The 143,982-nt window shown below is 41.6% G+C and overlaps 6 protein-coding genes, 2 non-coding genes and 1 pseudogene across 8 annotated transcripts; 3 read left to right on the plus strand and 6 right to left on the minus strand.

Moving 5' to 3' along the window:
• Positions 1-7,577: 7,577 nt before the first annotated feature.
• On the minus strand, positions 7,578-10,305 carry tomm20a (translocase of outer mitochondrial membrane 20). The gene is made up of 6 exons (XM_039784734.1): positions 9,905-10,305; positions 9,521-9,567; positions 9,342-9,423; positions 8,841-8,983; positions 8,452-8,522; positions 7,578-8,117 (listed from the first exon to the last, which is right to left on the minus strand). Exons 1-5 carry the CDS (start codon positions 10,026-10,028, stop codon positions 8,478-8,480), a joined length of 441 nt encoding a protein of 146 aa, XP_039640668.1. The 5' UTR covers positions 10,029-10,305; the 3' UTR covers positions 7,578-8,117; positions 8,452-8,477.
• Positions 8,248-8,382, minus strand: LOC120548590. The gene has a single exon (XR_005637202.1). It is a non-coding gene; the product is annotated as a small nucleolar RNA SNORA14 (small nucleolar RNA).
• LOC120548591 lies at positions 8,653-8,787 on the minus strand. Its single transcript, XR_005637203.1, has one exon. It is a non-coding gene; the product is annotated as a small nucleolar RNA SNORA14 (small nucleolar RNA).
• A 1,582-nt stretch (positions 10,306-11,887) lies between the features above and the next one.
• arid4b (AT-rich interaction domain 4B) lies at positions 11,888-54,817 on the minus strand. Its single transcript, XM_039783065.1, is given in 26 exon segments — positions 11,888-14,827; positions 15,354-15,500; positions 15,712-15,936; positions 16,096-16,206; positions 16,361-17,095; positions 17,098-17,592; positions 17,726-17,933; positions 18,021-18,105; positions 19,092-19,274; positions 22,151-22,179; positions 22,181-22,390; positions 22,521-22,719; positions 22,931-23,028; positions 23,136-23,230; positions 24,209-24,281; positions 24,375-24,523; positions 25,169-25,245; positions 28,579-28,658; positions 29,942-30,083; positions 32,314-32,405; positions 32,758-32,837; positions 34,124-34,214; positions 34,521-34,586; positions 40,305-40,415; positions 54,446-54,494; positions 54,640-54,817. Coding segments are annotated over 25 exon segments (3,939 nt in total). The 5' UTR covers positions 54,452-54,494; positions 54,640-54,817; the 3' UTR covers positions 11,888-14,675.
• A 2,150-nt stretch (positions 54,818-56,967) lies between these two features.
• On the plus strand, positions 56,968-72,800 carry LOC120547586 (geranylgeranyl pyrophosphate synthase-like). The gene is given in 5 exon segments (XM_039783066.1): positions 56,968-57,125; positions 59,234-59,326; positions 62,470-62,540; positions 71,166-71,597; positions 71,599-72,800. Coding segments are annotated over 5 exon segments (972 nt in total). The 5' UTR covers positions 56,968-57,121; the 3' UTR covers positions 71,971-72,800.
• Positions 72,801-87,937: 15,137 nt separating this feature from the next.
• LOC120547588 lies at positions 87,938-88,768 on the plus strand (annotated as a pseudogene).
• Positions 88,769-91,144: 2,376 nt separating this feature from the next.
• On the plus strand, positions 91,145-105,485 carry LOC120547587 (geranylgeranyl pyrophosphate synthase-like). Its single transcript, XM_039783067.1, has 4 exons — positions 91,145-91,454; positions 100,175-100,267; positions 100,492-100,562; positions 104,293-105,485. Exons 2-4 carry the CDS (start codon positions 100,195-100,197, stop codon positions 105,094-105,096), a joined length of 948 nt encoding a protein of 315 aa, XP_039639001.1. The 5' UTR covers positions 91,145-91,454; positions 100,175-100,194; the 3' UTR covers positions 105,097-105,485.
• Positions 105,486-117,148: 11,663 nt separating this feature from the next.
• Positions 117,149-126,458, minus strand: b3galnt2 (beta-1,3-N-acetylgalactosaminyltransferase 2). Its single transcript, XM_039784042.1, has 12 exons — positions 126,190-126,458; positions 125,367-125,493; positions 124,899-124,999; positions 122,482-122,681; positions 122,129-122,224; positions 121,272-121,382; positions 121,084-121,162; positions 119,895-120,078; positions 119,434-119,559; positions 119,084-119,243; positions 118,943-118,999; positions 117,149-118,158 (listed from the first exon to the last, which is right to left on the minus strand). The coding sequence occupies exons 1-12, from the start codon at positions 126,296-126,298 to the stop codon at positions 118,021-118,023; spliced, it is 1,488 nt and encodes a 495-aa protein (XP_039639976.1). The 5' UTR covers positions 126,299-126,458; the 3' UTR covers positions 117,149-118,020.
• Positions 126,459-130,281: 3,823 nt separating this feature from the next.
• Positions 130,282-143,574, minus strand: LOC120548083 (guanine nucleotide-binding protein G(I)/G(S)/G(O) subunit gamma-4). Its single transcript, XM_039784043.1, has 3 exons — positions 143,133-143,574; positions 141,778-141,883; positions 130,282-132,480 (listed from the first exon to the last, which is right to left on the minus strand). Exons 2-3 carry the CDS (start codon positions 141,874-141,876, stop codon positions 132,352-132,354), a joined length of 228 nt encoding a protein of 75 aa, XP_039639977.1. The 5' UTR covers positions 141,877-141,883; positions 143,133-143,574; the 3' UTR covers positions 130,282-132,351.
• Between the last annotated feature and the right edge of the window lie 408 nt (positions 143,575-143,982).

The raw sequence follows: 143,982 nt of genomic DNA on the forward strand, positions 1-143,982 counted from the left end.
CCTGATCCATCATCTGCAGGGGGATCAATTGATTCATTATTAAGCGAGGCGCAGCCCTCCTTCTCTGCTTCCAGTTCATGTCTACTTACTCTGGCTTCAAGCATTCATTATTGACGTCTAAGCCTGCCCACTCACTAGGCGGAAGAATAGAGAGCTGTCAAGTCTCCCTAGTAGAAATATAATTTAAATTCTACAATTTCTCTGAAAAACAGTGTGCTCATTGACCAGCGCGAAAGGCACAGGGCCACAGCGTGAGGCAGGTACAAAATTGTACAAGATGTTCTCTTCATTCTGTCTCACAACTTAACACAATCTAAATCAGATTGGATCACACCTTTTAAGGAGGATGAATACAGATAGCTAACCTCTAATCATCCAGAGGCCATTCCCACATGTGAAAGGAATTGTAAAAGAGGTGGAGGAATGAGGGTGTGAGGGTCTTTGTTGTACATCGACAAGATGAATGAGCATCAGCTGAAGCTTAAGAAAAAAGGGAGGGATAAATGTAACGCGACACACATAGCCTCTTCAAAACATTGCTTTCTGGGGCAGGGCGTTTATAGCTGTGGGGGAAGACACGCTTTGATGATATCCCCTCTTGTTCCGATCTGTCCTCCATCGTGTGGCTGCACACCTAAGTAGAGCCTGGAGGCACTGGGATGGGTGGGGAGCTTCCAGTTTCTAGGAAGGAAAGCTGAGGAAGGGGAAAGGAAGACAAATGTATATTATTGGAAAATGTGTGCTAAATGGATGATGTCAGCTACGACACTTTGACATTTTAATGTCATCTCTGAGGGAATTACATCATTAGCCCTCTTTCCTGGCCAGGCTCAATGCTGGGAAACCTAATGGATGTCAACAAGCTGTCCCTCTGGAAGAATGGAGGGTGTTGGTGGCAAGGGGGAAGGTGCTTTTACTGAGCTATGTGAGAGAGAGGCCTCACACTGAGCGTCGTCTGGACTAAAAGCCTACAGTGCATTTCTCGCCACAAGATTAACTCAATCTGCGTTGCCGTCCTTATCAGACAGAGTGCGATCATCTGCGAGCTCCACTCTCCCCTTGCCGCCGCTGACCTCAAATGACCCAATGTGTAACAACCTCGCAGTGGAGTTGTTTGTTAATTATTTCATGCATTGATAATTACAGGAGCGCATTGAGTTGGCAGATCGCACGTCTCCACAACGATTGTGCTTCTTTCAATTTGAAAAGCTGTCAGTGGCCGCCACTGCAGCCGCCCAGATATCAGATGCTGTATCCAATAATTGATTCATTAATCATCTACAAGTCCATTATACTCAAATCAAGTCCAGGAATGTGGACTTTCTGGCTGAAACTAAATAGTAAAGAAGTTATCTGTCTGACTGACTCCCTCTATGCTGTGAAATAATTTATGGAGAGAAACATCTCTAGATAAGGATATTTATATATATATATATATATATATATATATATATATATATATATATAAAAAGCCTTTTATATGCTAATGAAAGTGTACTAGTACTGTGGTTTAAAAACAAACATAACAAGTCGCTCATATTTTAGGCAATAATATCAAATCATCACAGTTGCTGCAAATAGATTCCAAACAAACACAGAGGGAGATCAAGGCTTTAGCGTAAAATAGGTCAGATGGGGGATATTGATGTAGCTCAGTTGAATCTGAAAGCAAACTGGGGATATTTTACTGTGAGCTCACATCGCGCCATACTGACATAAATCAACAGTGTGTGCAGAGGGCTGAAATATAAGAGGTAAAATGGGGTAGAAAATTGTCCAATCAAATCCATGTAAGGTGATCAGACAGAGATAATAGAATAACCACTGGTTTCTTCAGCCGCTACCATACTCTTATTTTGATAGTGAATTCAGCTGCGTGGTGGATCATCTCAGCCTTGAAGAGGATTTGGCGGTAAGTGAAAAGCTGAAGGCTAGGAAACAGCGGCGTGGCTTGGCAGCTTAGGTTTACTGAACAATTCCTAGGCTCACCGGTATTTCAAATGGATTGGGGTCAGAGGAAAATCATATTTCCAGAAGGACTCACAAAGAGCTAGCGTGAGAATCAGATGTTGCGTACAGCGTGGATTCTACATGTCACCCTCTTGAGGACTTTCATTTGAGAGTCAAAGCCCGACCCGCCGTTATTATCACACTGACTATGAGCCTGTAATCTCCCTCCCCAGTTCATAGAGAAAATCAGATTTGATGTGACAAATCCAGGGCCCCAGATGACAAATAAGTCAGAAATTTGCTGTGATAAGTACCACTCACTTCATGGTGCGGCTCCCTCATAGACTGGAAATGTGGGGATATCTGTTTCACTCCATTTTCTGCATTTCGCTCTCCCTCGCGTTGAGACGTGACCCAGGGAGACCCGCGACTGGCCAGACTCATGATCAGATTAATTTTTTAAATCTCTTTCTTCCTCTATGACAGCTTTTAACCTTCATGCAGAACATTATATACTACGCCTTTAATGTATGAAGAGAGCCGTCACTTTTCATGCATCCTACAAAAGCAGCCGGTGCTTCCTGTCCCTCAAGTTAAGAAGTTACTGTACTGTCATCTCTACGCATGCACACACACATTTATATGCAAACTGAACATGGTTACATAAACAACAGAAAATGTAAAATTGTTCTGCATGCACAGGCTGTCATAAAAATAGTGTGCATGAATGAATAACATTAAACGAGTGGGGCAGATAAGCTACCCCCTTATGTGCTCGCCTCAGATTCAAATTTAGCTTTGCGTAGGGAATTGATGAGACACAGAGCTCAAAGCCAAAGTCTTCAAAGACCACGGTTACACAAGATGCAAGGCGTCAAACCCACTTTGTAGTTCTCGGGTGAACGAGTGGGTTGTAGCTGCCGAGCTGCACAGGGTGATACGGCAACAGAGTTCTGCGAGCCCAAGAAAAGATGATAAAATAGAAAAGTTACACCAAGGTTACATCGTATGTAAAGGAGAGCAGAAGCGATCTTTTTTTTTGTTTTTAGATGATTGTAGTTGTGGGAGTTGGGGTTGCTCTATCATGTTTCAAGGTTAAGCTCCCCTTTATCGCTGCCATAAAACATAGCAGGTGTGGGAGAAAGAAAGGAGCAGGAGTGCCAAGGGGGAGTGAGGAGAGAACGACGTGGAGCTATAAGAAGAGAAATAAAGAGCTGATGGTATAATAGTGCAAGTGAACGGTTTCATCACACTCAAAGCAATGCATGCTAAAGGAAGGGGAGCTTTAAAGGTAAAGTTCAACGTTTTTGGAAAATACAATTATTCGCTTTCTTGCCGAGAGTTAGATTAGAAGATCAATACCACTCTCATGTCAGAGAGTGGTATCAATCTTCTCATCTAATTCTAAGCAAGAAGGTCAATACGCATATTTCCAAAAATGTCTAACTACTAATTTAAAAAAGAACATTTCAGCCTAGATTACTATGTGGAAACAAGTTTGAGATGAATATGACTATTGTCCTGTCCTGCAATTGGAGGACTTGGTTTCCAGTTTCCAAGCTTTGCTCCTCCTAGGAAACCATTTGAATCCCCACCAGCCCCAGGCTTGTCTTGTAACCCTAACCCAGGCCTGTTGTGAAAGAGCATTTCACATTACCACATTGTTATTAATATTGCATTCTTAATGGCAGGATGCAGCAACAAACTATTTGTCTTGGTAACACTAAGAGCACTAAGCGGAAGTAGAGGATTGCTACATTCTTCTCGGAGGCCCCACATTCCCCAGAGCAACACAGATGTGTTGTTGTAGCTCTTACAGTTGCTCCTCTGCTACCCCCCATCCCTCCCTGCACCCCCTCCAGCATCCAGCTTCCTGTGCAGCAGCATGGCCGCTCAACCCTTCCTTTCCCTTCCCTGCACTGAGCTCGGTCAAGCTCCAGCTCCCTGCCCGCCGCTCCAAATACATTATTTACACTCCCCTCCCCTCCCTTCAGCTCAGCTCAAAAGAATCAGGGCAGAGGGAAATAACACCACTGTATAACCCCCCCCCGTGCACTGACACACACATTGCATACACAAACTCAACCCTCCCTCCACCAGCACCACCCCACCTGCTCGCTCTTTTCTCACTCTGCGGGATGAAAATACAGCGCAGGACTGGGCTGCTACAAAGGGAAACTCTGTGAGGCCCCAGCCCTCCCATTAATCCCCTCTGACATGCCTCCCGAGGGCAGGGATTTGCTACAAGTCAATGCAGGAGACCTACAGTATGCAAAACAAGCCTGTCTGACTCTCATGATTTTCAAAGCCACTGCACTGCCAGTGAGACAGGAAGGCAGATCAGAGAGAGAGAGAGAGAGAGGGAAAAAAAATAACTGTGCACAGTCTGCTTAGTTAACCCTTTCCTCACCCTCCTGTTCAGCGTACGTGTCACTTCCCTCTTCTAGTTTCACTCCTCGCCTAGATTGCACAGATAATGCTGATGACAGATGACAGGATGAGAACTGATGCTGAGCGATATTTTTTTTTCTCTCTCTCTCTCCCCCTCCCATGCGGCCCTGCTGCTGTTATCCTCTTTGTCTCCCTTCATGACAAATTCAGCTTCAAGATGGGCTTGTTATACCAGACCAAAATATAAAAACCACCCAACGTAAACAGGAATTCACAGGCCACGTGATGCACTTACTTCTCTCGGGCAGAGGAGTGCTATTGAATTTCCGCCTTATCGGGGATCTAGTGATGAGGAGATAGGTGGAGGCTGGAGGCAGGGTGGTGGTGGTGCAGGATGACACTAGAGAGTGTTGGGGGGGGAGGGGGGCTGTCCACACCCTGCAGCTCACACTCACTGGGAATGTAAACAACAGAGCTGAATAGACAGGCTGGGTTAAGTAATGGAGGAAGGGGAGCAGAAGAAGTTAAATTACCACGGGGAGAGCAGCAGAGAAATGGAAAAAAACAGTTGACAGTAAGACATTGCCCCACAGAGGAAGAGAAATCCGCCAGGATTTGTAGCCTGCTTTAGATTCACGTGATTGGCTTCACTGCTGCCTCCCACTCCAACCCCCCCCCCCACCTCCCCCTCTCTTTTTCCACACATCCTCAGACCTTTTGAGATGGAAAAATGGGTCATCTGTGTGGAAGTTAATACTCTAAGCACGTACAGTGCTGCTTTATTTTAAGGACGTGCCTTGGAAATTTTTCTTCCTCTTTCCCTCGCTGGTGAATGACACAGAGGAGGCGCTGGGTAATTAATACACTGTGTTGCTGCCATGCACACAACTGCCAGTGCTAAAGAGAGCAGCAGTCTTTATTATAGCTGCTAGCACAGCCTGGACGGGTCTCATATTTCTCAGCCTGCCCTCTCCATGGCAACGTACAGTAGGCTGCAGACTCTGGCACCACAGCCATGACATCAGGAGCATCATCAGGCTGGTGGGAAAACACATGTTCCAAAACACAGATGCAGGAGGACATCCAGGCCTCCACATAACAGTCAGTGATCAGCAGGCAGGCAAATACCTCCCAGGGAGGTTACCACTCAGAGGTAACACTCTCCAATGCAGACCACTGCAGCATAATGTGCTGCTTTGCAGAGCTACGTGAAGCTACCATAGCAACCGCATACAACAGAGTTATTTCTGGCTGCCTTAAACTTCCAAACACAGCTGCTCCTCCTACATAACCAGACATCTCCACCAGCCAGATACCCAACCTGTGTTTCTACGGCACTCACTACACAGAGCAGTAATCAAGCTTTGACATTCAAACTCAAAAAACTGGAATAACACAGCAAAGGTAATCACTGCTGTGGTTCATTTGTTTACAGGGTTTTTTCAGTAATGAGTTGTGGAGCTCAAGTGATTATAATATTCCAAATACAAAATTTGACATACGATCAGCATCCATGCAAACAAATTGCAATGGCACTCAGAGTGCTTTGGTCTGCTCCATGCCTTATCCTGGGATTTTACCTTTAATAACAGGTTATTTCCTGTGTCTGTAATGCAGGAACCGCAGCATCCATCATTGTGAGCACATTAGAGAGAGAAAAAAAAAAAAAGAGGATTACAACCTGTAAAAAAAAAACACCACTCCCAAGCACATGGTCTCTGTACTGCAGGCACAGCAATTGTTATTGCTGTCAACAGGAACTGTTAATGCTCTCAGCTCTCTCCATTCAGTTGTCCTTCAGTGAAACACCATAGACGTCTGCACACACTGGCTGGAGCAACAGTCCCCCCTACTGCACAGGAAGAGGGAGTTCCTTTTATTTCCCTTTTTCTTCCCCGGTCTGCTTCATCAGATATGATGAGCTGACTCATAATCCATTCACATACTCAAACAGAGCAGGGATGCAATTAAAAAAAAATTACAGCAACATTGATTACATTTATTTTCTATTCAGGGTTGAGGACACAGAGCAGACTTTGTTTTAGATCAAAACAAAAGATTTGCTGCGTCATACTAAAATAAAAACTGTCTGTCAGTGTTTCACTTGGTTTACTTTATGGATTGCTTTCAGAGCAGGCAGTACTGGTCTGGTATCCTCCAGTGACCCCTCAGCTCCGGCCAGTCTGCGGGGGCCACAGTACACAGCCAGCAGCTGAGTGTTTATTTGCAGGAGAAGCAGGCCAGTGGTGGATGTGTGCAGGGGTCTGAACCTGTTCCTACCCCCAGAAGCAGATCACAGCCCGACTTCCAACTGTTTTTTTTTTTTCCTTCTCCTTTGCCTCCCCAAAGGACAGATTAACAACAAGTCATTTCTTATGCACATGCACTCAGCGCCAGACAACTCTACAGACTTCACCGTTTCCATCAAATGGCAAAATAGCATGAGTGCTTTAGACTGCAGAGTGAGCACATGTTCATGGAAAATGGAACACCGTCCACCATTTACTCTTCACTCGACATTTCTGGGCTGCCGTTCAATTTTCATTTTTCATTCCTAATGTAGAAAAACTATTTTCCCCTGCTCTCGTTTCCTGGCAACCTCCAGGCCTGGGCTGCTCTGGCCAAAGCACTTAGAAAAACAGCTGCAGACAGGGATACAAATAATTACAGCTCTATTTGTCTTCCAAGAGACACACTTTCAACCAGACCTACTCCCTTCCCCTACGAGCTGCTCCACTTTCACTCTCCTGCACACACAATAAAGCCATTCACAATAAAGACACTGGCTCAATGTTCTCACACAAGCTTATGTTTCACAATACTGGTTGGAAACAGCAATACTGTGTTTTTAAGTTGGCAATTCAACTGTTCTGGAAGAGTATTTTATAACCTACGTTGAGGATTCAACATATTTAAGTTTTTTTTTTTTTTTAACTTATATTTAACATAGCTAGCTGTATGGACCAAACAATATAGTCCCATGAGATTGCATTTCATTACCTTCCTCCAGGTTCATTAAACTTTCTGGTACAAATCTTGTTTTCTGTGATATTTATTTTTTTTAAATCATAAGGGGGTTTTATCCTTGATTTTTGCAAGTAACACTTACTATTTAGCAAAATGACTCAGCTTCACAACAAGATACAAACTGCCCATGCTCCACATTTCAAAACTGTAAATGTTTTTTTTCCTGTGCATTGCTACTGCCATCTACTGGAGAATGGAAACTCAGAAACTAAGTGTTTTCATATTTTATTTCAGGATTTTACAGACAAAAATATGTCCAGAAATGAAAGACTGGAATATAAAAATAACATTTAACTGACATTGCAAAAACAATATTCCACAAACAAGTGTTGAGTTTAGTGTAGGCACTTACAAACACTAAATAATATGTAACAAATAGTTTACATACATTTTGTTTTTTTATTTAGTGCATAACACAGCAAAGCCCCCCAAAACATAGAATATAATTACCTTTGAGGGAAATTAATAAACCGATTGCTAGAAAACATGAGATCAGGTAGGAACAAGATTAGAAAGATGGAATGTGTTTGACATATCTCAAGAAACGTATCCAAGGACATTCTTTAACCTCAAGTGCCATGCTAGAGGGGGATCATTGTCACCTGAGCTGTGTCATATCAGGCTCACAGCTGCAGTCATACGTACTAAACAGTGCACAAATATCAGTGTCTGAAATAGTCAGACAATCTGAGTAATAGCAGATTTCACACATTCATTCTGCATCATCTTCTGTTAAAGAGAGCTGATCGCTGAAAAACAGGAAATTATCTTTTAGAGGTTATGCCAAAGTGTACAGCACAAATTTATAACAGCTAAATTGTGTAAATATTTCTTACATTACAAGGACAATTTACAACCAGTTGTTTTTAAGGTTAACATTTCTGTCTTAGAGGTGAAATAGCCAAGAGCTACTGAAACATTGCTCTCAGCTTTGGATAATTCTAAGATTGATCTTGCACCCTTTCTTGTCCCAGAGACCACAAATAGCAAATGGGGGGTTTATTAAGGATGCTCTGCAACAACTACACAAAAAAATAAAACACACACAATGCAATTTTAATGGGGGATGCAGGAAATCCTCACCTAGCAGATTTTCATCTCACACAAATTCATTCAACGTCATCTTCTGATAAAGGGTTGGAGTTGATAATTCGCTGAAAAACAAAATAACTTTTTTTAGAGGTTATGCTAAAAAGTGTATAGCACCTATTACAGAACAGCTAAACTTGTGTAAAACACTCACATGACAGACAATTAACAACCAGTTATTTGTAATGTTAGCATTTCTGTCTTAGAGGTGAAATAGCCAAGAACTACTGACACATGGCTCTCAGCTTTGGATAATTCTAAGCTTGATCTTGCACCCTTTCTTGTCCCAGAGACCACAAATGGCAACCAGGGGGTTTATTAAAGATGCTCTGCAAAAAATAAATAAAAGTCACACTGAATTCTTATCTGCATGTAATCCTAACCTGGCTGATGGTGGGCAGTTTGGTGAGCAACATTTGGAAGACTGGAGGTGGCAGGGTCTGCTGGAGCACCTGAAGCAGCTGCTGAGGTTGACCACATACTGCAATCGCATTAGTTAGGTGGTCCACACCTTTCTCAAAGTCACCTGGAATTGGGGTTAAAAAAAAAAAAAAAAAAAAAAAGATTAGAAAGCGAGAAATGAGAAAGTGGGTCAGCAATTTATGAAAAGAGACGCAGGTTAGTAAAAGATGGCTTAACTGTTTGGCAACAATTGAAAACTTTGTACAAATAAATTATAAAGTACTTTAGTATAAGTGCTAAAGCACATAAAGACATAAGTGCAGCACAGGTGTTGTCCTTAATGATTTACCGGTGTATATCATTTGCTACAGTTAATTACATTGCTCTCCAAGCTTTCTTTGATCGGTCTTGTACGTGTCTATCATAAACATACGCTCACATGTTTTATGTATGAATAAACAGTGAACAGACACGAGGCTCACCTTGTGACAGGAGCTCCTCTCCCAGCTGGATTTCCTCCAAAAAGAATTTCTGAACAGCTTCCGCGTCCTTCAAGTCAGGTAGCTTCAAAGTAAAAAAAAAAAAAAAAAGTCATGAAATGCACATTTAGGCCCCAGTACGACACAAACATCTGAAATTGGGGTTTCCCCACGTGTCCTACCCTTGCCAGTCCAGACTTGTCACTAGAACGATTTTGCTTTCTTCTACCTGCGAGACAAAAGTGGCTTTAGACTGTGCTGGGTGTTTAGTTTACTGTTGTAACGTTACAAATTAGTTAACAAACACGTGTCTCCGAGATTAGCTACCGCATGTTTCCTCCACGAGTTATCTATAAATGGGACGTAACTGAAAAACACTGGCAAAATTAAGAGTACATGTTAATACCTTCTACACTGTGAGTAATTGGGGGGGAAATGAGAATAGCGCTATTATGAATACTTTCTTGATAAAGTGTCCTTGCGGCTTGTTTGCCACATGGAAGCTAACGTGCTATAAGTTGCCTGTTGAGCTAACTTCCTCTGCTCTCTCCACCTCAAACACTTACGTTCACGTAGCTTTTCCTTGAAGCGGGGGTCACTCCGTCGCTTTCGGTCAAAATAAATACAGTATGCGACGAAAAGGGCTCCACACACCCCGACAACTACCGCGCTCGTCCGACCGCTCATCATATCTGAAAACTATACAAAACCACGCAACACACACTAGCTGGCCAGCAGCTAGCACGCTGCTACGGAAGTGCGTAAATCGTGACGCATCAATTAGCTAGTTCAATTGGTTCAATCGAGTTTAAGAACAAAAAACATTTAAATACCAAACTGTTAAAATCTCTGTTACAAGTTAAAGTACTTTACTCGAAAAAACACACAGTATTACAAGCAAAATACACTTTAAGCATCAAAAGCAAAATTAGTTATGGTGCATATGCTGTTGTTGGCATTGAGCTGGAGTAACGCCGCCTTCACACTGGCAGTTGAAATCAGCTCCGTAATACGCCCCCAGCGGACGTTGTACTACACCGTTGAAAAGCTTCGGAAGCGACTCACAAAAATGGCAGAGAGACTGGAATGAATGAACTGTGATGAATGTGATGAAAGTGATGAAAGTGTCTGAATGTACGATTCTCTATGACCTCTCTTATAAAGCTATAAATAGAAAGGCTGTTGCGTGGATAAAAGTTGCCCAAGACATTGACATGTCAGGTCGATTAAATGTGATATAGCTAGCGGTATAATGTCAATAGTTCGGTGTCTGTTGCTAGCTAACCAATTAGCATTAGCAGGTTTGTTTATCAGTACCATAGCAACGCTAACTTCCGTCGGATAGGAACATTGACATATATATATAGGAACCGTCCGTAGCCTTTCGCAAGAGTTCAATTTTTGAACGCATCCGGATGACCAACTGACACGATTTTTTTCGCACCGCATTCGTTCGGACCCTGGTCGGACCTGTCCATGGTTCGGACCCATTCGCATGGGGTCTGTGAATCTCCATAGGAAATGAATGACTTCCGGTCGTTTCGAAGCCGTATCGGAGCCATAGACTGTATGATCGGAGCTGATTTCAACTGCCAGTGTGAAGGCGGCGTAACTCAAAGCAACTGCAGAGAAACTGACCATGAGTAGGATGCTGGCGATCATGGATAATGACCGCCACCCACTACACAGCATGCTCTTTAAATAGAGGAGCAGGTGCAGTGGCAGACTTCTGTCACTGTCATGCTCAACAGACAGGAGGAGGTCCTTTGTCGCCAGGGCCATCCAACTCTTCAATACCACACAAAGGGGGAGGGGAGAAATGGACTTTTCAGCATGAGCCTGTCTCTCTCTCAGTCCCTACCACCATTAACTCTCTGTCTATCTATATTAGCCCTCCTACACAATCTGGACTCTGGTCATAACATATACATCTTATAACTTATTCCCTGTTATATATTGTTCTTAACGTATATTATTTGTTTCCTGTCAAGCAATTCTAATTCTATCAGGTTTACATTCTTGTCTTTTCATAGTTAATATTTAATAATAAGCTATTGCACTGATCAATCCCTACACTGTTCTCTTTTGCACTACCACCACTGCACACAGTCTACCTTCGCACCTTTAACTCTTTAAATTTCTGTGAGTGATTTTTATAACTCTTTAATTTTCTGTGAGGGATTTTTATGTATGTGAGATATATGTGTGTATGTGTTTGTTGTGTTATGGTTGTCTAAGCTACTGGATGCCTAAACTTTCCCTCGGGATGAATAAAGTATCTATCTAAAATGTGTAAGCTGCATTTTAATGTTATAGTTCGTCAAGGTGGACGAAGGTAATTTTAACCACTTTTAGTTATAAAGTCCATTTTGTATAGTATTGGGTAGTAGAATCTTTTTTTTTTTTTTTACTTAAGTAATAAGTAAAATGTTAGACCACGAGAAATATTCAGGTGAAGTATCTGAAAATTGCACTTAAGTATGGTACTTGAGTAAATTTTACATTCCACAGCAAGAGACCTTCTATATGTCAATGCAAGAGACACTGAATACTTCACAAACTATGGCATTTATTTCAAACAGAGGCTTCTGCTTTGCTTACATTTTTACAATAAATTACACAATGACCATCATCAGATGAGCCTAATAAATACTATTGAGCATTTTTCAATAAGCTCTATTACTTTCTCTTAATCTATTATCCAGACTATTTTCCATATACAGGTTCATACAGCTGTAGCTTCAGGCCATGTACAGGTTGGAAAATAGTTCAGCCGCATGGTAAAACCACCATTCTTCCCTTACAAGCACAAGCTATAGAAAAACAAAACAATACAAACTAAAGCAAAACATAAAATAAAAAAGCAAAGTATTGGAACTGATGAAAATAAGCAGAAAACAACATAAATGAACTCAAAAAATTTTTTCCTACAAGAGAACAAAAATGAGGACAAAGGGGAGAACAAACATGCTGTAACCCTCAGTATTTACACTCAAACTACAGTTAAAACCATAAAACTGTCTGTACAGAAAGGTACACGTTATTAACAGTGCAAGATATTAAATAGCTTGACTCAAAACACGTCTCAATATACAAATGTATAACAAAAGCATACAATTACATACAAGTGCCAAACAAAATGTAACTTCAGGTTATCATACAGTAGGGGGTTTATACAAAGGAAACACAGGAGATGTCTTCAGAAATGTATACACATACGTCACTTTATGATATAAATGCACATTTACAATATCTTTACCTTTGATCTGGTCATAGTACAGGAAACAGAACCAAATATGTTTTGGTAGGGATGAGTATGAGAGGAAGCTGGCATGTCATTTTTGATCATGAGTAAAATTAGTAAGATGCCCAAAGAGTATATGCGTTGCTTTATTTAATGAAGCAAAAATATACTTAATTACATAACTTCATGTTTGTTTAAATGACTGCAAAAAGTGGGATTCAGCTTCATTCATGTGTTCTGCAGTACTAAGTACATGCTGCAAATACCTCCTATGGCTGCCTTCACTGAAACTTGATCCAGTTGCAAATCGGTGGGGGGAGATTATATGGATGATGGAAACATAATCAAATAAAGCAGATGGGCTTTTAAAAGGCGGATGATCTGGAGTAATGAGACCACTGGATTCACCACCTCCATCATTGCACATTTTATACTGCCAAACTAAATAGTTACACCCAAGCTGGATGAGTATTCAGTAGTAGATTACAGGCGATCCAGTATAGGAGTTCTGTTCATAGACTGTATAAAAGACGTGGACGTAGCCACACCGGGTCTGAAAAGTTAAGCCACTGCGGAAGTGCCTTGAACCTGTATTCTTGAAGTCTATGAGAAAACGGCCCTACTTCTCACTTGATTTATTATTAATTATGGTCCCATTTACAGTAAAGTAGATATGTCTACCTTGTGATTGACTAGTCACTACCACGGTGAGGCTTAGCAATGCCTATAGATGGCATTTAAATAGGCATGACATTGTTTTTTGGGCAGGTTTTTGTCTTAGAACTTTGACCCTCTCAGTTTGTTTTTGTTTTCAGTTCATGAAGGTGAAGTTTGTAACATTTTGGTCACCTAAAAGTCTTGTTCAGCGTTCGGTTGGACTAAAAGACACTAACGAGTCAGCTGTACATTTTTTTCGTCAAGTACATTTTGTTTTTCGCTAGCCAAAATTAGCATCCCAATTAATATCACAGTTAGCGTGGATTTTAGCTAATTAGCTAACGCTAGCCCACTTAATTCCACCCACTCGTCCAAATATGGTCACTTCTGGCTCCAAAAAAAAAACAACAAGATGGGGACGGCCAAAAAGTCAAATTCGAGGCTTCAAAACAGTAGTTCACAAACCAACGAGTGACGTCACGGTGGCTACGTCTACTTCTTGTATACAGTATGTGGTTCTGCTTTTACAAATATACTTTTTAAATAGTACCATACGCTGATTAAAAACCATCATTATCTGTCAGACTCAGCCCTTCACTGCCTGCTCACTCATACAGCATTCTTCAGTCTTTTGTAAGGGACACATTATTCCAGCTGACCCTCTGATTTGAGAAGAGGATCTGGAAAAAAAAAGTGCTGTCCTTTCTCAAAGTGCCCCATGGAAAAGAACAAAAAGGCACTACAGTAGCATTCCATTTTCACCCACTGAGGCTGTCAGTGGACCTATGATGGTCTGAAACCCTATCGATCAAAACCTACATGACTCAATGCAAACATGTACAGGACCGCATGCCTGTACATGAGAAGAGCGTCATCAACCACTTGAGGTTTAACCACATGAAGGCCTTTTTTTTTTTAGTAAGGGTGGACAGAGAAACGTGGCAAAGTTACATTTCATACGCTCTTAATGCCAATGTGGCAGTGTTCCTCTGAATTCCCCACAATAACATGGCAAGCACAGGCTGTGTACCGTGTTGAGCTATGAGGACAGAGCACAAAGGGGTCTTCATTAGAAATCATCCCTCACCAATACAACTTTATCAAACAGAAACAATTATTGCTTGCAAAAACAATTGTTATAATTGTTCAATTAAGAAGAGCGCAAAAGACAATTTTGTATTTTTTTTTTGTTGACAAATTTGATCCCCCTACACAATCTTCATAAAAGTGCACTTAAGTGCAATTAGCTTGAAAGGAAACAGTTGTCAATAGAAAATAGTGCTTGTTTCTTGTTTTTTGTCTCTGGTCTGGTTTTTGTGCCCCAGTAGTTACAGTATGTAGGTTGACTTGTCTGTCCTGTTGGAAGGGAATGGGGGCGGTGACCCCAGGGTGCTGGTTAAGTGCTTAGTGCGGTGGCTTTTTGCTTATTCGTCCTGTCACCTGCACTCCACTGATACCCCAGAGTTCTGAGAAGAGGAGGATGAGGATGACACCGGCGGGTCAGCCAGAGTCAGCATGACTGCCGCAGTCAATGAGCTGGAGGACGGGGAGGAGGAGGAGGAGGATGAAGATGAAGCAGCCACCGTGCCTGCAGAACAGAAAGGAGATTGGGTTATGGTCAGTTTGGAGGCATGGTTTAATGTTGCATTCAGATATTTACACACAAACCTAAGAATGCATTTAATAATAAATAATAGCTGGTGCAACTAGAGCTGGGTGATATGGAAAAAATCTAATATCACGATATTGTCGACCAAATACCTCAATATGGATATTGTAGGGTTGACAATTGGTGCTTACAAAAAAATATTTACACAATGAGATTTTTGATAAATAATCATCACTGTATATAATAACTAAGTGGGTAAAGACAAATAATAGAAAAGCTAGAGCAGTCTGGTAAGTTCAAAAAATTACATCACTTTACTGTAATGCAGCCATTAAAACCAGCAACAGGTAACACTTATATATATATATATTACGATATCCAAAATCTAAGACGATATCCAGTCTCATATCACGATATCGATATAATATCGATATATTGCCCAGCCCTAGGTGCAACCCAATCTTGGTTATAAGAAATGTTGACAAATCACAAATGGCTGACTCACTTTCCCGTTCCTTCTTCTTCATGCGTTTTCGTCGTCTGTCGATAGAGGCCACCTCAGACTTGAGGGTGAGGTAGTGGTTCCTGATGTCCTGCAACTTCTCCTGAAGAAACGAAATCCTCTCCAGACTGCTCATCTTTTCCAGGTCAGCTAATTATGCATTTTAGGGGTTAAAAGGGCATAGACATAAACATTTATAAAAACTCTAATAAATAGAATGACAAATAGTTGCTAAATTAAATAATCAGTTCACCCAAATCACATTTTTTTTTTAATTACTATAGCTACATTGATGTTGACAATTTAATACTCTCAGTCATGACTTTACAAAAACAAAATGAAGGTAATGTGCGACACTTACACATCTGGAAGCTCCACTTGTACACACGAGGCGATCTTCCATGGTTGTCTCGGTGCTGGGTGTGGTCGGCGTCACCCTGCTTGTGGTACTTATGGCTCGAAGGGGGAGATCGTCCGTGACACTTGGGCGAAGTGGCAGCCTTCACGTCTGGTGCGTTGTTCTTAGAGGCAGTGGATTTGGCAGTGCCCTCAACAACAGACTGGTCTTCGCTGTCACTGCTGTTGGCTGGAGGAGAGAAGACGGCTGAGGTGAAAAGAAATGGGACAATGATCAAGCAAAATCTCATTCCCTTTCCTGCCTGAAATCTGTAATGTAATGTCAGGAAACAAGTCAACATGAAATAGAAATTCCACAGCTTATAAAAGTACTGCTGGCTCTCCTTACCTGTTTTCCTATTCTTTTTGGGAGGCACACCGAGGCTCTTACGGCTTGGCTTGGGTTTCTTTGCGGCTCCACCAGTCTGTGATTCTTTTTGCCGCTTCTGACTCGCAGACGCTACAAAGAAAACGCAAGAAGACGGTGAGGGAACAGACGGACTGTGAAATGAGTTGTCGGGGTGTATTTCTTTAGTATTCCATCTTAAAGAAAATTAATGAATTCGGTCAATGAAAAAGAAAAGGCTTCACAAGACTTGGGTAGATACCTGTACCTTTGGACTTCTGTTCACTCTCTTGTTGGCTGCTGCTGCTCAGCTCGAGGCTGCAGCTGCTGCTGCTGTTGCAGGAGAGGCTGACGTCAAACACCTTTGAGGGGGAACCCGCCCTCTCATCCGGAGGGAGGTCTTGCAGCTCCCCACCCAGACTCTCCACTTCCACCGTGCTGCTGTCTGTCTCACTGCGCCCACCTGCCACTTCCTCCTGTATGGGCCCCGGGGGAAGAGCGTCAGAAACCGGCTCTGAAGGCAAAGCGGGGGGTACGGACGGTGGCGGGGAGGAAGGCTGCGCGGGACCAGAATCTTCAACAGCGCTGCCTCCTCCTGAGGGCGACTCGGGCGTTGTCGGTGGTGTGTTGAGTACAGAGTTACTGCCGCTGCTCGGAAACTCCTGTAGTTTGTCGTTTTCCATCTGCTCCTCTGAGGCCTCGTCCTCGGGTCCAGCATCCTGTTCGACACTCGGCTCCTCCAGACACGGGGGTACAGGCGGAGGAGGAGAATTGGCGGCCTCTGTGTCCGAGTCGGAGAACAACTCTTTGAGAGTCTTCTTCGGCCACTGGGCCTGGATGCTGGACCACACATCCTTTTGGCCTTTAGAGCGTACAGCTGGCCTTTCCTCTGCGTTTCCAGACATTTTGGCCCTCTTTTCAGGAATCTCCCAGAACCCAGCTTGTCTGCCACCTTTGGTCTTCTCCCTCATCCCGTTGTACTTCTTGGAAGGGGAACCTTTGTTTTTGGCCGGCTTCGCTCGCTTTCCTCAGCCTGGGATTCGGCCAGCGCCGCGCCCTCATCATCTGAACTGCTGCTGGACGAGGCTCCCTTCTCCTCCCCGGGACCAGCCGCTCTCTCTTCCAGCTTCCTGGGAGAGCCTACTGGCAACCAGTCGGCACTCCTGGTGCTCCGGGTCTTTGCTTTGGATTGGCCTTTCGGGGTCCTCTCAGCTGCACCGTCAGATTTCCTCTTCCTGTTGCTCCCCTCTCCCTCCAACTCCGGTTGGCTTCTGCGCTTCCCAACATCGCCACTCTCTGCACTGACTAAATCCTGGTTCTTTCCTGAGACTGGAGAAGGTTTGGATGCTTCAGGAGGGGTCCCGCTCTCCCAGCACTCTGATGTTTGCGGGGGCTCCGGTGGGGCCTTTCTGGGGCTGCCTCTGCAACCTGGGCGATCCTCCTCATTATGCTCTCCCTCCTCATCCTCATGCTCACTTTCATCTGTGGACATCTCAGAGGCTGAGGCAAACGAGAGAGAACTTCTGTTAGTTTCGGCAGGATATCAACAGGCATAAATAAACCACTTCAGAGTGACACAGGCCTAAGCTGCTGTAAGTGTGCATGAGGACTACAGCCTAATGAGTGTTGCTACCTTGCAGGCCATTGAGGATAGAAGTAATTTCTATAGACTTGACTGGAGACTGCTGAGTCCCTTTGTCCTCACCCTCGTCCATCTTGGAAAAGACATCCTGACTCAGGCCACATTTGGAGCGTGGGAGGCGGCTAGCGTTGGGCGAAGGGCCGAGGACTTCTCTGTCATTGAGCCTCTCCAACCTGTCTCGCTCCCTCTCAGCTTTGTTCTGTTCAGGATTTAACACAGTCAGTGATTGAAGTCATGACATCAAACCAGGTTTAAGTTGAAAATTTGCCACTCTCCAGACTCGTACCTTTATCTTTTTGCGGTGCTTTATTTTTGGTACATTCTTATTGGCGGGGCGCACAATCTTGTCTGCTTTGATCCATTCATCATATCTAAAAATCAAGTACAAAGACAGGAGACAATTTCATCATTCAGATCTTTGAGAGGAGCGAAGAAATATCCTCTCACACCACCCACCACACAGACACCTCTACTGCATGACCCCAACATGTTGCTGTGACACAATAAGCCTCAACAGCAAAAGGAAGAAATCCCATAGTGTAATGTGGAAAAAGACAAACCTTTACGATGAAGAAAGAAACAATGTTAACACCGACCACCACAGAAATCATATTCAACAAAGTTCCAACAGTACCAAGGGTGCTACTTGGGTCGTATGAGAAAAATGAAAAAGTTTCACGACATCGCACACGACAGACACAATGCAGAGAACATCCCACTGTCTTTTATAGAGTGCTAGAGGACCACACAACAACATTGAGACAATGAAATGCTAATTGCACTAGTTAACCTCGGTGTCATTGGTACCCTAACACTCTACTTAACACTGCATTAACCCTGACCCGCTGGGGAGGGGGGGAGAGGGTTGAGAGGTAGAGGTGAGTGTAGCAGCACTTTGGTTGGCCTTTCAGAGATCCAAAGGGGTAGCTCACATTTATATATCATCTTATAGGATCTAAAAACTGTTTCACCAAAACCACTGGTTGACTATTTCCAGAGTAAAATTGATTCAAATTCAGCCTGTCTGTGGATTGAGTTGAGAGACAGACAGCTGGGGGACAGACAGACAGGGGATTCAGTCAAAACTGAGTGAGGGAAGCTGAGGACTGATCCACATCAACCCAATACTCGATTCTGTTTCTGCCACTAGATGGCCCAGTGTTCTCCATAATCAGAGCACTGACCATGGGACTGGATCAGATGAAAGCAGAATTGTGAGGAAGGGATGTATCTGTTACTGCTGAGGGGATACCCATGTAGCGGTGATCCCTTGAAAGTTAAGAGATGTCTCTTTTTAAATTTTTTTTTTTAGGGTGAATATAGACGTTAGGTGATTTCTCCCCAGGTCCTGTCTTACCTGATGTTCCAGCCACAGTAGTGCACCAGGTAGAGCACCTCTCCCCCCTCCACGTCTGCCTCTTTCACAGTGGCCTCGTACGTCTTCAGATTGCGGCCTCGCCCATACCTCACCTGCACCTTCATCCCCGGGGGGTAACACTCAAACTCCTCCCCTTCCTCCCCCTCCTGACTGCTGTCATCCCTGCAAGAAAAACAGTTCAGCACTTCCTGGCCCTAGGCTGCCCCATTGAGCACCACAGAACCCCACCCACAGCCACCCACCCAACTCACTACCTGCTGCTAGGAAGCCTGTTTTCTAATTAACTTGCTCCACCCTTGCCTTCCCTGTCCCATTACAACCTTAGGCCCTTTTCCTATAAAGAAACCTAAACTTCCCATTTCTGTCCTGCTTTAACTCTAGTCCAGTGTAACCTACAGCAAGCTGGAGAATAAACAACTGTTCATTTACAGTAAGCCAATCAAAGAACAGTACATGAAGTGTACAGTAAATAAAACATCATTCTTTCATGGCAAAAATCAATCATCTTGCATGGGAAATGACGCTACTGTTAGGCTATCTAACCCTCTATTCACACACAACAACATACTTGGGATTCTCACTCACACACACACACACGCTGTAAGAAACAAAGCATCCACAAGGAGGAGCTAGTGGGAAACAGTCAGGAGATGTCGAAGCTGGAGGGTAAACGGGCGGTGCAGGAATGCCAGTAAGTGGTTTAGGCGCAGGGGGCACAGGGGCAGGTTAGCACGGCAAAGCACGACTTGGCAGGCAGCACAGCGACTTAAAGCGAGACTACAGCGCTAAGAGGAAGCACGGCTACCAGATCCAATTTGGTCTGTTGCCACAAAGAACAGCTACAACACAGTACTCCACACGATCCCTCTCATACCTAACTGCTCAGAGCATGTGCCTTCTGCTGGCAGCTCATTTTCAACACAGCACAATGAAGAAAATGCACTTCTCTGTGCGGCAGTCCAAGTGTGACAACTAAAGAAGCTGATAACCACCCTAAGACTGGGGACACACTAGACTTCAAAATGCCAACTGATTTTAAAAACACACTGCACATAAATCAATTCCCCAGACCTTTTGCACACTCCGTGTTAAATATGGTCACGAAACACAAACAAGCATAGGAAGGGTATCAAACACTGAGATATAATAATACATTTAGAGCTGCAACAATTAGTCGAATAAATCGTTAGTCAAGCCACAGTAAATGATTTGCAAGTATTTTAATGATTTGTTTAATTTTTTAAGAAACAAAAGCCAAACATTTGTTGGTTCCAGGTTCTCAAATTTGAAAATTTGGTCTTACATTATAGTTAATTGAATATTTTGGGGGTGGGACTGTTGAGTGGGCAAAAAAAGACATTTGATGATGTCACCTTCGGCTCTAGGAGCATGTGATGGGCATTTTTTTGCTGTTTTCTAATATGTTATAGACCAAATGATTTATTTAAAAAAACTGCCAGCAGATTAATCAATAATGAAAATAATCATAGTTGCAGCCCTAAACAAATTATCCATAAGCATCACTTGCATCAGGACTTGTAATTATGCACCGAAAGATCCAAAAAGAAAGGTCGGAGAGGCAGTCCAAATGGGCAGTGCACTTTTAAATAAAGCAGTTGATTAGGCTAAGAAAAAAGGTAAATAGTACTTAAGCAGTTACATAACAATCACTGTCAAACAAGAGTTTCCTTCTATATAATTAATTGCTCTCATTAATATAAATTAAAACACAGTCCATGCTGCTGGAATGAAAATGTGACACGCACACGCACACACACACGCACTGCAGGTCCAGATTACAGGCTGTAAACATTGAACAGGTCTGATATCATCAGATCAGCCTGCAGGTTGTCTGCTGTGTGAATCTGTAAACCCTCACACTACCACATAATCTGCGAGGACCACTGATCCTGACAACGGCAAAGGATCAGGGAACCTCCCGACTGTCAGAAAGTCCACATTTGATGGTAATCGGCAGGATCATACTGTTGTGAGCCCAAGGCCACTGGTGATAAAAACTACAGAGAGGGGGATACTGGGAGCAACAGCGTATGATAAGAAAATCCTAAAGTTAGTGAATTGTGCAATTCCTTCAAACAGACACAAAAAACACTGTTGGTACAGTCTTTTCTAGTCGGTCCACAGGAGCCCAGTGTCAAGTGTCAAGGATGGGTGAACAAAAAGGGTCTGAAATAGGCAGAGAGCACTGATCTGGATGCTCTGCACAGGAAACGATAGCCTACTGAGACCAAACCATACAACTTCCCAGAACTATTTTTTTTCAACACTGAAAAGGTTACTGCCATCTTGCGTCTAGTGTGCTAATGCATCAGTGACAACACTCACATACATGGAACATTTAATAAAGCTGAACATCGAAAAGCCAAAAAATGAGAGAAGAGAAAGAGAGAAAGAGAGTGAGAGAGATCAGGAAAGGACAGAAATCAAGAAGAGCACAGCCATGTTGTGTGCATTGAGTGAGAGAGGCTGGCCACGGTCAAACAATCCCCACCAGAGAGAGAGAAAGAAAGAGAGAGAGAGAAAGAGAGAGAGAGTGAAAGAAAGAGTGAGAATGAGAGCACAGCATGACATGCCAGGTGAAAGGTAGCAGTCAGGCTTTGGTGCTCTAAGATGTCTCTGCCAGCTGATGCCGACCAAGCCACAAGAAATAATAATAGCACAGAGGGCAGTGGGTAAGAGCTTAGTTAGAGACACAGAGAGAGAGAGAGAGAGAGAGAGAGAGAGAGAGCTGTTCTCTCTCTGGTTAGCAGGTAGAGGTGGATTGTGGGTATACTGGGTATTAGTGTCATCAGAGGTCGCTGCTCCTCGTCTGCTAATGGTCTTTTAGATTTTTACTGCCACCAAGGAAAGTGAATGCCTCAGGTTCTTTAGTCTGGCGAAACGTTTAGGTGTTGAAAAGTCAGATTGAGTACTAACACAGTTTCACCATGCAGGAGCTCTGCATGGAGCTTGTGTTTGTGCCATGAGGATTTTTTTTTACCACCCTGGTGGAGGGACCATCCTTTCAGACCACCTACCCAGAGTTGTCTTTGCTCTCCTCCTCCTCCTCCCTCCTCATCGCGCTCCTCCTTCATGTTCTCCGATCCGAGGTGAGCCGTAGATGAGCCCTCGTCTGCGTCTCCCTTAAGGGGACCATCTTCCTCGTCGTCGTCGTCGTCATCATCATCATCGTCGTCGTCGTCATTTCCGCTGTCCTTTCCCTCTGTTTTTGATGGATCGGGTTCCATTTTGTTCTGGGTCAAATCAGGCTTCTCATCCTGTGAGAGAAGGATTCTTTTATTATAATAAGAAATTAATCTAATGTAAACGTGCTGTTTTCTAAATATCAAACATAAGAAAAAAAGGACAAAGATTTAAATCAATCATAGTATTTAGGAGAATGCCTACCTTGCAGACTATAGACTGTTCTCCACAAGGTTCTCCATCAACCTGGGCTTTCTGCTCTTCTGAGCTGGAGGCGGTGGGAGGGGTTCCTCCAGCCTCTCCCTCTGACTTGACCTCCCCCTTGGGAGCCTGCTTCAAAGGGAGATCCATCCTGAAGGTGATGGCGGTGGAGGTGCAGTATTCCTCAAATCCATACAAGTACCTGGGTGATAAAACATTCAAACATTCAATCTTGCAAAGATAAAAGCTTCATTTATTCTTAAGGAATTTGCTAAAAAAAAAAGAAAAAAAAAAAAAAAGAAAGAAAAGAGGCTGTAAAAGTAGTACAAGACACATGGACATTAAAAGAGTAAAAACAGAAACAAAAGCTGCATCTGCCAAACAGCAGCTGTGGAGGCAGCGCCTGCACGTACTTGCGGTAAGCACATTTGACATTGTAGCCGGCGGCTGAGTTGAGCACAGGGATTCCCAGATCCTGATAAACTTGCTTCCAAACAGAGCCGCTCTCAATCTGCTCAAACACGGTTAACAGAGGGAGACAGATCCAGAGTCAGTCACCATAAAGCGAGACAGAAGTTATGCTACACTGCGGGTAACCGCTGTCAAAGTGGCACTCACGTTGTCAAAGCCTCCCAGTTTGTGCACCAGCCTGTAGAGCTTGAACAGGTTCAGGTTCCTGTAGCCCAGAACAGGCCGTTTATTGATGGGAGTTCCTGAGGAGGAGAAACATTGTCATGGGTTGAGATGGTGGACACAAAGATACAGTTTAAGTTAGAAATATGCTAAAACCGGCTTATTAAACTCAGTCTGAATTAAATTGCCTGCTTTCTTTTTTTTTTTTTTTTTTTAAAGTGACCTGGAATTGGTTTTCAGCAGTGTTGGAGGAAGTATTCAGATCCTTTACTTAAGGAAAAGTAGCAATACGGCAACAAATTCTACCATTACAAGTAAAAGTCCTGCATTGAAAATGTCACTTAAGTAACAGCATTATTAGAATAATGTATTAAAAGTAAAAGTATCCATAATGCAGAATGTGAGTATTATGTTATTCTACTTGGTACAGGTGGAGCTAATTGTAACTATTTTATATACTTTTGAGTTGTTCAATCAACACTTTAATACAAGTACATTATACTTTATAAGCGGATCATATGTTTTTTATGTAAAATCTTAATCTGATACATAACTAAAGCTGTCAAATAAAGTCAATATTGCCCTCTGAATTGTAGTGGAGTAGAAGTATAAAGCAGCACAGAAACACTCAGGTAAAAGTACCTCAAATTTGTAGTCAAGTACACTACTTGCACTTAGTAACATTCCATCACTCAGAGATATTTCTCTTTGTAAAACGATAATCAAAGTTATGGAGCTTACACGTGAACCATTTTAGACTGTAAACCAGAACATTTCTTTAGGGGCAGCCTTAAAAGCAGCTAATGAGATATGAGTACAGGGGGCAGAAAAAGAGAGAGTGAAACTAAACGTGGGATTGTTAGAGTGAGATAGATAGGATAAATAACACAATTACAGTATTTTATACCTTTTTGTTTGCTTAATTTTTAACTCTCCCCTGACCAAAAGAGTGACGAATAGGTCACATCCGTTACTAAATTATAAAGCTGCACCTGGAACCTTCAAAATAAAATGTTTGTTGTAAAGAAACCACGTAAACATCTGCACTCTTGGCTCACCTCTGTCTTCCATGAACTTGTAGAGCTGCTGCAGAAAGTTCTCCCGCTCCTCTGGGAACGGCTCCACTTCCTCCTGCAGACAGGAAACAACAAGAGTTTGAGTTTTTTTATTATTATTATTTGGGAGGTTGTGGGGATAAAAGCATGTGCAGGGTTCTGCCAATACCTCCTCTTCTTCGCCGCTGGCATCTTCTTCCTGCCCTTCCTCATCCTCCTCCTCCTCATCCTCGCTGCTAGAACTTTCTTCTTTCACTTCCGTCTTCCAGGTGCTGGGCACGACAAACTGCTGCAGGAACTCCAAAGCGGCGTCCAGTGCTGTCAAACACACACATGCAGTAATATTACATATCAACCACATCCAATAAGCGTTGCCTATCATTCCCTTCTGCATGCAAAACTCAAGCCAAGTCATTCTGCAGAGTTAGAAACAAAGATAAGACATGAACAGAGAAGAACATGAAAAAAAAAGCAGCCATGGAAGAAAGCAGCATGAACATCTGTCAGGAGTATTTGCAGAGACGCAGAGCAGCAGAGGCATTCAGCCACAATGTCACAGGTGGGTTTAAGTAGCATCTAACCACCTTGGCAGATGCTTGTTTTACGCGTTTGTAATGCAGAAAATATCACAGTTGTGAGTCAAGCACCTGTGAATACCAAGACTGGGATAATACAAAGTGGTTTCCTAAATGTTATTATAAAAAGAGTGAGAGCTCTGCAGCAGAAAAATGGAGGCGCTATATAAAAAGCCTGGTGAGGACTTCAAATAAAAATAGACTCGACAGTGGCAGGAGCTCTCAGCCGCTGCATTCCCCAGAACAAAAACAAAACTTCTCTTTCCTCAGTCTGTCTCACTGCGAGCGTTTGTCTGCCAAAAAGCGTCAACACACAGACTAGGCCACAGATGTCAAGGACTAGGTATGTTCTATGCACCACTTCTGTACAGCTTCAGTTTTCACTCACCTGGTTTGAGCCCTGCGTCCGCTTTTGGAGGACAGTCGCTATTCATCTCGCGGATGTCCTTCCGCAGCACCGTGTTACTGCAAAACACAGCAACTCTGATTAATATGTGAACAGAAGTGACGTACAGTACTGAGGGTTACTACATCAAGGTTCAGCTCAACGGTGTGAGACGTGGCAAGCAGATTTTTGTTTTCCCAAAACAAATGTAGGACTATGAAAAAAAAAAAAAATGTCTTGTTAATTAAAACACTGGCAGGGGGCAGTTTTTAATCTTACAGTAAAAATACCAACCTCAAAACCTGAGCAGCCGTGACTGCATTCACAGCCTACTTTCTTACAACATCCCTACAGCAGCTGGGCAAAGTGTTGGTGATTTGGCAGATAGATGGATCAGTGGAGCTTGTAAGCTGAAACCAGTCAGAGGCTTGGAAAGTGTGCCAGAGAGACGATTTACTGTGGTATCTGTAGGCAGCTGAGCTGATCCAATGATTAGATGTGTCATGGAGTGAATCAAAAAAGTATACTGCAGCAGAGCAACAGAGCTTTTCTTAAAAAAAAGAAATTGTATTGAGTACGTTGTTAGAATGGCACTAGTTTGGTGGCTGGGTTAGCTCAGTTGGTAGAGCAGGCGCTACCATGTTCTCCATCTTAGTTTAGTGTGTTAGCATGCTAAAATGTACTAACCGCTAATCACCACAGTCAGTAAAAAGTCATTCTCTGGGGAACATGAACGTGTCCGCTAAATATTATGGAAATTCATGTTGTTTTGGGATTTCAGTCTGGACCAAAGTGGTGGACCGACCAACTGACTGACTGAGACATTGCTATCCCTAGAGCTACGCCGCTAGCATTGCTAAAAATAACTCATAAATAAATAAACCCTTTAGTTTATGGTTTATTTCAAATTGGCTGTTATTATGTCAATGAAGCTGAAACTGCTCCACGTCGCTGCTTACTGGCTAATGTGAAGCAAGCTAATTATTAAATTTTCAAAACTAAAATCAGCTTTGGGTTCCACACATACGTTACAGTTTACAATAGCCCAGATTCTTCTTCATATGATATTTGTATAACCTAGCGTTTAGTTTTATTTGTTTTGTGACTTAGTTAAAAACCTACTCACAGTGATCAAACTGTCTTTGTATGTCTAAGCCTGCAAGCCGGCCAAAACGAGAAAAAAATAGAAACGGCTTTTGTTTCCATTGTTACTATGGTGACCAGATCTGACTAAATAAGAATAACCACCACTTCCTGAAACCCCCCATCTCTCCTCTGGATGTGATATTGCTTTTCCTGAAGAATGTTTTCCAGAGCAATTGTTTTTGCAAAAGGCACGTCGGTTGGTTATCACTAACAATACCAAAGTCTGCAGAGGAAAATGAAAATGCTGGCCCCGGCACTGTGCGGAAAAGGTCACATAGCTTATGGATGTGACCCCTCTTTAAAAAACAAATCACACAGGGAGCAGCATGTTAGAATAACTCTGTAATAATAGACGAGAAGAGGCTGACATTAATGATAAAAATGTACAATAACAAACAACAAACAAGTGGAGTGCGTTTGTTGTAAAACAATGGAAAAAGGGAATGGTGCAGCATTGTAATGGTAGCATTACTGAACGGAGGGTACGGACAGTCTGACTGGGTGTGGGTGCATGCAAAAAATATTCATACTCAGCAATTATAACGTGGTCAACGGTTAAAAAAAAAGAAAAGCTTTGTTCTCACTTAAAACAATTTATAAACTTTCCTCTGCAAGGGTTACTTGCAAAACCTTTGATAAATCCAACTTTAACATTACATAAGGAGACAGGATCAGACTGGTGCATCACATCACACATACACGAGTAACATCTTTGTTATTCCATCCACATAAAGTCAAAATTATTGGAGGGAAACAAACCTGAACATCTCATTTACAATGATATAGATTTTCCAACTTCTTACATCATTATATGCTGCGTCTACCCGTGGGTACACTGTGCTGATTTTCCGGAGTGAAATCAAACTGCTACAGAGCAGAAAGAAAAACGGCTACCGTGCAATTTCATTTGCAACGAAAGCCATCACAGGGTGCCATGTTCAGAGAGGAAATACTTCACACATATAGGACTTTGTCTCTGATTTATCATCTCTTATCTTATCCCTCTCATCAGCTCTACCCTTCACCTGACTATTAGCCAAAATACAAGTGATAAGGGGGACTTTTCACACTTCTTTTGCAGATTAGGGGTCATGCTGATTATTTACGCAGGGCATATGAAGGAATGCAGACTCAAGGCTGTTTCTGTCATCAATGGAATTCAAACGGACAGAAAAAGTAGACTTTGGAACAGCAAGCAAACACCAGATTAATGTATGTCGAGTGTGGGCTATGTTTCTACCCACATACAGAGAGACTGCAGTTACAAACCGCTAGCTGAGTGCAGACTCTTGGACTTATTCCTCCCTTTGCCACAGACCAAACAATCTGGCCGTGTGGTTCCACGCCGAGGGCAGGCTACAGGGAAGCTGCACTACCTTAGCTCACCAGTAACTTTACAGCCTGAGGACAAATAAAAGAACACAACCAGGGAAGCGCTGGCGGGGAAGGCACACAGTATCTTAACTATTGTTGAGAGATCGCAGAAACAAAGGTTATATTCTTCTAAACCTACGAACAAATGTGTCATTTAAACACGCACAATAATTGGTCAACAGGGAAAAATGTCATCTGTCAGAGCTTCTTCAAATAATGTGATAATTCAGAGATTTGTCATGAGTGGAAAGTTCAAAGCACATTACAATTCATAAAATTATCTAAAATATTTGAAAATATATTATACTTCTACTGTGCAGCCAGCCATATCTGAAAATAGAGTGCTCTCAAGCATTTACATTTGTCAATATATATTTTTTGCAAAGGTTCATTGCACATGTATCCAATAAAAACATGTTTATCCCCCTGATGGAGATGTTTTACACTAGCACTAGATGATTAGTTGATTAAAAAACAACTTAGATCACACTGCTTGCTCTTCGGGGAATTATTAGAATTGTTGGGGCTTTGTAAATTATAGTGTGGTCTAGACCTACTCTATCTGTAAAGTGTCTCGAGATAACTCTTGTTATGATTTGATACTATAAATAAAATTGAATTGAATTTACCAAGTGAAAATGCCAATCATTTGCTTGTTGACTTTTCAAAAGATTGCTTGGTTTAACGTTTATTTGGCCATCATTAACAATTAGGCAATACTTAGGCCTAACTTCGTGCAATGCTAACTTTGTATTGATTACGTAAATAGTTCAAAACCAAATTGATGTATTAATTGAAAAAGAAAATGTCAAATAATCTACTGCTTATCGTTAGTGCAGCCCTACTTCACACATGGTGCAAATGTGGTTTTCAGCACATTAGTGATGACTCACAATTTTCCATCCTTGAAAGAGCGGACAAAGATGTTGTCCTTCTTCACAGTCACGTCTTCGTGGCAGTCTGGGGAGATGACCTTGTTGCACAGAAACAAGAGACAGTGAAGAGGTCAGATGAGGTGGTACTGTCTACGAAACAAAGACAAACAAGCGAGTGGGATGAAGAGCGATGTGTAAGGGATGCGCGCCCACTTGCAGCATGTGCTGCTGCTGTTTACTGGAAGTGAGGAGCACAACAGTGGGAGTTGTTCCAGTGCCAGTGTCTAACCCACAGGAGGCAGCACTGCCATTATGGAGATTTGATTTTCACCACGACTCCCGTCTGCTTGCTCCTGCTCTCTCTGTATGTGCAACATGCAACATGCAACACGCAACACACACACACACACACACACACACACACACACACACACACACACACACACACACACACACACACACACACACACACACACACACACACACACACACACACACACACACACACACACACACACACACACACACACACACACACACACACACACACACACACACACAGGACGTTTTTCCTTGAACACTATGACTCACGTTTGCTCTGTGATTCCATTTCCCTCTGTGACACATACAGTATGCTGCGCTGCACCCAGCTCACACATGGAGACTTTGACTTTTATTTTACCAGGCCTCTCAGAAGCACACTGTTTGTTACAGCCGTGTATCATCTGTTGCATGAGACATCTACCAGTGTACTACTCCACCCCTCTGCTGTACGGTCTTGGTGTAATCAATGATATGCCACCGTGTAATGCACTTCTCTGGGCTGTCACAAGGAGGCAGCACGGAGCTCAGTCAACAGCAAGCCAAGAACAACAAACCCTGGAGGCGGGGCCCTGCTGACTACACAGTTAAAGGGACAGCTTTCCCCACCCTCTCCCATTCTCCCAGTTCTACTTGTAACACTTACATAAACAAACAACGCCTGTCCCCATTTCACAGTGTGCAAACGGTGGCTGAGAGTTCACGATGGGTGGAAATAAATGGATTGGAAAAGACTGAAAGCATCAAACCAGTGTTTGTGCTGCAATGTTGCATGAGGGAGAACAAGTCATTTCCTACTTTCAACTACAGAAGGCAGGCAGCTACTGGTAAATAGTTAGTCTTATTTATAGAAATCAAACTGCAACGGCATGCATATTTCCAACATTTCATGTTGGGTGGACTGTAAAGTGATAAGATAATCCTGCTAAGGTTACATAAGAAGGCGTTAAGATGAAATGGCACAATGCTGTGGGTGTACTGAAGGACCAGCAGCTGTGGTCCCTGTTGCCTCACAGTGATGGAGCAGAGAGCAGTGAGGGAAGGGAGACTATAAGCTCACCAGAGCAGGATACCAGGTGGTCTTCTTTTTTTCCCCGGTGGCGACCCCCTCCACACAGACCACTTTCCCGAACAGATCCTCATTCTGCCGCTGGTCGCTCTCCTCTTCTTCGCTGGAGGATGAAGACAATTCTTCTTCTTGACTGTGGGAGAAAAGGACAGTTTACTCAACGGACCGCACCTTAGAAAGGTAGAGTGAGCATGTGCATGACTTTTTTTTTTTTTTTACATTCATCACATCCAGTGTGGTGTTGACATTTGATTGAGAAAAGTGCTGTTCTTATCTCCACCTGCAACTGGAGTGCTGTAACTTATCTCTATTTTTACACAGAAGTGTAAAACTGCAGAAAAAAAGAAATACATTCTAATTGCTCATACAGTGACAAATATTTTGGCATTTTTATATTAAATCCATGCTATATATAAACGGAATATAACATTGTGTGCGCTGGTCTCTCTCAACACAGGATTTCATCATCAAAACGTCTCCAACTAACAATAAAAATCATAACAAAGCCTTTGTAGTCTTATTATTATGTAGTACAATCAAAAGCATAACAAAACCTTTGCAGTCTTATTATTATTATTATTATGTAGTACAATAAAAAGCATAACAAAACCTTTGTAGTCTTATTATTATGTAGCACAGCGAAACATGAGTTCTGCTCTACTGATTAGCTCGCTCATTAGGATCGGTGTTTTGATGAGCCGGCTCATTCTTTGCTGTCTGATATCCTAATGCTCTGGCTGCAGCGAGCAGACAGGCAGCCATGTCTCGGAGTGATCATGCAAGAAGCACCAGCAGGCAAACAGATCCTCTGTGCCTCAACACACACGCACGCACGCGACTCAAGAGCAGTAAATCAGCCAGTCTGCTACTACTACTACAACAACAACAACTAAGCTGTAAATCAAAGTCATAAACAAAGCACTCTAGCCACTCAATGTGGCAAATACTACAATTCATGTAGGAAAGAGTTTGCTCCCATGTAATGACTATTTTAGTGGCAAATGCTTGACTATTCCTTTACTTTTAAGACAGTAATTTAAAAGGAACAGTTATTTTGGGGAAAGCGCTTATTTGCTTTCTTGCTGGAAGTTAGAATAAGAAGATCAATACCACTCTCATGTCTGTACGCTAAAAGCTAAAGCCGGCAGACAGCTAGCTTAGCTTAGCATAGAGACTAGAAAACCAGAGCAAACTGCTATCCAGGCTCTGTCCAAAGGTAACTAAATCATTTTACCAGCACCTCTAAAGCTTACTAAGTAACACATCAAATGTCATGTGCTTAATCCCTACAAAAACTGAAGTGTAAAAACCGAACGTTGTGGTTCTACTGGGGGGGTAATCCACCAGACCATTTCCTGGCTGGGAGTAGTAACATGCTGGCGTAACTTTTTGCTGCTTCCCTGAACATCTCATAGTGAAACAAACACTGTAAGAGGTAACAATCTTCTCATCTAACCCACAGCAAGACAGCAAATAAGTGTAATGTTCCAAAATGTTGAACTATTCAATTAACAGAAGAAGAAATGATCTCATAAAACAAGCATGTAGTGGTCTTCTTTATCTCCAATAATCTCCACTACATTGTCAATCCTTGTAATTTAAGAATTAAAACTGATGAACTAAGACTATTTGTGCACAGGAAGACAACAGGTCCAAGGTGCTAATGTGCAGCTGGAACAGTTGTCAATATTGCATCAATGTTAAGAGTTCTATTGACTTTTCTCTATTATCAAGGGGTGTCAGAGAATGAGATTATGTAGCAGAGTGTCCTCTTTAAAACAGAGAGAAGCCACAATTATATCCAGCGCCAAAAAGCCCTCAGCACTTCCTATTCCCTGATGGAAACTCTGCAGTCTCCCAGGAGTAGGCACATCAGAACACAAAACACACACTAGAACATTTGAGTCAAAGGAGAGGAAAAAAGATAATATTCAGCAGGACCATGCCGTGCTAACACTGCCTCTGCAGCTGCAGCACACACACACACACACACACACACACACACACACACACACACACACACACACACACACACACACACACACACACACACACACACACACACACACACACACACACACACACACACACACACACACACAACAACAAAAAAGAGGGCTAAGGAGCGCGGGCGAGTAGGCTCTCTACTTCCAGGCCTCAGGCGCTGTTTATGAAGGAATGGAGATGAGAATAAATCTTTCATTTCAACTACTGTCCGCATACTTAGAATGGGGAAGCCTGTTACTAAGGACTGTGGATTGGTACAGTCAGAAAATCCCTCCCAGTCAGCATCACAGACCTCTGATATATTAAGTCTGATATGAGCCCTGCAGGATGAACAGAGACGGAGGGGCGATACTCACATTGGGTTCGATCGTCTGCCGCGGTTGCCCTTCTTGCCGATGACAGGTGTGCCGAAGTGCTCAGGGTTGGTGAGAGGGAGTCTGTCGAGTGTCTGCACGGGAGACAAACAGAAAAGAGCCACCTTGTCAGACACTGAATTGGAAGACAAAATATGTATCTTGTACACCTGAAAGAAACTCTCTTCATGGGATCTCAGCAGTTACAAACAGTGGGATTTAACCAGCGCTTTACATTTGGCAACTTTGCTGTGATATCGGTTTCCTGGAATTATATCACAGCTGAACTTTTGAATGCCAATGTGGGACCTTTCATAAGCAGTGCTTTAATTTGAGTAGAGATGAGGGACTGTAAATGAAATTCAATTAAACAAATTTAAAAAAGTTCAAAACAATTAAATGAGCTTTGCTTCTCTAGAAAGCTGAGCGATAAGTCACAATACTTGCCTCGCTCTCTGCAAAGTGACGCGCTCCTTTCAGGCAGAGAGAGGAACGCCTCAGGGTCTTCTCATCCCCATCGTCAAATACTGCAGAGATGAGAGGCAAACTATTAGGCGAAAGACAGACAGACCCACCCACACACACACACTTTATTTACAATAGGTTAAAAAACAAATGATGCTTGTGTTTAAAGGCTCCTTCAGCAGGCAGTGACAGTCGCTTTTAGCTCACAGGTTTATTACATCTTCAAGGAGCCTCTGTTAGACAGAGTGGAGTAAATAGTAAAATAAAGGAGCATTTACTGATTCTATTTATTTATTTACTGATTCTATTTATTTATTAACTGATATATCTCTATAGACTGACTTTTACAATAGGCAAGCATAACATACATCATATTACAAAACTCAAGGAACCTTACTTTTACTTTCAGCAGTCACACCGCTCCCAAGGATAAATCATTAAATTCCATTAGCCACTGCTCACTTAAAGTACTTGGCGACAACAATGAGGGAAAAACACTTGAGGTAACTTCAACAGTGACATCAGTCATGTTTTGTTGACGAATGAAAAGAGTGAAAATGTGCCAAGACGAGAAAAGGAAAACCCCATGGGCACTTTTTTGTGACGATCAGCTGCTGAGAGACAACAGATCTGCGCAGCAGTCTACGCTCTGTATACTTTGGATTATCCAATACTGTAACGGTGTACTCTTCACATCACAGACTCGCAGTAACAAAATGCAAGAAAGGTTCCAAATGTTTTCCAGCTTCTCAAATATGAGATTTTGCTGCTTTCCCCTGTTTTATGTCATTGTGAATACAATATGTTTGGCATTTGGACTGTTGGTCAGACAAAACAAGCAATTAGAGGATGTCACCTTGGGCTCTGGAAAATGGCGATTCCATTTTTTTTTTTTTTCACAGATTTTTTTTTAAAACATTATAGACTAAACAATTACTCCGTTATTTGAAAGAAAAATATTGATAATAAAAGTTATCTTTAGTTGCAGCCCTACATGCTGCATTTACCACTTCTTACATTATGCTGTATAATATTCCAACGTTGACTCAGCATAGTCTCGCTCATTCAGCCTCTAAAGCTACCGAAGATTTTTTTCAACTCATTTATCTTGCCTATATTTGCTTCATGCTGCACAATATTTTCATATACTGTATGAAAATTATATGAGAAATCACTTCATTCTTTACCTTTTCTTAGGAATTAATTGAAGAGGTTTCTTGCAACATCATGAAAATACAAACCCTGAAAACACTTTGGAAATTCTATTGTACATACCATATTTTTGCAAGTCGTAGGGAAGAGTACAAGTCTTGGAGTGAGGAGCAGAAACCCTTTGTTATTGACTTACCAACAGTATATATACTAGCATCGGTCAGCTTATTGATTGTGGCCTCTTGGTAAACTCCATCCGGATTCTTCACCTCTACAACAGCACCCACCTGTAGGACGGATACACTGCTGTTATTTGGCATCCTAATGTGCTACTAATGATAAATCTAATGAGGTGTTTTAAAGTAATTAGAATCATATTGCTGCTAAAAGAATCATAATCGACTGAAATTAAATTGCAAAGCGAATGCTTCATTGGCCAATTCTTTTTTCTACATTCACTATGGCTTTATAGTCTGAGCCAAAAAAGACTAAACAAAAGTAATCAAGGGTAATTAACGACAATAGGTGTGTTATAACAAGGTTTCAGCCAACTGTGGGGCAACGTCGACCTCCTCCATATTTTCCTGCCTTACCTTTAGAGGTCCTTTGATGTTTTCATCATGAACCTCAGCTGTGGACAGATCTGGTTTAAAGGTCACCTGGGGGAAGGAGGTAGGTGGGGGCAACAGGAGAGGAGAATCAGTAACGAGGATAAACAAACAATTTCCCCAAGGCCAGACCGGGCCACATCAATCCTCCACTACAGAGACAGCACATTCCCGCTAACGATGCTGGACTTAGCGATGCACTGCTTACAACGATGCTCTCTTTCACACAACACTTGGCAGCGAGGCACGTTTGTTGCTTTAAATCAGTGTGGTCTGAGATAACTAAACATAATAGTAAAGACTTCTTGCTGTCATTAGGCAAACAGCATGTGTATGAATATTTAATACTATGGCTCATTTCTAGCACCGCTGAGTGACCGACCCCCCTAATTGGCAACTGCACCGCATCTGTTTCCGCCAACTGCGGTGGATTTCTGTTCTGCGTTTGTGAGGGCTACACTAACCGACCTCCCAACCCCCCAAGTGAGCCACAGTACATCATAATCTGATCATGCTGTGGTAACACTGTGACAGAAAAGACCACAAGGCGCGCACGCACACACGCACACACGCACACACGCACACACACACGCCCCACACACACACACACACACACACACACACACACACACACACACACACACACACACACACACACACACACACACACACACACACCCCTACCTCCCTGCTTCATATATCAATATTCCTTCTCTGTTTCCATGCATGTGCTAGTAAAATAGTAAAATAATTATAATGGAAAACTGGCTTCACTTTTATTGACTGGGATTTAGTTCAGAATCAACCGCCATCTCAGAAAACAAGCCTGCAGGTAACAAATTCAGACAATGCTCTCTCTCGAGTCGTTTTCAAACATAACAGCAGCAGAAACAGCAATCAAAGTCTCGCTGTGAAGGCGGCATCAAGACAACGAATGACAGGAATACATGCTGTAAGATGCTGTTAAATTGTCAGGTCATAAAATAGGATGGAAGAGAAAGGAATAAAAAGATTCCTGAGGCAGCGTTTTATCAGTTATAGAGATAATAACATTCCTGCCCGCCCGGTGGAATAAAGGACTTCCTTTCTTCACAGGGACGAGCAGGAGCCTCTGCTCTCCACAGACAGAGGGAGGATGACTCTTAGCTAGAGAGCGTCAATAACACCTGGCCATCCAGACAACCTCCTAAAGGCCGTTTCACAGTCGCCGTAGCCGAGCTGGCCCGCGCCAATGTGACGTCAAAATGACGTAGATCTCACTGGCGCGCAAGGATTTTGAGTCCAGAGTGTGCACCACTCTATTTTTTTTACTCATTTTCAGTTTCATAATTGTATTTAGAGGTTGTACCAGAATAGGTTTGTGTGGTTTAATTTTCAGAAAACACCATATATTTGTTGTACTGCACACTGCTGCAGCTCCTCTTTTCACCCTGTGTGTTGAGCTCTCTGTTTTAGCTACAGAGTGAGGCATCACACTTCTGTTCCATCTTAATGTCACAGTGTTTTCTGTTGGAGATGGTAAGTCCCTTTGGGGTGGACATTGGGCTTTTTGCACTTTGTAAACCTATAACGTACACAAAAAGATATATAACACAATAAAGGGGAAAAGCCAAAAAGCATAATATGAGCACTTTAACAAATATTGAAATACAATTTAAAACCTGATGATATAGAGCCTCAAGCTAATTTAAGGGATGTGAAAAGGTTTTGTCGAGAGCTCACAGTACATTATTTACGAGATTCTTTCTTCCAATGAGCCTAAAAATGTCACTGAGCTGCTTGATATTTCTCTTGCGTTTTTCCCATTTTAAAATGCAAGATGTTTATGTTTCTGTTTACTTGAAACAGAAACATGACGTGAACTTTGATCTCAATTTAAATCAAGCAAATTTGACTGTAGAGGTGTAATTCTATGTCTTTTGGACACACACACGGACACACACACACGGACACACACACACACACACGGACACACACACGGACACACACACACACACACACACACACACACACACACACACACACACACACACACACACACACACACACACACATCTCCTCTTCTGATTTCACGTGTTGTTTGACTTCATTGTTATTTTAATGGTTTATCTGACATTTGGTCAAATGACACCAGTTGAAAACTTGCCACTTTGATAACACTGGCCCATTTACAGTGATGTTGAATGTGCCTTGTCCTGGTAAAATATAAAACAAACATTACTACATCTCAGAGTAGTTGCATCTTTTTGCATCACAATTTGTGTCCTTGCAAATCTGCATCTCTTCACCTCTGTACACGTCGTTCTATTGACTTTGTTTGCATTAATACTGCCTCTAATTAGGGCTTTGTGCCACACAGTATAATGCAACTGAAGCGCAACTTTCACTACATTTATTTTAAAGCAAACAGGACTGAGGCTATCACTTTTTATTTTTATTTTTTAATTATAATACATGGGGAAAATATAATATATATTGATACTTAACTGTAATAACCTGACCAAAATTCAAAATTCACAGTGTATAATTGAAATAAATGCATCATAAGCAAATGCTTTGAGAGAAGAAAGGGGTGCTGATCTGCAAAAAAGTGGAAATATTTTTTCATTTAACAGATACTTTTATTTGCATTCTGCAGTGAAATCTTAAAAAAATGAATGGACTGCTAAATACTGGGCTGAACAATAACCCAACGACTACTATGAGCCTGGACAACAACGGTTTTGTAAGTTTTGTCAACATACTGTTGACTGGACCCGCAAAGACAAATGTAACGACCATTTGAAATCAAAAGCTCATCTCAAGAACAAAGTCCTAAATCCACAGCGGGCCAATCCCTCCAGGTTACCATTGAGGCAACGAGAAAATCAATCGATGCAAGGCGTGAGTTTGTGAAAGATTTTGTTGCAATGTGTGCTGAAGCTGACGTACCGCTTGAGAAAATGAAGAGGATACGTCGGTTTCTTGTTATACATTGCAAGCAGGGAGGCGAACTCCCAGAAAACACCAGTAGCCTCAGGCAGACCCACCTGCCGCGGGTCTTTGACCAGCACACGCAAAAACTTCTGCAAGAGATCCGTGGAAAGAAAATCTTCGGTGTTGTCGATGAAACCTCTGACAACCGAGATCGCAGTGTCCTCAACATTGTTATAGGTGAGCATCCAATTAGCTCTTATTGTGATTTTTTTGTAGATGGAAAATACATTGTTGCTGCTTACATGCAGGGGTCACTGATGATGATGGGTTAACACTTTATGGCTGCAATATGTCATTGTGTTGGCTTTCTGTCAGGCACATATCATTGTTTCAATGTTTGGCTGCATTTAATCTTTAATTTAATATTCATCAATCCTACCTTTGAACCGTTACCTTCATGTAACTGTTATTTTTACTGTTTATTAACGTTTGGCTAGATTTTGGAGAATTTTGAATGTGCTATGCTGAATATATTAACAGTTTAAATAAAAAAAGCTGAATTGTGAGTTTGTGTCACTGAGGGCCAGATTTACTAACACTGGCGCAGTTTGTGCTGCGTCTGTTTATGGGAGTTCGGTAATAGCGCACGCTATGCTTCCACATTTTGCGTAGTATTTATCAACCCTGACACCCATCAGGCAATCAGCGTCTTTCTCCGCCCACTATACCGTAAATTGCGCTGTAGCAAAGCGCTACTGGTGCTATAATATGGCTGGGTGCAGACTGCGATATTCCAACAGCTGATGCTATGACTGTTTGAAATGATCCTGATGCCGATATATTTGTAATATAGCGAGGAGTTTAACAACTGCTGGAATGGGGGAGATTCAATTTCATCTTTGATTTCTTCCAGTAACTCTAATATTGCATGGCTGCTTGATCTGTAACGCTAAATGATGTTGTGTTCACTGAAAGTGTAATTCTTGTGTTAACGATATTTTCAGCCTCGCCTATGTCTTTGTCTTGCTCAGATTACTGTTGCCATTTCACCAGCGGCATAAAGGTCTACGAGGAAACTCGACTGCGGCTGGTTTAGAACTGCTTTTAAGAGGCGGAGAATTTCCCCCGCAGAATAGAGACGCGCTCTTACTGACAGTCTTTGTAAATACCACAGAATATATAATTCGCGTGGCACTTTTATCTATCTCCACACCTTTTTGGGTGGAACTCCCACTTTCCCCATGACCCTCCCACGAACGCATATTGAAAGTGCAACTTGTCTCTTCTCGCTCATGTGGCAGACAATCTGCGATTTTACCCAAGTGCGCCCCGTTTGTAAATAGCCCGCATCAGTTACGTCCGTCTTTGCGACCAATTAGCGCCTGGAAACAGGCGCAAACGGCTTGATAAATCTAGCCCTGAGTTTTTAAAGGTCAATACTGCTTAGAAGTGAAAAGAAAATGAGCAAATCCGAAAATAAATCTTAAAAGGGGTACAAATAAATCCGAAAAACGGAATTTGAAAAAAAATAAAACGGATTTCATAGGGCCCTACATTGAATCTGTCATGCAGCACTCATTTGTTTGAAACAGTACTCAGTTAACTGTGCCACTGGGTTAATCCTGACTGATCAAATGTGTGCTGTCACAGTGAGTGATACTGACATGGTGCTAATTGAACTTTTTACAGGTCTTCTAGTATGGATTATCATCATAAATAATAATGTCACACAGATCTTTCATTGGGTTTTAAAAAAAACTCAAAAGACACCAGCGCCATATGCTGCCTGGCTGCCACCATCGACTTTGTTAAACAAGCAGACAGAGATTAGTGAACCAAAGAGCTAGAGAGGAATTCATTATAGTGGGATATTCTAATTCACAACAACCGCTGAATAATTGCTATGTTCTCCATTTGTGTAACAGAGCTCATATTCGCATTACAGCTACCCACAAACATACCCCACACTCGGCCAATTAGTATGGTAATTCATTTATGAGCTGAGACTGTCCTATTTAGCTGCATTTTAGTCCACACTATTTTAAACCAGAAAATCACATGGTCTACTTTGTCATGTTGTTCGTCTCTGTCCATAAGACAAAAAGGCCATCATTTGTCACAAAATTGGCAACATCGCTGCTCTTTTGTCTCTACAGGGGAAACTACAGTGCATTGACACAGTGAAAAAGCCAGCATCCAATCTTTGTTCCTCCCACACACTCTAGCAGAATGAGAGACAAGCGATCAGTCTCTATTGTATTATCCAGATGCTCCAGCCCCACTGGGAAATGAGATACTGTACTATGTACATCAGGCAATGCCTTCATCAGCAAGGCATAAAACCAATGGGAAAACAGCAGACACGCCGTCCCCGCAACAAAACATGGAAGCAGTGGGCGAGAGGGATGCCTGAGGACGTGATGGGTACCTGGTGGGCTAGACCAGACCCTGCATCTGTCACAGCTGGGGCCCTGATCACCGTCTCAGCTGTATGAACACAACTAACAACCTAAACCAGGTGGGTTGAGCTCGAGCATGTAAGCAACCCAGCTGGATGTTTGGCAACATCAGAGACAAGAAAAGAATTCAGTCTAAAATGTATCTAATAGGAGGACATTTTAATTATTCCAACAACACGGTCTGTCAAGGAATGTTTTTGGACAGCATCTTTTAAATGTGGCCATCTCCAATCCAACCGCTCATGATGGGCATCAAAGTGGAGCTGTGTGATCTTGATCGTTGCCCCTTCGCACAAAGACAAGAGCCCCTCACCCTGCTGCAATCCACTTCACACACACAACACAGACAGATAATACATTTTTAATTTCGTGAGCACTTTAAAGTATGACTTACCTTGGCCTTGACGAGCCTCTTGGCAGTCTTAATCTTGGCCTCACAGAAAGCCCCTCTGTACTTGGCACTCACATCCGTCCCTACTGTCAAGTAGGGGGGCTCCTCCAGAGTCTGAGGAAATAAAAATAAAACAAGAAACCAGTGAATTCAAAGCATTTATTTATTTATTTATATAAAATATATTTATATATATAGCTTAGTGACACGTGTATTCTCACAGCTAGGAGGACACACATACAGGCTCCACGTAGTTGTAGGCCAGCTACACAAAATCCACCCAGCTCAGTGATTCATCCATGAAAAACACATACCATCTGCTCTGGGTATTGGAAAACAAGCCTCTGAGGGAGCAAACAAAAAGGCCACTTCACTACTGCTTTGATGACTACAAAGAAGAAGCTACCCGAAACACATAGAACCATCTTGTGCCATCATTGGATGTTTATCAAACCTTTTTTTTTTTTTTCAAGATCAGATTTGCAGAGGGTTGGGTACACAGAGAAAACAGACTTCCTATTTGTGGATGCGGGCAGAAGATATTTGTGGTTCATGTAGTGCAAAGATGGATTTACTGAGAGTGTTTCACTAAGGCTTAATAAAAAAAAAAAAAAAGTCTAACCTAACAGATATATTTAGACATCTTTCTGGAATAAGACCCAAAGTGGGGCACACTTCCTGCTGACAGGACGCATCAAGACCAACTGCAACATGTCATATGTGTACTTGGTCAATACTCCTGTGTGTTACTTGAGGGAGAAAAAAAAAATCAGGTCCTCCAGTAAATAATCAAGACTCAATAAGATAGGTTTTCTCATAACCACACTTTAAGAGATACAAATCAAATGCATACATCTTATGTATTTCCAAGGTAATAACAGCGGGTTATTGTTACCATGAGGAGGGCCTTTCAAAAAGTAAAAACTACACCAGCGATGAAGGAACTAATCACTGAAACCAGCTGCTGCAGGCCTCTGTGGCACATGCTTGTGCCATGACCAAACCACTTTCAGGACTGAAATGGTAAAAAGTCCACATCTGTAAATTTGAGACCTTTGTCGGGTTTTTAATATTAACAAATCTGTCCCATTACTTAAAACACCACCCAGGGCAGAACACTGCAGCCAAGCCACTCCACTTCCTCCACTTCGAAAAAGACGGTCAAACTAAGCCCCCACGTTATCATGCGGTATGTGTAGGCTGTATACTAGGCATTACGTTAAGAGCGTTATTCATTCAATAAGTCAGTCAGTCAGTCAGTCAGTCAGTCTACAATAAATACATACATAAAAATACATAAAACTAAATGAATATTAGGGCTGGGCGATATGGCTGAAAACTGTATCACGATATAAGTGTTTCATATCGGTCGATATCGATAATTATTGATATTTTTTATGACCTATTTAAAATAAGGACCAGGAGAAAAATATATTAAATTTAAACATTTTTATTTTAAACCTAACCTTCCTCTGATTATAATCCCCTCAGTTATAAAAGCAGAAATGTCAACACAACCATGGAAATCACTCAAATAATTAAAATGTAAACATAAGTCTAAAATCACAGTGAAGAAAGAATAAGTAAGAATTGCTTAATAAGGTGTAATAAAATGGTGCAAAGTGTTAAAAATAAACATAGAGAAACCTGAAACCTGAGAAGAACTATTTTCTGCAGGTTTAGTGCTAGGTTGGTAACCTGGCTTCTGGACAGTGCTCAGCACGTCTGCCTCAGTTATTTCTTTGTAGCGTTTAGTAAGGCGCTGATGCAGAGTACTCTCCATGGCGGTCTGCTGCTTGTGCGGTGTAGCAGCTGCAGATGTTGTTAGACGGTGCTGGCGAATACGGCTGTGCTCCGAAGTATGAGCGCGGCTAAGGTGGTAAAACAAGTTTGCGGTAGTGTTGGTGGGGACGACGGTCAGAATATAAAATCCCCAAAACTGCCATACTGACTTTTCCTGTTTTATCAACAATTTCCTGCTTCGCTCGCGACGCACCACTTTCCACTTATCGCTCCACGCCGCCGGTTCTGTTATTGTAGAATCCAACACGAGACAGCGATGTGGCGCAACCAAACTTGATACTGTTACATGATTGGCTGTTAGAGTGTCACTCCCTACGTTGCTAGGTTACCAGAGAGTGAGTGCCAAACTTGCTTTGCAAATTCTGGTTTCTTCCGAAAGAAGAAAAACAAGTTATCGAACGTTTTATCGAACGCATTTTCTATTGATATTGATTACGTGTCTATCGCGATACATATCGTTATCGTTTTATCGCCCAGCCCTAATGAATATTAAACAAAAAATAAAATGAATGACATCTTTTTGCCTGCAAACTGTATTTCAGAGAAAAATTGAATTTCAATTAGGTAAATTAGTCAAACTTAATAATAAAGAATACATTTTCAAAAATCAATTTCACTCCCTCGCAAATGACAGCAGACCACCTCAGAGTATCACTAAAGGGCCGTCCACACCAAGTATGATAACTATAAATCTATAGGTTTTAAAAATCGTTCTAACTCCAGTGGATGGCGGCGTCCACACCACAACGACAGTGGAGAAGGATAGAAACACTGACAGCCAATCGCAATCCATCTGAGTTTACAACATGACACGGCAGAGAGAGACACTGCAGAGACATTTGGCTACGATCTTAGATCGGTGTATTTTAAACATCAGTACTTTGAAAGTATTTCTCTCACCACTCAGAGTGTATCTTGTGTTTTTGTCCCGGTGCACACACTTGGCACCGCCCGCATGCTCTGACCCCCCCAAAAAACACAAATATTTAGATATTAGAGCTGGGCGATATGGAGAAAAATCTAATATCCCGATATTTTTGACCAAATACCTCGATATCGATATTGTGGCGATAGTGTAGGGTCGACAATTGGTGCTTTCACAACATATGCACACAATGAGATTTTTGATAAATAATCATCAGTTATGTTGATATAATAACTATGTGGGTAAAGGCAAATAATAGAACAGTCTGGTGTGTTCGGAAAATTACATCACTCTACTGTAATGCAGCCTTTAAAACCAGGAAAAGACAACACTTGTGTCATATCAGGATATTACGATATCCAAAATTTAAGACGATATCTAGCCTCAGATATCGATATATTGTCCAGCCCTATTAGATATATATCGTATTTGATATATAGCCCTATTTGCAGTTTAATCTTTTTCCCCAAACCAATTACTATCAAGGCATTTTGTAACTGGTTTTATCAACTTTATAAATCCTGATCCTTTGTCTATGTAACCTATTGGGCTCTGGGTAAACCAGCTGTAAAAAATGATTGCAGTATTGTCTTAATAATTGAACCTCTTCCTAACCTAAGCCAACAGTTTTATAGAGGAGTTCCACATTGACAGAGTGCATCAGCAGAAGTGAGCACAGCCGCTTTATGAACTACAACAAAGATAAAAATCTGCTTTGCCTCTATTTCAGCATTGTGTTGTAGGTTCACCACTCCTCTTAAGTGCTAGCACTGATTGAATACTGCTTTTGAACTTGTGTATTTTGTTAAAGATAGGGATAGAATCAAATGCTGCTCATACCTTCCTGCTACAACCATTTCACAGCGATATCCTTCTCATGCATGGATACTATACATACTGTATAACATTAAGGACATGAGTGTATTGGATTTATGTATGTAGGTCTGCATAAGAAGTAGCTGTACAGCCGTTTCATGTAGGAAAATATAAACATTCAATCATGATTTGAACTTGGCAGATATTCAATATTAAATGACTCAGATCAGTATCAGGGTCACATAAACTGTCTACAGTCTACAGCATATGCGTTGCCTTGGGCTTCCTTTGTGTTGGCATTTTAAACTCCGGTCGATTTATGAGGACTATGGGTAACCTTTTCTCAGATCTCTGCAGGGTAATTCCAGACAGCTAGCTAGACTATCTGTCCAATCTGAGTTTTCTGTTGCATGACTAAAACAACTTTTAAACGTATACATGTTGCACCAAAACAAGTTCCTTCCGAGGTAATTCAGCAGGAGCACCGCGGATTTTCTCCGGTGCTTAGCACCGCCCAAGACGATTGCGATTGGTTTAAAGAAATGTCAATAAACCAGAGCACGTCCTCCCATCCCGGAATGCTATGTGGAGTAGCCAGACCCTCCTCCAGTGCGCTTTGGAGGAGGGTCTAGCAAAGCGAGACTACATATCAGGACATCACTAAACTGCTAATAATGCCAAGAGGAATTCACTTCAGATGCATGAGCAAAATGTTGCCTCCTGATAAAAGAGTAACAAGTGAAACAGAAATGTGGTTAAAAATGTCCATTTTCCAATAATCCAAATGAACATAAGGGTTTCACATCCCTCTTTAATTTATTTGTTACCTGAGGCTAAATTCTACATTATCTTAACTGACAGACAACTAAAACATGTCGCAATTCTGGGCCACACACTCAAAACCACAAGACCAAAAAATTATCTGGAACACTTTCTATTAATCAATATAAACAGGTGGTGTATTAACCCTCAGCCAAGCTATCGTGCATAAAAACCAGTTTGGCTGTATACTGTATCTTAGGCCTGTCACGATAACAAATTTTGCTGGACGATAAATTGTCCCAGAAATTATTGCGATAAACGATAATATTGTCGTTTATTCGGTTTGAATCCGAAGTGCTCCCACACTGCAGCTGTCGCGTTTGGCTTTGAAACCAATTCCATCTTTTCTTTTTTTATTCCTCCAACTCTCAACTAGCGTTTTCTCTGGCTATACTCCTCACACGGCTCTCTGTGGTAGGCTACGCCAGGAGTTCCGCATCCCCACACAGAGACCATGCGGCTGACAAGTGACCTACACATGGGTTCACTCCTCCTTACGCTAAGGAACCGAGAGGGGGGTCACCGATGCACCGGAGTGGTCATCCAGTCTCTTTGGTAGAGAGAGCGAGAGAGAGAGAGGAAAACAAGCAAGCATGGAAAAATTATTGAGCTTATTTTTATTTATGATGCGATTAAATGGTTTATTGCATATCGCGACAGGCTTAACCATAATATCTACGATATAAAAAGTGCAGTTCAATAAAGTTCAATAAACGTATTATTCAAAAAATAATGTTGTAGTACCACTGCATAGAAAAAATATAATAAATCAAAACACTGATAAAAAAAAAAAAGAAAGAAAAAAAAAAGAAACATGTTTGCTAACAGATGGACAAATTGCATTTTCTGTGTTGAGAAGGTCGGGAGCCTTTTACAGTCAAACCAGGACAGGTCGCCTCTTCTCCGGTGTCTTTTGGATTCTGACAGATGGGATTTAGGGGCAGAGTCCAGCACACTTCAGCCTTCCCACCTCTCAGATAAACACCTCATTAGTGCAGTCTGGCCTCAGCACGAGCTGCCCTAGCCAACACCAGGTTTACATGACGCACAAGCCATTCCCACTGGCTAACCAATCCTCTTGTCAGTCATGGCTGCAACACAAAGCTGGACTGCCACTGTTCCTCCTCTTTTATAATAATAATAATAATAATAATAATAATAATACTTGTCTCCTTTTGCTTCCACTGATCTAGGCCTTTTTCTTTTCCTCTTCTTAGAGGAAGAGTCTTACTACTGAGTCAGAGAGGGCAGCTTCGGTTACCTTGACAGCTGTGGCTGCCAAACCTCCATAACTTAACAGGGCAGGGGGTGATAACTCACTGCTGAGGCCAGATTTACATTTGTCATGCTCACATGCCAGCACAAATAGAGAACGGTTTGTTGTTTCTGTTGATAATGCCCCACCTCCCTGCATTAAACTAAAACTATGAAAGAAAATTCCATTCCTTGGATTAGACTCATTTAGCCTACAGCTGTCTGGAGATAAACAGTGACTCCTTTTCATCATTCCAGCCAGTATCGAACGACCGACCGTGTATCCCAGACTCAGAAGATCAACCAATCAAGATGACTAAACTCAGAGAGGCGGAATTCCTGTGCATTTGTGGAGGTGTAACATCCCCTCACCAACTTAAAATAAGCTAAAACGCCACACAAGAGCTGCTCTTATCTAAGATTCTGTCATAAAAAAAGAGCAAGCGCCACATTGTCTTCTGCATGCAAAGATCAACGTAATGGTAATAACAGTGGTACAATCGAATCCAGCTCTCTGGCTATTCAGCTTGTGCCACTGATGTGGAAAATACTCTCCAGGCACACGTGCTTGATTAAACACATACAAATATAACTTGGCATGGGGTGACAAAATGCACCTGCGGCTGGCATGGACAGAAACAAACCCAAATTGTTTGGGGGAAAAAATGCAGCTTGATTGAAGGATGATCTGTCAGAGGGGCACAGAGAACAACTTAAATTTATTCATGCCATAAAAGCTTTTATCCCCTCCACAAAAGGAACAATCTAAAACAAATCCCAGAGTTGATGGTTCACCACTGTTGTTGGCCATAAAGTACTTCTGTCTTGGCTGTTGAATCACACAGACAGTTTAAACTGGGTACTAGCACCTCACTCAATACAAGTGATGAGTGACCCAAAGCCAACTCAGTATTTAAAGGTCACATATAGTAAAAAGTGACATGTCCAAGCCTATAACTTTTCAGTTCTTAATGGAAATATTAGTTTTTCCACTTAAAGTGCAGTATTTTAAATGAAAACAATATGGCTGGATGTTTTATCAAAAAGAAAAGTGCCACTGGGTTATTAAAAAAATAAAAAGACATTAAGTCCAACTTCACCCACCCACTACATTGCTTTCAAAACACTGCTCTGTTCATTCTATTTTCATGTCCCCGTATTGTGTGTGTGTATACACAGTATATGTGTGTGTAGGTAGAAAGGGCGGCTACAGTGCCATTACAGGCATTTGTGTCGCTGCAATGGCGGTGAGAGCGAGATGCGTAAGGCCCAGACACGCTGACCAATTAGAGCAGACTGGGCTTTTTTTTTTATTTTTTTTATTTTTGGAAGGGGAGCTTAAAGAGACAGGCCCTAAAACAGAGTATATGCAGACAAACATTATGAGAAAAATTATGTTTTTTTTTTACATTACAGAACATAAACATACAACCCCAACTACAAGTATGAACCTGAAAATGAGCATAATATAAGACCTGTAAGTTTTTTTAGTAAGGGAACAACAAGGCTGTTACATTAAGTCACAGCTTTGAAATCATTCAAAACAAAATATACCAGGGTGACACTGGCAACAGCAGAACGAGATCAGTTTCTGCTCAATAAAGACTCAGGTCATGAAAAATGTAACAGCCAACTCCACAGAATGCCAGTTGATACTAAGCTGCTGCTTATAGTGCATTTCTTTGACAGCCTGAGCGACTAGAGCATTTTCATTCCACAACTCAGTAAAAAATACGCATTCAGAAGGTAAAAGCTGAAAAGAAAAAAAAAATACTGATGGCATGTTTGTAGGGTGAACCCACTTGAAACTGTGGATTGTTATTCAGTATGGTCACTTTATATCAGTCATTGATCAGGGAAGGCCTCAAGGAATCCCTGGTTATTTGCTCAACAGACCACAGGCTATTTCGGGAAGGCTGTCCCATGGAAGCATGCAGATACCTATTTGCTAATGTATTAAGACACACTTGCACCAGTCTCTGCAAATATTCCTCCTGCCGCTCATTTGCTACAAACTACAATTAAAGCCGATGTGACCTTTATATTCAAGAATACGCTTCAGATTCAGATATGCTGCAGATTCACAAGTCAAAGTTCACCATTGCTGAACATTTACCTACCAATTTGCATGGTCAACAAATATTTTGCCATGACTCTTGTGTTTTGGAGAGTGTGTTAGTAGAGGAGTCATTCAATCTAGCTCCATTTTTCCACTATCAGACTGTTAAAATAGACTATTTACAGCCAATGCTTGCTCAGATCATTTCCAAAAAATTAACATCAGACCTGTTAAATCTCCCTGTTGGTGTGAAGTGCAGGACATGTCGCTGGACGGAATCCAAGTCTGGTGGACCCATATTTTCGATACATGCCTTTTGGAAATGTTGTGGTGATGTCAGTTACGACATCACGACTCATTACTACGCACAAATAACCAGGGGTGGATTGTAACCAACTACATTTACTAAAGTACCGTACTTCAGCACAATTTACTTAGGTATTTCCATGTTATGAAACTTTATATTTTACTACGGTTGAAATTAAAAGGCAAACTTTTCTACTATCTACACCTTCATGTGAACTTTCTCTGACTATTTCCTGTCATCACTCATACACCAAAACAACCGTTTGTATGGGTTCATCATCTAATTGTTTCTTGTGAATCTTCTGTTAAGGCACTGGAGATCCAATTAAATTAGCATTTGTGATTTATACTTTAGAACAGAGTTTCTTATTTTCACACGAACGATTTACCTCACTCTAAAACTCAAGAGTTTTTAGATCACGACTGTTGCCATTGCCCAGGATTTATTCGAGATTGTGCGCCTTTTAAAGCTAAAATGACATGTGTCGTAAGGTTGGAGGTGTCACTAATTGTATGTTGGTATGTTTCAAGTTACACAACAGTGCAAGTTGATGTTAGGAACATAAACTGGTTTATATTCAGCTGTTGTACAAGGTGAGGGTGGTGTGAACAGGATGACATAAGCTAATAGTACCAGCTTTCAGTGTAAAGCCCAGTCCATACCAAAGATTCGCGATGAGACGAGTCAAAACTTGCAACGCACTGGTCTGCAGCGTTCTAAAACCTTCCAGTTCACACCAATGCAGCGAGACCAGACGGTGTATCATCTCCAATGGAACGACTCTGTGCTTTCGTTCTAACTTCCAACTTTCAGGCTTTTTGTAGCCGATATATAATTTGTTGCATCTAAATATGAATGTGGATAACGTTAGTGATACTAAGTAGTGATTGCTACAGTTGCATTTCTAGTGATGAATTGGCAAAAACTTTTTATTTATGTAATTCATGCTTTCTTCTATCGCCGCTCGCTCTCTTCAATCACTCTCTAGCTCGTTCGACCACACAGCATGCTCGCGGCCGCACATTGAGCCTTTGTAACATAGAAATAAAATGGATTATGGATCATTTTATTTCTGTAGTTTGTAGCTGACTTGACCAGCTGACTTTGCTATTGGCTGTTGAAACAGGTGACGTCTCTTACGTTCCAAAACCAGCCTCTGAGACTTGACCAGCTGAGTCGCAGCAACACAATCTGCTGTCTTGAGTCGAGCTGAGATGGGCCGGTTCAGACTAGAGCTGTCAGTCTTCCTCTATAATAACATTGGAATTCCATCTTTTTTTTTTGGATATTCAAATAATATTCTAATATTTAATGCTCATATGCAGCCTGTTATAAATATGTTCTACACTACTCAGGTTTATTGTCAATGCCACTATAAGCATGTGGTTGTTGTTATACATTCTGTCCACTAGAGGGACTTCCAACAGTAGCCTGGCCTGGAAGGGGACCTACGTCATGGCGCATTGCATTTCTGGCACGCCGCTCTCAGTTTACATTATTTTCCACCACGCACACAGCGACAAACAAATCAACAGAGAACTCTGTATTGAAACATTATCTCACAAATGTAGTGATGCGGCTCTGTTGTAAAGGCTAACGTTTGCTCGGTTTGCAAAACGACATCATGTTAGAAAGCACAGCCGAAAACGACTTGTCATAAACTAAGTAACATAGTGTTAGCCACGAAGCTAGCGACATTAATAACTAAGCCGGACGGTGCGGTCACTAATTTTTTTGTGATTTAATAGCAACCTGTTTGTTGCAGATTGTCACGTTACTGAGAATACAGCTATTAAAAGGTAATATATGAAGTCGAAGCTAACTCTGACAGTTGTAGGACAGCTAACATAAACTTTAGCTGCCTCCATGAAGTTACCAGCTAAGCTCCTATAACTCGCAACACAGTTAGGAAACCAGAACAAGCTACCTATTGATAACATAAGCATTTTGGCTCGGTGGATGTCGATTTTAAAGTCACGTTAAAACTATTTCCCATCCATATTCTGATTTCCAGCCGCAGCCTGTCACTCCCCCCTGTACTAACGTTACTTGGTACGTAACGTTAGCTCACAATGCCTTGTGTTTCTCACTCTCGTAACTTATTGTTCATCAGACGTGACATGAGAAGAGGGAGATTAGCTAACGTTAGCCAACCTATTTATAAAAAAATAAAAATCACATTTGAATAGTAATTTCAGCATTCGAATAGTATTGATTTTTTTACTATTCGAATTAGAGATGTTCCGATACCGATACCAGTATCGGTATCGGCGCCGATACTGCCTAAAACGCTGGTATCGGTATCGGGAAGTACTGGAGTTTATGCACCGATCCGATACCACGTAATAAAGCCCTAAAGAAAATCTACATTAAAGTAGTTTATTTATGTTCTTTTTTGTTCTTATAACTGACTGTCAAACTGGAGAATAAAAGAAAGTTCTACGGCATTCATTGTTTGTGTTTGTTCATGTTTCACAAAGAGTTTAACCTGATAGAAATAATATCACATCCATACAGGGATACAGCTGTTAAAACATAATAAAATATATGACACACTGGTATCGGATCGGTACTCGGTATCGGCCGATACACAAGTTCAGGTATCGGAATCGGTATCGGGAAGCAAAAAAGTGGTATCGGGCCATCTCTAATTCGAATTATATTCGACTTTCGGAATTCGTTCCAACAGCCCTAGTTCAGACCGCTGAAACTTTTCCCTGCAATGTTCTTAAACGCTTACCAATCTTTGGTCCGAACTGGGCTTAACAAATCAATAATTTTCATTCTGAGAATTACAATGCATAAGCATACAAAACAGCACCTTTTTAAAACATACAATTCAGGCACTAATCAGCGTTACTAAAAATGTTATAAACAATAGTTTCTGACCCATTATATTGTGCTATAATGAATAGGCTTGTTGGCTGAACAAAAGAACATGCAAAAGGCATGCAGGAAAGAATTAAGCTCCCTCCCAGCCTAGCTCACACATACAATAATCCTGCTGTGAATTACCTCTTTGTCCAAACCACCAGTCACCACAGTTCCAGTGACTGGTGCTTCAGCAGGAGTTGCCTTGGCAATGCCATGGCAGCTTTAAACAAATCAAAAATAACAATCTTGATACCTTTTGGGAACACACTTATTTCCCCAAATTTAGGGCTGTCCTGCAAATTGAGTCCTCCTGCAGTCTCACAGACCAAGTACAGAACTTTAAACATTTTAATAAAACTCTGCTAATAAATCGCCGATGCCTATAATCTCAAAGCAACCAATTTCCCTGACCACTTACCAAACATGTGGACTTGAAATTATGAACAACTCCAAAATGCAAAAGCCATAGTTTTGCATATGCCTTCTGAATTACTTGTAGCAGTATCTTACTTGCAATGTGGCTTCTGTGGGGGTTTTGGTAGAATATGCTAATGTTATCTTAAGCTTCACCTTGCAACACCCATACAATACATACAATTCAGACTGCGAAATTCCTTAAAGGGGCTGTACTTGATATTCACATATCTCACACATGAATATATGCACATTAGTATAGCTGCAAACAAATATTTGCTATGTAAAGATATAGTGGAGTAATGGCGTTCTGAGCAGAGAATGTAGTCAACGCTACCTCTGTGTGTGTTGTAATCCGAGCTTCTCTGTTCTTTGTTTTGATGGCCGGTCCGGCCACGCGTGCATATAAGTGCATGTGGCTGTGAAAAAAACTTAGGTATTCACATATTGGGGAACGGTCTGTAAGGGCAATGTGGAGTCAATCCCGGCCCACTATTTTTTTTCTACAGTATTTCGAGTACAGCCCCTTTAACAACATATAATTGTACGGCTTTACAAATGATCATGCTTACATATGCATGAATCAGACCATATTTACACTGTACTCATCAAAAGTTATTTATTTTAACAAAGTACCTGGTTCCCAGGCACGGACACCTCCGACTACAGCAGCCTACTGCACCAGACCTGCTGACGGTCTCTTCCCAAATGCTTAAGTATGTATCATATCACCACAGCACCACATGCTGTTAACTCATCTAAATGCAGGAATAAATCTAATAACATGTTTCACTCCCACAGCATGGCAATTTTCTTAACAAACAGCTGTGATCACAAGTTACCGTTTCAACACAGTAGAGCAACTTTCGACTGCCGGAGTACTCCAGATATTTAGTATTGCGCTTACATAAAGTTGGGGGTCTCAAGAGACAAGAGACAGATTTAAAACATAACGGTCTACATTAAAAGCAGCAGAGGCAGATATGTCATGACATTTAGTCACTTAAAGGCTGAATCCAACATTTCGCAAATATCACTTATCCACTTTTAGTAAAGCCAATGTTTAAAGTGTTTTAACGACCACCACACAGTGTTAAAGCAGTGTGTGCAGTTGATGGAGAAAGGCTGTGGACTGTAAGCCAGAGTGACATGAAATGTTAAGCGCACATAAAGAAGAGTTGTCCTAGTTACAGAGCAATTTACAGTGTAGGCATTGAGCAGATGCTTCTAATATACAGAGCAGTAAAATAAGTGAGCTCTTAAGCATCAATAGATCCAGATGACTCGGAGCACTATGAAAACCACAAATGCTACAACATTAAGCCAGAAATGTAAAAACATTGCTCCTGTCAGCAGTGATGAAAATAAGCAAGTGCAAGCATAATAATCATCTAATAACAGGCTACGGTTTCCCAGCTGGAGAGAATAATAACTGCAAAATGGTCATGGGCACTAATGGCAACAGTTTAATGAATTTTCACATATTTAACTTTATTCAAATAGACACTTTGAAGCTAAGCTAAGCTAAGGTCAGTGTGAAATAGGTTATATCATTGGTTTCTATATAATCTGTGCCTGGATGCTATCTGTTCACTGGAATGCATTTCTAGTCGTGACATTCAGAATTCCATTGTCTTCCTGTGACACAAACTATTTATTACATAACCACAAATCATCATGCAGTTCAAGTCAGCACTACCAGTAGGACAAGTATGAATGCAAGCAATACAAATGGTTCTTAAGCAGAGAAAAAGTAAAGCTTTGTACCAGATCCAAAATGATTTCCTCATTTCTCATATATTGTTTTGACAATATTTAATGAATAATAATAATAATAATAATAATAATAATAATAATAATAATAATAATAATAATGTGTTGGCAACTATTTTCACATCCCATGATGCTTTTGTTTGCATTTTAATTGAATACTTTGGTAGACTGCTAGTAGTGGTTGGTGGTATAGTTTGGTTAACCACAATAAACATATCATCACCAAGGCCAAAGTGAAAGACTACAAATCATTACTACACCAGCTTTTCATTTGTCCAACACTTACTCTCCAATCACAAAGTGCTCACATCTTCTATTCACTTTATTCGTTCCCCATGATCCTGTTACACTTTATATTGTGTGTGCCAAATAAACATGTAGACTACAGACTCCTGTCAAAGCTTCTATATGTCATGTATTTAATTTAAAAGTGAAACAACCCCGCAGGTTATGGCTCTATGTATGGCTCACATGGCAATAGACGAAAAGTTAAGACAAAACAGCCCTGCAGGCATAACAACAGCCACAACTCTGATCCATTGAAACTATAAGAAAAGATTAATAAGCTTGCATCACAGCCTATTTCCCAAACAATGACAGCTGTGTCTTTTTGAAAATAAATAGGGCTGGAGAAAGCAATCCCAGCGCTTTTGAATATTTTGTAAATTTCACAGCTCATTTATTCTGTCATTCATATATTATTATGCACCATACCTTTAGCTTGAATTTTGATTAGACACTCTATGAACGCAGTTTTTAAAACAATCCCATAGACCACAACACGTCCAGGCCCTAACTCAGCATGTAATTCAATAACATTGCATAACAAAGCATAACATCCAAATTACAAAAAGACCAAAATTGACATTTAGTAAAAGTTCGCACTAGCCTTAATCAAGAGAATAGAAGGATGAAGCCATGCATATAAAATATTCATATTACATTTAACATGTTATGTTTCATTTGCCTGGTTAAGGCATGTTTATAGAGGAGGTACAGTAAATGAAATTGAGCTCAGACTGGAAATGCAGAAGTAGTGGGGCTCTAATCGAGTTCCCAGTGGCATTAAACACATGCAAGAAAATGAATGAACCTACCTTCATCTCTCTATGAGTCCTCTAGGTGACCAGTGTAACGAATCTGAGGCTGAAAACAGAGGTTGAAGAAGCGGTTAGACATTACAGACAGTGCCAACTTCAGTCTGCCACAACAAGACACGGTTATGTTATGATGACATCACTTCTTCTGCTACACTGTTGGATGCCATGAAAAAGCTGGGCGGTAGACTCACACTTTACATCGCTTAGTAAAACACACCGTCTGCACATGAAATATCCTTTTAGGAATTGTGGTTTTTCATTCGAAGTGAGTCTGTAATTGATTTAAGAAAAGTTTAAAGATCATTTGCTTAGATAATCCGGACTAATGCACCGGGCTAATGGTATGTGTGCTCGAGCTTTCGAGCCACATTCCCAAAAATATCTGTGTTGCAAAGTAAACCGTGGCAGGCAGATCACTCTCATTCGCAGAGCCCTTAAAGCCGTTTATGTAATGCCTAGTGTACTACTGTAGTCAGCAGCCAGCCGTGGCTTGTGGCAACGAAGGACGAGCAAACACAAAGTAACTAGTCGCTGTCCTGCACAAATGCACGGATAATGAGGTTGTTTAGGATAAAGTGATAGATACAGTAACAGCCGCACGGTCCTCGGAGTACGGCAGCGTGGTGTGCCCGCTGTCTGCACTGCACTGACTATACCAACACCACAGCAGAGGATGACGCCATTTCTGTAGCTGACAGTCGGCTAAAAAGGAGAACACTTCAGCGCACAAACACTGGAAATTGCGAGAACGGTGGTCGCTATTCACCTGCCCATGTCAGAGTCATATCTCTTTCGGAGACGAATCTCTTGCTTTGTATAGAAAAAAACTGCCCCAACACCGTTCATTTTCGTTTTCGCTTCTCTCCCTTGACTCGGTGCGCTGCTCTCTGCAGAGTACACTCGACAGCAATAGACCGATAATAACACTGCTTATGGGCAGGCAACACGACCACCAAACCAGACTTGTATAGACATTTTATATTAAAGCTATGTCGTTATAACAGCGTTAAGTTGAACAAAGTGAGAAGCAGTCGTGCAGCCCCATTAAAAGTCACTTTCTTTATTCACAAAATGTTGTTTTTATCGACTGGTCTGGCATTTCGCTGACTGTTCACTGAGTAACGTTGAGTGAGGTCGCTACTGACAAAGAAGCAAGTCGACGAAACGGTTCGCAACAAGGTCAAGCTCGAAAAAGACTTGTAACGCAGCAACATCGCATTAATACCTACAACATTTTATCGTTATAACAGAAGCCAAGGTCGCAGCCCTCATGTGTGGCTCTTGGTCGCGGAGGATACAATGTCATCCGCCCCAGACAATTTGCTAGACCAGCCGATGCACGTGAGTGATTGACCACCACCAAAAATAATGCACATACACAGCCCGAGTCTCGGATGTTTTTTTCCTCTGTCCGTAAACCTGGTACCGTGGTTAACTAAAACGTCGATCCCATTTAAACCTCTTCAGTAACGTTACTGATTCTTGCACAGGCAGTTTGTCAGCGGTGATGTTGCCAGTTACGGAAATGTGCAAAAATACTGGTTCACGCAGCATTAAGAAAAACATAAGCCCTATCTAGCAGAGGGAAAATAGTCCACATCGCATCTGGTCATATAACTGATCAAACGGATGAGTTCCTTGATAAAAGGCAGCCCATTTGGTCCAACCTACACTGGACAAGTCAATCGTGAGAAGCTAATGATACTGGTGGCACAAAAGAAAAGCCTGACAATGCAATTTACCTGTTAAACTACACCGTTAAGTGGCTGGTAGACAAATCATATTCTGCAACGATGTCAAGCTCATACGGGTCACCAATGGTATCGTGTAATATCACTTTTGACGGCTATTAGGGAACACCATGACAGGCGCTGCTCGACGACAACCTCTGCGAGGATTCCTCCGCTCAACAACACAACACTCCGGTGCTTGTCCAGCAGGCTTGAAACTATTCAACCCTGGAGTAGCATACGCTTTGACTGTGTTCATCAGCTCAATTTGGCTGGCTACAGCATAACTTTGTTATCGAGCTAACCAAGTTTCTTCTATAATCTCGGCCGTCATCTTTTTGCTGTCCAGTCGTTTAATTCATTCATTCCCTAAAACCACCCTAAACACATCCCAGCATTAGTTAACAAGTTAGCTAACGTCAAGGTTGGCTTGGTAGCAGCAGGGAAGCAGGCTAGTAGCTAAATTGTTCAAAATAGCGATGGCTTTGCCGAACAAAAGCAGGCTTACCTATGCTGTCAAGTTGAGAAAGACCTCGGTTTTTCGACGAAAGTGTATTAGTAATCCATAGGAACATTTATGTGAGAAATCTGACAGGTTTTAACGTCGTCCGTTGGCCCCCTGGTTGATGTTGGATGCGGATGGGTAAAAGTGGTTTTCACAGAGCGCTGCTGTTTGCCTTGTTGAGTAGCTCTTCTAGCCTAGCTCTTTCTGTGATCCCCCCGCCCCCCCCCCCGCCTCCTGAGAATGATTGACGGGCAGATTAACCCCGCCTCAACCAAAGATACGATCGCCCATAGGATGGCACAGGGAAGGGTAACGCCCAAGCAGCATCGGATTGGCTGGTTGAGGAGAAAAATATCCATGGTACGAAATCGTCCTACTGGATTGTTCTCACAGAGAGAAAAAACCTGCTAAAAACTACAACCCCCAGCTTTGCAACAGATGTGTGAGTGTGTGTTCGATATGTATTACAGACTGTCCCGACGAGACGTATGTGTGGTTTTCCAATTTGCTTACAGGCCGGAAGCTTTTACCGGGCAATATAGAAATGCAACTGCAACACACAATGTGCGAGGCACCCATATTCCCCACCTACTCTGCGCCTGCTCTGTAACGACGTCGAAGCATATATAGGTAGCTGATCAAAACTAGCTTGTCTTGAAAAGTGTCTGTATAGTACGTAGCTATAACGGCATTAGCTTAGCATAGCATCCGGTACATTTTCCAGTAACACGCGGACCTATAATGATATGAACGTGTGGATGTGACAGTCATATCGTGTGTCTTAATCGACCCGCATTGAAGTGAACGTTTTTATTTTGAAAAAAGAAAAGAAATGCTCAACGGTGGTTTACCGGCACGTTTATGTTAGTCTGCTAATGCTAGCTAACTAGCAGTCTGGCTAAAAGGAATACAAGTCATCAGACTGACAGGCAGCAGCAAGGTGGGTGGAGTTAAGAACACTGGAAGGGCTAAATGTCACAGCATCATTTTAGTTTTCAAGCTTCATTGTGTATGTGTAATTTGGGTCACTGTGTAATTCAAAATTCCTTAATATTGTCCTCAGTTGTCCTTCCCATAAATTTAACTTTTTTTCACCAATACTTTACATTGGCTTTTTGGTTGAATCTTAATAGCATAACAATTCAAAGTGCAAGTAAAAAACAGCCTAAATGTAATTGAACTGAGTAATGGTTCTGTTAAAAAGTGAAGTCGACATATCTAATGGAAAATGACCTAGATTATGATAATTCGAGTTAGGTATTCGTTGTAGACAAGATAAATAAAGTGTGTATTTAGTATTTGTTTTCCACATTACACCAAATAATGTAGCGTGTGGGCTTTTAATGTGTACAGTAAACTATCAGTTACAGGGCTGTGTTAGATAGTACTGTACCTTTTAAACTAGTAACTATCTAAATTCTAGGGTGTCGGCTTTTTTTAAAAAGCAATGATGACTCATTACGTGACAAGAGATCAGGTCTTCTTGAGATAATATTGCACTGTCTCTTGCTGGAGATGGATGGCAGCATTGTGTCATTTGATAAAAAAAAATGTCTTGGCAGTGGAAGCTTTGCGTCAACAATGTGAACAGTTACATTTTGACCCTAACCAAATTTAGTTCACTAATAATACTAAGATAGAGGGTTCACACTTATTTTTAGGTTGATAGGCTTATAGATGTTTATGATGTGACTGGATGTAAATTATCTAGTCTGGGACTTTTATGAAATAAACTGCTGTTTTATGTAAAGAATTTTTTTTCTTATGATCACTAGCTGTCACAGACAACCCAACCTTTCTATTTTTATTGCTACACCACCACTCATCACCGTCACAGTTTCTGTGACTCACCAGTAATGTGATTGTTTTAACTTATCCAATCATGTGATCAGCGTGTCACCATGCACAGGGGATTTCATGGCTCTGCACATGCGTCTGACCACACAGTGCATTACATCATGAAAAATATTTATTGAAGTTTGTCAGAACCTTTAATTTTCTTCTTTGCCTTAGATGAGTTAGAGCTTTTTAAAGCATTACAAACAACGCATTAGTTTTGCAATTCTCATTGCATTTCTTGTGTTGCAATTCTGTGCTTATTTTAAGAAAAAGTACAACAAAATGGTAAAAGCATCACTCAAAAATGAACCCCACACAGTTCCCGTGTATTATGCTTTTAAGTGTGTAGCAGCATTTTGCAGTTATGTCTCTGATGTCAGTTACACCAAGAATGCATTTGAGTCTGACATTGTTCCTGCCATGTCAACACACTCTCTTCTGCAATTTCTTCAACTACAATTCTGTCTACTCAGCACTTCCCCAATCTATCAGTTAGGAGCCAGCTTAAAGTTTGGCGCTGAACAATAACCAATACAAGTAACCCAATATGAACACACCACAGGCATCACTAATTACAATTACACACATACAGTATTCACTACTTCTGTTTACTCCGTGTGATTGTGGACTTGTACCAACCTTTTAACTTTCAGAGTTCAGTAATATCACTATTGTTATTTTACTGTGTATGTTCTTCGTCCTCCAATATAGATTTGGGGGAACTTGAAGCAATGGATGGCGACTCGGAAGCCCCCTCTGGGCGAATTCTTCTGGAACCGTACAAGTACTTGTTGCAATTACCAGGTGAGTCTTTCTCAATGTCAGTGACTGCAGAGTGGTGGAAGAGACATGTATGGAGGCATGCAGACATGCAGTGAAAAGGTCCTCAAAAGCCATGTATACTGTTGATAAGGGCTGCCGTTAGCGCACTACCGCGTTTTTTTTGTTCTTGCAAGGGTGTTACTATCAAACAGTGTTCAGTAGTCTGTCTGTGTTTCAACAGCGAATGGGTGCAGAGTAGAGCTGTCAATCTTCCTCTATAATACCATTCAAATTTCATTTTTTTTTTTAAATATTCAAATAATATTAATATTTAATGCTCAAATGCAGCCTGTTATTAATATGTACTACAATATTGTCAATGCCACTGTAAGAATGTGGTTGTTGTTACACGTTCTGTCCACTAGAGGGACTTCCAACATCAGCCTGGCCGTGAAGGGGACCTACGTCATGGTACATTGCATTTCTGGCTCGCAACTTTGTTTTACATTCATTTTCCACCATGCACACAGCGACAAACACAAATCAACAGAGAACTCTGTAATGAAACATTATCTAACAAGTGTAGTGAAGCGGCTCTGTTGTAAAGGCTAACGTTGCTTGGTTAGCACAATGACCTCATGTTAGAAAGCGTAGCAGAAACGACTTGTCATAAACTAAGTAACATAGTGTTATCCACGATGCTAACGGCATTAATAACTAAGCCAAACGGTGCTGTGACTACTATTTTTGTGATTTATAAGCAACCTGTTTCTTTCAGATTGTCACGTTACTGATAATACAGCTATTAGAAGGTAACATATGAAGTCGAAGCTAACTCTGACAGCTAACATAAAAATGTAGCTGTCTCAATGAAGTTACCAGCTAACATAACTGCAAACTTTTGCTTTTTGGCAAAATCACCATTTTGAATGGGAAAATGTCATCCACGTGTATCGTGTAGATCCGAAGAGTTTTTATTTGGGGGGGGGTCCGAGACCCAGTGCTAATACGGCACTGGTGCCTTAACGACCGTTATCTACCGGACCGAATAGCAACGCGGATTTCGTTGCCTCATTTAGATGCCACTTAAATGCCTGCGCTTCTCTCTGATGCTCCGAAAACTGACGTTGGAGGGAACTGAAACATATAACCTAAGCCTTTTGGCTCGGTGGATGTCAATTTTAAAGTCATGTTACAATTATTTTGCATTATTCTTCCGATTTCCAGCATCTGTCACCCCACCGTGCTAATGTTATAGCTCCGTGATCTTAAAGGAACACGCCGACTTATTGGGAATTTAGCTTATTCACCGTAACCCCCAGAGTTAGACAAGTCGATACATACCCTTCTCATCTCTGTGCGTGCTGTAACGCTGTCTGACGGCTCCAGCATTAGCTTAGCCCAGCACAGATCCTGCAGGTAACTGGTTCCAACTAGCCTACTGCTCCGAATTGTGACAAAAGTGACAAAATAACGCCAACATGTTCCTGTTTACATGTTGTGATTTGTAGAGTCACAGCGTGTACAAAAAACAACGTAACATGAGACACAGCCGTCTATCTGTAAACAAACCGGGAACTATATTCTCAGACAGGCTTGCTGCGAGCTTATCACTCCGCCCAAGTACTATATTCTTCCGCCTTTTTGTACACGCTGTGACTCTACAAATCACAACATGTAAATAGGAACATGTTGGCGTTATTTTGTCACTTATTCGGAGCAGTAGGATTACTGGAACCATTCACCTGCCTGTTCTGTTATGGGCTGATGCCGCTGGAGCCGTCAGACAGCTTTACAGCACGCACGGAGATTAGAAGGGTATGTATCGACTTGTCTTACTCTGGGGGTTACGGTGAATAAGCTAAATTCCCAATAAGTCGGCGTGTTCCTTTAAGACCTCACAGTGCGTTGTGTTTCTCAATCCCGCTTACTTTTCTTGTTCATCAGACATGACAAAAGCATTTTGTTTTCACATGCGGGTAGGCCAAGGCGAGAAGAGGGAGATTTGCTAACGTTAGTCAACATATTTATAAAAGAAAATAAAAAAATCACATTTGAATAGTAATTTCAGCATTTGAATAGTATTGCTTTTTTTTTACTATTTGAATTATATTGGACTTTTGGAATTCGTTCCAACAGCCCTAGTGCAGAATGCATGTGAGCGGAGCCGAGGGTCTAGAATTTTCACTCCTCATTGAATGTGATGAAAGGCTCTAGTGTACACACAGCAGACATAAACTGCATGCTGCATAAAATGAGAGTTGTTCGTCAACACTAACACCTGAGCTTTGTGTTGTTAGTAGATGCTGCTTAATTTCATCTAAGTGTGTATGTATGTTACTGCTGTGGCAAAGTAGGCTTGAATGGCATTCAATTCATTGATTGTGATGTATTGTGCATTTCGAACACAATCATGACAACTGACTAATACTTAAACTACAAATCTGTATTTTGGCAGCAGCATATTTGAAAGGTGTTATGTTTTTCAGGCATGAATAATATGGTCTTTAGTTTAACGTTTCACTGCAGAATTGGTAACCGATTAGAACCGATGTGTTAGATTACATGTCATTTAGCTGGCACTTTTATCCAAAGCAACTTCCAATTAAGTGCTTTCAACCCTGAAGGTGCAAACTTCAGACAGCAAGTAGTAAGTGCAAGTGCTTTAAATAAGCACTAAATAAAAAAACATTTTTATTCTTCATGTTTATCCGAGATGTAGTCGGAAGAGATGTGTTTTTAGCCTTCGGCGGAAGATGCGTAGGCTTTCGGCCATCCTGATGTCAATAGGGAGCTCATTCCACCATTTGTCATATTGGTAATATCTTTTTCTTGTATATGAGGCTATATTTCACACATTGATGACTCCAAATGGTAATTAAACGGAACGGTTTTAGAATTTAAAGTAACATTGTCCAAACAATGCCTCTAAAACCTGATTAATACCGACTAGAATAACCGCCCACCAGCTGTGCTAATATAGACCTCTACAAATTGTGCATTCTTCAATATCCGTGACATAAGGACTAAATACTAATGTAAGTAAAGAAAGCAAATAAAATGAGCTCATCATTTGCAACAATTGTCATTGTAAAGGATTTATTTAAAGGTGTTTTCCTTTGCATACTATAGTACGCATGTCTTTGACTATTAAACTTGAAATGTTGTTTTTCCGCTCTTTTTAGGAAAGCAGGTGAGGACAAAACTCTCCCAAGCATTTAACCACTGGCTCAATGTTCCAGAGGACAAACTGCAGGTGAGAAATCAGCCATTTCCAGTCTAACATTTAGAGTCACCTGATGCTTATTGTTGCGGACAGGTTCTGAAAGGGGAAACTATGCTGTGCTTATTCTAAATAGGCAACTCATTTTGCAATGCAACCAGAAGGTTGAGTTGTTACTAACTGAATGTAAATGTAAAGCTTGGATGTGGAGCTTAGATCATCCATGATTTATTACAGGAGGTTGTTAATGCATCTGATGATCAAGTGAAATGAAATGAAAAAGGTGGGCAATGCTTTCAAAAACAGAATAGTTACCCTTTTCTATATTTGTTTGATCTTTGTTTCCCTTATTTCTAATTTCATGAATTGTTAAAGTTGGATGCATTTTGTTTGCCCATATAGATGGTGTGTATTCTCACTTTTAAAAGTTAAAAAGAATTTGTCTTGAGTAAGGAAAGTATCACCTAAATACTAAAGCTACATCAAACCCAGGGGGCAGAAAGACTCTAAAAGAAGTTAATTGGCTAACATGTTAGCAAGCCGTTATTTATACAGCAGATATGGACCAATCATTAGTTTTGGTTTGATCCTCATCAACTGCTGAGAAAGATATCTGGATCTAAAGCTTGCTAGATGTTCGACTCTCTTCATCAGCTAGGTGCTAAGTTTGTCCGTGGTTTTGCTGTAGAGCTACAGTTTGGTGATTCAGTCATTTGTTTTTGGTTTGTTACTACTGACCCGGTTTGCCTAACATGTAGTCAACCAATCAACTTTTTTTTTTAAGAGATGATTGTCAGGTTGGACTGCTTTAGGCTCAGTCCGATATCCTGTTTCCAGACCTCTGAAATGCCACCCACATCAAACATTCTGTGGAGCGATTCAAAAAGGTCTAGTGTTGCTCTGGTGAATGGCTTTATAGCCAATTGGAAGAACAACTGAGCCCATCACAGGCTTTGTGGGTTAAGACTAAAGTTAATGTGACTAACAATACCAAGATGTGTCAGATCATATGTTGTGCTCAAATTTCTTCAGTGTTTCACTGTCTGGACAATTTTTCAAAAATTAGGAAAAATCCCACCTTTTAAGCACACGAATTTTCTTGGTGAATGAATAATGTATTATAAATACAGTACAGGCCAAAAGTTTGGACACACCTTCTCATTCAATGCGTTTCCTTTATTTTCATGACTATTTACATTGTAGATTCTCACTGAAGGCATCAAAACTATGAATGAACACATATGGAATTATGTACTTAACAAAAAAGTATGAAATAACTGAAAACATGTCTTATATTTTAGATTCCTCAAAGTAGCCACCCTTTGCTTTGTTGATAGCGCTGCAAACCCTTGGTGTTCTCTCAATGAGCTTCATGAGGTAGTCACCTGAAATGGTTTTCACTTCACATGTGTGCCTTGTCAGGGTTAATTATTGTTGTGCAGAAGTCAGGTTGATACACAGCCGACATATTATGGCAAGAACCAATCAGCTAAGTAAAGAGAAACGAGTGGCCATCATTATTTTGAACAAATGAAGGTCAGTCAGTCCGGAAAATTGCGAAAACTTTGAATGTGTCCCCAAGTGCAGTCGCAAAAACCATCAAGCGTTAAAATGAAACTGGCTCACATGAGGACACCCCCAATGGAAAGGAAGACCAAGAGTCATCTCTGCTGCTGAGGATAAGTTCATCCGAGTCACCAGCCTCAGAAATCGCAAGTTAACAGCAGCTCAGATTAGAGACCAGATGAATGCCACACAGAGTTCTAGCAGCAGACACATCTCTAGAACAACCGTTAAGAGGAGACTGCGCGAATCAGGCCTTCATGGTCAAGTAGCTGCTAGAAACCCACTGCTAAGGAGAGGCAACAAGCAGAAGAGGTTTGTTTGGGCCAAGAAACACAAGGAATGGACATTAGACCAGTGGAAATCTGTGCTTTGGTCTGATGAGTCCAAATTTGAGATCTTTGGTTCCAACCGCCATGTCTTTGTGCGACGCAGAAAAGGTGAACAGATGGATTCTACATGCCTGGTTCCCACCATGAAGCATGGAGGAGGAGGTGTGATGGTGTGGGGGTGCTTTGCTGGTGACACTGTTGGGGATTTATTCAAAATTGAAGGCATACTGAACCAGCATGGCTACCACAGCATCATGCAGCGACATGCCATCCCATCCGGTTTGCGTTTAGTTGGACCATCATTTATTTTTCAACAGGACAATGACCCCAAAACACACCTCCAGGCTGTGTAAGGGATATTTGACCAAGAAGGAGAGTGATTGAGTGCTGCGCCAGATGACCCGGCCTCCACAGTCACCGGACCTGAACCCAATCGAGATGGTTTGGGGTGAGCTGGACCGCAGAGTGAAGGCAAAAGGGCCAACAAGTGCTAAGCATCTCTAGGAACTCCTTCAAGACTGTTGGAAAACCATTTCAGGTGACTACCTCTTGAAGCTCATCAAGAGAATGCCAAGAGTGTGCAAAGCAGTAATCCGAGCAAAGGGTGGCTACTTTGAGGAATCTAAAATATAAGACATGTTTTCAGTTATTTCACACTTTTTTGTTAAGTACATAATTCCATATGTGTTCATTCATAGTTTTGATGCCTTCAGTGAGAATCTACAATGTAAATAGTCATGAAAATAAAGGAAACACATTGAATGAGAAGGTGTGTCCAAACTTTTGGCCTGTACTGTACATAAATGTTCTTCCTTAAAATACAGGGGGCATAAGTAAGTACACCCCTATGTTAAATTCCTGTAGAGGCAGGCAGATTTTTATTTTTAAAGGTTATTTCATGGATCCAGGATACTATGCATCCTGATAAAGTTCCCTTGGCCTTTGGAATTAAAATAACCCCACATCATCACATACCCTTCACCATACCTAGAGATTGGCATGGTTTTATTTCAGTTAGCCTAATAGCTGGTTTGATTTGCATTGAGACATGATTTTTATGGAAAGTACCCCATGCCAGGGTTCATAAACTTATGAGCATCACTTATCAGCAACCATTCATCCAATGTTCCAAAGGCACATTCTGTTTACTAATCTGATTATCATTTCATATCAGGGGGGGGGGGATTGTATGAAGCACATTTTTATGTATGAAAAGTTCTATATAAATAAAGTCTGATTGATTGATAAAGAGCAATTAAAAATAAAACAGGCTAAAACAGAATAGGATTATACGGATACAAATACAAGAACATAGTTACAGTGCAGTGTAAGAAATTAATCATTATTTGATTAAATAGGTTGTATGGACGGTACCGGAAAAAGGTACCATTGTGTACCAGCACTGAAATTCAGGTTTCGGTAAAAATGTGAACAGTACCTAACCCTACCTGCCACTTTTAAATCCTTTTGTGTGGCAGCATTTTGGATCCCAGTGGAAATGCCGCAGTTATTAGGTCTGAAGAGGTTAGTTATACAGGAGAGAAGCCATTTGAGTTTGTGGCAAAGCCTTTTACAGTGCTCATTTTTCATTTTGTGACTTTCGATTGAATAAAAGATACTGTATTTCGTCATTGAAGTTTTCTTTTAAAATAGTGTTAAAGTCTCGTTCTCGTGGATTGTTTCATCTTGTGAGCTGAGTGTCTGTCAGCAAAGGATTAGCATGATTCAAGTCCCAGACGGCTTCCCAGGAAAACTTGTGCCTCCACTCATCCATTACAGTATCGTTGTAATACATTCTTGAATGCTGCCTGAGGCATCTACAGATAGTGGGCTGATTGGCATTCCTGCTTTTCCTCAGTCAGATTAATTTCAAATTAGCCATTTAGGATTTGTTTTATTGAGCAGGACTCTCACCAATGTCCACTTAGAGAGATCAGGCCATTGGCCTTATTATACTAATAACGTTAACATTGTAGTGGCCGAATACTGGCCCTGTGTCCAGTAATGAAAATATGGAGACTGTATTTTTCTTAATTTACATGCCTTTCTCAGCAAAGAATGCTAAGTGCTGAGCCCGTCAGGTCTCATTCAGTTTGCTGTTCAATAGGTCTCCCTTTGTCCTGAATGTTTTATAAACCCTTGACAAGTAGAGGAATCCTAGTTCTGCAGCAAAGCTCAGCGGTCACACGGTCTCCTGTGGTTATTTCATCTCACAGTGCAAAAGAAAAGTCCTCCCCTGATGTATTGATGGTTTCAGGCCTCAATAAAAAAAAGAACGAGGTGCAGGTGTGTGAGTAATGTAGAATATTTATTCCTTAAGTAATAAAGTAGTCTCTTCAGTTGTCACAATATTGGAGTATAAATCAATCATGTCATGTCAGCCCTCCTGCTACAGCTGCATCCATCTCACGCTGCAGTAGAGATATATTTAATGACAGCTTTCACACTGCTACTATGACAGTGGGTTATATGTCTTTAAATGGATTCAATTTGCAAAATGAATAAAAGAAGCAACTCAACATTCTTTTTTCACATTACATCTTTCCTGCTGGCAGTTTAAATTCAGGAGCACATATGCTCCTTGAGGCTACAATGACGTTACCTTAGAGTTTTAAATTTGGCTGATCAGTTTTTGTTTTGTTGAGTTGTAGATTAGTTGGCAGTTCGGATGGCTTACGCATATGCGGATTGTAACCAAATCTACTTTTGTTCTCCTGATAATTCCAGTTTAGAACAACAGAATTTCCTTGTTTGGCATATCGAACTTCTCCCCCTATGACTCCCTCTGTCTCCCCTCTTGCTCACTCTACGTAGCAGCACTCTAAACTCCTGCTGAACCCATCATGCAGCCATAGAGCACTCCTCTCGTCATCATTAGCACACTGCTGCCATGTAGTCGCCACCATGGAAACAACCGTGCCTTCAGATGGATGGAAGCAGTGACAGTAGCACAGTGTCTCAGTCATCTGGCAATGAATTTTTTATCAAACCCCCATATGTGCCGCTCCACTGTGTAGTACAGAACAGGTTGTAAAGGTTTGGGAAATTCCCTCTAAACACACACCGTCTTCTGTCTTCTACTTTGAACATGTCATACATGAGAATGTTTGATGCCTCAGGCTTAGAGCTTCTTGTAGGTTTTAATGTGACTGATGCAGTGACTATAATGTAGCTGTCTCTGTGAGAAAATGACAAGGAACTGAATTGCAGGTTAGCATATCACATATGATATGGATATGGACTGCTGGATTGTATTAATACAAGTGAAGTTATCCTTTTTAGACGAGGTCAAATGTCTGGATACAACCCGTAAGTTGTTAGAGGGTTATCATTACATGAAGTAGATAAGAAGTTGTGACAACAGCAAATTGTACAGCAGTAAAGCCTGGATCAGGCTAGACAGTACATTTGTTATACATTTGTACTGCAGGGTTTTACCAGGAAAAAGTTAAGCTGCAGTAGTTAGCCAGACACATCTCATCTCATGCTCAATTTAGTGATGCACGACAGCCTAAACAATAGCCACACTCATATAAATATGACCTTGCTGAACCAGCTCCTCTGCTCTTTTCCCTAAATGTAAATGTTTTATTTCATAAAAGTGTATGCAAGAAAATTGATGAATGTGAAGGTGGTGTTTGTCTCAGATCAGGTGACCCACCACGTCTTTGTAAATTACTGTTAGTTAGTTATGGAATCAATTATCTACATTGTGGCTTTGGCTTCACCACACAGCATCAAAGACAATTGGTGAAGACTAACCGCAAAGAACACCGCATCAAGATTCAAAGAACACCCAAAACATAAATTCGAGATTAAGCTTACACTGTGGCTTCTTGAGTGTTTGTAAAAAAATTGGTAGGACATCTTCTGTATTAAGTTTGTACACCAAGATTGCGGTTTTAGATGAATCGGAAAGCATTTTTCTGATTCAGATTTGTGTATGATCACGTGGGATGACCATGGTAAAACCTTGGCCAGACTTCAACAGTCCTGCAGTCTTACTAAGAGGGATTACTGTAGGTGCTAACTGCCACAAGTGTATACCGGAGTAAGACAGGTTTATGCATGCTAGGGTTGTGCCTATGGATGATGTCATTGTCCATCGTGATGGCTGACCAACATCACGATGGAGAGCCACCATTGTGATGCCACGCCCCCCCACCCATTCATCGCAATGTTTTACTGTAAATGGGACATCGACCAACCCTAATGCATGACATGCACATAACTGACTTGTCAGTTTCAATGTTATTTCCCTTGGACTCAGTGCACTTGTTTGTTGTAAAGCAGTCTCTGCATTAATCACGGATCACTGATTGTAGCTTTGGCAAAGTCAGTAACTTCTGGTGATAGTCAAAGTCTTGCGGAGCAGTGAAGGCACTCGGTACTTAAATGGCAGTATTTGTGGGTTTAATAACTGCTGCTGTTATCTGAAGCTTTAAATCTTGTCTTGATTGTGCCCTTCTACCTTTATCCTTACAGGGAATAGTAATTCATAGAGACCACAGTCGGTTTGCAATGAAACTTTGAATCTTTGAGTATGTTTTTGGCCATGGGGGTCGTTAGGCCTGGGCGTCACTGGCTACAGCCCCGAATGTTTTTATAAATAGCCCCGTATCTGGGCGCCTGGGTAGCTCACCTGGTAGAGTGCGCACCCATATGTAGAGTTTCACTCCTCGACGCAGCGGCCACTGGGTCGACTCCGACCTGCGTTCCTTTGCTGCGTGTCATTCCCCCTTTCTCTCCCCTTTCATGTCTTCAGCGGTCTTATAAAATTAAAGGCCTAAAATGCCCACAGAAAAGTAGCCCCAGATCTAGCACTGGATCGCTCTCTCCCTCTTTTGTTTTTCTTCAAAAAATAAGCGTAATAGACTTAAAAAGCACTGATATTGCACATGCCAATTATGAAAACAACTTTTTCCCAAGGCACTCGCAGTTATTTATCAATAAACATTCAATAATACAAAAAACACACACACACACACACACACACACACACACACACACACAAAAAAAAAAAAAAAAAAAAAAAAAAAAAAAAAACACACACACACACACACACACACACACACACACACACACACACACACACACACACACACACACACACACACACACACAAAAAAAAAAAAAAAAAATGATCTGCATCCAATCAGCAGGCGTTTTGAGGACTGAAATACGTATTATTACTATTGTTATGCACCAGATTGATGCATTTAACTACCACAAATACAATTGTTTCTCCCGGTGGGGCATTTATTTCTGTGTGTGCATTCACTGTAGCTTTACCCATAACCTCCCTCTCTTGTAAGTGGCTCACTGAGGTTGCAGGGTGAGCGAGTGTCAGGACCCATTCAGAAGGAAAAGATAGTTTGGCAGATAAACTGCCCAGCCTTGGCCATCTGCCTGCCCCACTGAGCCTCTCTTTGTGCTCCCCCAGCCCCATACAAACAGCTTTCCTTACCAGGCCACACCACTTGTCTTTTAAATCAGCAGAGCACTCCAGCAGGCTGCACGGCCAGCTCAAGACAGCAGACACCTGATGGCATCCCTGACCTGACTGTTTTGTGTCAAACATGGACCTGAAACAAAGCCATTTTATGTTATAAAGGCATCCTCCTGGGGGGACAGTGGACGTTTACCATGGCTGTTCACTAATTTGTCATTTGTCCACATAGCTCTTGAGGGTCATATTCTATTTAACCCTAGTATTGACTTCGGGTCACATTGACCCGTTTTTCAGTTTTTGTTTTGTATCATAAAATATGTGACGTAGAAATAATCGCTGAAAATGTGTAGAAGAAAAATGTAACTATTTGAAATGTTTGAGAAAGCAAAAACAAACGGCAAAAACATTGGGGGAAAAAATTGTTTTTTTCAAGGTTGACGGCAAGACAACACAAGGGTTAAGCTGTTGGAGCTTGTCAATACACTCATCATTTATGGCTAAGGATAAGTACTCAGGCCACGTCATTTTCTCTTTAGAGAAGGTGAAAGTGTGCTAAGCCTTGTAGTGTCACTTGTAATTACTTAACCATGTGAATACATCCATCCATTATCTGTAACCGCTTATCCTATTGGGTCGTGGCGGGGGAGCCGATCCCAGCTGACATTGAGCGAGAGCTGGGATACAGGTCACTAGACTCACAAGGCTGACACAGAGACAGAGAACCTTTCACGCTCTTCCCAGTCACACCTACAGGCCCAAACATGAAACCCTCTTCCTGTAAGGCGACAGTGCCAACCACTGCCCACCTATGTGAATACATTTCCTCTAAACTCATCAAGCCACTGTTGCTCTCTCTTGGGCACAACAGTGAGTCATAGAGTAGGCGACCAATCTCTGAATCTGAAACCGCTCCAGTCTGGAGTAGATCTTCTCTCAACTCTCATTCTTTCTGACTGACTACCAGCTTGTTTTTAGCAACATTGGTACTGTCTAATGATGAAGATTCTCACTAGAGTAGTTCAGGCAAGACTGTAGGCATGGCACCCTCTGCTGTATACAAGTTATAATGCATAATTTACACAGAGCTCCAGAGAACAGGTTACTGTATGTGTTACTAGTCAAGTGAAAGGACGTTTCCATGGGATAAGCATCGTTGCAACAGTTTCTGAAATGTAGTATAGCAAAACATAAAATCATTCATTACTATAAAATGGAAAAGCTGATGTTATTGCACAGTAATTCTCAAACTATGCTTTCATTTCTGCATAAACGTATAGTTTAATGATCAGATATGTTTGTTGTCGTGTTCAGGTGATCATCCAGGTGACTGAGATGCTGCACAACGCCAGCTTGCTCATAGACGACATCGAGGACAGCTCCAAGCTGCGGCGAGGCTTCCCTGTGGCCCACAGCATCTATGGCATTCCCTCCGTTATCAACTCGGCCAACTACGTCTACTTCCTGGGGTTGGAGAAAGTGCTGACCCTGGAGCACCCTGAGGCTGTCCGAGTGTTTACCCGGCAACTGCTGGAGCTACACCGTGGTCAGGGTCTGGACATCCACTGGAGGGACACCTACACCTGTCCCACTGAGCAGGAGTACCGCAACATGGTGCTACAGAAAACTGGAGGGCTCTTTGGTCTGGCTGTGGGCCTAATGCAGCTCTTCTCAGATTGGAAACAGGACCTGAAACCCCTTCTGGACACACTGGGTCTCTTCTTCCAGATCCGTGACGACTACGCGCAACCTGAGCTCTCGTGAGTACAGCGAGAACAAGAGCTTCTGCGAGGACCTGACTGAGGGAAAGTTCTCTTTCCCCACCATTCACGCCATATGGTCGCGTCCAGAGAGCACTCAGGTGCAGAACATCCTGAGGCAGCGCACAGAGAACATGGACATCAAACGATACTGTGTGGACTACCTGGAGAAGGTCGGCTCGTTTGCCTACACCCGTCAGACTCTGCGAGACCTGGAGGAGGAGGTCTACCGTCTCATCGGGGAGTTTGGGGGAAACCCTCAACTGGAGAGCCTCGTCAAACACCTCAGCCAAATGCATCGTGAGGCTGAAGCCGCAGCAGAGTCCAGTACTGAGCCACACTCCAACCAAAACCACTGACCTCATCCACCATAACTAACATACTAGCCCTGCACACTCCACTAGCACAGAAGCTTTGCTAATACACTGATGCAGATATTACCAAAAGCTCAACACACATACCGGTATGTTACATTCACAAACTATTCAATGAGTTACAATTCATCATTAAACTTGAGAATTCTGGTAGCCAGCTCTGACTGCATTAAGCAGCCATGTACGAGCCAGCAAAGCAGCCCCAAATGTTGCCTTTGTTTTGTGTGCTGAATGGCATCCTTCATGTAACAAAATACACATCACCAATTTTTGTGTCCAATTGTAGCTGTGCAGTCAATGGAATAAAAAAAAAAAAATCTTGGTTTTATGTTATAAACAACAAGATGGCAATACTCAAAAGCCTTCCTTTTGATGTGCACTACAGTGCATATACATGTATTTTTTTTATTTTAGCCTCTAAATGAAAATGGTTTATCTAGAGCAGAGTGAATGCTGGGTGTGTTTTTTCTAAAGTCCCTGTTTAAATAAGATGTCTTGAGTGTATGACGTGTGATTTGGGGATCCTTAATTATTAACCCGCCAGAGTGCCAATCCTGCAGAAAAGACCTCTGCAACTCAATTGTCTACTTGTTATATAACATGCTGGCATTGTATGCAAAGTAGTGCTCATGCTTTTTATGCATCTTTATATAAAAACATTGTTGATGTTTTGGTTTATTGCAGACTGTGTTTCCATCTAGTTCAGATTTACATTTCAAAATTTATTAGGGTGATTCAGTTATATTTGTAAGTAGACACTGTGCTGCAGTTAAGAACATCTTTGCATCTATTGAATAAAAAAAGAGAACCTGTGGGCTTGTCTGACTCCTTTAAAACTAAATGTCTCAACTCCCTGTGGCATGTAGTTTTGTTTTCATTGTTTTGAACCGCCTTCAACTGGAACTTGTGATCGTGTGGTTATGACATGGGAAGTCGTATACATATGCTTGCGTTCTGTGGCGGCAACGGGTGGATAGAGCCACGATTACCTACCTAATGAGACTGAGAATGAGAATCCTCGGTACGACGTCATTGATGCATTTGCCAATGTAGCCAATGACTGAGTCTGTACAGTATATGTGCTTAACTCCACCCTAGACTCTGTCCCTGCAGCAGCTCCGTTTTCTCCCAGCACCGACATTCGCTTATCTCCCAGTCTACACACAATGACTGCTAAATGTTTTTTTCCCACTAAAATAAATACAGAATGGCTGCAGCTGGATAGTAGCGGGTGTGTTGTTGAAATATGTGTTGTTTAGTAATAGTAACCCCAAACCCGAGCCAAGTCATGACCCTAAATTGTGCAAACTCAGTTTCGTACGAAAAAAAGCTGATTTACGAGATATAAAATTGTGGCACCCCCTAGTGGCAGGAAATGTCATGAGCAACAATTTGGTTACAATCGCTTAAGCCAATTTTGGATGTAAAATTGGAGCATGGAGAATTTAAGGATTTATTCAACGAATTGCGTGGTGAGCTGGGTACTCAGTCCCCCCCCACCCCCCAGTCCGACACCACTGGGGCTGCATACTCAGCCCTAATATAATACATCCATGGCTCAGCTCTTTTGCCTGTACTCCCTGTTCATGCACGACTGCGTGGTCACACACAGCTCTAACACCATCATAGTTCAAAGTTCACTGACGGCATGACCGTCATCGGCCTGATCACCGATGACAACCTACAGAGAGGAGGTCAGAGCCCCGACATCTCGGTGCCCAGAAAACCACCTCCATCTCAACGTCAGACAGGAAAATCACTCACCTTCCGGCGAAATTCGCCGTGTTGAAACCAAAATAGGTGACCTACGTGAATCGTGTAGATTCAATGAGAAAATGTTTAAGGAGGGGGGAAATAGTTCTAGCCAATCAGATGCAAAGTAGGGCGGGTCTTTGCCAAAATGTGAGAGTAAAAAAAAATGGAGGCAAAGTTTATCAAACTTGGAGCATGTAGATACTGGCAGCTTTAGTTGAGAAAGTAGTTTAAACAAATGGCCCTGGGCATGAATAGAGGACAAGAGGAAAAGGGTGGAGAATACGCATTGTGGAAGTAGCCTACGTGCTAACGCTGCTGCAGTGATGGCTCAACCAGCTCCTTCTTATTATTGGCTGGAACACCAATGGTTATGGTTCGTGGGGCAGGTTGGCGCAGTTTGTTTTTGTTGCCTGGGCTGTCTACAGAGCCCGCGTTTTTTTACAGTGTGTTCAGGGGACAGGCAGCTAGCGGACGGTGAGCATAGACAGTATACGGTGAGGAGATGTTTGCTGTATGTGACGAAAAATTTATCTTAAAAAACGCGCCACATCACTTAGAGCACCTTTAAACGGCAAAGTGGAGGAAGCCTAGTGACAAGTCCATAGCAACCAGTTTGTGTGTTGAGTGCTTTGCTGAATGGTCTCAATGTTTTATTGTTTTACTTCATGTGAATACTAGTTTACTAGAGGAGTAACTTAGTATGTGAAGTAATGCAGTAATGCAGGAAGTGTGCATTTAGTTTCCATGCTTATTGTGTTTCCATGCTTATTGTGTTTCCACAACAACGTTGGTGAGTAAATCTACTGAAATGGCCACCACACCATAACAGAGGAGTGTGATGCATCAGTGATGCAGAGGTTAAAGCGCGTATGTCCTTGCTGTAAAAAAAAATCAATGGTAATCTGTACATCTTTGCCAAGCGCAAACCAGTGCAGAAGTTATTGATAAATTGTTGGGGAGGGTCATGCCTTTTTTCCAAATCGTTTTGGAGGGTCATAGAAAAATTATTACTCGCGAGGGGAGAGTCATGTCTATTTTGACTAAAGGTCCCATAACTCCTCCAGTTGCCCCATAAATAAATAACGAGCAGTCTCTAAGTTCCCAAATTTGTTTTTCCTCACGGCCGCACGCCGGAGATCCGGCACGGTGCTGGAATACTTTAAGCCCTGGATTTCTGTCATTCAAACAACTCTGAGTTGTAGTTTAAAACTTTTACAAGCGATTTTAATAAAATGAAGGGTTTTATTCAGGCTCGAGTCCATACGTGTAGTTAATGGATACAGGCACGCAGAACTGAAGGCTCGGTTGGCAACGATTAGCTCTTATTAGCGGTTAGCTCCGGTTAGCTCCATTATAAAGATACGGAGTGGAGGAGACTGCCACTGAGAGGGGTAACAACCATTGACATATATATTAATGGACCAATAGACCCCGTTGCTCTGGACGGAGACCAGTGAAGGCTATTAGAAGCACTTTTCCGGTGATGGCCAGCATTACTGCGCAGGCTCCAACTGACAGAGACAGTGTAAATATGACGTGAGCAACGTGTCTGAAAGTTGTAAGTGTTCTGGTAGCTGTGCCAAGAGAAATCTCAATCATTCCCAATCTTACAGAGACGGAGAGTGTAGGTATATGTAAGGAGATAACATAAGCACAGGCTAATTATTGCTGACTAACATGCTAGTTAACATTAGTAATTAAACCTAAACAGCTAACGTAAGTAGAAACTGCCTGCGAGCTTCTCCTGTACTATACGGTAATTCCTCTACTGTGCGACAGTAAGTCACTTGGTTATGACACAATCGTTAGCCTATTTTTACAAAAACGTCTGCTACGGAGCCATAACGTGAGATACAAGGTAATGGAGCCTTTTATACGTTGTTGTGTTTCTTTAGAACTAAACAATGGACAAATCGAGTCTTTAAACGCTTCGGATGTAAAGTTATTCTCAGTCAAGTGACGTAAAAAAAAATGGCGGTAAGCTGAATGCTAACAGGAGGTGATGGCCAGTTAGCAACAAAATGGCGCCATGATGGCTCGAGTTCTGAAGCGAAGCTTACCCCCTTGGTAACAACCAGACTCTGATAAATGACGTTCGGGGAGCTTTCACAGCACCGTGGCCGCGGTGTTTCAACGGTTTTATTAGTAAAGTTAATCCCACGACAAGAACAGCAGCAACTAACGTAACGATAGCCTCTCTGATCAAGTGCAACGTTGACCATGTCATGCACACGGCACGCAACTTCACAAGGGGGAGGGGCTGGAGGCAGCTCCTCTCTAAGCTACTCAGCGGCTAACGCTACTCTACGCTAACTCGCCCAGTGTTAGACCCAGGTGAAAAAAGCTTCTGGGGGGGTGTTTGGCTCGAGGTCATGGTGCAAAGGACCCTAGGGTAAATTACTCCGAACCATCACTTTAATACTAACACTCAGATTTTTGACAGTAACAGCTATTACGCACCGGAAGTGGTGCGACCTCTGCGACTACCCGATAGAATTGGGTTGGTGGTAAATGGTAGTAATAAGCTTAATTAGCAGTCAACACTTAAAACTAAAGGAACTACAGGTTAAGCCTTTCACCTGCTCCTTGAATCAACTTGTTCACAGTTAATTTTCCTTTGTCACCACAAAGGAATTGAGCCCTGGTAGCAATCTGTTTGCTAGAAGTAAAATGAGTCGCTTCGAGTACCAGAGGCTGGAGGCGAAAGCTTCCAACGAGCCGACCGACACAGTCCTGCAGAATGTGGTTGCTTGTCTCATCCTAGACTCTGAAGAGAATAACCGTGATGGTTGTGGAACTACCTGCGATGAAATACTCCAGGAACTATTAGCTTACGTGGCACAGCCGTCTTGGATGCTAAAAGCTTGCATACAAGGCTTGCTTGGCCAATTGGCGCTAATCTATCAGAGCCGAACCCATCGGCAACGCGCTGTCCTCCAAGCACAGCTCGCACTGCTGCAAGAAAGCTATGAAGCTGAGCAGCGCAAAACAGCCTGGCTTAGACCGAGAGTCCAAGCCAGGCGTGATGAGGTCTCCCGGTTAGAGGAGAGCCGTGAGGACCTCTCGGCACAGCTCCGGCGTGCCAAGCAAAGAACAGCGTTCTATTCTCCTACTCCTTGGTCTCCTCACAATCAGAGACACCATTTCTCTCCGCCACCTTGGCGAAAAACCCACTTGTCTTCTTCCCAGAGAAGAGACCGTTCTTCATCTTCTTCTCGTCCTCCTCCTCGGAGAGACCGATCTTGTTCATCTCCGCCACCTCGGCGGAGAAAACCCTCTTCCTCACCTTCCCGGAGGAGGGACCCTTCTTCCTCATCTCCTCCCCCTTGGAGGAGAGATCACCCCTCCCCCGCCAAAAGGGGGAGGAAGGTCTTGCAACATCAGAGGAACACAGGTAGAATCAGAGTTCCGTCCACTGACAAACGGTGCGAGCCACAAAGCTCGCCATCCCGCTTTGATCAGGCCCCCTCCCCACTGCCAAAGGGGAGGAGCCGTCCTCAACTGAGTGACTATGATTCTCCTGTTCTGAACGACCCCCCCCCCGGCTCCAGAGACATTATCTGATCGAGCCTTGGCTGCATGATACTCTCCAATTACGACAGAGTGACCGGTGTGACCCAACGGAACGGGTAAGTATGCTGACACCTTCACACGTCCAAGAATCACGTGATGCTGCCTTTGACCCTGAGCCTGACCCTCCTACCACATCCAACGGTCCAGCCGACCTGGATGAACCTACTTGGCTCCCCTCGGAGCCTTCAGTCACTTCGGTCTACTCGGAGACCACGGCTAGCAGCCTAGTGAACTCCAGGAGGGAGGTGTCAGAGCTGGTCATAGGTGAGAGTTATCGATAGCCTCTATCGGGCCGTTTGCTGGAAACAGGTGCTCCAGTCCGCAAGGAGACACCCCAGCTAATTTCTGATTGCAACATCCTGCTTCCTGAAGAAACCATAACTTCTCCACTCGTTAAAGAGGAAGAAAACCTCCAAACCTTGTGCGGTAAAAGTGGATCAAAACTTTCACCCACTGCAATGGAATCTTTGTGTAGCTCAAAGCCACATTCTGCCTGGACTCCACCCCTACGAAAGGGGGAGGGAGCTCCCGATGACTCGGACAACACGCGTCCATCCCCAAAACAAGGTCTGTATCCAGCAGAACTGTCAGACTCCCCAAAGGGGCCTGACACTGATTCGTCATCAGCAGAACTAGACCAGGGAGGTAACTTAAAAGGAGCCCAGAGTGCTCCCCGAAACCACGACGTCTAGCGCCTCACAAACCCCTCCCCTGACATCCTGGAAAGACCCTGCCCACAAGGGCAACGCCCATGGTACAGATACCGCAGCAGGGGAAAAAGGGGGTGTGAACACCCTAGCCCTGCTGGACTGCGTCTCCAGAATAAGTCAGACACATTCTAACACTTCGGCAGAAGTCGTTAAAACAATGCTTTCCTTCAGTACACCAGTATTAAGCGTAGCATTCAGTGGTAGCATTCCCAGCTACCTGCCTGATAAACCGCCCATCACAAAACCTGTTTTGGTCGATATCACACCCCAGAGGATGACTCTGGTGCATCCTAGTCTCATCTGTGTAAGTGACACAGAAGACTTGGGCAGCGGTCACAACCAACTGAGGCCAAGCCCACTCACTGACAGCCACCGGGGACACATTCAGGCTCAGGTCGACACCCTGAGGCCACTTGATCCTGCAGGCAGTCTGCCAGCCCCAGACGGACAAGTCACTGTCATTCATGAGCAAATGGCCATGATTCTTCCAGAGCCTGATCCTGGCTCTGATTTTTCCTTGCCGCCCGGCGAAGCACCGCGCCCGCCGCAGTCTGGCAGCCTTGACTTTTCCAACCCTCACAGGTCTTTCCTTTGCTCGCTGAACAACAGCGATGCACCGTGCCACACCTGTATGGTTAAAGGTGCACCCTTTTATGGCGCCACGCCAACAGACGTGCCCATATCACTTTGGCCAAAGAATCTTGCCATCAGGCCAGACTTGCACCATCACTTGCGCCCACCTGAAACGCCTCCAGCTTTTGCACAGAAAAACCACTGCCTTTCTTCAGAGTCACCGCAGACTCTCTTCAAGGTGGCTGGAGCAGGCGCCTTCTCTGTACTCCAGGAAAAGGGGGTCATACACTTAAGGCCGCACCTCTAGGTTAACTTGAGTGGCCCAGTTACCGGAACTGGGCGAGGTACCCAGTACCTCCTCATTGTCACGGCCAGCCTCACCATGTGGGTTGAATGCCTTTCAGCACCCAACTGCACAGCCGTGACAACCACGGTCCTGCTCCTGAACCACACGTTCAGTCAGACCAACTCCACATGCGATCCTCACTCCCAGGAGAAGAGCAGCTTCTGCACCTGGAAAGGGGGAGGGAGACTTTCCCCCCCAAGAGGATAAGACTCAAACCAGTTGAGTCATAGGGATAGCTGCATGCCTCACCTCACTCTGTTGACATGCACTTCCATCCTAAAAACTTTCTAAACAGTAATCAAACTACCTCAAAGCTTCAGTAGTAAAATTCCTTTCAGGATACCGTTTACTGTTAGTTCCATTCTGTTCCTCAAGAACCCAGTGCATGCTTTAGACTGTCAGGTGTCACAGAAAACACAACCAGGTGCTAGTAGCGAGAGATTTAATGCGAAGCATCGGTAGAGAAGGAATCTCTTCGGTCAGCAAACTCGAGACTTGTTGTAGACCCATAAATCTGCTACTAACCGTATTGTGCGATCTTCACAGGTACATCTGCGTATAGTCTTGGCAGTGCAATTCCAAATTTATGTAGCTCATAAGAATGAGAGATAGGACTCAATTTTATCTACCTACGCATCAGAAGACAATGTATACAGACTAGAGTCTGCATTGAGTATTTGTTTTGACAGTAAAACATACATGCACCAGTTTTTGGTTGTGATATGGTAAAAGATATATAAGTTTATTATTGAAGGATTATTGATTAGCTACTGATAATTGTGACGTTAATAAATCTTATTATACTTACTTAGCAGTTGCTTGTGATTATTTGTGTACTTGTTGTAATAATTGCTGGTCGAACGGGTCGCGCTCGAAATCACCCCTTCCTTTAATTCCTTTTAAAGGATTTTTACAGAAATGAGACTGCTCCACAGTTTGATTATTGGTCCCTGACAAGCAGGGTGGTGCCCCGTTTTGTTGTTTGTCGATTTGATACAGTTATTAATAACCATATTCATAACTTCATTAATATTGATAAAACATCTTTTGATAATTTGCCAATGCAATGATCAAATCTGTACCCTACGTGAATCCTACAACTCCATCCATCATCCATCCATCTTCTTCGTCCGCTTATCCGGGTCGAGTCGCAGGGGCAGCAGCTCCAGCAGGGGACCCCAAACTTCCCTTTCCCGAGCCATATTAACCAGCTCTGACTGGGGGATCCTGAGGTGTTCCCAGGCCAGGTTGGAGATATAATCCCTCCACCTAGTCCTGGGTCTTCCCCGAGGCCTCCTCCCAGCTGGACGTGCCTGGAACACCTCCCTAGGGAGGCGCCCAGGGGGCATTCTTACCAGATGCCCAAACCACCTCAACTGGTTCCTTTCAATGCAAAGGAGCAGCGGCTCTACTCCGAGCTCCTTATGGATGATTGTGCGTCTCACCCTATCTCTAAGGGTGATGCCAGCCACCCTCCTGGGGAAACCCATTTCGGCCGCTTGTACCCTGGATCTCGTTCTTTCGGTCATGACCCAGCCTTCATGACCATAGGTGAGGGTAGGAATGAAAACTGACCGGTAGATCGAGAGCTTTGCCTTCTGGCTCAGCTCTCTTTTCGTCACAACGGTGCAATAAATTGAATGTAATACCATCCCCGCTGTGCGGATTCTCCGACCAATCTCCCGCTCCATTGTCCCCTCACTCACGAACAAAACCCCAAGGTATTTTAACTCCTTCACTTGGGGTAAGGACTCATTCTCTACCTGGAGTAAGCACTCCATCGGTTTCCTGCTGAGAACCATGGCCTCAGATTTAGAGGTGCTGATCCTCATCCCAGCCGCTTCACACTTGACTGCGAACCGATCCAGTGAGTGCTGAAGGTCACCGACCGATGATGTCATCAGGACCACATCATCTGCAAAGAGCAGCGATGAGATCCCCAGCCCACCGAACTGCGACCCCTCCCCACTCCGACTACGCCTCGATATCCTGTCCATAAATATTACAAACAGGATTGGTGACAAAGCGAAGCCCTGGTGGAGGCCAACCCTCACCTGGAACGAGTCTGACTTACTGCTGAGAACCCGTACGCAGCTCTCATTTTGGTCATACAGAGATTGGATGGCCCTGAGAAGGGACCCACTCACCCCATACTCCCGTAGCACCTCCCACAGTATCTCCTAGGGGACCCGGTCATACGCCTTCTCCAGATCCACAAAACACATGTAGACCGGATGGGCATAATCCCAGGCTCCCTCCAGGATCCTTGCGAGAGTGAAGAGCTGATTCGTTGTTCCACGACCAGGATGGAATAAAACATTAAAGAGCAGTTAGAAAAGAATTAAAAACAATTTAAAACATTTAAAGAGCAGGTAAAAATGATAAAAAAAAAAACGACCACAGGTCCTTTTGGCTCCGGTTACTTGGTGTTTTCGTTACCCATTACAAGATTGCAGTAGTTCTACTTTTCACTACGATGTAGCCGTCGCTACAAAGCTTAGTTTAATCTCGGTAAACCTTGCTAAATCTGGGACAGTTCACAGTCTGTCTCTTGATAAGTTCACAGACGTTGTCTTTCTTATTGACCTAGTTCACAGACTAAATCTGACCAGTTCAAAGATGTGGTCCTTCTATGGATAATCTATTGTCACACCCATGTTTTAATCTATGTCACACCCGCATTGGAGAAATTCTCAGTTATGTGTTCAAAAATACCACTAGATAAAAGACAAGAATGAAACTGACAGTGCAGTATAAGAAATTAAAGAACTGAGAGATAAAATACACAAATAAAAGTTACAGTGCAGTGCAAGAAATTAAACATTAAAGAGCAGTTATAGAATGTCATACAGTGTCATCAATGCAACTTCAGTATAACAAATGAACAATTATTAAAAGAAAGGCAACATCAAAAAGATAGGTCTTCAGCCTTGATTTAAAAGAACTGAGAGTTGCAGGGGACCTGCAGTTTTCTGGGAGTTTGTTCCAGATATGTGGAGCATAAAAACTAGGGCTGTCGGTTTAACGCGTTGTTATTTTTTTATCGCGAGATTTACGTTCTTTTGGATCTAGCTAGACCGGAAGCAAAATTACAAATCCCACTATGGCCACGCCAAGACCCGTCCTACGAAGCAGCTCGATTGGTTGCGGTTAGGCATTTCACCTCGAGTGGTTAAGGTTAGGATAGCCGATTGGACAGGGGATAGGACCTGAACAAATGGGGTTACATTACCTTGGACGCCTGGCCAATTATAGTAGTGATTGAAGGGCGGGTATTTCGCAGACCGGAAAAATAACAGACACGCTGCGGCCGCACACACTTGTTTGGGCTTGTGAGCCGCGTAGCTAGTAGGCTCGTCACGGCGATTAGCTTCGGAGCGAGTAGTGACTCTAGAGTCATAGTGAGAGAACCAAAGAGTCTCCCCTGTGTTGAAGTTAAAACCATGCTTATGTTTTTGAAAACAATGTTTAATGTAGCCTGCAGCTAAATCTAATCAAGTAACTACACTAATTAGTATTTGTCTGGCTCTCACCCTCTCTAGCTTCTAAAGAATCATCAGGTCATATCAGTCATTTAGCATACAGGAGAAAGCTCCTTGTCTCCACACATGGAGATCTATTGTTTCTGCTTTTGGGGAGCCACTCCCTGCTAGGTCAGACGTGATTAGAACAAAGAATATGTATTCCTGTAGTTTGGAAACAATTGACATCGCCTCGGTAAGATCCTGTGACCGAGTGTGGCCTCAAAACACATTGATTGGGAACGTACACCTTTTCTTTTGAGAGACATCTGACCAATAGGGGAAGATTTCATTTGAGGAACCACCCAGGTGTATGTGTGATCCTGAGAATGTCTCAGGACTGTTTTTGACGTGATTCCACAAGGAGAAGCATGAATTCAGTCCGCTGTCAGCTGCAGTGTTACATTTGTTTTTGTCATGTCATTTTCATCGTGTTGTTCATTAAACCTTTTGCTTGATCTTTCAATTCGACCCAGGCCTCTCCTTCCTCCTCAGAAATCAAACGAACACGTCTTTTTAGGATTTCTTAACACCTGTTCTTTCTGATCACGGTGGGAAACATGGAGCAGGAAAAGTTACCCCTCTCCTTGAGTTTATGGAGAAGGACAACCATGAAATGAGTCGGGGGAAACTGTCTATGGGGAAATGCAACGCTACCAAACTACGCCCACGGCAGTCGCTATGATGACCAGCCACGCTCGCCTCAGGCATGAGGCAGTACTATCTGCAATGGAAAATGGAGGTAACAGTGTTACATTGTGTGACATATTATAAGCGTCATATAACAGGCATGAAAACGGGTCAGGGATGAAAAAGGTGAGAAGGATATAACCCCTCTAGGGGGGTCTGGGGGCATGCTCCCCCGGAAGAAAATTTTAAATATTCCATATTTTAAAGCATCAATCTGATGCATTTTGAGCATTTTTTGCCAACCAACAGGGTAATATTTCAATATGCACTCATTAAAGTTAATTTGACTGGCAAAACAGTTAAAAGTCCTTCTGACATTACACAATAATACAAGTCATAATTTTTAAAAACTAAAAAGTTTTGGATCAATTTTTACTTCTTCCAACCATATGTTAAATAAAGAGTCAATGTGGATTTACATATTGCAATAATATCATAATCCTACAATGAATCATTGTGAAAACTAAACTTTACTACTTTGGCCAGGTCATCATCAAAAAAGAGAATTAGTACATTCATGATTTTGTCCATGTTGATATTAGCTGCTTTATTTACATTTATTAAAAACGCCACATTGTTTATCTTTTCATATAGCTAGCCATCTCAACTCTGGGACAAGGCTGTTATGTTTAAATACCTGCAATGCTGATTCCAAACAGACAGCTTTATCAAGGCAGTTTGGGCTTGAGATAGCTTTTACAAATCATGTTCCGCTACGAACGTGCACACACGTATTGTTTGTATCACGGTTGGTCAGTGAAGGCGCAGTCGCAGTCTTAACGGTAGCGGTCGTTGCCAGTAACGTACTCGTAGGACCACATCCATGCGTATGACAGAGTGCACGGACCAAAGCTTTGTGACTAGCATCTAATGACTAGCAAGCACTTTCTTACCGCTGCTACCGTCCAGTGTCTTCCTTGAACATGAGCTGCAGAAGCACCTGGCTGAGATCATCCATGATTTATTACAGGAGCTTGTTAATGCATCTGATTATCAAGTGGAATGAAATGAAAAAGGTGAGCATTGCTTTCAAAAACTGAAAAGATCCCCTTCTATTATTGCTGATTTCATGAAAATAGTTGGATGCATTTTGTTTGTTGCAACAAGTCAGCAGTGTCTGTTGGTTGATTGTGGGATGGGCTAGTAACCAGTGCCTTCTGGTGGCACCTGGGCCCAGTGCTCCCAGGTTATAAATTTGGGCTCTGCTTCTCTTTCTTTGCCTCTCTGTCTCTTGCTGAAGTTCCATTGGTGTTGTCTCCCTGACATCTTGGACTGCGGCAGTGACCAATGGCCATGGTGTCTTAAAAGTGCAGCTAGTCTACACTGTTTCTTTAGCTGCATACTGTTGCACATCCCAGTGTTGGAATCCTTTCTAAGGGAAATACAGCTAGACTTAAGACAGTTTAGATTAAAGCATTTTAACAGTGTTTACTTTAGCTACTAGCTAACAGTAGGTTAACACCCAAAACACACCACAGGCATAAGCGTTTAGCAGCGTAGCACAGCTATTTTTATTTCGGCGCCCATGTTATCCAATCTGTCCTGCCACACCAGGCACGTAGCGTCCGCTGCAGCGATAGTTTCGGCGTCTGTTGAGTAAAATAAAGTTGTAACAGTGTTGCTTTGTATAACCATGTATGTTTTATGTTTTAAGTAATAAGTTGTATGCTGTAACCGGGTTATGAAAATAGGAATGAATGTATATAACTGCTAATGTCGAGACTGATTTGGATAACACAGTCACCACCTTTTGTCTCTATTAACTATAGGTAAAGACAGACCCTTCCTCTCCCCCTCTCTTCCTGTCTTTGGTTAAATTGATTAGGTTAAAACCAACTATTATCATATAAAGAGAAACCTTTTGCCACACAGCAGGATATAACCTTCTGCTTCCTTCAGTCTCCAACCCCCTGGTACTTTAGTCTGGGTTAGGACAATAGAATGTTAATTCCTGTAAACTTGTAAGGACTCGACATCTGCATGTTAGATCCTATTGATCTCTGGGTACAAATGACCCCTAGGGGGCAGAATTTAGAGCATGTTCTTCCTAATTGGACAGCGAAGAAAACCAACAAGACGCGTCCAACCTGTCACCATGCCAACAAAGAGCCTATGAGGAAGGCTCTTACTCACGAAGGAGAAAAGTAACCGCCCCTGGGATTGGAGGAATAAAACAGGGGGGCAACCGTGTTTCAAGGCGAAATAGATGCGGGAACTTTAGGGTTAAGCAACTATTTTCCAGGCCCGCAGCAGCGTAATTCTCTGTATTTTGACTTATCATTTTTATTAATAAATCTTTGTGTTAACCTTTCATCTGGACCCCAGCCTCTCCTTCTTCAGAGATTCAGAAACATGTAAATACTCGTCTCCTCTATTTTTTACGCGATACGAAGCGTATGTGTCAAGCCAGGCAGGTAATCACATACAAGAAGACCACAGTGCAGCTAGATGCTTTACAAAAATAAAGCACATTTCGTGATAAAACATCTAGGTTCATGGTGATTTTGACACACGATCAGGCAGAGAGAGAGATCGACGGACGGACGGACAGACAGACAGGCGGACGGACGCACACACACAATTCATCGCCTATGTAAGTAGCTGGGAAATGCATACTGGCGTAATCCTCTAAAAACTCCTAAAAATCTTTTAAACTAATTGCTGTCGATCTGAAATGAAGACAGATTCAGAAACGTAATAATAATATCGTGAACCATTTTCGTAAAATAAGATAACATTTTCAAACAAGACTCGGTTGGTCCATTTTAAAATCCAAAAGCACACAGCCCAAGAGTGAAAGGCATTTAAGTGGTTTGTGGTTACTAAATTTGCAAAGTCAATACTGGGCAACCAGCAAAAACTTTATCACTGGGTCTTCTATCCTGAAACTCAGTGGTGCCAAATTGAATCACATTCATGTTATTCTTTCTTTAGATTGTGTCTCAATTGTGCACTTGTTTCTTTATTCTGACAGGGAATTGTAATTCACAGAGACCACAGTCTGTTTGCTTCCTGATCTCAACCAGACTCTGGGCAATTCTGTTAAATACTTCAAGATGACAGTGGAAAACCCAGGAAAGGAATTCCACTTTATGATCCTTTACCCCCAACACCAACATCTAAAGTTATCCAAATGCCTGATCAGGGTAGGAAATTAACTTTTCGGCCCACCAGCCACAGTGGCTGGTGGATGCCCAATTTTACCAGCCACTAATATTTTTTACCAGCCACTTTTTCCGGAATTAAAATTTACAAAATAAAGTGCACTAGCATATTTTGAATTGCTTCAATACATTATTTTTTATTATTAATACATATTTTATTAATATAGGCAAATAAAAAGTGATGTGAAAAAAAGCCTGCGAGACCATGGGTTAAACTGTGTTTGGTCAATCATAATCTACAGTAATTGTAGGCCTACAGGTTTAATGAACAGAAAAAATATTGACTCATCTCTCAGTAACATAGCATTAAACAGTCCCTCCAGGATTTTGCGGCCTTTTTTTGAGATTGTTGCGGCCCAAAATGCCTAATTTTGCGGGAGCTTTGTGAAAAAATTGCGATAAAAGATGCAATGCCTTTTTTATTTTTGTTGCAATGAAGTTGCAAGAGACAGTGAAAGTTGCTTTTTTGTATAGTTCTTTAAAAATAAAAAAGGAAACTTATTTTGGAGAGAATAAAATTACTCTGGGCTGAGTTGCCCTAGTAACATTTCCAAAAAGGCTCAGGATGATGCAAATGTTGGTATAATATGAAAATGGCTGGTGGATTTAAGACAAAAATAATAATTTATTGAATTAATAAATTTGAACATTTCTGTCAGTTGATCTTTGCATTGTTAGTTTATTTCCTAACCTGGCCTGGGACACCCATTCATACGGTTTGATAAAGTACTTTAACTTATTTATCGTTTCACTTACAATAACAAGTGTAGCTGTTTAGGTTTCCAGGGCTTAAAGTGAAAAAAAATCCTGAGCCTGAAACCTTTTTTTTTTTGAACGGGGGGTGGGGGGGTGTAATTATTCTACTTGCCGCTAAATATCTCTAGGTTTCAATTATGGGAGATTTAGATTACTAAGACTAGAATACTTAAATGACCTGTCAGCCCGGCAGTCACCAAATCCCGCACACTAGACCAGCAGGTCACAGCATGTATATGGTGGGTGCAGCCAGTTGCAGAAAAATATTTTGATAAGAGGTTTGTAAAAGAAGAAGAGAGCGTGCGCAGCAGGACAACCGACTTTTGCTCTGTGCGCTCCGCTTCTCATCACCAGGGCCTCAGTCTTGTTTTGGGTGGTCATGTACATTTGGAAGGGTTGTAAATAGGATACTTAAAGTAAATTGTATCACATCACAGTTAACTTTAATAAAATAAAACGTAACTTACCACGAGATAGTCGCTAGTGAAATGCTGCACTGTAAAACCACCAGCCACAATGACTGGTAAGCAAAAAAGTTAATGTCAACCGCTAAATGTAGCCTAGGCCTACTTAATGAAATCCATACATAAATACATTTGAAGTGATATATTACCCAGACATGCATAAATATAAATGTATCCAAGGCACATGCAATGACAATGTCATACAACTGAACTCCTACAGCTGCATTAGGTTCAATTCAGGCCCTGATTGTAAAAGTTCCTGAAATGTAGTACAGCAAAACATTCATTACTATGAAATGGAAAAGCTGATGTGATTGCACAATAATTCTCCATGTAAGCTTTGTTAATTTCCTGCATAACTGTAGGCTATAGTTTAATGATCAGATATGTTTGTCGTGTTCAGGTGATCATCCAGGTGACTGAGATGCTGCACAACGACAGCTTGCTCATAGACGACATCGAGGACAGCTCCAAGCTGCGGCGAGGCTTCCCTGTGGCCCACAGCATCTATGGCATTCCCTCCGTTATCAACTCTGCCAACTACGTCTACTTCCTGGGGTTGGAGAAGGTGCTGACCCTGGAGCACCCTGAGGCTGTCCGAGTGTTTACCCGGCAGCTGCTGGAGCTGCACCGTGGTCAGGGTCTGGACATCCACTGGAGGGACACCTACACCTGTCCCACTGAGCAGGAGTACCGCAACATGGTGCTACAGAAAACTGGAGGGCTCTTTGGTCTGGCTGTGGGCCTAATGCAGCTCTTCTCAGATTGGAAACAGGACTTGAAACCCCTTCTGGACACACTGGGTCTCTTCTTCCAGATCCGCAACGACTACGCAAACTTAACCTCTCCTGAGTTCAACTTCTGTGAGGACCTGACTGAGGGAAAGTTCTCTTTCCTCGCTATTTATGCCATATGGTCGCGTCCAGAGAGCACTCAGGTGCAGGACATCCTGAGGCAGCGCACAGAGAACATGGACATCAAACGATACTGTGTGGACTACCTGGAGAAGGTCGGCTCGTTTGCCTACACCCGTCAGACTCTGCGAGACCTGGAGGAGGAGGTCTACCGTCTCATCGGGGAGTTTGGGGGAAACCCTCAATTGGAGAGCCTCGTCAAACACCTCAGCCAAATGCATCGGGCGGGCTGAAGCCGGCAGGAGTCCAGTACTGAGCCACACTCCAACCAAAACCACTGACCTCATCCACCATGACTCACATACTAGCCCTGCATACTCCACAAATATATATATATATATATATATATATATATATATATATATATATATATATATATATATATATATACATACACACACACACACACACACACACACACACACACATAAGTAAATCTATGTTTTTTTAATCTCTGCATGAAACTTTGTATCCTAATAATTGTGTAAAGACTGGAGTCAGGGTTCTGTTATTTTGGCTCAACAGATTTCCATTGCTGAAAAAAAGACTTTCGCTATCTCAGCTATCAGGGCTTACTGCCGCCTTGGACGGTTGTGATTGGTTTAAAGAAATATAAACCAGCTGTTAGAATGGCCGCATAGCGGTTGGATAATTACAGCAGGAGACTTGAGGCAGAGGTACGGTGCAGATCAACAGGTGTTTATTTCCCCGACAATTAACACAAAAATGGAAGCTATGATCGACCACAGGCAGCATGTGGTCCGGACAGCAGCAGCGCTAGATGGAAACTGGCGGCCTTTTATAGCCTGCCACTGACATTATCTCGACCCTGCCATAGTACAAGCTAAATCTGAAATGTACTCAATCTCAACAATTATACAAAGTACAACAACCACATCAAATACATTTCTACTTCTCTACTGTTATCTCAATTTACTTGCATTATGTTACCTAATACAATCAAACATCGTTAGTTTGAACAATTCATTCAAGTACAGTTAATTAAAAAGTATCAAACACCCCTTCGCTACTTGAAACATGGTATCTCCCGGACCCTTTAAAATGGGGCTCGATATGCTGGGGGCTCTTTCAGCCCAAACACTCTGGAGAGGAGAGACAACAGAGTTTACAGACAAACTTTACTATTGTACAAGCAGCAACCTGCATTCAATTAATCAGGCAAAGATTATACCAGGGGTCATCAACTACATTTTTTCAAGGGCCAGAATTTTTCTAAGCAGACACTCTGGGGGCCGGACTTTGAAATAAAATAAATTTATACCTAATACGCCTATTCTTGTTCGAAATTTTCACTTTCTTACTGAATTAATGCTATACTTTATATTTTTTTTTACATGTATTAGTGTGAGCAAACTCCTAAAAAACATGGAAACTCCATAATGATAACTGGCTCTGGATCTCAGGCTAGGAGGCAGTTCACTGAGGAGTGATGGTTAAAGTCTGTGATTATGGAAACATTATTGTAGTATGCAGCGTCCTGATTGGTGGAAAATCCTTGCAGAAAGAAATGGCTGTTGTCGGGTAAACATGTCACTGTCATAGAGGCTGAAGGGAAAAGTTGATGTGGAAAAGCCAAAAGCCCAGCTTTAATGATGAATGACAAGCAGGCCATGCACTCGTCATGTATGCTTCATTTGCAATGAAAGATGCTGTTGCAAATCATCATCATCAAGAATGAAGAACTCGAACATAACGATTGCGTCATTCACGTGCATATTAAGTGGCCACTTATAATACCTCCATAGATTTACCGCTCCAGGGGAGTTTGGTTTGTTCAGCCAGCAGTGAGGTTCACAAGAATTTGTCCAGATTCCCGGCAAACTAAGATAAACAGTTAGACTAAAAATCGACAGCTTTTGTTTTAACTCGTTTGTAAAAATTTGCTATTTGCAGAGTAGAGCCGTGTTTGCATAAAACAGCGCGGTGGACAAGAGTGGACTGAGCAGACAGAGCAGATTGAAATATTGCTTTCTACATGTTTATGCCAGTCTACACAGGTGAGTGCATTGACTTTTCACTCACGAAGGTTTTATTGTAGCCTATTTACAGAAAAGAGACTAGCGTGAGTTCATCTGCCCCAGCGGCTGTTGGTAACTCTCTCTGTATCGTTCCCAGTCAGGTGCTGTGTGTTTCAACGCACACACATCTCGGCTCAGCCGTGTGTGTGGAGCTCGGGCATCCCAGCATGTGAATAGAGATGCAAATACAGGGGGCCGCCAGTTGACGTTCACTGGATTATACCATACTGCACGTTTAGGTACCCAAACTAGCAAACTGAGTACATGCGTTTCTCTTGACAGGGCTGGCCTCCAATCAACACCAGCTGCAACCTCCACAAAACGGATTGTTAATATTTTCCAATAAACATTCAAACCTTTTGTGCCTCATTTCATTTACCCGTAACATAATGAGCTACAGTGTACTAATGCTGCAAAATATTAGTGATGAAGAGGACCTTCATTACACGAGCCAAAGTGTTTTTTTCCCCTATCCTAGAATAGACAGGTGGTGTAACCAGACCATACTGCAGCGCTGACACAAGCTGACCGTGTAATGTCAGGCTGACTGGGACATACCAGACATTATTTGGCATACTTTGGAGATATTATATCATTTCCCAGAACTGGATTCATGTGCTTAAGGGATATTCTTCTAAGAACTGTTTTTGGTGTGGGTTATCTTCTGGAGGGAGGGGAATAAAGGTGTGTTTTAGTGTTCACAGTTTATAATATATATTGTTGCACCCCGCACCGAGTTAGTTTTTTCTGTAGCGATAACTCCGATCTTTTTCTATGAAATAAAGCTCTTATATTCCACCATCTCAGTCTCCTGATAATTCATTGATTCATCTTCGGCATCTGAAAGTTTTCGACAGACTGGCGTGTACGAACACAATCGGAAAAGAGCCAATCGGGCAACTGGACAGCTGCACGACTGGGAGAGGGGACTACAGAAGCCTTTTTTTCACACAGAAAGAATAAGGTAAGGATCTTTTTCCTTTCAATAGTTTAGATTCTGTGTGTAGAAATAGTCCTGAATTCAGCTTTTAAAAGGGGTTTATTTGCTTGTATTGACAATGAGGTGATAAGACTCTCTGATGTGGGTGTTTGCGTTTCCAAAGTTCTGTTTCTGCCCGTAAACGTAGCAAAAGATATGCATTCTTAAACAAAAACATAATAGTGTGGATGTAGCCTGAGGCTCTTTGAGCTCTTTGTTAATCAATTGGCGTCGGATCAGAAAATTTTATCTAGAATGCATTACGCATGTGTAAAGAGAAGTAACATCAAAACAATTAACAGTTTCATCAGAAGCCTCTGTGTACGTCAGGCACACAGCGCACGTCCTGCCTCCGTACACATCATCACAGGCGACAGAGGTTGAAGAACTCTGCATTGTTTTAGAAAACCATACGACTCCATTTGTGTTCTCATCGCTACCACTTTTACTTTTATTGCAGTTTTTGTAATTTGCCCTCACATGCCCCGTGCAATTCTTCAAAAGGTATCACCTGTGAGAGGACTGGTGTCATGAAGAGAAACAGCCGTGGTAGAAACCTGTTTTTCCCTATTGATTTCTGCGTACTGTCCTTATTCAATGCATGTTGAATAAAAAAATTTATTGTGAACATAGCCCACTCTAACCACTGAATGCTGTGAAAACTAACACTTTGACGAGGGTTTTAGGAAGTAAGAATTTTGTAAGGAAAACCATGCATGCTGAGGCAATTGTAACATGACTAAACGGGTCAACACCTATTCCTTTAATATACTCCTTTCTAAATATAAAACAAGCTGTCATGAAGATGTCTGTCATTTTTGCAGTCCAGTTTAGCTTTCTTTTGGAAATTTAACGTCCCATGACGAACCGTACTGTACCAGGATTCAATTAGCTGTTTTTGTTTTTCTGACATTTCGTCTACACCTTAAAACTCAGGACATGGTTACGGACCAATGTAACTTAAAGGTCCCATGGCATGAAAATGTCACTTTAAGAGGTTTTTTAAAAGGGATACGCCACCGTTTGTTGAAATAGGGCTTATCACGATCCCTCCTAGCTGTAGATAGGTGGGCCAACGCATTTTTTGTGCATGCATTGTTTTAGTCCGGTGCAACAGCAGCAGCGCCGCCGCTAGTTAGCTTAGCGTAGTGAATGGAATCCTATGTTGCCGGTTAGCATGTTGTGAGTAAAAGTGAGCCAACAAAAAATAAATAAAATAATTACTTGCAGTGAGACAAAAAATGCGTTGGCCCACCTATCTCCAGCTAGGGAAGACCGTGATAAGCCCTAGTTCAACAAAAGGTGGCGTATCCCTTTAACATTAATATGAGTTCCCCCAGCCTGCCTATGGTCCCCTAGTGGCTAGAAATGGCGATAGGTGTAAACTGAGCCCTGGGTATCCTGCTCTGCCTTTGAGAAAATTAAAGCTCAGATGGGCCAATCTGGAATCTTCCCTTTATGACGTCATAAGGGGAAAGGTCACCTCCCTTTTCTCTGCTTTGCCCACCCAGAGAATTTGGCCCACCCATGAGAAAGACAGAGACATCATGGCTTGCAAACGAGCGAAGCATGGCAGTTGGTCAAGGCCACACCCCACCCCCTCCACCTTGCCCCCCCTCTCTCCTCCTCAATAGCATTTAACGCTACAGACACAGAAATGGCACATCCTAAGGAAAGCTCATTGTGGGACTGGCTCTAGTGGCTGGAATTCTGCACCAAGGATGAATTTCGGGAAAGAGACTTCAGATACAGTATTAGGGGACCACTGAGGCCTATATAAAAGCATCCAAAAAGTAGCATGTCACACGACCTTTAATCGAGCCTCATTTTTTTGAAAGCCTAAAGCTGTTGCAACCTGGGCTAATGACGTGCATAAAAATGAGGGTAAGCCTAGGAATTTCTGATGGTAGTCGGAAACTTCAAAACCGATGACTTTGCTACCAATCATTGTTAAGGAGGGCTTTAAACCCAGCTCGATCGCGGGTAATGAGATAACTGTCACAGCCTTTAAAGTTATGAGCTATAAAGACTGCATTTGTGTACATGGGTCATGGGTTCTTGGTCGAAGCAGGATAAAGAAAAACTAGGCGAAGGCCGAATAACCAAACGCACTTTGTCGCGATTTATTTTGCCCTTTTTTTTTTTTCCTCTCTTTTTTATCATTGAATAAATTAAATAGTCAAAATGTGTTTTTTACCATTTTGTCTTGCTCCTCCTGTCTTGACACGCAAGTTGAACTCAGAAGCAGCTCTGCAAATATATATATATATATATATTTTAAATAAAGAATTCATCTTCATTTAGACCTTAAGATAACTGCTTGCGATGGTGGGAATGAAGTGTTTTAATTCTGGGTAAGGCTGTTTCTTGCAGGGCGCAGTGAGAGAGAGATCAGTGTCGGATGCTCACCTTTGATATTGGTAATATTAGCTGAAATTATGCAAATTATTGCAACCATAGTCCTTGCTTCTCCTGGAACATCACCTTATCATGGTGGAGAGGTTTGTGTGTCCCTATGAACCTGAGGGACGTGTTGTCTGGAGCTTGGTGCTCCTGGTAGGGTCTCCCTTGGCAATGTGGTTTCAGGTGAGGGGCCAGACAAAGAATGGTTCATAAACCCCAAGGAGTCTTCGAGGAAGAGGTGAAGTTACCCTGCCCGGAGGAACCCCCGTCTGGAGCCAGGCCCAGATGGAGGGCTCGTCAGCGTGCATCTGGTGGTCGTGTTAGCCACGGAGCCCTGTCGGGCACAGCCCGAAAAAGCAGCGTGACACCTCCCTCTCCATTCCATGGGCCCACCACCTGTGGGAGGAACCACTGGGGGCGGATGCACTGCCACACGGGTGGCAGTGAAGGTCAGGGGCCTCGACGGAGGCAGTTGCAGGGTACCGAAGGGCCCAAAGAGCTGCAGCCTCTGCCATGAAAGAGGCAAAGCAGCGGGTGTGGGAGAAGTTCGGAGAAGACATGGAGAAGGACTTTCGGTCAGCACCAAGGTGCTTCTGGAAAACCGTTCGCCACCTCAGGAGGGGGAAGCAGGGAACCATCCAAGCTGTGTACAGTAAGGATGGGACACTGTCAGTGTTGGGAAGGATACTTTCAAAACGTATTTCGTTATAGAATACAGAATACATGCCCACAAATGTAATTTGTAACGTATTCAGTTACGTTACTCAATCTGAGTAACGTATTCTGAATACTTGGATTACTTCAGGATTACTTCCACATTGAATTGCGTTTTATAAGTGTAGGAATGCGGCTATCACATCCATCTTACTAAACAGGCCTATAATGGTGTGTTCTTCTTATTCCAACTAGCTGAATGTGTACCTGAACAAGCAGATAGATTATTATATTGGTAGTCCCGAACTGCATACTACAAAAATCTAACCGCGGTCTAAGCTACCACAAGCTAATTTTAGCTAACGTTAGTTAGCATGTCAAACGGGGCTAGTCAGTCTTTAAACGGCTCTGGAGCTAGTAAATCAGCACCTAGGAGAATGTAAAGTCGCACGTCAATGTTAAAATAGCAAGGTGACCAGTAAAACTACAGCAGACGACTACCCTTGGCTAATTAAAAAAATAGCTTACTTTAAGATGCTTCTTCAGGTTGGAGGTGGAGTAATTTGGACGCTGAAAGGAGGTTGGTTGCTGGCAAGCAGAGGCTGCACTGCACAGTTATATTTCATTCTCCCTGTTCGTTCTTTAATGTGAAATGCTGTTTGAATTTCCAAGATAGAAACTTATTCCTGCCCTGGCTCTGTCGTGCCGGTTCCGACTCCATTGTGACTGATCACGCAAATAGCTATTTTTTTCTATTTCATATCGGGGCTTCTGGAAAATGCATTAAGTTGCCTTAATTTATTCAGAGTGAATAAACTCGTGAAACAGAGAAGTATCGTCATGTAATCCATTGATTTTAACAATGTAACTGTATTCTAAATACCAACTATTTAAATTGTAACTGTAACGGAATACAGTTACTCATAATTTGTATTCTGAATACGTAACGCCGTTACATGTATTCCGTTACTCCCTAACACTGGACACTGTTGACCTCAACTGAGGAGGTAATAGGGCAATGGAAGGAGCACTTTGAGGAACTCCTAAATCCGACTAATACGCCCTCTATGTCAGAGGCAGAGCTGGAGGAGGATGGGGGATTGTCGTCAATTTCCATGGTGGAAGTCACTGAGCTAGTCAAACAACTCCATAGTGGCAAAGCCCCAGGGATTGATGAGATCCGTCCAAAGAAAGCTCTGGGTGTGGAGGGGCTGTCTTGGTTGACACGCCTCTTCAACATTGCGTGGAAGTTGGGGACAGTACCTAAGGAGTCGCACAGATGGGTGGTGGTTCCCCTGTTCAAAAAGGGGGACCAGAGGGTGTGTGCCAATTACAGGGGTAACACTTCTCAGCCTCCCTGGTAAAGTCTACTCCAAGGTGCTGGAAAGGAGGGTTCAGCCATAGTCGAACCTCGGGTTGAAGAGGAACAATGCGGATTCCATCCTGGTCGTGGAACAACGGACCAGCTCTTCACTCTCGCAAGGATCCTGGGAGTATGCTCAACCGGTCTATGACCAAAGCGAGAGCTGTGCCCGGGTTCTCGGCAGTAAGCCGGACTCGTTTCAGGTTAGGGTTGGCTTCCGCCATGGCTGCGCTTTGTCACCAATCCTGTTTGTAATATTTATTACTGCATTTATTTATTAATTTATTGACACTTAAAGTGATGGTTTGGAGTAATTTCACCCTAGGGTGCTTTGCACCTTGACCTCAAGCCAAACAACCCCCCATAAGCTTTTTGGTCGAGTTAGCGTTATTGGCTGGTTAGTTTAATACTGAGGCGCTAATGGATCCAAGTTTGTATCTCGTAAAGTACCCCACTAATAATGCCCGGAATGATACCAAATGTCTACAGTAGTACAAATAGTTTTTGTACTTATAAAACGAGGCATTAGAAAGTTTGTAACTACACCAGAAGTATATATATATATATATATTTTTTTTTTTTTATAATATCTTTATTCCATTTTCTGATATAAACACAGACAACCAATAACAAAACAAGGCCACAAAACAAATCTCCGACTACCTGTTATGTGATATACAGTGCAATACACTCAGAGAAATCGTTTCCCTACCTTAATAAACTATGAAGACATGGGATTTAAGTATATGTACATACACATATACACATTTACACACTGACATAAGGAAACGCTCAGACCCATTACAATTGACAGTGATGTAGCAAATACATATCTGAAAAGAGAGAGTAATAAAGAAAATAATAAAATCAATGAGAGAAAATGCTATATTTGAAGAAAAAAAAAAAATTAATGTCCAACCTTACAACCCGAAAACATCAGTAAGCCAGTTTTCCTCATTGCCATCTATCGTCCCTTTTAATACAATAGTTGTAAGTCTTTTACCAGCATATTTAAAGAAAGGGGTCTAGATCCTAAAAAAGTCATCCACCCTACATTTTAATCTGTATGTTAGATATTCCATTGGTAGTAAGTCAAATATCACTTTGTGCCAACCCCAATTGTAGGTGGTGCATTATCAATCCATCTGAGCAGTATATTTTTGCGAGCAGCAAATGTGAGAATACTGAGCAGCCTTCTTTGGTGAGACCCTTTAATGCGAGGACTGGGCAAGCCAAGAAGCAGAACCTGAGGATCAGCATCCAGCTGGACATAAAAAATCAAATTCAGTTTACTAACAATTTTATCCCAGTACTCCTCAACGTGGATACATGTCCACATACAGTGCCTATAGCTTCCCACCTCTACTTGACATTTGGGACACTTTTCAGACAAACTTGAGTTCATCCTGTGTCTGAGCTGTGTTGTGATCAGCAAGCGATGCAATATTCTAAACTGAGTCTCTCTGGTTCGATTACATATGGAGATCTCTCTAGCTAACCGCCATATTTCCAACGATGTTGATTCATCTATTGTAAGATTGAGATCAGCATTCCATTTGCATCGAAGATACTCTAAGTTCATATTGCTAGCAGAGTTGAGCTCCGTTTAGCCCGACCGAGAACTGCTTTCTAAGAATTAAACGTTCCATCTGTGAAGTCTGACAGTCAAAGTCATACCTGCTTTGGTTCTGAATGAAGCTGCGAATTTGCAGATACCTGAAGAAGTGGTTTCTCAGGAGGCCATATTTCTGTCGGATTTGTTCAAATGTGAGCATCGCTACTTTATCAAATAAATGTCCCAGAGCTAAAATCCCCCTCTCCTCCCACATCTTAAATCCCATATCTGAGCGGGCTGGGGCAAAATCCATGTTACCATATATCGGAGCTAGCGAGGACAATGTTGTAGAACGACCCTCTAACTTCCTTATTGCTTGCCAAGCTTGCAGACTTGTTGTAATTAAAATGTTATTGTCCCCCACATTCTTAATTTTCCTTGAGTCCAAGGCAAATAAAAGACTTGAGAGGCCATTACCCGCATTCACGGATTCCAGATCTAGCCACACCAAGTCTGGGTCATTATTAACCCACTCAGCTATGTATCGAAGCTGTGCAGCCAGCTGATAAAGCCTAATATTTGGGACGGCTAAGCCTCCCTGCTCTACAGACATATGCAACTTAGCCATTTTTAGTCGTGGTTTCTTCCTGTTCCAAATAAATGAGCTGATCCAGCCATTTACCCTTCTGATTGTTTTATTATTAAATAAGATGGGAACCATTTGAAAGTGATAAATAAGTCTTGAGTAAGGCAATTCTACCCATCATTGACAGTGGAAGAGATATCCATCTGTCCAAGTCATCACATATACGTTTTAAGAGAGGTTCAAAGTTGGCCTTGTACATTGCCTCTAACGATGGGGTGATGGAAATTCCAAGATAAGTAAAGCCTGTGGGTGACCATTTAAACGGGCAAGAGATGGGCCGAGAAGAGTTGCCTAGCGACAAGACTTCAGACTTAGAAAAATTTATTTTACACCCTGAAAATGTACTATATTGATTTATTACCTCTAAAACAGCTGGTATAGATTTTGTTGGATTAGTTATAAAAAGCAATATATCATCCGCATATAAGGCTATTTTATGATCTTTCCCACCAACTGAAATTCCAGTGATATCTGGGCTATTCCTTATAGCTCCTGCAAGGGGCTCGATCGCTATAGCAAACAGCAATGGCGATAAAGGGCACCCCTGCCTGGTTCCCCTGCCCAAAGGAAAGTACAATGAAAGCTGGCCATTGATCCGAACAGCAGCCAGTGGTCTGTTATATAACAACCTAACCCAGTTGTTGAAAGCATATCCAAATCCAAAAGGTATTTAAAAAGGTCCCATGCAATGAAAATTTCACTTTATGAGGTTTTTTAACATTAATATGAGTTCCCCCAGCCTGCCTATGGTCCCCAATTGGCTTGAAATGGTAATAGGTGAGCGCTGGGTATCCTACTCTGCCTTTGAGAAAATGAAAGCTCAGATGGGCCGTTCTGGAATCTTGCTTGTTATGAGGTCATAACAAGCGAGGTTACCTCCCCCTTTCTCTGCTTTGCCCGCCCAGAGAATTTGGCCAACCCATGAGAGAGAGACATCATGGCTTTCAAATGGGCAAAGTGGCAGTTGGTCAAGGCCACACCCACTCTCCACCTTGCCCCTCCCTCTCTCCTCCTCAATAGCTACAGACAAAGAAATGGCACATCACAAGGAAAGCTCATTGTGGGACTGGCTCTAGTGGCTGTAATTCTGCACCAAGGCTGTATTTCGGGAAAGAGAATTCAGATACAGTATTAGGGGACCACTAAGGCCTATATAAAAGCATCCAAAGAGCACCATGTCATTGGACCTTTAAGGTGGAAAAAAGAAAGTGCCATTAGACTGTCAAAGGCTTTTTTGGCATCTAGACTTATCACCATACTGGGCAACTTCTGCTGACGCGACAACTGAATTACGTTTAACAGCCTTCTCATGTTGTTAGGAGTTCCTGCCAATAATGAACCCTGTCTGATCAGTGTTGATAATGGAGGGCAAAATCTTCTCAAGGCGCCGGCGCTAGTGTCTTAGATAATATTTTAAAATCAACATTTAGAAGACCAATAGGTCGATATGAAGGACATTCATCAGCTGGTTTCCCTTTTTTAAGTATAAGACTAATATTGGCCTCTGTAAGTGATCTAGGTAAAGAACCTTTGTTAAATGATTCGTTTAGCATCTCCACCAGAAGTATATTTAAATAACACTTGCCTGATGGATACTCCTCTTGGCTGCTACCGCGCTATCGCACAAGATCACACACAGAGCACAACATCTATTGCCGGAAAAGACTACTGGAGAAGAAGATCCAAGAAGCGAGTGAACAGCAGAAGCAGCTACTGCAGCGTGAGGCGATAAGACAAGATGCCACACAGTTGTATATATCCCGGCTGCGGTTAAAAAGCAATAGATGTTGTGCTCTGTGTAGGATCTCGCTGGTTGCAATTTTATCGCGTCATCAAAAATGTATTTGTTATTTAAATGTATTCAGCCTTTTTACTTATTCGAACGGACACCGAAAGTGCTATATTTGCTATTTTCTGCCGACTAATTTCGGTTGCCCAACATTCGGTGCACCCCTACTAATTAGAATGACACATATATTTACTACTTCTGTTTACTCTTCTGTGTGATTGTGGACTTTTACCAAGCTTTTTAACCTTCCAAGCTCAGTGATATTTATTTTACTTTTTATGTTCTTTCAAACAAGATTTTTGCAAACTTGAAGCAATGGATGGTGACTCAGAAGCCGTCACTGAGCAAATTTTGCTGAAACCATACAAGTACTTGTTGCAATTACAAGGTAAGTCTTTCTCCATGTCAATTACTGCATAGTGATAGAATATACATGTATGGAGGGATGCAGATATGCAGCTAAAAGTTCATCAAAAGACCAGTATACTGCTGATTAGTCCTAAAGCTACACTGAGCCCTGAGCTACTCACTTCCTGTTAATCACACTGGATCATACATTAGCAAAATGCCTAAAATGATGAATGTGAATTTTGTTTTCTGCTCTCTTCTCAGGAAAGAACGTGAGGACAAAACTATCCCAAGCATTTAACCACTGGCTCAATATTCCAGAGGACAAACTGCAGGTGAGAAATCAGCCATTTCCAGCCTCTTAACATTTATAGTCAGCTAGGGATGTAACGATTACCAGTGTAACGGTAAACCACAGTAAAAATGTTGATAACAATTACCGCGTTTTCGAGCTTCATCCAAGTCTCCTGAAGTTGCCGTGTGGGCGCACTGCGTAGCCTACAGTGCATTTCTTGAAGTTGGAATCATGGGGAAAGGGGGAGATGACAGCCCTCAGGACATTTATCAGCCTTGTAATAAAGGCCATAGTAACACTCTCCTGAGATCATTGACCAATCAGTGACGAGAGTCATCGCTTTGATCGCCTGTCAATCACTCGCGCTCAGACAAGAGAAGGGGACAGAACAGCAGCTGTAAACTGACTTTTTTCTTTATCATTCCTTTCCCGTTTTCGGACACTTGAAGTCATGTGTGTAGCCCCGAACGTAAGTTAAAACTATTCTGTAGCTTGTTAAACTGTCATGGGTTTTACTGCCTCGTTATCTGTGTAAACATTAAAGCTACGTGTGTTCAGATTTCAGTAAATGTTCTGCTACAATGTGGATATGTTTAGCCCGTGTTACGACATGACATTTATTTGGAGAGAGAGAGAGAGAGAGAGAGAGAGAGAGAGAGAGATTATCGCCTTGATAATATTGCGGTTGCTGTGTTTCTTATTGCATAGCTGATAGATGTGCAGATGGTTTAATTTTGTTGATATTCAGGTTGTGTTAGGGCAATTTACTAGCAAGGTGCAATGCCAGTAAACAGACTAGTGCTGTGGAGCCACGTGCTTAGCTATTAAAAGGTGTATTACACTGTTTGCTCCATTATGGATATGTGTGCTGTAATAGATGTGGCTTATTCTCAGTTTGTGTTACTGAGCAATAGGTTACATGTATGTTAATTATTACAGAGAAATTAATGTAATTCTTAGTATTGTTTCTTGTTATATGCTGGTGGCTATAACATTTAGTTTTGGTAAATAATGTTTATAGTAAGTCAGATGCTTATTAATGTGCATTATTATTTGCTTATATTTCAGAACCACATCCAACTTCACATGCAACGTCAACTTCATGTTCGAGTTGTAAATAAATCTTCCTGGATCTCAAAGTCAGACATGTCTGGTTCAAGTAACAAGTTCTTACCGGACCCCCTACAGCGGGCCAATGTTTCAGTAGCCAGTTTTCAATAGTTTTTACAGGCCTATTGCCTATATTTTTGTAATATAATAAACACGGTTACACTTTTTGAAACTATTTCAGCTTGTGCAGGCCTATCAGTGCTTTCTGAACATATTGAACACACTTTCAAAAATACAATAATACCGAAAACCGTGATCATTTTGGTCACTATAACCGTGAGGTTAAATTTTCATACCGTTACATCGCTATATTCAGCTGATGCTTATTGCTCTAGACAGGTCCAGGAAGGGGAAACTATGCTGTGCTTATTCTAAATAGGCAACTCATTTTGATCATCCATGATTTATTACAGGAGGTTGTTAATGCATCTGATATTTGTTTGATCTGCAGCTTTCCATTATGGCTGATTTCAATCTAAATAGTTGGATGCATTTTGTTTGTTGTGACAACCTTGCTGTTAGTCAGCAGTGTCTGTTGATTCATTGTAGGATGGGCTAGTAACCAGTGCCTTCTGGTGGCATCTGGGCCTGGTAAATTTGGGCTCTGCTACTCATTCTCTCTCTCTGTCTCTTGCTGAAGTTCCATTGGTGTTGTCTCCCTGACATCTTGGGCTGTGGCAGTGACCAATGGCCATGGTGTCTTAAAAGTGCAGCTAGTCTACACTGTTTCTTTAGCTGCATACTGTTGCACATCCCAGTGTTGGAATCCTTTCTAAAAAGGGAAATACAGCTAGACTTAAGACCGTTTAGATTAAAGCATTTTAACAGTGTTTACGTCAGATACTAGCAGTCCCTCCAGGATTTCGTGGCCTTTTTTTTGAGATAGTTGCGGCCCAAAACGCCTGATTTTGTGGGAGCTTTTGTAAAAAATTGTCTCTTGTATTTTTGTTGCAATGAAGTTGCAAAAAAAGTTGCGATTTCTTTTTTTTTTTAATAGTTCTTTAAAAATAAAAAGGAAACTTGTTTTGGGGAGAATAAAATTGCTGTGGGCTGCGTTATACTAGTAATCTTACCAAAAAGGCAAATGTTGGTATAATGTGAAAATGGCTGGTGTATTGAATCAAATTTGAACATACGTGTCAGTGGCTTTACATTGTTAGTTAATTTCCTATCCTGGCCTGCGACACATTCATACGTTTGATAAAGTACTTATTGGACTTTAACTTATCATTACACTTACAATAAGGAGCGTAGTTTTCTTCAATTTAGGTCATCGTGTACGTCTCATCTCCAGTTTTTCCTGCATTCACCGTGTGTGTTTGTATGTGTGCGCGCGTCAGTCGCAGGGGGAACTGAGCAGCAGCCCCGCCCGCTGCAGAGAGCCGACAGGAAACAGCAGCAGCTTTCAGCGACTTTAGAGTGAAAAAAAACGTTACAGCGTACATTGATGTTAAAATGTATACAGGTTGGCAGGACAGTCTGAAATGTTTTGCACGGTCTTTTGCTGTACGTTTTGTTGGTAAATGTAAGACCTTTTCGTGACACAAGTTTCGTCTTCATATCAGAAACAAGGAAATTAATTTGCCGACGTACGTGTGTTACGTCAACCCATTCTCACTCCTGCTTGGTCAGTAGCTCTGAGTCACATACTGATACAAAGTCTGGCACGTGGGACTGCTGGAATTGGTTGAAGTTGCGGGAAACTCCGGTTATTGGTCAAATTTGCGGAAAAGTTGCGGTGACTGGTCAAAACTGCGAATCGCACCGAATTCACGGTGATTGGTTGAACCTGCGCTAAGCTATTCAGCTGATAATGCTACTCAACGTTAACTCTCCCAATGTTCGACCCAGGTGAAACAAGCTTCTGGGGGGGGTCTTTGGCTCGAGGTCATGGTGCAAAAGACCCTAGGGTGAAATTACTCCGAACCATCACTTTAAGGATATTAGGGCCTTTGTGGTAAATCTCCATTACATCTCAGCTGCTATGCAATGTTGTCTGACTGTGTCAAATGCCTCATTTACTGTTTGCTTTTAACGTGTTAGTGATCTGTTTTCAATACACTCATTTATGGCTAAGGATAAGAACTTAGCCCTCCTCATTCTCCCTTTAGAGGTAAAAGTGTGCTAAGCCCTGTAGTGTGCCCTGTAATTTCTTAACCATGTTAAATAACCCTGTAAACTTAAAATCGCTCCAGTCTGGAGTGTATCTTTGCTGAGCTCTCAATCTTGCTGACTACCGGGTTGTTTCAGCAACAACAATTTTTCTCTAGAAGATTCTCACTAGAGTAGTTCAGGCAGGACTGTAGACATTGCCCCCTCGGCTGTATACAAGTTGTAATGGATAATTTACCCAGAGTTCCTGGTAACCTGTGGTTCACTATAATGAAGACACACAATGATAAAATGTTAACGAAATATATTTGTTCCAGAGAGAGCCTGGGAACACATAAGGGTTTGTTTAAGTTGCTCTAACAATCTCCTGCATGGAGAAAGCAAAAAGAGGTGAATCCAGTTTCTAGTCAAGAGTAGGGAAAGGAAGTTTTCTCAGCATAAGCATCATTGTAACAGTTCCTGAAATTTAGTGCAGCAAAACAAACTATGCTTTGTTGATTTCTGCACAACTGTATAGTTTAATGATCAGATATGTTTGTCGTGTTCAGGTGATCATCCAGGTGACTGATGTGCTGCACAACGCCAGCTTGCTCATAGACGACATCGAGGACAGCTCCAAGCTGCGGCGAGGCTTCCCTGTGGCCCACAGCATCTATGGCATTCCCTCCGTTATCAACACGGCCAACTACGTCTACTTCCTGGGGTTAGAGAAGGTGCTGACCCTGGAGCACCCTGAGGCTGTCCGAGTGTTTACCCGGCAGCTGCTGGAGCTACACCGTGGTCAGGGTCTGGACATCCACTGGAGGGACACCTACACCTGTCCCACTGAGCAGGAGTACCGCAACATGGTGCTACAGAAAACTGGGGGGCTCTTTGGTCTGGCTGTGATCCTGATGCAGCTCTTCTCAGATTGGAAACAGGACCTGAAACCCCTTCTGGACACACTGGGCCTCTTCTTCCAGATCCGCGACGACTACGCCAACCTGACCTCTCGTGAGTACAGCGAGAACAAGAGCTTCTGTGAGGACCTGACTGAGGGAAAGTTCTCTTTCCCCACCATTCACGCCATATGGTCGTGTCCAGAGAGCACTCAGGTGCAGGACATCCTGAGGAAGCGCACAGAAATCATGGAAATCAAACAATACTGTGTGGACTACCTGGAGAAGGTCGGCTCGTTTGCCTACACCCGTCAGACTCTGCGAGACCTGGAGGAGGAGGTCTACCGTCTCATCGGGGAGTTTGGGGGAAACCCTCAACTGGAGAGCCTCGTCAAACACCTCAGCCAAATGCATCGTGAGGCTGAAGCCGCAGCAGAGTCCAGTACTGAGCCACACTCCAACCAAAACCACTGACCTCATCCACCATAACTAACATACTAGTCCTTCACACTCCACTAAATAAAGTAAGATGTCTTAAGTGTATGATGTGTGATTTGGGGATCCTTAATCATTAAGCTGCCATTAAGAGTGCCAATCCCGTAGAAAAGACCTCTGCAACTCAACTGCCTACTTGTACAATAACATGCTGGCATTGTATGCAAAGTAGTGCTCATGCTGTTTATGCTCAGCTGTACATAAAAACTTTTGTTTTAGTTTATTGCAGACTGCGTTTCCATCTGGTTCAGATTCACATCTCTAATGTTTTATTAGGGTGATTCAGTTGTGATATTTGTAAGTAGCAGACACTGTGCTGCAGTTATGAACTTCTTTTTATTCGTGAATTAAAAAAAAACTACATTTCACAGCTGTCATTAAGGCTAGTTTCCTTGTTTTGAAATGAAAATGTTTGATGGGATGGAGAAGAGAGGGACTTTTTACTAAAGATAAGCAGCACCATCTACTGAGCACACCGGTGTAATTGAACCATTACAAAACATTGAGCCAATCATTATCCGCATTCACCTGCTGCACCAGATCCATGTGTTTATTTTTTCAAGACAACATACTTTTGCAACTCAATGCTAAATAGTACAGGCTGAAAAGCGCACCAGATTCTACAAGTTATTACACAATTGCCTGCCACATGCTTCCTTTTGAGGAACCTTGACTGAGCACTCACATAGGCTGGTTGCTACATACATGATTGGTGTTTTACTGTGAGTTTGTCCTGAAATACAGAGCACCAGTCATCTAAATCCTGTATTATCTGCTTCTTCTGTTAATACTGTCGAGTTTCTCCTCAGCTGCTGGAAAAAAAAACGCAGCCCGGCGGACAGAGGCTATCTGTCCCAGACAGCTCTGTTGACTCACTGAAGCTCTTGCTCTTGACAGCTGCAATTCAATTAATTATGTGTCTTTCAGATTGAATGGTAGCTTCTCTGAAAATACATCTGTTCATCAAAATGCCAAATTCTTAATAATGTGGGGGACCGGTGCCTCGACTACTTCTCCTTCCAAGCAGCCACAAGTGCAGGAAAATGTAATGCAAATGCATTTCTGATTTGATAAACAGCGGAGACGTATGAAGTGGCTTTCTCAGAGCAGACTTAAGTCCATCACAATAATCAAAGCCTCTCATAGTTCTCCTTTCTTCTTTCTCTAGGTTGAATAGATTGATTTCTCCACCCACAGTGTCTGAGTTCTTATTGAGAGCAAAACAAAATAGCTTTTGTGTGAAGAGCGACATTGCTCACTCACTGTCTCCCTCATCCTCTGCAAGCTTTGGGTTATTCATCTCTGGGCTGCACTTTACACAACTGTGTTGCTTGGGAGCACTCCAATAGATATTTCATAAATATTCTTGTGGCAACAACATTTTGAAAACCTCATCACTGAGAACGGAATTTGATTCTGCGTTTGTACACCTTCGCTGATTTCAGTCTTCTTGGTCATTCTGATGATTATTTTTAGTTATTTACTTGGGTAAAAGGGTAAAAGTTTTCAGAGATTGCTGCACCTTGCTTGACAGTCATACACATTTTACACTTTTGAGTCCCTTCCGCAAATGGCAGGACATTTTATTCTTCTACAACAGCCTCTGAATAAAAAGAAAAACAGGAACACTACTGCTGAGTGCTTTCAAAGTGACTTAAACTGAACCAACGATGTTCCTGGGATGGTACCCCTGTTTTTGAAAGCACAGAATAATGAATTTGTTCCCAGCTAATTTTAAGGATAAGGCCCGGAGATATTCTGTAATTTTGTCATGAAAACACTAAAACCAACTCTTAACACTTTGTTTTTTAAACGAGTCTTTCATTCTTAGAAAAGGCTGAGCCAACAGCTGGACACTTGTTGGGGACTATTTTCAGCTGCAGAATTACACTAGTGAGTCACAATGACAGCAAAACCATGTATTAAGGGATTGATATGAAACAAAACACAATGCTCATGTTCATGGTAATGAAGAAACATGTCACCCAGTGCAACACAGTGTCACAATGTCTTCTCTTTAGGACAACAGTGGAGCTCTATGGGACATAAAAAAGCCAAATCAGTCTTCAATGCATTGTTGGTTTGGTCTTTACATGGCATTTGTTAACAAGGAAAATGTAGAATATTGACAGACTTATCCTTTAATATCACTTGATCTGCATACTTAATAAATAGCTTTATATATATATATATATATATATATATATATATATATATATATATATATATATATATATCTCACATCTCCATAATTATGAATTTATAAATTATATGACGCAACGTTCGATATCTCTGTATCGCTTCAAGCTAGCATTGTTCTGACTGTTTAGCGTGAAAGATAACATCTGGGGCTTTCCAAAGAGGGACTCTGTTTAATCCTAGGGCTTCCACAAGCTTTGTACTGTAATTAACCCCGGAAGTGCAGTTGCTACTGGAGACTTTGTACAATAATTCAAGAACGATAAATCCACAACTTTATATATTTATCTTTTCATATGAAAAAGGTATTGTTCTTACTGTTAGCCCGGCCATCTTGACATGTGTGTCAACTAATCAGAGGCTGTCCTTCTGACAATCTTCTTGTTTTACTAAATCCGACATCCACAATGTTGCAGATGCTGCCACAGAAAATCTTTCAAAGTCAACCACACTCCTAAACACATCAGTCAAAACATCTGCAGCAAGATGTGGCTGCCTCCAAGTCAATCAACATCCTCTTAAAAGCGACCAATGAGACTAGCTCAGTAAGTTTCATGGATTTCTGTAAATTGTTCCAAGCAGAGGGAGCAGCAAACTTAAAGGCCTTTTTTCCCAGCTCAGTTCTAACCTTTGGAACAGACAGAAGGAAAAGATCCTGGGAACGAAGATTGTAAGTCACGGTACTATTTACACTGATATAGGTCAGAAGGTAGGATGGAAGGAGACCTAAAATAGCCTTGTATATGAAGGTATGCCAGTGTTGAAGTCTCCGTGTTGATAGAGAAGGCCATCCAACACGTTCATACAGTTCACAATGGTGAGTGAGGGCTTTCAGACCAGTGATGAACCTCAGAGATCCATGGTATACAGTGTCCAATGCATGTAAACTTTGAGATGAAGCATGCATGTATAAAACATCACAAGTACAAGTACAGACATAAAAGTGGCAGCGACCAGCCTCTTTCTAGATTCGAACGAAAGGCAGGATTTGATTCGGTTTTAATCTTTTTGCTAGCTGCTGAATATGAAGGGTAAAAGAAAGAGATTCATCAATTAAAATACCAAGATATCTGTACTTAGAAACACATTACATTTTAGTACCCTGGGAAGTGAGGATTGAAGGGAGATTTGATTTAGATTTCAAATTTGAAAAAAAGCATGACTTTAGTTTTTTCTGCATTTAAAACACGTTTTAAATCATAAAGATTCTGTTGAAGTGTGTAAAAAGCAAGTCGTAACTGGGAGAGGGCCTGGTCTGCGGTGGGTGCAGAGCAATACAGTACAGTGTCACACGTGACACGTTATGATCAATGTTATTGATATAGAGGATGAATAGCAGTGGCCCCAAGACTGACCCCTGAGGCACACCTTTTGTTATTTTGAGATAGCAAGAAGTGCTGCCCTCTGCCTGCACACACCGAGTTCTGTCTGTAAGGTAATTAACAAACCAGCTGACAGTTTTTTCACAAAGCCCAGCCCTATACAGTCTCTGCTTGAGCACTATGTGGCCCACTGTATCAAATGCTTTTGAAAGGTCAATAAAAAGGGCTGCACAATGCTGTTTATTATCCATGGATTCAACAGTCATTTAAAACCTTAAGAGCTGCCGACATTGTACTATGCCCTTTTCTAAAACCAGATTGGAAGTCAGACAACACATAACTGTTAAAAAAGTTCTTTAACTGATCACTGACAAGGGATTCTAGAACCTTGACCTTGTGTTACTTCGCTGCTACATATACTAAAAGGTGGAATAAACAACCTGAAATAATGATATACAGCATAATTGTAATAAATAATGCATAGATTCTCATTTGTAAGGCGCGTGTGCCCATGGCGCATTGAGCATGGAACAAAATCTAAATAGTTATTTTTTATTTGTGTTAGTTACAGTGTTTGTTTGTTTTCACAGATTGCCAAGACTAGGGAGAACAATTTGTCAAAAGCCAAAAGTCTTTATTCTCATTATTGTTCTCTGTGTGATTTCAATACATTACTGTGAGATTCAATTTTTCTTTAGATTTCTCTTTTGTTTTATACTCATATTACAAATTATACATTCATGTGACATGCCTGCAGCATACATAGCCCAGGGTTGTCCTAAAAAAGAAAATGTTTATAAAGTGATTATGCATAGCAGGGTTGAGGTTATACAAGCATTATTAAACAAGGAAATGAGATTGAAAAAATGGTTAGACCCCAGAGGGGAACTCCTCTGCAGCGATCGCCAGCGATTTTTCCCATTAAGGGACTGCTCGTTATTTATTTATGGGGCCACTGGAGGAGTTATGGGACCTTTAGTCAAAATAGACATGACCCTCCCCTTGCCAGTAATCATTTTTCTATGACCCTCCAAAACGATTTGGAATAAAGGCATGACCCTCCCCAACAATTTATCAATACCTTCTGCACTGGTTTGGGCTTGACAAAGATATACAGATTACCATTGTTTTTTACACCAATGACATACGTGATTTAACCTCTGCTTTCTCATCTGACGCATCACACTCCTCTGTTATGATGTGGTGGCCATTTCAGTAGATTTACTCACTAACGTTGTTGTGGAAACACAATAAGCATGGAGACTAAATGCACACTTCAAATACTAAGTTACTCCTCTAGTAAACTAATATTCACATGAAATAAAACAATAAAACATTGAGACCATTCAGCAAAGCACTCTGGGTAACATTCAACACACAAACTGGTTGCTATGGACTCGTCACTAGGCTTCCTCCACTTCGCTGTTTAAACAAAGTGGAATAAATGTAAGTCCAAATCTACACAAAACCTGCAATCAATTAGTAAGCTGACATCAAATGTATATACATGGCATTTAGGAAACCTTTATTGCAACCTTGGCACGGTAAGATGTCCGGACTAGCAACATTCATTTTCGTTTTTTTGCGTCCTGCTGCTCGCATCGTCAGCCAGGAAATATTTTTTTTTTACTAAAGCAGTATATGAAATCAGATGTATTACCTACCACCATTTAGTTGTTTTGTGTTATTTAGCTAAGATATTTATAAAATATCTGGTCATGCCAGACGTAATTATTCCCATAGATTTAAACAATGCAATTATCCGTTTCCGCCACCAGGCGGGCAGTGTTCCCCGTGCCCCACAGCCAAACTCATGGGTCAGACCCATCTGGTAGCGAAGGAGGGCCGAGACTAAGAGCTGCATGGAAAAATACGCAGCAAATAAGCCACTTTGAAATTTTGCCGTTTCTATGAATACAAAAGTTGGGTAACCCCCCCTCCCCCGGACTAAAAAATGTTGGATGACCCTCCCCTCAACAAAGAATAAAAAGACATGACCCTCCCCTATTTTCCTCCGGTGGTCCATTCCATAAATACCGAACGGTCCCTAAGTGCAGTTTAGCCTTTAGTTTTGTATGACATCATCTGTGGCTCTGAAGGGAGCTTTCTAAAGTCTGAGAAACTGACAATGTCATTCAGGGTTATCTCGTCTTGGATTGAAGATTACAAATTAATAACATAAATCCTGCGATATGGATTATGGGATACGTAAGATCCAGTGGTTTTGGAATTAGGGAATAAAAGTCAGGAGATCTCGGCCTGCTGCCTCAATTGTAACCATTCTTTTTCAAGGTCTCCCAACCTTGTGCAAGTGCATTACTAAATGGCTGAAGTTAAATGCTGAACTGAGGGCAACTGGATTCACTTAACTGACATCATTTTTTCCCCATATATGGCATTGCATCAGGTTACATCAAATGATTGAGAGGTTTCCAAGAATCTCATCATGAGACCGATGAGCTAATTCATGATCCTCTTAAGACTGAATGACTAATTATCTCTCACAAACACTATCACATTAAATCTGCCATGTTACTGCACCAGGGCTCAAGAGGGTTTATGACACTCCATGATTCACACAGCAACATCACTTTGTGTGTTATTATGTGTACTGTCTAATAGCAAACCTACCAAATTAATCATCTACCCGATCCACAATGTCACACAGCTGTGTTCTGCCAGAACCTTACCAGGCTGAGACACTGTAGCTCCTATGGAAATGAGAGAGAGGGCTGTGGGTGCAATCTCAAATTGAGGAAAATGTTGCCCCATTAGGGCATAGTTGTGCGTCTAATAATATCCCTTCAGTCCTGTGAATCAGAATCAGTCAGAAATACTTTTTCCACATGCCGGGTGTCATGAATAAAGGATTTTTTCTTTGTTTTAGTGCACACAGAGGAGTAGAAGGAGGGAGTGATGGAGAAGAGGAGGCTGATTGACAGCAATGTGTAATGCTCTGCGAGGAGAGTCTAAGAATCTGGAGTTGTTTGAATGAGTATGCAGATGCACGCCACTTAGCAGACTGGTAAGCTCCTTTTTCAAAGATCTGGGACAGCTGTTCCTGATCAGAATGTTTTTACTTTGACATCGCAGGTACATCTGAATTTAATCCATAATGTACTGTATGTTTCCACAGTGCTGTAAAATTAGACACATACTGTAGGTACCACACATGCCTATAGCGGTGGCAAAATCTATAAAGTGGACATTTGCTTAGAGAGGAAAATAAATAGCCAAATAGGATAACAAATTAGTGTGATGCTGTTCTTTAGTAAGTTTATAAGCAGAGATCCATACTGAGTCACTTGTCACCACATTTCAATTGGAAGTGCAAACAAGTTAGCAGGCAGCCAAGTTGAAGTAGTAGCTATAAGTAATGGTTGAAATAATTAGCTAAAAGTGATAGATAAACAGTAACATTAAATAGTAAGTAAGTATTTAATGGAACCGGTTCAAAAATTTTAAGGAATCATTAAGAAATAAAATTCTGCTTCTGCCTATCGATTTCTAAACAACTAGGCTACACAGCGCAACCATTGTCTCTCATAAGCACTACACACTCAACCATAGCACACAACACACACTTCACACACGTCATCATTTTCAAACCAGTCGTATGTTTTTCTCCAAGACGCAATGAATGTTCTTAACTTATTAAGAATGCAGAGGCCCCTGGGCACATGGTCTTGCTGTGTGGACTAACCACACCTGCGAAAACCTGTACCTTATACAGGATTTACACTGACAGACTACAGCCTATGATCACAGATCAGGAAGGACATTATTTACACGTGGATATCTTCCATCATACTGGATTTACACATTATTGCTACAATGCTTTCCTGGGCCATCAGCAAAAATGTCAAGACATTAGCCTTTACAGTGTTTCCCACACATAGACTAATGTGTGGCTTGAGGCTTAAAACACCATCGAGCCCACCGTGCGTCTATCTCCATAAAGGAGAGAAGACAGCTGGCGAAATTTATAAGTTCGCGAAAGGTGAACACCTTTACACAATCAAAATCACCAACCCAACTCTTAGCAAACAAGCGATTGCGCCTGCTTTAGAAAGTTAACTAATCGCAAGTTTGCGGTAAAATGCAGTTGGGTTGTCGAGGTCAAAACATTATATGTAGTAGCTGCGAATCAAATAAACGTATTATAAATAATGTTATGTCATTTTTTACTCTTATACTGACTGTTTGCTGCTTCAATCCAGATGAGTATTGAAAAGTATTTTCTGCGCCTGAAAAAGGCACGTGTTGAGGATGAGGACCAGCCTGAACCGGAGATATCAGTCTGAAACAGAGCTGAACAGTCCGACCAGTGTAATTAGTTATGTTATTAATTTGTTTACAATATTTTCAGGCTTCAACCAGTGAAAGACAGGGTCAGGGAGAGAAATAGATAGATTTGTTAGGCATTGAAGAAAGAGTAGGAGAGGAGTAGAGCATCCAACAGCGTGATTGCTTTCTAATCTGTTGATAACACTGCTTTATAGTGTTACACACTGGCGTTTACACATACCACCTCACCTCCACCAATGCAGTTCTAGGATTCAGATTCTTCTATAATTCACACACCTGTTAAAGGTGCTCTAGGTAGAATTGTGAAGATCCAGGACTTAGCAAAACAATTTGAACATCGACAACTTCTCAGTCACTCCCCCCCTTTCCGCTAAAGGCCAAAACGATCTCCTAAGCCCCTCCCCCCACAAGGGAGAATGAATGCGTGTATCTGAACAGGGAGCAGTGGATTTTTGCAAATCGCACTACAGGCTGTAGGTGGTGCCAGAGGAGCCGGATTGTTTTTTTAAATGACATGCTTCATGTAGTTCTACTCAAACATAGGGTCAGTTTCAGTAAATATGACAGAAAGTTAGTTTTATAAGTCTTACCTACTGCACCTTTAATGTTTCTTTCCTGTCTGTCTCGGTCCTTCCCTCCTGTCTCCAGGTGCTCTTTTGGTCCTTTTGCCCTCAGCTCTCCAGGGGCTACCTCTCTGTGTCTAGTGCCCTTTAGATAGATAGATAGATAGATAGATAGATAGATAGATAGATAGATCTATATAAAGGTCACTATCTGTGTGTGTCTCTCCTTCTTTCCCCCCCATTTTCTTGTCTCTCCTATTCTTGCGATAAAAAAAGGATGGAACAGCACATGTCAACCTGACTAAAACCTTAAAGTAGGCTATCTGATATTAAATCGAAAATGAAGCAACGCAGCCAGTTTTTTAAATAATGTACACACACACACACACACACACACACACACACACACACACACACACACACACACACACACACACACACACACACACACACACACACACACACACACACACACACACACACACACACACACACCTGTAGCTTAGCTGTCTCCAGGGCTTCTGTCTCTGTCCTCCTGCTGCCGCCGCTAGCCTCAGGTTGTGTAGCGCTGCTAACTGTAGCCTCCTCCGGTCCCACGCATAATATTTACAGTCTATGGTCCCAGGTTAACTTGCACGTCAGTTTCAACAGCTTCTTCATCCTGGTTTGCCTGGCTCCGTTTGAAAAAGAACGTGTGAATGCATGGCACACGTCTTAATAAAGACGCCTCCTTCTCCTCCTTTTCGCTTCCATTTAAAACAACCATTTCTATTACTCTTAACGTTGGTCATTTTGAACTAGCCTCCAAGTTACTCTCACAGCCCGGTGAGTTCAGCCCTGGGTCATGTTTAGACGGGCGGGCCGGGTAGGTTACAAACCTGACGAACCTGCTACAGCTCTCTGTTTAGGTTAAAAACACACCAGCGTGCTTCTTATTGGTTATACATGGCATATCTGAAACCACATTTTTTTTATTAAACTGCTCACGTGGGCCTCAAGTGGGCGTGGGCCCCTGAGGTGTCCCTCCCTTCCCTTCAGCGAGATGTCAATTACGTGACTTTGGGGTGAGTGTCTTTTTAATTAGTATTTTCACAGTTTTACGATTTTCTTGACTTGCAAAATTATCTTTTAAATTGACAATTGTAATCCCTGGCTTGACTCGAAAACTCGAAATCGAGAATCAATAAGCAGAATCGGAATCAGAATCTTTTTAATCCAACTGATACCAAACCCTAAAAATTGTTAAAGTAATGAAAAAAACAAACAAAAATTTAAATAACTTAAAGTACTTATACAAACTTTAAATAGTTGCCTTAATGTAATGAATAAACAGTTAACATATTACCTGAAGGTAATTAATTCATTGGATTATTTTGCCAAACAACCTAAACCTTCACAATAAAATTGCATGAACAAAGATTGTAGCAATATACACCTTTGTATAATATGTAGAGTGTTAAATAACACCCAGTTTATAATCCATTCGTGAGAACATCATTTTTGGAACATGGTGAGTGGTGTTAATGAAGCAGTACTTAAACTCACCTGATTGGCTGTGGGGGAACATCAGGCAAAAAAAAAAAGACTTTAAAACACTCAAGTATAATGAGGTGTCTGCCAAACCCAGACAAGAAGAAAATCAGACTCAAATTTGTAATGTCAACATATTCTTATATTCAGTCCGCAGCACAGGAAGAGGAGTTTTGAGAAGAGGTGACAGTCAAGATGAAAAAGATTTTGTTAATACAATTAACTTAAGTTACCAGTTTTCTCAGAGCAGTGCTTGCACAGGCTAAATGGATGATTGCACTTCAATGGCAAAAATATTAATAGAGTGAAAATAAGTCAGTGGTTCAGGGAATTGTACTCTAGTCGCTTAGAAAAGATTTCACACTTCCTTAAGGGCATAGGTGACTCTAAACTTCTGGGGTTTATATCTAACATATCTTTACATTTACACCCTGTTTTGTTGTCATAATACTTTTTTTCTAGTTGAGCTTTACTCTTTAAAAATCCAGCTTTGGGAGCAACTTCATGTTCACAAATATTGATCTCTCAGAGAACAAATGTATTCTTGAGTAACGTTCCCCTTTGACACAACATTATTTCACTTCATCTAACTCTTGCTTATGCCAATGAGCATTTTGACTCAACATACAAGGTGGTTTTCAGCAGACTAGTGCTCTCCACATTATGTAAATACCCCACATTATATTAGCAGAAAATAAGGCAAGATCAAATATTTAAAAAGTCAAAAGCTAAATTACAAGCCTAGGAAGACTCATTATAGAATACACGACTGCAATTTTGAGGCAAACATTGTACAATTTGTCTCAAGTTATTATGATGTGGTTGATTTAATGGCCTGGTTGGATGGGTATGAATGAGATAACAATTACACACCCAGAGAACAAAGGAGGCAGAAGATTTGGAGCATGTCTCTGAAATAAAAATGCAATTAATTTAAACATTTTAGAACATTGAGTGACAATATCGCCACAGCGCTCATCAAAGTTCAGACAAATTCAATAACTCCATCTTCCACAGAAGCACTAGAGCAGAGATGAGTTTTATTTCATCTGCGTGTTATTTCCACGCTTCTGTAGCTTCACAATGAAGGGCTTTGAGCCAAATCAGCAAGAGGCTGATGTGGTGAAAACTGCCATCCTTATCTATGTAGGAGAGTGGAACAGATGCGGATGTGACTTTGTTATCAGGCAGCCCACTGAATGAGAGGAGGCAACAGGATAAGATGGAGAGAGAAGGGCGGGGTTCAGAGGAAGAGGAATGGGTGCTCCAATGTCAGGTTAATTGCAGGAATAGATTTCTTGGCAGGTAGGACAGGCCTAAATAAAACAAACGACTTGTATTATCCCCCATTAGAAAAATATTCAGCATCATCTTTCATTATTTACAAAATATACAGCGAGGCAATCTTATTCTAGTGACTCAGCATCAATCACATGGCTATACTTCAACAAACAAAACAAATCACGGCAGCAACTAAAAGCATAAGCTTAGAAAAGGCTCATGAAAAATACCACATTTACTTCATGTAAGTCTCGCACTGCCAGACCTTCCTCCACAGCGCTGCGGAGGAGGGTCTGGCTAGTCCACATAGCATTCCGGGATAGGAGAAAAACGTGCTCTGGTTTATTGGCATTTCTTTAAACCAATCACATCATCTTGCAAAATAGTCTCGGGAAGGAACTTGTTTTGGTGGAACATGTGCACGTTCAAAAGTTGCTTTAGTCGTGAGAGAGAAATCTCTGATTGGACAGAAAGTCTAGCTAGCTGTCTGGATTTACCCTGCAGAGATCTAAGGAGCAGTTAACCATAGTCCTCATAAATACACCCGAGTTTAAAATTCCAACACAAAGAAAGCGGAATGAAACACACATCGGCCAAAAAAAAGAGGTGCATCTGACGGAATTTCCGGCGGCACCAGAGCAATCCCGGAAGTTGAACGTTGTGGATATAGACTAACTGCATGTCAACATTTTAAAAGGTTCACTGTGTAGGAGCTGATGGCTTGAGGTTTTCAGTCATATTGATTAACTTTAAGACGCTCATCAATTTGGGGGCAAAAGAGTTAACAGTGTGCATCATCCCCAAAACAAACAACAAGGAAGTCATTCATCTCTCTCAAGTGTTCTTTATTGTCTGTGAGGAGGGTTTCATAAAACCAGTGATTACTAGTCTATTTCACAGTCACTCTGACTGCGTGTTCAAGTTCCAAAAAATTGTGTTGCAAATACACTAATTCAAATCTCTGTTGATATAAGTGTTAACATACATACAGTATGACGCCTAACAAATACAGTAAGGCCACATCACTATTTGCACAATGACAGTTACAGTACAAACTGTGTGCGTTTGTGAGAAAGCTCATCGTAAATCTACACATAGTGAAGAGGATGAAAAGCTTTAGACAATAATTTACAAAACATGTAAAGCCATCATCTTTAAAATTCCATCAAATATCCTTTTTAAACCAAAAAAATTAAGTCTGTCAAGTATCAGAGCACCAATAATTATACTACTACAAAGTACTCAAGGCTTACAGCAGTGATTCTGTACACGATGGCCATCACATGCTGATACTGCACATGGTTCTTGTTCATCCCTGTCAGTTATCACATTACAAAAACATCTTTTAAACCAGTCTTTTTCCACATTTTCAATCTCAAATTTAATAACTGAGTTCATGATACAAATGCTGAGTATGCTACAGCTACATGTGAGTTTTTAACGTATTCTAAAGCTGCAGATGGTTTATCTTGGTTTTAATATTAAAACTTGCAATGAAATCTCAAAGTTTTAAAGATCATTTTCCAACAGGAGGTCCCCACATTTCAAAACTCACTCTAAGTGTTTTTTTATCATAAAATAATAACTGATAAAACGACTCAGTTTGGGGTTTTAAGGAAACCACAGAAACTGAACTGGCAACCAGTGCTGAGTGCATTTTACCCACAGTGCCTCGTGTTGAGTGTGGTGGTGAGCCAGATTTAGTGGCCCCATGGACAACCGCAGGGGTCTCCACAGGCCCTCTTCCTGTCCCAGAGGACGTGCAGCTCCTCGGCTGTGTGTTGGGGAGACGACAGCATGTCCAGGTAGCACTCTTTCTCACACAACCAGCCGGGGTCCTGGCAATAGCAAAGGGGCAGGACAGTGGCTGTGTCAACGTGCACAGCTTACTAGCCATACGCTGGTCAAGGTCTTACTCCGGTTCAATTGTTAACATGCACTTTTGATACGCTGTAACTCAACTGTTACCAAGATTAAACCAGTTAACAAAACGATCATGTTGAGCTGCGATGGTGTCCCATCCTGTTAGTGTCAGTCCCTTGTGGAGCACTTTGAACTGCACTAACTTGTGTAAATGAAGCAATACAAATAGTTTGGCTGATAAACCACAGTAAACTGAGCTAGACAGCTCATCTTCGTCGCTCACAATATGAACTTCAGTTTATTCAAGCTGAGATGGAACAAACCTAAACCAGGCTGCTTGAATAACTGATTTTAGAGGATGATATTTAAATTCTTAGGAACGTGTTATTTGGATTTTTATGTTATCCTTTTTATTTGATATTAGCATCTTTAACTACTGTATGTCATAAAACCGTTTGTCTTTTATTATGTTTTTGTCTAAGACACCTTTTACCTTGTCTGCTTCCTGGAGAAAAAAAATATTCTATGTAACGATTACATTTTCTATTTCTACTTTTTCCCCCTAATATTTCCTAATGTCAGACATTGAATGCCTATATAGATAGTGGACTGTGAAAACACCAGGGTCAACAATGGAAGGACTTCATCGTTCTATCCCTGACCAAGTCTGATAAATTGTATTTTCTAAATACATATAAATATATACCAAATCACGTGTGCTCATGGTGCTTCGCTGGAGTTGGAACTTTTTTTTTTTACCTGATATTTCTGTGGTCCAACTGCTGCCATCCATATCCCCATGCTCACATCTTCTCCCTGTAACAAGAAATCCAGGACAGATTCCGTACATTATATTCAAGACTATTTGTCACCACAGTCACTTGCTCTCGGGTACTCTACCTGGTAGGCCTTCAGTTTGTCTGCATTACTGGCGAGCCATTGGACCAGGTCACGAGAGACTACATAGCCTGAGCCGCAGGCAAACGCTGGGTAGGCTGGACTAGCGTACTCCAGCTCCTGCCACTTCCCAATACGGTCCACTGCCCAGCTCTGCCTGAAACTGGGTCAGGACGGTATATACATTACCATCACATCCTGTGTCCCTTTCATCTGACCAATTATCGTTTTGACAGAGCATTCCTGTTCCTTTCATCTAAAGTGCAGCTAAAGTTTTGTTGCAAACACAAGGGGACTAAAATCACCTGCAAAATGTACCTTGTCAACAGTATCAGACACCAAATTGCACTCACTTCCCCCACCAGAAATTGCTGCGCTTGAGACCCTTTTGGTCAATCTTCATTAATACGGAGTCCACGTCGATGTAACAATCGTCATCAGTCTTCAGCAGCAGATTAAAGTCAGCGTTTCCCACAGACCTGCCAGAGAGGGAATATGCAAGCTTAGATAAAGCCCACCTTTGGATTTTTTGGTAATATCCCAGAATGGATTTACTTTCAAATACCACCCAGAATGAAGGGCAGGAGGTCTTGCAAATTAATAATATACTTGCCCAAGCTTAAGACCACTCTGTATATTTTGCTACCTACTGCTACTCACAACTCTACTTTTTCCCTGACGGGGTGATTGCAACCGTGATTCTAACAGCGAGACATTTTGAGGTGACGGCACACTTTCATTTCAGGTTGCTGATTTCCTCAGAGGGCCCAGGCAATTTGGAAACAGAGAATTGAGTCATTAGCACTTGCCATACCATTTATAGAACTGAAGTAGTTTGGAAGGCACGTTCCTGTAGGTGTCTACCACATCTAGGAACACAATGTCGCCGTGCCTGAGGCTCTCCTGATGCAAGGCGGCGTCCTCCTGCCTCTGCTTGGAGGCATGGTGCTCCATCCTGGCTGGGCGGCCCCGCAGGAGTCCAGACAGGCTGTCTTCATCTGACACAGGTGGTGGGTGGGGGCATAGGGAGGCAAAACAGGATGAATTGGGCGAGGGTTTTCATCCAAAATTTGATTTTAACCCTCATGTTGTCAAGTAGTGTCAAATTTTTTATTATTTTTTTCAACCTTAATTTCTTTCAACCTAATTGCCCACAAATGTCACGGATGGTTCCATAAAAACACTCTTCAAAAGTAAAATTACTGATCAGATCACTACTTTCATTGAATTTTGAATGTTTTATTCAACTTCATAACAAATATTCTGACTAAACTTTGACAGTCTGTGATTATGCATAGACCAACATTTCTCTGATGTTAACTATTAAACAAAATCATAATTTCTGCGTTTTTTAAAACACAAACGTTTCATATTACGTTCATATTAATACGTTTATTGACCATGAATTCTAAAAATAAGTGTAAAACTAGTGGTAATGAGTTGGTGTTAATGGTATATAAAACCGTTGAAAGAAATGTCAAAAAACATTTTTTTAAAAGCAACAAAAATATCAAAAGTGTCAATTTTCAATTTCGACCAGGGAGGACAACACAAGGGTTAAAAAGTCACATTAACTTTTGTTTGAATACATTAAGGCACTTTTGAGGAATAAAAAAAACTTAAATCACTGGCTGGCAAAACAATATAATAAAACTGTAACATTTTACAGAATGGATCATTAGCTCCGTTTGAAGAGATATCGGATGGTGAATTTAATTTTGTTTCCCCCACAATGGCTACAAATCCATTACCAGATAAGCCCAAATGCAAACACATGCAGGTACAATCAATAATGACACGACAGGGTAGAAGAGGGGAAAAAGAAATGTTGCACGAATGCAAGAGCCCTGAGGCGAAAAGGAGCTAATATCATACCCTGCCAGAGTGAACAATGATTTTTATTATTTTTACACGGGGGACTTCTTTTACAACAATCGGCTGATTTGATTTTGATCAAACTGTTTTCATAAAAAGCTCAGAATTAATTCTGTTGCTGGACCAACCATAGATAGTGAATGTGAACCCTCCAGCCAAACCGGGGAATCCAAGCGCACTTCTATGAGGCAATATGCCCTCTGCAATCTGTGATTCAAGACAACCGCAAAAAAAAAAAAAAAAATTACCTTCCTTCACTTAAAAACTTGACAATATTCTTAACACATTTATTTGTTTAAACCACGTCGGTACGTACAGAGGAGATCTTGAGGACACCTCCTCCATTATTGAGCTGCACAGAGGAGGAGTTGACTGTGGTCAATCCAGCAGAATCCATATTCTCCCAAACCAGTGTCCCCTCAAAACCCTGGATAAAAAAACACAACAACTGGCATTTCATTCTTTGCACAAACTGAGCGATGTTATACTGTATGCAGGGCCTTAGCTACCATTGAGTACACACTGACATCATGTCCTATGTATTGTTTATCAGAATGTGTTGTTTTAGCAATAGTTTACATTCTACAGTTAAAAAGCAAAACTTGCAGCAGTGATGTACATGTGTACTCCAGGACCTTTTGACATCACTGCTGGATGTGGTTGCAGGAGCATCGAAGTACATGTGTGATGATGGGTGGGGTCAGAGAGGGTATAAGCTTGAAACTTTCAACTAGAGAGGGCAGCAAAACACAGCTTTTTAACCTGGTGTTAATTTACTCTTTAAAGGCATCGTGGAGAAGGCTTTGAAATTGCATTTAGCATTTTGTATTCTGTTGGGAAATATTTAAGTATGTATTAAGTATGTGCTGGGACACCTACTGGAAAGAACTATGTATGGAAACCTGGTAAAAAATTATAGGGAAAAAATTAAGAGATACACTCTGAGACAGTATTTTAGTTAGTTTAGTTGTGTTCTGTTTAAGATTTTTAGAGGAATTTTCTTTGAAAGAATAGGTCTACAGCTTAATGAAGAAAAATCCAAATGATTAAACATGTTGAGCCTTTCTTTTCTTTGGTGGGGTGGTTGTCGGTTGGCGGAATTCAACACATGACCTCAGGGTCGTAGCCAGGATATTAGAAGTACTGAGCCATTTTTTTTTGGGAAAAACTGACCTTAGGCAAGATGAACTGCTCCACTGGTTTGTACCACATCCCACTCACCATGGTCCCTGTGCTGATGGCACTGAAGCGAGCAGTGACCACAGCCTCCTGCACAAATCACAAGTTTTTATCCATCAAGAATTCATAACCAATAGTTTTTTTGTGCAAATGTACCTTTTTCTACACGGAGTACTACACTACGGACTTATCCTAAAGACAGTAACCCAAAAGAAGTTTCAGTTTGTGTCTTCACGTGAGGCAGTGAACAGTACCAGCACAGAGTCCTCCAGCTGCATCTACCAGCCTCCACAAAAGAAAACGCAGCATATGTGATACATTATGCTCAGAGGTCGAGGTTCTGTTACCTCTTGGTCCAGCTGGAGAAGCTTCACCGTCACATTGCTCTGAAGGACGGGCTGGTTCCCGCTGGAAAACACCCCCAGCCTTGTGATCACCACTGGGTGGAGGACCTTGAAATCCAGGGCGATGGCCGACGCGTCGGAGGGGGCGAGCACCGAGGGGTCAGACACCGTCACAATCTCTATCTCCGCATCCTGGCCTGCCACTGGCACAGAAGGATGGCAGAGATTACTGCACAAGCACACGTGAGATTTATTACAATCCCAACATGCTGATACACGCCTTCTTTCAGTGATGAAGACCGAGTGATTTAGGGAGAGGGAGGGCATTCAGAGAAGAAAGCAGCCTCTGGTAAAGCTACACCATCAGCACTTTGAGAAGCTAGTTCCTGGGACTGCTGTCTTCAAAGCGAGCTTCTGCTCGTGAGTGTGGTTTCTTAATTACAAAAGAGCAGTTTATTACCCAGGAGATCAATGAAAAGACCGAGGCCGTTAAAGGGAAGCAGGCTTTTGACTTTCTATGCATTCTGCACGAGTTCTGCTGTTGCCTCCAATCTAAAGACAATTACATGTAGGCGAGACAAAGAGAAAGCAACACTTCAACAAACCAAATGTTTCTCACATTGACGGAGTGGAATTGAGCTGCAGGACTTTACCAGCGTCGAGGATATATTTAATATTCCTATGCTCACTAAATATGTGCTTACTTCTCAAAACAAATAACAGCAGTGCTTCTCTTGGCACTGGCCAGCATGAGATTGCAAGTTTCTTCTGGGGAAAAATAAATAAAACTTAAATAAATCATAAATAATAAACAGTAAAATTACAGTTCTTAACTATTTATTGAGGTTTTTGTCAATATTAGGCAACAACTAAAAGGTCTATAATAGTCTACATGGTTTACAGTTCAACAGTAATGTATGCAATGTACAAATCAAGTCACAACAATTATTAACAAATTATTATTATTCATTATTTTCTTGATCAATTGATAAACATTTGGTCCATAAAATGTTGGGAAATGGGCGCCTGGGTAGCTCATCTGGTAGAGCGTCCCCCCATATACAGAGGCTCAGTCCTCGCCGCAGCAGGGTTTTTTTCCGACCTGCGGCCCTTTGCTGCATGTCATTTCCCCTCTCTCTCCCCTTTCAAGTCTAAGCTGTCCTTAAACATAAAGGCCTAAAATGTCAAAAAATTATCTTTAAAAATGTTGGGAAATACTAAGAAATGTCCATCACATTTTCCTAGAGCTCAACATCTTCAAATTGCTTGTTTTGTGCGACTATAACAGTCCAAAATTCAAAGATATTCATACAGTAAAGACTGAGAAAAAAAGCTAATAAGAAAAGAAGCTGGAACCAGTGAGTTTTTGTCATGTTTGCTCAAAAACAAAATGTTGATTGACTGATCCATTAATAATTGTAGCTCTAGTCACAACATTTCAACAAAACAATCAATCAAATACTGTAAAAAAAATTTCCATCAGCCCTTGAGCCTCTAAATCTTTCAATACCATTAAGATTTTGACTTTTTCTCACCAATACGAAGCACAAACAGCTTGTGTTGGCAAGAGAATTATTAAAAACAGTCTGAGAAGCTAATTGGCATTCACATTATTTTAGTCCCAAAGAAAAATCCCTGTGATGAATGCAGCACAAAGCATATTTTAGTAACAATTAATTGTCCACTTAACATGTGCTTTGACTTGATTCCTGAGTCAGGTACCCAACTGTGTTTAAAAGCAGCCGTTGTCTCTTTCTCTGCCAATCACACAAGCATCTCCTGCCTGCCTCCGATTCATGAAGCAAATCACGTCAACACTTAAACCATTAACACAGTGTAAAGCAGAGAATGGGCTGAAAAAAATAAATAAATAAATAACCACGACCATGACCCTAAAGGCCATCATCTGAAAAAGTCTATTCTGATGAGCAGCAATTATGTTTTCATGAAGGTAGCAAAACACAAACGAGCAGGAAAAGTAGTGAAACGGCTGAATTTGGACCGGCTCTGTGAAGGTAAGAGACATAAGAATTACTGAGGATGTTCCATCTGACAGTGAGCCTGTTCACTTATTTCCTATATGGTGCCAATGCTTACAGAAATGTGTATAGCTTTACTTTTCAAGTGTTATGCAGTTCTAGTAATGGCTGCAGCAACTGGAAGACATTTCTCCTTTGGCCTTGAATATGGAAAGAAAACAAATTATGTCCTTGAGCTGTGGGTGAACACGAATAAAGGTGTTTTACTTCTTTTCTGAACATGCATTCTTTCATTCTTTTTAGCTCATCTCCGGTTATTCTGCCTCAGCTCCACTATTGACAATTGCACATGAAAGCAACAAATTGCACACCTTTTCATATCACAGCTGCAGATGCCCCCTCATTAGTTGGTGAGGCTGATTGTTACGGTTATTATTTTACCTGGCTCTGTGAAGTTCAGGAGGGAGCAGGAGTACGGATCCTCTCTGTCCTCCTCTGGAATGGGACACCCATGCTCGCCCACGATAAACTTCACCCCCACTCTGAAAATAAGCACAAACACCATTACACTCTCTTTTTTTTTGGTGCAATATTAGGCTGTAAGATTTCAAAAGCTTGTCCATCTATCCACCCTCCGTTGCCATGGTTACTGAGGGTTGCTTAAAGGCCATCATACCTTATCTGTGCTCAGATCACTGAATGAGAAGGAAATGGACAAAAAGGAAGAATGAAAGAGAGAACAATATTGGCCGCTGGTTAGGTAAAGATAAAAGGGTTGGTGTGGCAGTCTGTTATTTGCTGACTGCTGCAGGCTTTATTTCCACTGTATGAATCTGTCCTTGGAACAAGAAAAAGAAAGAAAGAAAGAAAGACAAACAAGTGGTGAAGTTGGCGCTCCACCACACAGACCTGTGCTGGAAGTGAGGGTGATCTTGGATATAGCCCAGCCAGGTCTTCCTTATCGCTTGTCGCAGTTCATAATGGTGTCTCGCTGACAGCACTCCCACCAAAACTTCATAGAAAGGTAACGATTCATCTGTATCAGAAACAGAAAGCCATGCTAAAACATTTAAATGAAAGAAACAGGATGTCCTTTCTAATCCAGTGATGGATTAGATTTTTTTTTTTTTAAATCACACATTAAGGCATGATTGATTTATGCTTGCCATTCCTGATTCTGAAAGCAGTTGCGTCTACTATTTACTTTGCACGGACTTACTGTGATGCATCCTATAATTGATATCAAAACAATTGTCTTCATGAATCAAAAGATGGTTAAACTATATTCTTAAAATGGGTTTACCCTCCAGTGTGCCCTGATCAATAGTCCATTTGAAAGCAGCACAGATCAGTAGTTGTAACAAGACAGAGATGCTCAGCTCGCTTCAGTCTGTTTCCAGACGTTAGACTATCCCAGCAACGCCCAACACTAATTAACTGTTACATTCACATATCCCACTAAAAACACACACACACACACACACACACACACACACACACACACACACACACACACACACACACACACACACACACACACACACACACACACACACACACACACACACACACGAGCGAAGCATAAACTACCTGTTTCCACACAAACTACAACAACCGAACCACAACAGACACACCGCCGCCGTGGCGGTAAAAGCAAAGTTCGGCTGCCGCTCGGATGTAAAAAGTTGCGAGGCTTTGAGGAGGTGAAGCCCGGGTTGAGGCTAATAAGTACCCGAATGTGTGTTGTTGTCCAGCGGGGTGGAGAAGGGTCGTTGTGCCAACCACAAGTGCACCAGGACGGCGACAGCACAGGGCAGCAGAATGAGCGATAGCCTACGCATGGACGGAGCCCTTCATTCAGCCGGAGCAGCCTTCAGCTTTAGCGGCGCAGAGCCTCTTCCTGAGCCGCACGGAACTGCACGATGGGAGCCGCTCCGTGTGTGCGCTTCATTTCAGCTCCGCAGTTCTCCGACGGGCTCTCACCACTGCCTCATATCAAGTCTGCCTTCGCTGCTCGGAGAGATGGACCAATGGGAGACGAGGAGCACGCCGCGGTGCACTCCGGGAGTTGGAGTTCAACGTCCTCTAGCCAATAACAACAGCATTGTAATATAGAAGCTAAAATAAAATATGAATATAAAAATAGGTAAAGATATATTTGAACTCTATATGCAATTGTTGTTATTATTAATATTGGATAACTAAATAAATTACAAGATAACAAAAAATTAAAACGTTCAATCTGATCTTGGATTTAAATAAAGTAGCCTACATATGGCCAATAAAAAAAAGATAACAATCTCCTAATTAATGTTATATAATGACAAGGTAGCGATACAAATTGTATAAGCTGAGCTGTTATGAATAGTAATAATATTGGGGTTGCATATTATTATCAGCAGAATCTGTCTCTTCCTTCCTATAATTCTATATAACTGAAAATAAAAAATAAAAAGTGTTTAGACTATACATTTTAGAATTTGATACATCTCAATAAAAATAGAGCAGCACCATGCGGTTTAAATTTCCACTAAAACAGCTTATAAGTAATCAGAATGGTTAAGTCAGCACAATAAATGGTTTCTCACATGTCCTTAGAAGTAACCTGAAACATTAAAATATTGATTAGAGCTACAAACAGTATCTCTGAGGAAGGCCTTCCCATGTTTATCACATAAAGAAGAGTAAGGTTTTTTTAGTTTGGTTTGCTTTAGTCTACTTTGTGAAATTCTAATTTTCTAAATTTCTAATGTGAACCTTCTAAGCAGAGTGGAAAATGAACATAGGAATAATTGTATCCCCTCTTAAAGCCAGGTGACACATTTTAGCTTTAAGATTAGAACATAACTTTTCAAATCCGTTACTCTGTGCTGCACATAAATTATTTAAATGGAATCTATTGTGCATGGAGAGGGGTGTTTGAAGAGTATTTCTTCTGACTCTGAGAGCACCATTGTTTCTCCAGAAAGGAAGAGAGGGCCACGACACCAAAAGCGCCTGCTGCCATGCTTGTAAACATTTCATCCGTACTGATTCTAATGTAGTTCCAGTGTTGCATAAATGTTATTTTAGAAACTTTACCACACGTTCTAGGAAAAAATAATAATGTAATGGGAAACACAGGCATGCAACATACTGTATGTCAATGTTATGAGTAGAAATGAAACCGCTCCAAAACAGCATGCTGTGAGTGTAGATAAATAATCTCCTCAGAAATGATTACTATTGTCATGTATTTTGGTACACTTGGGCTCACTGCTCAATCTGGAAAATTGCTTCAGCGCAGATTCTTAGTATTAGATAACCTACTGCCCTAGGGATAATTACTTTCCTGTGCATTATATAATTCTTTTTGGAGTCATATTCATAGATATACTCATTACAATGATTCAGTTCTCTCTCTGCAACACATTATTCATTTCAAAGGAAAGGGCTATTCACAGCATGTTTGGGGTTTCTTAAAAAACATCCTAACATCCTGCTCTGCTGCAGATCTCCAACCCTTGTCTAATTGTGTTGTTTATGTTCTCAACTCTGATTTAACGTTTTATTTACTCGTTGAAACCTATTTATGCTCCATTTGTATTATTGTAGGTGTATGCGTTTTTTTGCTCATTCTCTTTTGTTTTGCAGCGTTCAAAACACTGAGCGCTCACTGCACTTTTCTCTGGATCTATATAGGTTTATTTTTATCTAGTCAGTTCCCAAGGTTCTCCCATGTGCATACCATCTAAATATTGAGGCCTACTTCTTGAATTTCTAATTTTAGTTTTTGGTACATAAAAGTCATATTTTTCTCTATACTACCGAAAGTTTTGTCCCTCTAAAAGTTTTTTACTTATTCGAAAAGATGGTCTAACTGAAGAGGGTGCTGCATGTACAGACTGCAAAGCCTTCTGGTGTATGATTTAGGGCTATATAAATAAAATTGACCTACGGCCCCTGAAAACTTGGTTTTCAATCCTAAGTATTTCATTTATTTTCTTTAACCTCAATTAGTCAAGGCCAAATGACCGACTAACTTTAAAGTAAGGAAAATAGACATGTATTAAAAAATTCACCTATTCCGTTTCATCTCTATTGTGTGGGTGTGGTTGGATCAGATTTTATTGACAGTGACCAAACAACCCACTAACTTTGAAGGTATTCTGATTCAAATGATGATAAAATCTGATTGGTGAATGGAAGTTTGTGACATCACATTTTCCCAATGGAGCCCCGCCTACTTCAAACCGGTGAGTTAAAAAACACAGGAATAAGTAAATAAATACAGAAATCTCTCATGTTAAAAAAAATTGTCCTAACTTTAGGAGACAATTCTGTGTCCATGTGGCAGTAGCTCAGTAGGGAGTTGGGTTGGGAACTGGAAGGTTGCTGGTTCAAGTCCCCAAACAGACCAAAGTATGGTGGTGGACTGGTAGCTGGAGAGGTGCCAGTTCACCTCCTGGTGCCAAGGTGCTCTTGAGCAAGGCACGAACCATGGGCAGCTCCCCCACTTTAACATTTCTCCATTATTGCATGTATAGGTACTGAGCATGTGTGTGTATTTCAGGCCTGTGTGTGATAACAACAGAGTGAAAACATTGTAATTTCCCCTTGCGGGATTAATAAAAGTATACATTATTCATTATACATACATTATGTGGACCCCATCAATCACAGTAAGAAGCTGATTGAAAAAAAAAAAGGTTTTCAGGATCCTTTAACTTGAAATAAATGTAGATAACAATCCACAATACAGCTGTGGCAAGGCTAAAAAAACTCCATCTAACTCTTCTTCTCTTTAATTACATCCTGGTCCTTTGGGATTGGTTCAGAGAAATAAAAGAGATATCTGACTTGCGTTATCAGTGTCATTCATCAAAAGTGTCCATAATGTTTTCTACAATCCGTTCAGTTATTGCCTGTTTTTATAACTTGACCTATGATGGGAAAACAACTGGTTGATTTCCTTGTTTGGCTATGACTTAATTACCCTGGAATACCCCGATTTGAATTTGCTCAGCTAGTCACTCTGGCATTGAGTAATGGTGCTCATTAACGATGCCTTTGTAGCCGAGCTGCCCCAATCGCATCGGTGTATCTGATATAGGCGGGCCAGAGGCGAGCTAAACAGATGACGACAGTTTAATCTACCACCCCGTGTATTGTTGCGATTGGTCGTAGTGTTATCCAATTGCGTGCGGTGAGATATTCAAATGCACGCTTGGTGCCACCCCTCGAGTTGGGCCATTTTAATTACTCATGCCAGACCCTTAATCTTTTGGATTTGGGTCTGGATTCCCAGGCTATGACTTAATAGGCCAAAACAAGCAATTTTGACTCTGATATGATCACCAGACCTTAAAGTGCAGCGAAGTAGTGTCTGAAAAGTGCCTAAAAATAAATAACCAATATCAAACTTGGTAGAAAGTGGGGATTTCAGTCTATTCCCAGGTGACGCTGTAAATGCATGCATGGATGGACACATGAAAAAGCTACAACAGAAAATGTGAATGTTGATGTCAGCGGCTGATACTCTGAATCATTATAAGGTACATTCTTCATGCAACCTGCGGTGTCTGCAGATGTTTTTTTTTTCTCTATCTGCAGTGTAAAAGGCAAACTGGCTAAGGCTGAATTGAATCACAATCCTTTAAAAAAATGCCACAGTGCATGAACAGTGCATCCAGATGGCCTATGGTTCAGCTCAGCCACAGGAGGTCTCCACTACACACCAGAATATCATGTTCATCTGTCAAACCCAGAACAGTTTGCTGTGGCCTTTCAGTGGGATCAGACAGACATAGCTCAAAACGTCAATGAGAGAGACACAAGGCAGAAATATTGAAGACACAGCACATTGGGGTTGCCGTTTTCCTTTAATTCATTTGATCCATCAAAGGATTTACAAAGCCTGCTATTTAAATGCTATTTTATACCAAAACGATAATACCATTCATGAATACAGCTGCACATGGTTGACATATCCGGACTCCAATGAGATTATTATGTGCAGAGTAGCACCCAGAAAGTCAACGAAGAGGCAATATTTCATATCATAATAGTTCTCTCTGTTATAGATAGAAATAAATCCATGCAATATTCATCTCTAGTCATTATATTTATTGTTTCAGATTTGGCACTATCCTTAAGATGAGGTCAGTGGGCGCCCTGAGGTCAGTCTCAGGTTTTTTGTTTTAAGAAGTTAAGACAATAATTATCCTGAAAACAATTTGAGTCCAATAGTTTGTGACAGTCCAGTATCAGTTTGATTCCTAATGCGATGGCTTTTCAAGTACCAAGAGTACATTTCTTTTAATTTTACAGAAACAATAATTCAAAAAGCCTGAACCACCGAAGGGATCATATTATGTAAACCGACCCTTACCATTATTCTTAAAAAATATTCAGATAGTATCAATAATTGCATGATTTATAAATGTGTCATTTTTCTCCTAAGTATCATACAAGCTTAGTAGCACTACACGTCATGTAACTGTCAGTGCTGTGCAACAAATATTCAATAATACTACTGATAATAACAATATTAATAACGATCATAACAATTCATCGTAAAAATTAGCAAATGCTATTCAACTACCATGTAAAGGAAATGTTTCGACAGTGTGCTTATTCTTCCAAAAACAAACAAAATGGGAAAAAAGGCTGTGGGAGCACAGTGTGAAGATCACACTGCTCTCACAGAAATTGGCACTGTAACATACTGTACACTCTAAAAGACTGACGGTCCCTCGGAAACAGAGGGGGTGTCAAAAAAGAGGCAAAAACATGCAGGCCTCTGGTTTGGCATTAATGTCAAAGGCCTTGCCATTCACTCTAGGACAGGCAAAAAGAATCAGGCTCAGGAAACATGCCCAGAGAACCAATGAGGCCGTTAAGGAAATAAGAGGAAAAGATGTCCCGCAACTTGTAAAAATATTCCATTCGGGGGCTACGGGATTAACCGATAGTGTCACTGATTTGAAGAGGATGAAGTATATGAAGAATAAATCAAACATAGCAGCAAAGGCAGAATGCATTAGAGCGGGCCCTGGAAGGAGGTGGCAGATTCATAAATAATTTTTGCCCAAAGGGTTGTTTGCACAGTGATAGCCCTGAAGAACTCATCTCGCTGTTGAAACATTAGCTCTGCACCTTTCAATAAATAGAGAGTCTATTTATTTATTTGCAGCAGAACTCATGTGCAGCTAACTCCTTCTTACAGTAATACCAGAGCAGTTGGCACAAACTGAAATAATTAGCTATGTGAGATAAGGTCTCTGTTTCTGGGCTCTAATCTAAATCGTCTGTGCTGCAGCACTAAAACGAGCGGGTTAATTGTTTGTGACTCTGGAGGCAAACTGAGAGAGAAACCACTAGTGAGGGAAGTGTCAAATTTCAGTAGTACTTTCAGTAAGTGTTGGTACAAATAGTTAAACCTGTGCACTGAAAGCAATAAAAAAACTAACCCAAATTATGTCCAAGAGAATACAAAGATTAATGTTTTTTTGTTTGTTTTTTTAATTCAGATAAAGGGAAGGGAAATAAATGTTTAAAAAAGTCGTAGACACTGGGCAAATTTCTGTTTCCTGAGGCAAGTTAAGATCTAGCACAAGAAAAAGAAAAAGAAAAAAAAAACATATCTCATCTCATTAAGCACTGAGCAAGGCTGTTCTCTAATAACAAAGCAATAACAAACCTATTTAACAAGACATGATACGCTCACTGGGTTGCCAGTTTGGTAGCTGACTCCCCCAAAACCTTCAGCCACCAGGACAGAGCTGACCTACAACAGAGTGTCCACCTGGCAAAAAATCAACTCAACGCCTATGGCCAGTAGCTTTAGGTGTGGTGAAGACAGAGAAGACAGGCAACGCCATGCCTGCACCCGTACAGCTCTACCGGCAGGTCATCAGAGGATGGTGCAGAAGAACTTCTTCTCTCGGAACGGGTTCTCGGAGGCGGGGACGGGCATGATGAGGGGGTCCTCGCGTATGTGGGCGTCGCAGTACGCCATCAGGTCTGCAGCCGCTTTGGAGACCTGAAATGTTTAGAAAAAGTAAAAAAGACGTGATCAGATGATTCTCTCAGTGGTGTAGTCCACGTGATACGCAGGTACATATGCAGTATACCCCCTAAGAAATCTCCAGGAGTTCTATATACTCACCTAAAAATGTGCAATGATACCCAACAACACAGTTTAGGGACAGAACTTTCACTTCAGATATTTGTGTTAACGAATACGGGGTCGAGTGTTGTGACAGCAAACTAAGCTAACACTGCAGAACATGCAGAGAGACTTTTCTCATCTTTCATCGACCCGCTCCTCCCTTGGCGCAGTGCGTAGTGTGTGCGTAGCGACCGGGCCTAAATGCTCCGCCTACACTAACGGCAGTATCCTCCCTTCACTGCACATTTAAGACAAATATAAGTAGCCTATTTTATTTTGTCCTCATTGCTTAGGGGTCAACTTTTGTGATCCAGGGTTAGGTCCCTGATGTGAAAGCCCCCTTACTGCTTTATATTCCATTCATATTTTTGATATATTTTGAATGTCATCTGTGTTTTCCTTCTCATAAGATAAATAAAAGGTATTCCAACCATAAATAAAAAAAAAAAAAATTAAAAAACCCCCAATTTAAATATAAGTTATTACCATTTCAAAAAAACTTTATATGAAATATATTAAAATATTTATATAAAATATATAGCCTGTACATATATGTGGTACAGTAATACCAACTACAATACATTAGACTACACCACTGGATTCTCTGACTAATATATAATAATGCAATGAGTGTTTTGCTGAATGACAATAAAAGGAATCTTGAATAACTATTACACAAACTTAAGATGTATGTCTACCGGAGGATCACAAAGATGTCTTCTTCACATGACTCCATCTCTTTACCGGAATCTTTAATTTAATTAAAGTTTGGGAACAATTACAATTAAAACTTAGTCACACTTTTCTCCACTTTTTTTTATTTACAACATTTTCAGCTAGCTTGCCTTCATCAGGGTGGTGTCTGAGGTTGTTTCCGGGTTTTCTGATATATTATTCATCAGTCATACGACATAAAAGTTCAAATCCGGCCGTGGACCTTTGCTGCATGTCTCTCTCTCTCTCTCTCCCCATCTTTTACTCTCATCTCTCCCTGTTACTATCTAATAAACTAAAAATAATACTGCACAGTAGATGCTGCAAGTGGATTTTCTTTAGATTGATATACATTTTATAGGTAAAGTGTTAAAGTTCCTATGACATGCTGCTTTTTTGGATGCTTTTATATAGACCTCAGTGGTCCACTAATACTGTATCTGAAGACTCTTTCCCGAAATTCAGCCTTGGTGCAGAATTACAGCCACTAGAGCCAGTCCCACAATGAGCTTTCCTTAGTATGTGCCATTTCTGTGTCTGTAGCTTTAAATGCTATTGAGGAGGGGGGGGGGCAAGGTGGAGGGTGGGGATGTGGCATAGATAGAGTAGGTCTAGACCACACTCTATAATTCACAAGGACCCAACAATTCCAGTGATGGGTTTAGATGATCTTGTATTTTGTTTTAGGTGGATAAAGCATGGAGTACTGGAGAAGAGTTGTGCGACATCTTGTGTTTTAATTTTAATAGACTAATTACACTGAAGCTCACGCTGGTCTGCAACCCGCTCTGTGTTCCTTCTCAGAGAAAATGTTTTCGTAGCTAAACATGCACCAGATGAGACGTCCAAAATCTGGATGAATGTTGCATGGCTCTTTTTTTCTGTTTCTGTTTCGTCAGTGCCTGCAGCGAGTGCACTGATGCCTGTTACCTCAGCCTCGGGCAATAAGAAGAGACAGCTCATCGGGATGATTGACAGGTGTTAAGGCGGGACATTGACCAGCTGAGGGAAAAGGAGGATGGGACTAACAACACACTTTCTGCCTCAAGGCGAAAAGTTGTGTGTTGCATTTTTCAAAGTCAAACAGTGACTATAAATTTTACAGTAGGGCCAGACTGCATGTTAATGTAGATTTCTACTCAGGAGCCGAGTGGGAGGTTACGGGAGGGGAGGCCACAAATGGCGAACAGAGGAGCAGCTGTATCAGAGGGACGGCGAGGGCTCAGGGATCTACGTGGAGGACAGAGCCATCTGATCTCCTGTGTGCCATTTCACCTCACCCAAGAGAATACAATGCACAAAATCCATCATGCTGCCTATCAGCTTTAGCCTTAAACATGGATCATTACAGTATCATTTTTACAGTCTCACATCGTAAAATAATATGTCTAAAGGGTTGTTCAGGTGCTGAGATTTCTGTATTTTAAAAAGGAACGATAAGGCTGTTGTTATTCAACATTTTTCTTACTGACAACAAATCCCATGAAAACACCAAACAATGCGTTTGTCAGTCTCTCAATTCTTTCAGACTTCCCTATGTGGCTCTCCGCTGCAAGCCCATTCGTGTCCACTGAAGATGTAAATCTATTAAAAACGGCTCTCAAATATATATTTTTACTCAAAAAAAGAAAGAAAAAAGGCTCAGACATTTCTTAAAACAACAGGGCACTGTAGTTTCTAACAAATAGTAAACAGTGCATTTGTTGGGGACTATTTTCAGCTGTGGATTAACACACATTTGGTCCGGTGCGACAATGTGACTCATGTTTTTAATAGTAGGAGAGGGAAATGAGGTATACAGTATCAGGCTTTGGATGAAATACTTGGTTTTTGGTCTTTTCATGGTATTTGATGATAATAAATATCATATTTAGTCTATCCTTTTAACTTGTTAGACACATTTCCATGTCACAATATACAGTTATTTTAGAATACCAGAAATTCAAGCAAAATCCCTTCAGGTTTACTTACTATATCTTTGCCTCAGTGGTTCCCCACCGAGTGTTCGGGACACTAGATGCATCTAGGAATCATTCAAATGAATCATTCTGAGAAGGAGGTCTTTGCTTCATTTTAAGGGTTCACATAAAGCAAAAAGTTTGGGAACCACTAAGGTACTTCATGCCGTACCAGTTAGTTAGTTTGAAACAAGATTAAGAGTCCACACCCATGCTAGCAGCTCTGTGAGGTGGCACCTATAGTTTTATATACAGTCAATGACCTGCACTAAATGCTAACGCCAGCAAGCTAACATGCCCACAATGACAACATGCAGATGTTTAACAGGTATAATGTTTACCAGGTTTACCATGAACTGATCTGATCTAATCTAATTGGGTGATTAAGGTCATAATCAGAGCTATTATATTAGTCACATTAGAAGAGAGTTATATTAAAAATGATTTGCTCACTTAAAAGACACAATATATTTCAAATGATTAATTATTTTAGCTGCATGTTTATTTAAAATGTCTGTCTCTATTTGACCTAATTCAGGCAGTAATCGGAGTCTGCACAAAGTGGGAACACTAACAAAGCCTTCTCTTGCAATACACCTAAACAGTTTAATTATTCTCCTAATCAAAGTAAATGCAATAATTATATAATTATGTAACTGCAGCCAGGCTTTCTGCAGAGAACAGGAGCCCCACAGGACAAGAAGTGGTATTGCACCGCGTGTGTCATTAGGCCCAGACTGACTGTAATTACACTGCAGCCCCATGATGGAAGGAGAGTCCTTCTAATTAGCACAGATCACATTCCTTTGGCTGATTGAGCAATTCATGAGAATGTGGTGATCCCTCAATCAGCAGCACAGAGACTCCTCTCGTCACTGATACACACTCTCCCGCATCATGTCCCTTAATTAAAAAAGGGATCGCCAGACGTGGCTCGCTTAGTTTAACTCTCTGTACTTTTCTCTGCTTTTATTTGCGTCCACATTCTACTTGAGTGGCTGTTTTTTTGAGAGCGTTAATAAAGAATGAACGCGATGAACCTCATGTGCCAAGTGGTTATTAAAGCACAAACAGCTGCGTGCCTTTCAATCATACAACTGCTGCTGCTGAGAAAATAATACAGATGTGAAATGATGCTGCTACCCTACTATCAGTTTTTAGAGGGACACACCAACTATCCCATCTGATGACTTCAGTTATTTTTTCACTTTTGAATTAGCAAAAATGTAATATAAATTAAATATATTAATATATTAAAATGAAACGTATAACTGCTTAAAGGACAAAGTCGAGCGTTCTCTGGGATTTGTTTTCATGCTAATCGAATGTTACCAGTTTCATCGCAAACCGCTAATTAGCTTATAACACTAGTTGTCGAGGCACGGGTAAAAATAAAAATAAATCGCTATTTCTATACCATTAACAAGGCTCAAAATAGCACCACACTTCCACGGTAGCATAATGAGGGTCCCTACATGTAAACCGAAGTATTGAGAACTTTGTAAGTGTACAGACAGTTTATTAAAAAGACCGTTCGAGTATACAGGCGGGCGCCATCTTGGGAAAACAGTCACGACCAGTCGAACGACGAACGCCGTGCTTGAGCTATATTACTGGTTACTGGTTGCACGGCGTTCGTTGTTCGACTGGTGCGATAAAACTGGTCACATTTGATTAGCATGAAAACAAATCCCAGAGAACGGTTGACTCGGTACACATGCGTTATTAACCCCTAGGTTCATTTTGCGCCGGATTTGTCCTTTAAGGTCTAATGCGACCTGCTGTTTTCATCAGTGGACGCATTTCTCCTCCTTAATGAGTTCATTAAGTTTTTCTTGGAACATTATTATAGCTAATAATTTATTGAGAAATAAGAGTACTGATACAAAGTAAAATCGTATGTGAACCCAGTACCTCTTGCCAAATATTTCATATTAAAAAGGTCCTTACAGTTAGCTGAAAACCATGTCACATTATTATAAATGCCATGTTTTTATTTTAAGAGATCAGAAGTTTAGGGCTGATTAAACACTCACACATCTCATTGAATGAACTCAAATATGTTTGACAAGCAAAGAAACTTGGCTGTTTAGCTTCCTATAAAAATAAATAACAGCTTTGTCTCTGACAAGTTGAAGTTTTAGTTAAACTTGCTAAACGATTTTCACACTGCAGATTTCTTATTTTGAGTGCAAATGAATGGCAATATTGATGTGATTTGGCCTCAACTTACTGCTTTGTGCTGAAGTCAGGGGATTTATCCTTTTTACCATTACCATTGATTGGGCTTGAATTTAATACTGTATTTTCTAAAGAATATTATGAAAAGTTGGTTGCAATATTGCATGTTTTCTGTTTAAGGTAATATTTCTGTTGCACATATTTGAATCCACTAAAAGTAACATTTTCAAAAATATGGTAATGTTGCTTTTACAGTCAATGAGAAAATATCTTCTTGATTGATATGATAATAGATGATTAAAAGTATATTAATTCCAACTCTCCTCATTAGAAAATATGTCAATATCAGATTTTTTTTTAAACGAGACCAAAAAGTCAACTTGTAGGTTAAAATGTAGGTCTTCCTGATACATCCTCCAAACCCTGATTACACGTTGGGGATAATCACTTTGGTTTTTTTGAGGAGTTATTTTTTTGTGAGCAGCCTTTGTTGTGCTGAGTAGGGATGGCAGGCTTCCAGGCTTCGGCTATAATGCTGAGTGAAAAGCTTCGGGCTGTGGGGCAATCATTCCCTGAGCACATGAGGAGCATACCAAATGAGATGACGACACGGCCTTTTAAGTTGCACAGGAAGTAATTCATGAACAGTGTAAGAGCCGCCACTTCACACGTCAGATACATATTCATGAAAAATAGCCATTTATTGGGGTAAAAACATCCTGCAGTAAAAATACTGACTTCTAGAAAGGGTTCGATCTAATGAATGGACTGTAGAAATTTCTATTTACAGTAAGAATATGATGACAATATTTTAAAGCATGGGGACTGACCTCAACCATAAAGAGCATAATGGGCTTAAAAGTAAATATTTAAGCAGGTGTTGTTTGATGAGGACACATGCTCTTCTTTATGAGGCCTGAACTGCTTCACAATAAGAGTCTAGTGGCGCTGTAAGAGGTTATGGATATCAGGAATATGATTATTATGAGCGAACACTTTACATGTCCACATTGTCTTTGCTGCAACCGGGAATTTGAACCAGAGACTTTAAGCTCGCAAGCCTGCTGCACACTTGCCGAAATCAAACACTGGCAATGTAAGATGAGAAGAAGCCTGCATGAGTAAGTGCTCACAATATCTATGATCACACTCAGAAAAGATGGCCCAAATTGGTGTCAGTAGTGGTCAACAATCACCGAAGCCCAGCATGCCTCTGGGTTCATCCCTCACAGTTACCACATTGGTGCCACTTGGGTCTCCCAGCTGTGCACAGTGGATACACTCTGACAGAGAGGCGGCGATACCGGTGCTTTCGAGGTGAACTAAGGCTTCATGTGACGTTTGTCAGAAGAAGTTGCACTAAACTAAGCTGAGAAACATTTTGTTGTCAACTCGCAGTCGGCTGTTAAAAATAAATTACGGAAAATCTACTTGTGGTTGATAATGAATGTATATATATATACACGTGAAAAAACCTTTATGGCGCCAGAGTGTGCTGAATAAAGTCAGATAAATTGCCTCAAGTGATATCACTTGAGTCAGTGTTGATTAAGGCTGAAGACTACAAGTTTGAAAATGAATAACCATCTATAGCTGCTAGAGGCTCAAGGCTACATTCGCCGCTACTAGCATAACACACCTGAATCTCTGTCAGAACTGTCGGCGACCAAGTTGCATTGTGGGAGATGTAGGCTCAAGGTTTTGATAAGGAGGAATAATGTGTGGGATATAAAAGATGATATCTCTGGTTCTGTTGTATAGATTTTGATCCTCTTTTTGTTTTAAACTGTCGGACATTGTTAGGTGTGTAGCGCTGAATCGGTGGAATACTCTTTTACAGAACAGAGACTCCATGAAGGAAAAAGACATGACGTTGGTAATGGTTTACTGCTACTGCATCAGCTAATTCAATATATTGGTTAATGGATTCATAATGCACTGAGATGGCAACTAATGCACAATAGTGCACAACATAACATGAGGACCTCATCTAGAATTGTTTTGGTGTTTTTATTTTGGAAAATACACTGGCGGAGAGTTAGATGAGAAGGTCAATACCACTCTCACGTCTCACTCTTCAGAATATATAAAGCTGGAGAGAGCAGCTGGTTAGCTTAGCTTAGCATACAGACTGTAAACAAGAGGAAACAGCGAGTCTAGTGGTAACAAAATTCACCTTCCAACACCTCAAAAGCTCACTAATCAACATTGTTGTTATATCTTGTTTGTTGAAATTGGTAAATTTTTTAAAATGTTTTATAGGGGTTTGTTTGCAGGCCTATTTCTTGGCCAGGAGCCGTCACTTCCAACCAAAGCAGCTATAATGAAATATAATGTGATAATTAATGATCTTTGTAGTTGATGGTAGGAAGATTTTTTGGTTACACTTTACTTGAAGGTATCTACATAAGAGTGACATGACACTGTCATGAACGTGTCATAAACATTATAAACAAGTTCTTAATTTTTATGACATAACGCTTCTTTTAGTACGTGTTATGGTTTAGTATAGAAGTTATGGTTAGGGTAAGAGTTAGGGTTAGGCTTCATGTGTCATAACAGTGTGATGTGTTCATGACAGTGTCATGTCACTCTTATGTAGATACCTTCAAGTATAGTGTTACCGATTTTTTTTTACCTTTGGACAGCTGTTTCCCCCTGTTTCCAGTCTTTATGCTAACTATGCTAACCGGTGGCTGGCTGTAGCTTCACATTTACTGTAGACATGAGATTGGCATTAATCTTTTCATTGGGATCTCAGCAAAAATGTAAATAAGTAACTTTCTTTTAATTTAGTGTTTGGAGGTTTAAAGCACGTGTAGTTTGTGACAGAGGAGGTGATGGCTAAAGCTCAAGCGCAAAAACCCGACTTGGTCCTCTCGAAATTTTCCCTGATGAAGGTTTAAAGGTCGCATGACATGGTGCTCTTTGGATGCTTTTATATATACCTTAGTGGTCCCCTAATACTGTTTCTGAAGTCTCTTTCCCGAAATTCAGCCTTGGTGCAGAATTACAGCCACTAGAGCCAGTCCCACAATGAGCTTTCCTTAGGATGTGCCATTTCTGTGTCTGTAGCTATTGAGGGGGGGGCAAGGGAGAGTGGGGGTGTGGCCTTGACCAACTGCCACTTTGCTCCTTTGAAAGCCATGATGTCTCTCTCTCATGGGTGGGCCAAATTCTCTGGGCGTGCAAAGCAGAGAAAGGGGAGGTAACCTTGCTTGTTATGACCTCATAAGGAGCAAGATTCCAGATCGGCCCATCTTTCATTTTCTCAAAGGCAGAGCAGGATAATCAGGGCTCGGTTTAGACCTATCTCCATTTCTAGCCACTGGGGGACCATAGGCAGGCTGGGGGAACGCATATTAATGTTACCTCACAAAGTGAAATTGTCACGCCATGGGACCTTTAAAGGATAAGGCTGGCAATATTCTATAATGTTGTTATTGTCAACAAATCTGATTAAAAGGACCAAAACAAAAAATGTCTCAGTCCGTATCCAAAACCTTCCAAGCCTCTCAGACCCCATTTGTTCCAACTGAAGAAGTACATCTTTTAAAAAAAAAACACTCATGAATATATACTTTTCAGTTAACAGCTAAACAGTAGTAGTAGCAGCAGTTAGTAATTTCCCATAACAGCTGGGCAATGTAGTTTTTAATCAAACTTTTTTCACACAGAACTAAATAGTTTAATAATAAGGGACTAATTTAAGCCGCGGAATAATACACGTTTGGTGCACTAGTGAGTAATTAGAGCAGCAGGTCAGTGTACAGTATGTGGGAGTGAGTCACTATAAACTACAGAGTTCATCGTGATGAAGGAACATGTCAGCCAGGGCAACGGTGACAACAATAACATCAGTGTTTCAGTCTGGCTGTTGGGTTAAATAAATGATTATTTTCATTGTATTTTGTGTGCAAATTTTAAGCAGTGACCGGCAAGTATGATAATGTTCCCAATTCTAAGCGCGCCATTTTTTGTTTTTGCTTTGTTCCGACATTAAATGAATAAACATTAAATGTTTGCTAGGAGCTGAAAACCGTCACTCATCAAGAAGAGGATATTGTACTGCTCTGACCGCTCCATGTGTCTTATGGGTGGATGCACGGATTCTTAGCCATGATTTTAGCACATGTATCATCTTAATATACACACCTAACAAAGCTTGTAGTTGCATAAAATGACAATATGCAAAGCTTCCAACAATTTTGTTTGTTTGATGGAGTTTTTAGAATAAAATATTGCATAGTTGGTAAAAATAGAAACATGCAAATACATTTGCTCAAAGATGCAGGTAAAAATAATAAGCCTGTACCTTTATCCTATCCATGCAGGCCTCCATCTTCAGCTGCTCCACAGCTTTCCTGGCATGGGAGATGCTGGCCGTGCTGTTGTTGGCGATACCGTCCTTCATGGTGCTCCTGTGACGCCAAACACAGGCACAAAGGGAGACACGTATGTACATCAGTAGTCAATGAACATCACATTAAATCCACAAAGCAGCATCCCCTCTGGCAATGTCCCTAACCCCCCCTTGGAGCAGCCATTCTCTGCCACAACCTTTTTATTTAAAAGGACCCATTTTGTCTGGGAGAATCTGTTTTACAGCAGCAAAGCTCCATTTTATCTAAAGAAAGAGCTTAAAAGGCAGCAGCTGGACAGCGGTTTGTCATTTCACAGTCAGTGCTCATGCATGATTTTTTTTAAGCTATTCTTATTTGCTCAAGGGCTTTGCTCATGAGCACTTCAGCAAACCTCAGTTGCCTCGTTTCCTTTGAACGATCGGTTCTCGGGACCTTTGCAAGGGAATCAAACCTGCAACTTTTCTTCCTCTGGAGGAGATCTGTCCACTCTTCGCCCTCATCCTCTCAACTTTCTCCACAACGTGCATCAATGCAACTGCAGTGGATTTAATCTGCTCCATTGCAATCAGCCTTTCTGTGCATCTATCAATGTAATTGACTAAATCTTGCTCTCATTTTAGGCCCCTTGACCCCCTCACTCCTGAAATGTCCCATTTTGGCAGAGAGCACAGCAGAGATGACACTAAACCACAGCTGTGTTTTATAATAATGTGCATGAACATATAAAGCAATTCACTGAGGTGGGGTGCTGCTGAATCTATTCACACTCAATGTGGATTTTTTGTGTTATTTTTTTTCATTTTCGCTGCATGAATTTAAATTGTATTTGTGCAGATATTATGAAGGAGATCTTTTGAATAGGGGGATGCAGACGGTGAATTCATTTTCCAATCCCACCCTTCATAGCTCTATAAAGCCAATTTATAGTTTTTAATCACACCCTCGTAGGAAGCTACCAGGCCTCTTCCATTTAGGTTTCCCTTCGATTCGTCCATCCTGTAGCTCACGCGGCTGCATTTAGGGCTTTAACGGGATCGATACCGTTTTATCCGAATGTAACGATGCTAATTATTGATGCAGATCTGTCAAACATGGGCGACTCTTATTTCTAAAGGGATTCAATTGTGGACACACGCCGTGCGAGCTGCGGGCCTGGTTAGAGCAGAAAACAGCAAAGCACACATCATGAAAAAACAAACAAATGATTTTCCATGAAGGAATAACATACAAATAATCTATTGATGCTTCGCTGCGTTGCTCGGCTATGAGCAGATTAATGTAGCCTAGGCTACAGCCGCCGACCTACCTGAAATGTGCAAATGGTTTTCCAATTTGGAGAATTCCGGGTTGACTCCACCCAACACACACACACGCACACACGCACACACACACAAAAAAAAGAGGATCTGTCAAATATCAAATGATAAGAGGAAATCCCAGCCTCGTTTCGGTCTGGACTAAACCCGAGGAGGTAAATCCTGGCGTTTTACTTTCGCCTCAGCGGTTGGCTCAGTGTGAGTCGTGCGTATTCCGTGTAGGAAGATGAGATCCAAGCGGTGAGGTCTTGGTGAGCACCACGGCTGGACTCGGAGAGATGTAAACGCATGCAGCAGGGGGGGAAACCTCTGTATGACGATCAGATACAGGCTGTGGGGCAGGGAGCACTCGATCAGCGGACCAGGAGCTGCAGCAGCAACAAGGCAGGATGCGTTTCTACTGTACAAACTGGCCCTAAACGCACCGAGACGCTCCATTAGTCGAATTAGGATCTGCTGATTTTCTAATTTGCTTTATTGCTGCAGAAGGCACCTGAGATGTGCAGGCTTCCCAATATTATTTTTCCATCAGCTTTGACATCACCGGGTAACCCCCCCCCCCACCCATAGTAAAAACTGCAGGGCCTCTTCCATAACACCACCACTCATTGTGGGAATTTACATCCAAAAATCTTGATTCCATCTATTTGAATCATAATCATTCCTCCTCCCCCCCCGCCCCTAGTCATGCTTCTGATCTAATACAGTCATTTGTGCAGCTCCACCTAGGTTTCTTCTCGCTATAGATGCCCCTGAACGCACCACACAAAGTAAGCAATGGACACAAATGACAAGATGGAGTCATATTTCTTCAAATATTTATATATATATATATATATA

Source organism: Perca fluviatilis, chromosome 19, assembly GCF_010015445.1.
Source record: "Perca fluviatilis chromosome 19, GENO_Pfluv_1.0, whole genome shotgun sequence".
Taxonomy (NCBI): domain Eukaryota; kingdom Metazoa; phylum Chordata; class Actinopteri; order Perciformes; family Percidae; genus Perca; species Perca fluviatilis.

Excerpts from the sequence above, each read along its gene's own strand:
- b3galnt2 (XM_039784042.1), bottom strand. The coding sequence starts at position 126,298 with ATGCGTAGGCTATCGCTCATTCTGCTGCCCTGTGCTGTCGCCGTCCTG. Across the intron at positions 119,560-119,894 it reads CTACTTCAGTTCTATAAATG|GTCTGTGGGAAACGCTGACT; the intron begins GTATGGCAAGTG and ends CCTCTCTGGCAG. Across the intron at positions 118,159-118,942 it reads TTGGACCACAGAAATATCAG|GACCCCGGCTGGTTGTGTGA; the intron begins GTAAAAAAAAAA and ends TGCTATTGCCAG.
- LOC120547587 (XM_039783067.1), top strand. The coding sequence starts at position 100,195 with ATGGATGGTGACTCAGAAGCCGTCACTGAGCAAATTTTGCTGAAACCA. Across the intron at positions 100,268-100,491 it reads GTACTTGTTGCAATTACAAG|GAAAGAACGTGAGGACAAAA; the intron begins GTAAGTCTTTCT and ends CTCTCTTCTCAG. Across the intron at positions 100,563-104,292 it reads TTCCAGAGGACAAACTGCAG|GTGATCATCCAGGTGACTGA; the intron begins GTGAGAAATCAG and ends TGTCGTGTTCAG.
- tomm20a (XM_039784734.1), bottom strand. The coding sequence starts at position 10,028 with ATGATGAGCGGTCGGACGAGCGCGGTAGTTGTCGGGGTGTGTGGAGCC. Across the intron at positions 8,984-9,341 it reads AGAGGAGCTCCTGTCACAAG|GTGACTTTGAGAAAGGTGTG; the intron begins GTGAGCCTCGTG and ends CCCCAATTCCAG. Across the intron at positions 8,523-8,840 it reads AACTGCCCACCATCAGCCAG|CGAATTATCAACTCCAACCC; the intron begins GTTAGGATTACA and ends TTTGTTTTTCAG.
- LOC120548083 (XM_039784043.1), bottom strand. The coding sequence starts at position 141,876 with ATGAAGGACGGTATCGCCAACAACAGCACGGCCAGCATCTCCCATGCC. Across the intron at positions 132,481-141,777 it reads CCTGCATGGATAGGATAAAG|GTCTCCAAAGCGGCTGCAGA; the intron begins GTACAGGCTTAT and ends TAAACATTTCAG.